Below are 144,179 nucleotides of genomic sequence, written 5' to 3' on the forward strand. Positions count from 1 at the left end.
CTCTGCATATTTCCCATAATGGTTCTTGGTATTTGTTCAAAACTACTGCAGGATGAAGATTCTCTGGTGACAACTAAGAAAATAATTGATATATGAATAAGGCAAAATGTCAGTAGAATGTAATTTTATGCTACATGCCTTTAGAAGAACAGAACAGAACAGAACAAAAGTATTTAGTTGTGTGCTACATCCCTGGATTATCTGGTCTCAAGTTCTTGGCTAACTGACCAGTGTGTGGGATGGCTTTCATGTCCTAGCCTGGGTCTGAAATCTAGTAAGATACTGGTTGGTTAGTTTCACAAGTTTTGTGACATTATTGCACTTAACACAGCTTGCAGGCAAGTCACCATTTTAAACTGGATAGTTTGTACTTGAACTGATGTTTACCTTTCTCTTTTGTTAGCATTAAAAGCACCTTTCAGTACCATAAACACTATTGCATAGTGATGAAGGCTTTAGACAGGAAACAGCTTGTGTTTTCTATATTCAAAGTAAGAATATAGGTGTTGTCTTTAGGAATTCAGAGCTATTGACAGCTTATGGAAATTTGTCAACCTTTGTCAATAGCCTGGTTTCCCTGGGGATCCTTTGTCTTTTGTTGAGATGTTTCTCATTATGAAATCTGGGCTTGAATTTAGGATCTTTCTGCTTCACACTCTTGTGAGTGGGATTACACAAGCAGGAAAATTCTAGTAAAGCAAATGTAGGGACAAAAATTTTTCACTATTCTTCATGTCTCCAATTCCTTAATGCCATTTACCTGGTAGAAGTACTCTACCAGGGATCTGACAACTACCATACATTTCTATAACCCAGAGTGAGACACAGACACTTGACAACAATCCAGATACCCATAAATGGGTGAATTATAATGAATATGCTGCACATTTAGCCAGTGGAATATGGTGCATTTGTTAAAATGAAATGAGTACATGGATGGAGCTAGAAACATCTTGAATGCATTAACCCAGACCCAAAAAGGCAAATACTGCGTGTTTACTCTAATGTGGATATTCTTTCTATAGGTATGCTATAATCCAAAAAACGCCAATGATTAGGTACTTAGTAAGGGAATTTGGGTGGGAGTGTGAGGATCTTCCAGTGAAGAGTGACTATAATGTATTGATGTGGAGAAACAAAGTTGAAAATACAATAGATATATTACATCGGTTTATTAATAAATAAAGATGGGGTTATGGGGAGGGAAAAATAACACTAAAGCCCATTTGAAGAACCTTGTAAAATCATTCTCTATAGAATCTTTTGAAAATACATGCATGCATATGTATGGAACCTAAATGGAGGCACCAAATACTAAGGGAGACAAAGTTCCAACTAGACAGCTTATGTCATCAATAAAACCTCCAGTAACAAGAGGAGGCTGTAACTAATTGAGTTGTTGGCCATAGGGACCCCATGGAAACGCTCAAACATTACAGGCTGTTGCCAAGGCTACTGGTTAGTCTTCACATTCTGATGACGTTGAATACACATGCCATCCAACATAAAGAAGCAGAGCTGGTGCCTAACTAGAAGCTTCACTCCTACTGGGAGTGAAGTACTGGGAGTACTGGAGGGTACTCTGTGTTCTTCCAAAGGATAAAACTCATCATCAATATCACCCATGCTAATGAATTAATGATGTCTGAGCAAGATTTAGAAAGTTGACCTTCCCTGGGGAAGAGCACACTAATTTGTTGCTCAATGACAAATGGTCGCTACTGAAAGCATGAACACAGGTTGCATTATACAGAGTGAACACACACACACACACACACACATACAATCACACACACACAATCACACACACACATACACACATAGGCTATGGAGTTGAACGATTGCATGGAAAGTTTGCGGGATGTAAAGGAAGAAAGAAATATACTAAATTATAATATAAAAATAAAGCAAAGAATGAAATGCATGTCAGATGGATAATATATATCGAAAGTGATGTGGAGATGCTCAGAAAATTAAAGTACACTTAGTAACTTCAGTTCAACATCTAAGGCAATTAGATGAATTAGACAAATACTATGAGAAATAAATGTTTCTATTGATACATTTGCTCAGGGAACTGCACTTGTAATTGAAAGTCTGCAACAAAAGTGGACAGCACATAAATTAAATGTCTTCAATAATAACAAATTAAGCACATGCTAAGGGAAGGATAACACATTACAAAGGACTATTCAAAATAAAAGAAGCAGAAAAAGTGAAAGTATGTATGTGTCTCTGTTTGTGTGTATGTGTGTGTGTTGTGTTTATATGTGCATAGGTGGGAGCAGTGTGTATGTACACATGATGTGTTAAAGTAGGCATTATTGTCACACTAACAGCCTGGTTTTACATGTGTTTTGGTTTTCCATCTCAGGTCTTAAAAGTTACATACCAAAAGCTTTATCTACTTTGCTTCTCCCCAGTCTAAGAATGACATTCATGCTACCATTCAGAGCATTACTGATATCAATAGGATAGGGCACTTCAGCAAAAGCACAAACATAAAATTATCAAAATATCACCACATCATTAAAAGTTACATGACATCCTTAGCCATCTGGGAAATGCAAATCAAAACAACTCTGAGATACCATCTCACTCCTGTCAGAATGGCTCAAATCAAAAACATCAATGACAATTTATGCTGGAGAGGTTGTGGAGAAAAGGGAACACTTCTCCACTGCTAGTGGAAGTGCCAACTTGTACAGTCACTTTGGAAATCAATATGGAGATTCCACAGATAAATGGGAATAAACCTACCACAAGACCCAGCAACTCCACTCTTAGGCATATAATCCAAAAGATGCCGATTCATACAACAAGGATGACTGTTCCATTATGTTCATAGCAGCCAGAACTTAGAGGCAACCTAGATGCCCCTCAACCGAGAGTGGATAGAGAAAATGTGGTACGTTTACACAATGGAGTACTATTCAGCAGAAAAAAAAGAAGAATGGAATCCTGAAATTTGCAGGCAAATGGATGACACTAGAAGAAACCATCCTGAGTGAGGTAACCCAGTCACAAAAAGAGAAACATGGCATGTACTCTCTCATATACGGATTTTTGACATAGATCTAGGGAGTGCCAGTCTACAATCCCATGGCCAGAGATTCTGGGAAGCAGAACCTTTATTCAATGGCAGATGGAAACAGAGGCAGACTCCCATGGCTATGCACTGAGCTGAACTCAAGAAATCCAGTGACAGAGAGAGAGGACTGATGAGCAAAGGGGTTAAGACTGGGCTGGTTTAACCCCCAGAAACAACTGATCTGACAGGGGTTAGCTCTAGAATCCCAGACTGGTGGTTGGGAATCCAGCATGGGACTGATCAAGAACCCCTGAATGTGGGTATCAGTGAGGAGGCCTAGGTAATCTATTGAGCCTTGGGTAGTAGATCATTATTTATCCCAGGTATACAAATGGACTTTGGGCTCCCATCCAACAATGAGAGATGTGCTTTCATCCTGGACTCTTGGGGGAGGGTCTAGGTCCTGCCCTGGATGAAATGACCGACTATGGACACCTCCATTGAGGGCCTCATCCTCCCTGGGGAATGAGGGGATATTGGGAAGGTTGGTGGGAGGGCACGGGAGGAGGGGAGGGAAAGGAAGAGGGACCTGGAATTGACATGTGAAACAACCTTGTTTCTAATTTAAATTTAAAAATAAAATAAAAAAGTTAAATAATTTATATGATATGAAGAAAAATCAAATTTTCCATTAAGACACAATAAAATGTTAATATTAAGTCTAGTGTGACCTCAAAAAAATTGCCATAAATTTATGTTGAGTGATTTAAGTCAGTGTATTATATTTACAAAAAAAAGTTTGAAAAGGTAATAAATCTTAATAAAAGGAGGAAAAAATATATTTCCTGATCGTAGGGTTTCTGAAATCACATTACATGAATGAAAATACAAGGGTGTGTATAGAATAAAATGCCACTACTTCAAGGTAAAATTGTTGTCAACTTTCCAATTTTTGCATCCTGTGAGACACAGCTCTCTAGAATTTGTAGAAACCAGTGAGTGTTCTGCAAAGGAGATCAATGCACACACAACTATTTTGTTTCCACTCTAACCACATATTGGAAAATGAAATGAAATCATCAACATCTTTTGCAATATTATATAGCAAGATATGTATATCATCAATAAAGACAGCCAAAGATTGCAGAGAAATATTACAGATGTGACTAATGCAAATATTGTAATGTTACCATGCCTTGTGTGTTAGAAGACACCATTATTTAAAGAGGGTGATTGAGACAGAATCCCACCAACTGGGGTTTTATATATTTATATATACATAAATATATATTTAGTATTTATATCTCAATTTATAAAGCTGGAATATTCAAGATCATGTTGCTGACAAATTCAAAGTCATGTGAAGTGATGCTTTAAAAAGGCTACTCCTTTGCTCAGAGAGAGGGAAAGAGAGAGAGAGAGAGAGAGAGAGAGAGAGAGAGAGAGAGAGAGAGAGAGAGAGAGACTCTGAGACTCTACTCTTCTGTTTTCAGATCACTTTTTGTTGGAGGCTCATTTTCATGATCTTGTCTCAACCTCAGTTACATAGGAATCATCTTCTAATACTGTGATATCAGTGCTTAGCATTTTCACATGTGCATGTATAAATATTATGGGGATATAGTCTATAATGTGAATAATTTAATCTAAGTTGCACTATACCTAAAGTGAAATGACAAATTCCTATTGTTTTTAATAAATTATTATGGTGATAGTAAAATTCATTTTACTGTCAAGTACGTGGGACAATAACCATTAGCAAAATAACTTGTAAAACTTGCTTGCACACATCAGTGCCTGGTAACTTGTAACTCCATAGAGCCCTCTACCCTAAGGAATTGGTGAAATCTGTTGTCCCAGATGCTCTCTAGGGGCTGTTCTTCTGAAACTCATATAGGATTAGTGGTGTCCAGGAAGCTCAAGAGTCAGCCTCAAATTACTGTGCTTGCATAAAAAAGCAGTTAAATACCAAGTTAAACCATACACTCTCAATGTAATTTCATAAGATGAGTGGCCCAATGAAGTAATTTATAGTCATTCATCTTTTAAAACATTATTGACCTAACATGATTTTTCCAGAATGATTGATTTATGACTGAAATCATTCACCTAAGTGTAGCAATAATTGTATAGTAGATTCAATGATCAGAATCTTGAATCTACTACATTCAAGAAAGTAGTTAAAACTAATCTTATATCATAATCATACTGTTTTTTAAACAAAGGCATTTGTGAATGAGGGCACTTGGTCTCTGAATTTCTTCACAGCTTCAAATGACAATTAGATAGTTTTAAAACACAAAATTCAAAATAATTTTTAAATTCAAAGCATTGGTTTCTCTATTTCTTTTTTCTTAATGATTTCTTCTTACATTCAGCAAGATTTTATCAAATAAGTTCTGAGTCACTTGTATTTAATAGCCTATGATTACAAAGAAAAAAATATCTATGAGCTCAGTATCTCTGTGTTTTGAAAGTGTTAAAAGAATTTATACCCTGTCTGTGTTGTTGAATGTCTCCACAGAACAGGAAAAGCAGACCATCAATAACATTTCTGAAGTTGTACATCCTCTAGACCAAGTTTGTGTTTCTACTTTGGCATGCTGCTGCTGAATATTAAAAGTGAGCTTATTTTTTTATAAGTTCTAAGATGAATTATTCTGCTTGAGCAGGCCAAGCTGTTCTAAATAGCCTACTGCTGACAGTGCTTAACTAAAGTCAACAAAGAGAAGATAAGGCTTACTGGGATTGTTTGTTGAAATATTAATACCAATTCCAGCTGTAAAAATGATAAATACTTTAATAAAGATAGCCTGTTCCTTACCAAATTTGCAGTGCTCTTTATTCTATCTGGGCAAGAATATTCCCATCAGACAGATTTAATCTCACAAAAGATATGGATTACTAAAATGTGGCTATCTTACAAACGCCCCTAAAGCTTTTTAAAATAAGCAGCCAAAGTATGTTCACTACATTTCATATCCTTTAAAACCACCCTTATCTTTTCCTAATTAGTTTCTTTCAGGGGAAACATTCATTTGATCTAAGATGTTATTTCAAATCTCTACAAAATGTGTGTCTGTACATCTGTACTGTGTAGTCCCATTGTTTTCTCTCTTTGGAGTTTTGTTTTCCCTTTGTGTATGTAGCTAGGATCCATTTTCTTATCTGTGAAGCACATTCATATGAACTTGCTGAAGTCAGACAAAGCTATACATTTATGGATTTCAAGGGCAAATTTTTGAGGTCAACTTTGCCAGTAGGAATGTTAGGTGTTAATTTGTTGCCAAAGACACTCTGTGACATGTACTGTATATAACTCTTAATTATAAAGGTTTTACATGAACTTGCTGAAGTCAGACAAAGCTATACATTTATGGATTTCAAGGGCAAATTTTTGAGGTCAACTTTGCCAGTGGGAATGTTAGGTGTTAATTTGTTGCCAAAGACACTCTGTGACATGTACTGTATATAACTCTTAATTATAAAGGTTTTACATGGGGCCAGTACCAGTTCAGTTTCATAAGCTTTTTATGGGACATGGCACATCAAATCTGCCAAGCACAGGGACATCTGGAAACAGAGTAGTGGGTATTGAGTACTTGTTAAAGAAATATTATTCAGTATAAGTGAGTGATAAGTATAGGTAACAAAGAAATCCATGCACAGAAACATGGAAATTGTCTATATATGGATGGATATTCTTATATACACATTAACCTTACAAAGCCAGCTGTCAATATCTGTGCCATCATTCTAATGAATACATTCATTTCTAAGATACATTTACGTTAAACAAACCATTTACTATTTTTATGATGACAAAAACAATAGTACATTGAATACTTGCTACACATGCCTGAATATTCAAACATTATTTACAGTTCTTTAGTGTTATACAAATTCTAATTCGTTTTAATAATAAAAAGCAAGAGTCAGATATCAGGGTAAATGCTGAACGATCAAAGAGACAAGGAGTCAGCCACTAGTTGTTACCATTAGTGAATCCTCAGACCATATAGGGCAATCCTGTCCCTAGAAATACGCAGACCGAATGGTCCAAGCTCCTGTCTCCTGCCTTATATTCCTCTCCCCACCCAGCCATATCACTCCAGTCTCCACTTCCCTAGTTCGGGGACTAAAGGCATGTTATCCATATGCTGTGATCAAAGGTATGAGCTCTGTTTCTCTTTTAGACGGATTCAATTTCATGTAGGCCAGGTTGGCTTTGAACTCACAGAGACCTGTCTGTCTCTGTTTCCTGAGTGCTGGGATAAAAGGCATATGTTACCACTGCCTGGCTTCCATGGTTAACTACTGGCTTACCTCCCAACTCTGATCTTCACGCAAGCTTTACTTATTAAAGCACAAAGTATCGTCACACTTTAGCTAGTAACAAACTATGAAATTCTGTATACCAAACATTTTCTTATGAAATGTGGGATTTCATGGGAACATGGAAAGGAACAGAGTCAAACTTGTTGGAGCTAAAGGAGCTGAACATAAATGGAAGCTGAAAACATAGGTATTTGGAGGACAATCTAAAACATTTATTGTATTCTATGGAAGCTGAAAACATAGGTATTTGGAGGACAATCTAAAACATTTATTGTATTCTTTAATAGTTACTTTATATTAATATGATTAAAAATTGAGAAACATGTTTAACCTTAGTGACATACTTCCTCTGGCAAGGCTAAACCTGTTAAAGATTGTATAATCTCCTGAGACAGCACCACAAACTGGTGATCAAGTCTTCAAATATATGAGCCTGTGGAGGACATTCTTACTAAAGCAACATTTCACTCCCTGATTCCCAAAGGCCAATGGCAATCTTATGCTGCAAGCTGAATTTATTTACTAATGTTTAGATTATGTCATGAAAAAAATGTGGATATATATGTATGTATTCTTATGGAAGACTATAAGTATACACTTGCTGGTATGTGTGTGTACATATTAATTTATATTGATAGACATTTACATTAATATATAGTCATAAAACTCACTCATTTGAATGTAAAAGATAAATTTACATTTATGTGCATTTCTGTTTATAATGAAATTGGAGTGCTCAGGCAATTACAAATTGTATACCTTTGTCTCCCTGCTATCAAAGTTCAAGACCATCATAGAAAAATGGGTTGGAAATATTGCAATATTCACAGATCTGGAAGGACAAGAGTGAAGGTGTCTTCTGCATATGATAGGACCACTGCCTTCATGATGTCACAGCAGCTGCAGTTGTCTGTACAAAAACTTCACAAGATCAAGCCATCTATCTTTCTAACTTAGAATGGAAAGTGGCTCCTGAGCCCAGTCTGATACCCTAGGACCTATGGAGAGTTCATGGCTTCTAGGGGAGGAAGAGTCAGTTTTCTGACTCAGGTGTGGTCCCTCGTAGGTCAGCTCTGCTCCAGTGGCTCTTCAAGACCTATGAACAGATAGGCAGCACAAATTGGAATTGAACCCAGTGGATTAAATTTAAAAAAGAAAAAAAAAAGACAGAAGCTGGAGGGCAGTGGAGAGTTTAACTGTGGGTATGGGACTAGTTTAAGAGATGAGTGGGAGGTAGGTATGATCAAAATACATTACATGAAATTCTTGAGGAATTTATGAAAAATAATATAGCAGGACAGAATTAAATGTTATCCAGGTAGTGTCAGGCATAGGCTCCCTCTTGTGGCAAGGCCTCAAGTGGGACCATTCACTGGTTGGCCACTCCCACAAGCTCTGCGCCACCATTACATCAGCACATCTTGCAGCAGTACAGAGGGTAGGTCAAATATTTTGTAGTTGGGTTGATGTCCCAGTCCCACTGCTAGGAGCATTGTTGGTTATAAGAAAAAAAATTAGTAGTTTGGATTGTCTGTCCCCCAAGTACTAGGAGAGAGTTACTAGGTCACTCTTGTAGGTCTGAGACTATGTCAACTGCATTGGGCTTCCATATAAGTCACCAAATATCCCCCAATTCTAATTGTGTCTTCCATTACTCTCTCACACTACCTGTCTGACCCGTCCTGTTTCCATTCTTAACCACTATCAGTCCGAAGCAAAAAATCTATTCTGTTTCCCTTTCCCAGGGAGATCCATGCATTCCTCCTTGGGTCTTCTTTGTTACCTAGCCTCCGTGGGTCTGTGGATCATAGCATGGTTATCCTTTACTTTACAGTATATCCACTTATAAAAGAATACATACCACGTTTGTCTTTTTGGGTCTGGGTTCTCTCACTCAGTATAATCTCTTCTAGTTTCATGCATTTGCCTGCAAAATATCATGATGTCATAGTTGTTAACAGCTTAGTAATGCTTCATTATGCAACTGTGCTACATTTTCTTCATATGTTCTTCATATGAGACATCTAGTGGTCTTTTTTTTTTGTTTTGTTTTTTGTTTTTTTTATTAGTTTTTTTTCAATGAACACGGTCTATCGAATGTCCTAGTGGTAGGATGGAGAAAACTTGGGTATATGTCCAAAAGTGGTATAGTTGTGTCTTGAGATAGTTTGATTTCCCGATTTTCTTAGGAACTGCCGTATTGATTTCCACATTGGCTGTATATGTTTGCACTTCCAGGAGCAATGAAGGAATGTTTCCCTCGCCCCACATTCTTTCCAGAATGAGCTGTCAATTTTGTGTGTGTGTGTGTGTGTGTGTGTGTGTGTGTGTGTGTGTGTGTGTTTTATCTTAGCCATTCTCACAGGGTTAAGATTGTATCTGGAAGGAATTTTGATTTGTATTTCCCGGAAGGCTAAAGATGGTGAGCCTTTGTTAGTGTTTTTTTATTTAAATAAGTTTTTTATTTATATTACATACTGATCACAGTTTCCCCTCCCTCCTCTCCTCCTAGTGGCCCCATCTGCCTACCCCTCATGTTTTCCATATACCCCCAGGCCTTCCACTCTTCCTCAGTCTCTATTCAGAAAGGGGCAGACCTCTCAGGGTCTTGAACAAAGCATGCCACATCAAGTTGAGACAAGACTGAACTTCTCCCTTTAAATATTTCTTACCCCTTTGAGATTCTGCTATTGAAAATTCTGTTTAGATACATGTCCAATTTTTTATAAATCAAATTATTTGGTTTGTTGATGTTTCATTTAATGAGTTCTTTATATATTGTGCATATTAGCTCTCTGTTGGATGTGGAATTGATGAAGATCTTGTCCAATTGTGTAGACTACTGTTTTGTACTATTGCAGTATCAATTGCCTTACAGAAGCTTTTCCTTTTCATGAGGTCCTATTTAAAAAGTGTTGGTCTCAGTGCCTGTGCTATTAGTATTCTGTTAAGAAAGTTGTCTCCTGTGGAAATGTGTTCAATGCTATTTCCTGTTCTCTCTTCCATTAAGTGGACGGCCAGGAACCAGAGGTAGGACAGACTAACAAAAACAAAAAAAGTCAATAAAGTCAGTGAAATAATTCCTAATGATCTTCTGCTATACATATACATTGGTGCCTAGCCCAGACATCATCAGGGAGTTATCAATTACCAGTTGATGGGAGCAGATGCAGAGACCCACAGACATACTGTTAGGAGCCAGGAGCAAACCTGTAGAGGAGGGGGAAGGAAAGGATTGCAAGAACCCTAGGATCCTTAAATGAGAACATGACCCACAGTATCAAGTAAGCAGGCTTATAGGCTCTCACAGAGAATGAAGTAATAAATACATACCCTATATGACTCTGAACAGGAATCTGCGCATATATTTTATGGTTGTATATCTTGGTGTTCTCATGTGGTTCTCAACAGTTGGAGTACGGGTGTCTCTGACTCTTATGCCTGCCCTTGGAACTGTTTTCATCCTACTTGGTTTCCATGTCCTGCCTTGAAATGAGTGTTAGTGCCTAGTCTTACTGTAACTGATAGCACTATGTTCAGTGGATGTGCTTGGGAGACATGCTCCTCTTTGAAGGATGAGGCTTCCATGTGGAGAGAGGTGAGATAGGTGGAAGGACAGGAGGAGTTGAGGGAAAGGAAACTGCAGTTAGGATGCAATGTATGAACAAAGAGTAAAATAAACAAACAAATAAATGCCAGAAATTTATTGTCAAAAAAGAACTAAAGCATAGCCGAATGAAAAGAGTCATAAATTTATTAATTCACTGAAAACACAAAGGAAATTATTATAAATTTCACTGTAACTAGTGCTGTCATTCATTATTTCAAAACTATGTGATTTTTTGTGGGATTGAGGGGATGGCTCAACAGTTAAAAGTACTCTCAGTTCTTCCAGAGGACTTGTATTCAATTGCCAGCACCCATATGGTGGCTCACAATGGACTGAGGCTTCCTATTCAGAAGATCCAGTTTTTTCCTTGTGGCTCCATGAGCACTAGCCATGTGAGAGTTGCGTGAATATGCATGAAAGCAAAGACCCATACGCATAAAACTAAAATGAAAATGTCCTTGTTGTGCCAGTTGTGAATGAAAAACAATGCATCCAGTAGTTCCTAAAAGAAATAGGCTCGCTAATAGTTTTTCTTACGCTTAGCAATTCTGCATTTGACATGTCTCCAAATTCTAATGTCCATAAAATACCGATAGACTTAATATATGATTCACTGGTTATATTTCTGTCTACTGAGAAACTGTGAGCATACTCTGCATATAAACTAGGATATGAACTGTATGCTCTCATCTGACACACTTTCTTTTTTTTCAAAACTGACTTATTTATCTTTTGTTTTTTCCTTTTATATTTAAATTAGAAACATGTATGATTCAAATGTCAATCCCAGATACCCCCTTCTCCCTCCCAGCCCCAGTCCCACCCACAACCCCCAGCCCAATCCCCACATCTTTCCCCGGGGGGGGTGAGGCCCTTGTTGGGGGGGATCTCCAGAGTCTGTCATTTCATCCAGGGCAGGACCTAGGACCTTCCCCATGTGTCCAGGCTGAGAGATCATCCTTCCATGTAGAATCGGCTGCTAAAGTTCATTTGTATGCCATGGTGAACATTAATCTAGGTCCCAGAGATTTCTGAGACCCCCTCACTGACACTACATTCATGGAGTTTGGATCAGTCCCCTGTTGGTCTCTTAGCCATCAGTCTGGTGTTCAAGAGCTCCCCCTTGTCCAGTCAGCTGTCTTTGTGGGTTTAACCAGCACGGTTTTGACCCCTTTCCTCATAACTCCTCCATCTCTGTCACTGGATTCCAGGGGGTCAGTACAGTGTTTAGCTATGGGTATCTGTCTCTGCTTCCATCAGTCACTGGATGTAGGTTCTAGGATGTCATATAAGGAAGTCATCAAGATTATCATTAGGTAGGGGATATTAATGTAGTCTCTCCTCTATTACTTAATGTTTTAGTTGGAGTTATCCTTGCAGATCTCTGGAAATCTCACTGGTGTCAGCTCTCTCCTCAAAACTATAATGACTCCAACTATTTTGGTATCTCTCATCCTGGTCTCCTCTATTCTTACCCCGACTCAACCTTCCTGTTCTCCCATGTCTTCTTCTACCCTCCTCTTATCCCCCTCTCTTTTTCCTGGAGCACTGGTTTTCAACCTAACTAATGCCAGGATCCTATAATACAGTTCCTCATGTTGCTGTGACCCCCAACCATAACCTTAGTTTTGTTGCTACTTCATTACTGTAATTGTGCTAATTTGATGAATTGTAATGTGATTATATGTAATTTCCAATGGTCTTAGGCAACACAGGTGAAAAAGTTGCTCAACCTCTCAGTTGAGTCAACCTAAGGTTGAGAATCGCTGCTCTGGAGTCTTGGTGAAGTCTCTTTTCTACCTTTCCTTTCTCTTTACACTGGAAGTGAGCTTGATTTATTGGGGACTCACTGTGATGTGATGCTTTACTTAAGTTTCAAGTAATAGCCCTAGGTTAGTAATGTGACAATCTAGGAAGTGATTTAGGAAGCAGAAAATCTGTTTTCAAGTTTAACTCACACTGTAGTTGAGTGAAGTCAGTTTGTTTGTTTAAGCAGAAGGGGGAAAAAACTACAGAGCCCAGAAGAGGCAGGAATAAGGATAGATACTGATTTTCTCCTTCCAACTGTGTGTGCTGAGACCATATCATATATCTGTTCATAGACATTCTCAATAATGACTGCTTAATAGTATGAAGGTTTAAATCAGAATGGCTCGAATATTCAAATGCTTAGTTGGCAAGGTGTGGCATGCTTTGAGAACGATGAGAAGATGTGGGTTTGTTTGAGTAGGTTTGGCCTTGTTGGAGGAAGTGTGTCACTGGGGGTGGGCTTTGAGGTTTTAAAAGCTCTGCTTGAGGATCATGTTGTACCTCTCAGCTACTTCTCCAGCTCCATGTCTGTTTGCTGCCATGCTCTCTGCCATGATGATAATGGACTAAGTCTTTGAAACTGTAAGTAAATCCACAATTAACTTCTTTCTTTTATAATGTTTGCTTTAATCATTGTGTGTCTTCACAGCAATAGAATAGTGACCAAGACAATTAGCTATCATAACTGACATTGTAAAGAAATGACCCCTAAATCCAAACAGCACTATTAATTGTTCACATTTCAGTTATTTGCCTCTTGTTATTGACTACATGAGACAATATTTTGACACAATGTTTGCATATTGCATTTTATAACAAGCATCTTGAAGAATATTGATAACATCATTTATTCTGAGATGAAGTAATTCTGAATTTGAACTATATGAATGCTTTGTATGAATCTACTGTGTTATCAAATGAGCAAGTTCTAAAGGCTTTCAACTTTATGCATTAGATCTAGGCTGCCACTAAGGATGATGGTAAGAATTCCCTCACAAAAAAGCTTGTTAAGCACTATTACTGGCTGAACTGAAAAAAAGTAAGACTGAAAATGATTGATACTTCCGAATTTTACATGGTTTTTGGAATATGCTGAACTATTAGAAGAATTTTTAAAATCTTCAGAAATGTAAGCCTAATTTGCTAGATTACTTTTTAGATTATTTTTAAAAATAAATTAGCCTTTTAACTGATGTGGTTCAGAGAAGCTTGGTGACTTGTCCACAATTCTGTAGTTATTTAGTGATGGCATATATATTCCTTGTTTCACAGACAATGGCTGTGACTTTTTGAATGATTAGACTTCAAAACCATTTCTATGACAAAAGATATAATGGGAACATGGGGATAGATTTAAGCTAGTAGAAGGCTTGACTAGGCTAATAATAGTATAGCTCCCAGTTTTTTCTGAACAATTTGTTATGGAATGATAGAATTTATTAAGACTTGCTAATAAATATTCTTTAACTTTGTCTGTCTTACTTTTGATTTCCCCACTGCTTTGGTTTGAATTAATAAAATCTTTTCATCCATATTAGTACTACAATGAGCATAAATCTACTCAATAGGATAGAATTCATTAATTTTAAAGTGGATTAGAGTCACTTTAGTCACTATGGCCTGGAAATAATTCATAACTGTCAGACAATTAGGATAAAACATGATCTACCATCAAGATATGCTCTATGTACAGAGAAATGCTTAAAATTCATCCCACCACCACTATACTGCTTAACATACAGGCATTAATTCATTAATATATAGAATGCCAAATTTATATTATTATCCATATTTCCGTGCATTCATCAGTACATGTAGTTGTGCTTTAAAATATATCTGCTTTGGAGAAAAAAAAGATGCCATATTTCACAAAAAGTAGGATTTGTCAAATTAGAGTGTGGTATTATTTCAGCAAGCGTATTTCTATCCTGTTCTTAGCTCTGTATTTTTGGAAGATTTATTTCTTCAGTGATGATTAGGTTGAAATAGTAATATCCCTACAGAAAATGCAGGGAAGTGTATTAGCTTATGTAAGGTGTAAGTATGACAGCAAATTGACTGCTTGAAGGAATTCCACTTCAGAGTCTTTATCACATAGGAAAAAAGATGCAGTATAGTTATGAGGTGATCAAACCAGTGTTTCACTTATATCTGTACTCTCTTTATATTCTCTTAATTGCTTCATAACATACCTAATTTTAGATATATAATAATAGCATATTGTAGTAAATATTTCTGAACTGTGAGGAGATTAGCATCATTTTTCATATTTGAAATTATATTTGGATGTAGAATTAACCATATTTTATATACTGTGGTGTGTTTTAATTCCATGTATTTCACCCCAATGAAATCAAAATATCTTTCTTCTAGTAAGAAATAAGGTAGAGTAGGATGCCGTATCTATGGGAGACACTGAAATAAAATAATTTGAATAATGTCTAAAATGTGTAAATGAACCATGTCCTATAAAAGGTGTTGTTCAATATTTCTGAAAGAAAATTAAAAGACAGATTCATTTGGTTTTAAAATTAGCAACTCCAAATTATTGTTGCTTATGTTCTCACAAAAATTTAGGTTAGCGTATTCTCATTAGATTGAATGAAACACACATATCACTTAAAATGAAAGTTAAAGAAAAAAATAAAAGACTGAAAATTCAATAAGGATGGTGAGTTAAAATGCAATAATCACAAGAAGATATATTTTGGGTATTAAAATTATGCATTTCACAAGCTAAAGTAATACCAAATTTTGTCATTTAGCTTGGAATTAAATATCTCTAAGTGCTTTCATTTCCCTTGCTTTGTTTACAACATAATACATGGAAATTGGAATATAGTGTATGATGTATGTATATGTAAATAAATGTCTATAAACACAAGTTTGTAAATCACATATATATCGATACATATGATTAAACTAATTCTAACTGTAAGATATCCATGCTTCAGTTGCCCTGCTTCTTACTAGGTCTGAAAAAAGAACTTAACTAAAAAAAATGGGAGAAATAAAATTTCATTTGTATTAGGTTTATGTGGTAACTTGATTGTGTTGGGGAAGTCTTATGCCAATAAAGCACTGTCTGGCCAATAGGGAATCTAGATAGGAGGGGCTAGGAGTCCAGGAGGATTCTGGGTAGGAGAAAGACGAGAGAGTCGACATGTAACCGGCATGGGGTAGGAAACCCGGAACTATTCTCCGGTAAGAGACATACTTAGATTAACAATTATGGGGTAATTACTTAAAGCAGAGCTAGCCAGTAAGAGACAAGCAAGGCCAACAGCTTCATAATTAATATAGCCTCCTGTGTGTTTATTTGGGACTCATGCGGATCTAGAACCAGGCTGGCGCGGCAGAGCCCAGGCGACTGGCGGGGGATAAACCAAAGCAGTTAGCAAAGAAAAAGCTTCTCTTAACAGATTGGACCATCAGTTGTGACAAATATTATTCTAAAGGTTCTCCGAGAAAGTTTTTGAGTGAATAGCCTCATACTGACTCCTTCAGTTGTGTGCCCTCCTTCCAATCAGAAGTTGACTCATGAATAAGTGAGTTTCTCTGGCCTGATTGACCTCTGGCATTGGCCTCTTCTTGTCTGTGTGCAAGATGGACATGTCAGTTCTTCTTGGGTCATGAGGCTGCTTACTTGGAACAAGAATTTATGCTGTTTCTGCTTTTGAGTCTGCAGTCAGCCTAGTGACTTTCTTATAAGGTCTCATCATTAATGAAGAGACATGCTGGTGTGTTTTCATACACCTTGCATATACTTCATTTTCCACAATGAAATATTACAGAATGCTCATGTCTCTTATGGGTTTAGGGCGAGGAAAGGAATGTGCAGAACTTAGCCACCATGTACTTTGTGAATGGCAAGTGGCAGATCTGTCCTAATTCTTTTCAAACTGGAATGGTTCTGAAGGTGAAAATGTGACCCATGAGTAAACCAGTAAACACAATCTGTAAAGTTGGTACACAAATTCTTCACTACGGCACCAAATTCATTTGCTCCCATAAATGGCTTTGAAAACAGCTACTGACAAGACTGGGTAAAACATGGGAGTGTTTCTGTAGAATTATTAGGGGAGACTCCTTGAAAAAATTAAGGGAAACAACTGTGGTTACTGATTCTATGTTCACAGTGTCCTTGTTTTACACTCCAAAATAGGTCCTTACAGAATATTTATTCACCTAAGCTTTACAAATAAACTAAGAAGAATTTGACATTAATCTTCAGTTTTTATGCACTTGTGTTTCATGAAAGTTGCCAAGAAAAAAAGATGCATATTTACCAAGAACATCCAAACGTAATATGCCATACCTAAAATTTATTAAAATAAGCACAGATATAGGTAGTACATAGTAATGTGCATATTCAATAAAAAGTCAATGCAAGGGTCATTAGAATGAAGAGTCATATGAAAAGGAAATGATATGTTGTATTTCTTGGATTATTGCTGTGATCAAACACCTGAGAAGGAGCAACTTAAGGAAAGAGAAATTCATGTGACTCACAATTTAGGAAAGTATAGAGCCAATCATGTCAGGGTAGCATTGATGACAGGAGCATGGGACAACTGATCACATCGTATCTACAGTCAGGAAACAGCATACAAGTCCTAAAATTTGTTCTCTCAGAGACACACTTCTTTCATTGAGAGTGTCCACTTCCTAAGATATTTACACAAGCTAAGGACATTAGCTTATGGATGACAGTTTACATTGAAACCACAGCAGAAGGAATCAAAATGAAAGGAAATGACAGCTCATACCTTAGGTTTAGTGACTAGAAGCAATTTCTCACATGAAGTTTTTGAGAAAATGTTCCTCAGGGAAAATAAACTGTAAGGAGATGGAAGAGGATGCAGAAAGGAAATTGAGACTGATGTAGTTTCTGGATATTGAACTAAGGAGTGTAGTTTAACATCTCCATGAAGTAGGGAGGTTGGTCAAGTAAGCAAAGTCTTAGTAATTGGCTTGAGGAGAAATCAATGTAAAGGAGCTAAGTTTTCTTAGCTCTGGATGGTTTCCGGCAGCAAATGAAAATCACAGCGAGGAGAGTGGGACTGTGATTGGATTACATTGCAAAGAGCATGTACTTGGCCTGATGACAAGTATTCCTACTTTAAACAGATGATCTGTGTGAAGTACCATATCTTTGGTTTGGGAGAGAAATTTATAAGTAAATAAGACCAATTAATTTATAACTTTCTCAGTAAAGTTATATTTTATTCTGGAATAAACAGGAAACATAAAAGAATATTAAATAAGGTATGAATATGTGTGTACATACATAAATAATACATATCTATATATACATCAATATCTATTAGCAAATGGAAAATTCATTTATAAGAGTACATTGACAAAAATATAAAATCGTGTCTCATGCAAAGTGATAATGTTGACTAAGTTCATATTAGTGAAAAGATGAAAAGAAGGTACACAAATCTCCTAAAATGATATAAATACTTTTTATTTATTGAAAATTATGCATATATCTTGTGTTCAAAATGTAATTTAAAATACACCTAAAAATCCTGTAGCTTATTTATTAGAAAAACAATCCAACAGAGACAAATAAGTTAGTATTCCCAGAGAGAGAACAAGGATGATTTCAGAATATATGTCTTTGATAAGGCAACTCACAGGACAATTCCAATTTCAAATGTTTTGTTTGAGATATTGAATGTAAAGTCTGGGGTCTAAGGAGGTGAGTGTTTTATGGTTTCTGTTGCCGTGATAAAATACAGCGGTGCTGAGGGAAGAGTTTATTTGACTCTCATGTCCCAGGCACAGTCTATCATTAAGGGAAGCCAAGGCAGGCAATTTGGGGAGGAAAATGGAGGCAAGAACCCAAACATAAGACATGGGGTAACAATTCTTGCTGACTTGCTCCTTGTGGCTTGTTCAGCCTACATTCTTTTTTATTTCTTTAAGAATGTTTTTAAATTTAAATTACAAACAATCTTGCTTCACATGTCAATCCCAGCTCCCTTTCCCTCCCTTCCTACCCTCCCTCCCCACTAGACGCCCCCCACCCAAACCCCACTCCATTCCCCAGGAAGGGTGAGGTGGTCCTCCATGGGGGAACTCCAGAGTCTGTCATTTCATTCAGGGCAGAGCCTTGGCCCTCCCCCATGTGTCCAGGCTGAGAGAGCATCCCTCATTGTGCAATGGGCACCCAAAAACCATCAGCCTACATTCTTATGTAACTCAGAATTAACTGCTCAGGGGTAGTACCTCACCTTGTGGACATGACCCACCCACACCAATTATTCAACAAAAATGCCTCATAGACATGCCTACAAGCCAACTTTTGATTCCTCCTCCTAGTGTGTCTAGGTTTGTTTCAAGTAGACAAAAGCCAAATAGCATAGTAGGATTGCATGTTAATGAATACTACCATATATTAAAATTTTTCTCATCTCTTTTATTTTTACCTAAAATACTATTAAGTTCAACTAGTGTATGCATGAACACATAAAGTTATTAAGTCATATTTCTTTTATATTTAAATATAATTTACTTAAAACCAAGTACTAATCTTCGATCATTGTCCTTACCTTTAAGATCTACAACTAAATAAAACCTTGATATGGAACAATAGCTGAAGGAAATTGGGTACACAGCTAAATGGACACACCAGATTAGCCCTGACTTTAATTCTGAGAAGTGAAACAATAAATACATAAAAGAAGGAAAGCTGTTATCTAAATTATACTACAAATGCCAGGGACTAGAATTATATATACTTGTGTGATGATTTTTCTTTTATTTGTTCTCTGTCTATCAGAGACACAGAAATATGTTTGGTATTTTTTGAAGCATAATAAATGTTGGTATTAATTTGCAAATCTTTTAGATGGACACATCTGTCAAAGGTGAATATTCAAAGACAGCCTGAAGGTAATAATACCTTATATCCATTGAGCCACTGATGGGAAAGTCCTGGGTATATGTCAATAAATCAAAGCACTGTTGGCCAATAGGGAAGAAAGAGTCAAGGAGGATTCTGGGAAAGAGAGGCAGAGTCAGCCACAATGTAGCCACTATAGGGGTAAGACGTCTGGACCTTTTCTCCTATAAGAGAAATACTTATATTAACAATTATGGGTTAAATACTTAAGTCAGAGCTAGCCAGTAAGAAACCAAGCAAATGGCCAACAGCTTAATAAATAATATAGCCTCCTGTGTGTTCATTTGGGACTGATTCGGCTCTGGAACCAGGCTGGCGGGAAGACAACACTCTACATATGGTTGACAGAAGTGGGATATGAATTTCCATGTAGAATGACAAAAGCTTAAAATGGATTTTAGAAACAAAAGAACAGAGAGAAGCACAGCTTTTTGGTAGCAGCATTTTTCTCAGGTGGTCTCTGTTTTGCTAGTGACAAGCAGAGACTCATGTGGCTCAGTTAAGGGAGTCTTCCTGACTCAGCATAAAAAAAGACTAACAAAGTTCTTTTTAGAAGCTCTGCTAAAAATTGAAAGGTATGTACATACAGCCGGATGTGGCAGTGACCACATCTCCAAGCCAGCAGCTTTTGCTGGATGTCAGCATAGCCTGAGATGGTGGCTGGAGTCAAACTTATGCCCATCATCTTGGAAAAATTGCAGTTTAAACAGCCATTGTTTTTAGCAGATAAGACACATAACCTTAAAAACAAAGATTTACAGTAAAGTCAGATTCAGATGAAGAAAAACTTCTAAAGGTTTATAGTGTGTTTAAAAATATATGTAGGGTTGAGAAAAAGAAACAGCATAGTGGTAAATAAATAGAGAAGCCAGCTGTGGTGGCACATGCCAGTAGGGTTTGCTCCAGAGGCAGAGGCAGGTGGATTCCAGAGAAACCCTGTCTCAGAGAAATAAATAAATAGATAAAAGTAAAAGAAATAGAGTAATAATAGTAGATAAATAAATAAGCTACATAAAGATGGAACATACACAGACAGTCTGGATACTGTATGCTATTATGTTTTTCAGTTTTTTTGATTGCTAAAGAATGGAAAACTGCTAAAGTATACTTGAATATAAATGCTGCTGAATTAATCCAACTTATATATTTCAAAAATGCTTTGAACTCTTACTTTAATACAAGGACCAGTTACTTGGGAAAAGAGTTTTTGTTTATGTTTCCACAGAAAATGGAAATACTTAAGCCAGAGCTAGCCAGTAAGAAACCAAGCAAACGGCCAACAGCTTAATGTGTGTTCATTTGGGACTGATGTGGCTCTGGAAACAGCCTGGTGGGAAGAGAATACTCTACAAGCCACAATTAGCTATTTTTTGCCACAACATGCCCAGAATGATGAGATGCAAGGGAAGATACAGATGTAAACAGTTACTAAGGTATTGTGAGCTTCACTAGCAGTGCTTTAGCAATCTAACATATTTCCCAGTGAAATATTACTTGTTCAAATCATTTTGGGTAAAAGTCCAATAAATACCAGCAGAAATGTATTAAATTTGGAACTTAGGAAAGGTATCTTTACCTAGGAACAGGGAACTCTTGTCTTTGCTACCTAAGGAATCATCATGCTAGCTGTGATAAATGTTTTATTACTCCACAGGGTACACAAAAGAGTAGGTAAAAGGAGAGCAGCTAATCTTGAGCTTCTCTTCATATTGAACTAAGAAGGAAAGTGCTGGATAATACACATAAGTGCTATTGTGCAACCATGTCTCTTGTTTACTAGTTGTTTCATTATTTCAACTGTCTTCAGTACTATATGTCTTGTAAGGCATTTCTCCAAGTGCTTTACATAAATGCTCTCAACGAGGTAATGAGTCAGAAATAAAAGAAACTTCACAATTTCCTTTACACTTTTTGTGGTTGAGAATATATTATGCAGCAGATGTTTTTCATTAAAGTATATCATAAAAATGCAATCTAACATAACCTTAGGATTCAACTTAACAAAACAACTGTAAACCATAAACAAAACAAAAGATGGGCAACAGTCCAAATCTGGCAAAGGCATTATAGTTAACAAATAGCGATTCAATTCTCTTAGCAAGACTAATCCAACTAATTCTAGATTTATTTATTTAGACAAGTAGTTTTCACTATGCCAATGAGGATTAACACTGGGTTTGTATAAGAAGCTGTTGCTGTGTATATCCAGAAAAATTATTGGGCAAAAGCCTATTAGATTAGAATTCAGAAGTTACACATGGTGATCAAAGCGCTCTGGAGTCCTTGGTGATCTATAAAACCAAATGCAGCAATAGATCAGGCAGAATCAAAGATGCCTGGGAAGTCTCAGCACAAGGAACAGGCCATTAGGAACCCCACTGAAGCACTGCTGGTGCAACCATTCGGCCTAGGTCCAACTTGAAAATTTACAAATAATTGACTCAGAGGGAGATGGTTGATCAGCTGTGAAACAACTTTCATATAAAATGCTAGCAGAGGAAATGACATGTTATATGGGAATACTGGAAAGGAATTCTTTAAAGTACAAAGTTCATCTTCTCTACTACCTTAGATGAGAATTGGGTAGTGTGCATTACAAATACAAGAAGAATGTGGAGTGTTAAAATATTCTTCTAAAGTCACATGCTTCACATGAAGATTTTTCATAGCAAGTTCTTAATGTTCCACAAATAGTCACATGCCTCACCAGTTCAGTTTGCTCAATCCCATAAAAGTCTGAGCTGTATGGACCTTTTTTTAAATGCTATATATCATTTAGTACATGTACATTTATGTACTTATGCAATTTTTTTCTGTTTTGCAAAACCAGCTTTTTTGTTCTCCTTCTCTTCCCTTGTATTCTTCTGTCTTTATTCCAAAGCTGGCTTAAAGTAAATTGAATTTCATTTTTCTTGTTTTATAAAGTGATGCTTCATTTTTTGCTTATTTTTCAATCCTTGATTTGATTGTTTGACAATAAAAAGGTCAGATAGTAGTTCATGGTGAATTAGTCCAATTGTCTTATAAAAGGGGAGCCTATGGACCTAAGATGTGAAAATCAAGCCAAACTATTGAACAATGATAACAAAGTCCACTTCCAGCAATGTATTGTACACCCAAAGGATACATAAATGCTGTAGCCATGGATGATATGATATTATTTTAGAAAAATAAACTGGGTTGTGGTTGCATACTCCTTTATTCCCAGCATTTGGGAGACAGAGACAGGCAGATCTCTGTGAGTTCAAGACCAGCCTGGTCTACAAGAGCTAGTTCCAGGTCAGCCTCAAAGCCACAGAGAAACCTAGTCTCACAAAAAAGAGAAAAAAATAAAATAGCAGTATTAAATCAACTCTTCAGATTGTTATCAAAATTATACACAGTGACCAAATATCTTGTTCAAAGTCTAATAATAGCCAACAGGAAAATTTCCGCTGTTTATAATTTACTACAGAAAATTACATCAGTCCAAGAGATTTCGCTTGAATCATGTTACTACCACCTACCCTAATTATTGACAAATGATTGGATAAATAGATGATCTGCTTAGATTTTATGTTAGTTGGCTGGTTTCTGTCTCAGACATTGGTTTAACCAAAAGGCCTCCAAAGATAGAAAATTTAGGTAATTTAGAATTCTTCTATGGTTATTCATGCATGGATTTCCATTCCCTATTGATTTTACTCAGTATACCTATGACCTCGGGCCTCTATTCTATTACTGTTAAAAATGAAGACATCTCCCAAAGCATAAGTTAATAGTTGCATAATACTCACTAAGTATTCACCAAAGTAAACTTGGGCCTTTAAATGTATGTGTACTATATACTTCACATAAGTCATTTGCAGAGATTACTCATCATATTGAATACGTAGAAACTTTTCAGGAGTGACAACTGTTATTTAGAAACTCTTGTAAATATTGCCAGGATTTCTTTTAAGAATAATCCATCCTCTTCTCAGCTTCCTAATGAATAAAACCTGGGCTCACAGGAATAGCTGATAGCAATCTACAATTAGGTTGCTGAACCTTCCTCTCTGAAATTATGTTACTTAATACCCACTCTTTTGACACCTCTTACCTTCATTACTGCTGCTCAGTCTTAGTGGTAGTCGGCGACTCTCAACACATGACCAAATACACTCCTTCGTATGTGACAAAGAACACTCCTCGGCCTGATTACTACACAACAATCCCTCCCTTATTGTCCTGCATTCCTCTCTCCCATCCCCCTACCTCGTTTCCCTTATTTAAGCCTGTACAAAATTTTCATTAAATGCAGCCTGATAAGCCATGTTTTCTTGCTGTCCACCTTCTCTTGTCCCATCATTCCAGGTTTTCGTGGGCTCGACTCCCATTGTGCCCTGCTGGCCAGGGCAAATTGGCACCCAATGTGGGGTTTGAAAACCCTAGGGACTCCAGGAATGCTCCTGCACCCAGGGATGCAGGCCTGCCCCTGTTCACTGAGCCACCGTGCCTGAGGGGGGAAAGCACCAGCTTGCATAGGTAGCCACAGCTCAACATGACTGTGAGACAGACTTGCAAAGAGGTCACCATGGCTCCACACAGCTGTGAGAAGAAGCCACAGTGATCGCCACGGCTTTACCCGCATGAGACAGAGCTGGAGGAGTGACACAGCAGTGCAAGGTAAGCTTACGCCATGGGACAAGCATTTAGCAAACAAGATGTGTTCATTGAGCCACTCAAGAAGTCTCTCAAGACACAAGGAGTAAGGGTTAAAATCAAGGATCTTAAAATATATGATTAGAGCTATGAGACAGAAAACTATCGGTCAGATGAGTTGAAATAAAGCAAAACTAAGTACAGAAAATTTTAGAGTTTAAAAGTTTTCAAAGGATCCTTCCTTCTCACAGAAGCCTCCACTGCAGCTGTATCAGAGCTGTGCCAGGGCTTGGGGAAGAAAAATGTGACTGCACATACAAGAAAGACAATATAAAATATCTGCCCCTGAAGCAGATAGCAGAGGCCTCCACACCTACTAGGAGTGGCTAAATGAAAAAAAAAAACATAAGGGGTAGAGAGCTTGGGATATGTATAAATAATAATTTATTGAGTATCAGGATGGAGAGTCTTCCTGTCCCTCATTTTTATCTAGAGAATAGAAGTTAATATGTGATTTGGAAAAAGTTTTGAGAAGACTCAGGGAACTTCCACTTGGTCAGTCCCCACCCACAAAGGTGTCAGTGTAGACAGCAAATTAGGCCATGTCAGCTGAGATGCAAATGAGGCCTTGTCAGCTAGTGAGAGCTTTGCCGGTTACATTGGAAAAGACTGTTTACAAATTTTAAGTAATTTTCAAAAGTTATTTGGGACATAATGTTATATTGTAATAAAAATTGAATCAATTTGGAGAATTAAAAAGATAGTTTACAATCTCTCAGTGATTTTTCAGAAGTGTTGGGAGATATTCAATGGTTATGTCCCTTTTTAAAGGGCATTCATGAAAACTTAGTATGATACATGTTCCTTATTCCAAACATCAAGTTGATTGGTTGTTTCAAAACAGTGATTCATGGGAAATTACTTTTGCTCAATTTTCAGGGACAATTGATAATCAGATTACATCTCATAGGTTATTACAGTTTGAGCCAATGCATCCTTTTATAGTCTCCAAAATGGTAAAAAAAATATAGTCCTGTAAAAATGTTGTGATAGATTTTACTAATGGTTATTCTAATGGAAGAGTGGCTTATGTTATAGGTGGTAAGAAATATGTGAAGCAAACAACTGTGGCTTCAACTCAGATAGTCAAGTTATGAGCTGTTACAATGGTTTTTCAACTTCTAGTAAATGATTCGTTTAATTGTATACTGACAATCATTATGATTTTTAATGTTCTTCAAATAATAAAGACAGTTAAGTGCATTGAAACTAACAATGATCAGGTTATAATATTATTTGAACAGATTCAAAATTAAATTTTTATGTTTTGTGGGTAACATAAGAGCTCATTCAAACCTTCGCAGTCCACTGGCTAGAGAAAACAAGTCAACAGATAGATTAACAAAATCAGTTGCTTTGACTCTGGTAGAGAGAGCTCTGCAGTCTCATAATTTTCATCATCAAAATAACAAGTAAAGGAAAGAAATATGGTTTAACTAGAGAGACTGCTTGTCAAAATTATCAAACAATGAGTTGTGCCCACAATATTTATCTATAACTAATTTAAGAGTGAACCATAGAGGCATACTTCCTAATGATTTATGCAAATGGATGTTACTCATGTTACAGAATTTGACAAGTTAAAATACATATGCATGGGAGCTGATAGGTATACAGGTTTTTTGATGGCCACCACACAAACTGAAAAAGTCACCAAGCATGTGATAAGTCACTGTTTAAATTTTTTTGCTTATATGGGAGCTCCAAAATTGATAAAGAATAGACAATAGATCTGGATATTCTAATACTACATTCAGCTATTTTGTACTCAATAGAAAATTTATCACAACAGGTATTCCTTATCATCCTCAAGAAATTGTGGAACGTGTTCATAGATTCTTAAAAATGCAACTTCTAAACTTCTATACATGTAGAAATGAAATGACTTATTTCGTGCTGCCTACAAATTGGACAGGGTTATATGTATTAGCTACCCTTCTCCCAGATGTAGAGTTTATTCCAGGAAGTGAGCCCATTCCAGTACCTAGCATAGATTATCTTATTCGTAGACATAAGAGAGCTACCTAATTCATCCCCCTGTTAATGGAACTTGGAGTATCGGGGGCCTTAGCCACTGGCTTCACATACATGTGAGTAGCTATTCAGACATACTCCACAATGAACCTTAGTCACATGTTGACTGCAAAAATGGCTATAAAATCACCTTTGTCTCCACATGATGCATTAAATCATGCATTCTTCATTTTAAAATTCTTAAATATGGATGCCAGTAAACAATCTGCTACAGACAATTCTGGCATGATGAAACTCGAGTAACTTTGGATAACGTCAGATTAAAAACATCCATACACTAGACAGTAGAAAAGACCCAATTTGGGGTGGAGGAAATGTTTGTGTTTTCTTACAGGAACTGAACAAACCTCGGTGGCTACCAAAACTTTTGTTGAGATGCATGGAGCAGAAAAAAAACCTGAAACCATGGAAAGCTGCCCAAGCCAATTCCAGTGAAACATGCTGAAGCAATGTTCCTGATTCTGCATAGACTGCATAGCCCCTACCCCACCCAGTTTCCAAGTTACCTCAACCCATTCCCACCTCTGCAACCTCACTCTCTTCACAGATACTAACTCTGCTTATCTGATCCCTGAGAATGGTGGGTCTCACAGGATGGCCTTACTACCTGCATCTACTCACCCCTCCTAAATTCTGCCCCTGTGTTTTACATTTTAGTTAAATTACTTCCCCACCTTAACTATTATTCTAAACAAGATGTGCTTTTGGCGTCTGGAGCCACAGGAATAGGCACTGGGATTTCATTCCTTTTGCTGTCAAATAGCCATGACTAAGCTCCAAACCTCTACAGATAATAACCTCCATAGTTTACAAAAGGGCATCACCAGCCTCGAAAAAAAATCCTTAGTCTCTCTCTCTCTCTCTCTCTCTCTCTCTCTCTCTCTCTCTCTCTCTCTCTCTCTCTCTCTCAGAAGTTGTACTCCAGGACAGATAAGGCCTAGACTTGTTGTTTTTACAACAAGGAGGAATCTGTACCGCCCTAAAAGAGGAATGCTGCCTCTATACAGATTACAGAAGTGACAATAGAGAATATGGCCATGGAACAGGAGCTAGGCTGGTTCCAAAATTGGTTCTCAGCCTCACCCTAGATTACCACCCTACTCCCTTCCATTTTAGGATGCCTTGCTGGCTTTTTTTTGCTAGCATTTGTCTCTTGGGCCATCAAGAGGTTAACTGATTTATCCACCAACTGGTTGACTCCCTGACTCAAAGCGTACCCAAACTCACTATCGCAGGCTTGACCTCAAAGATCATGGTCATGGGAAACCTTTAGAAGGTGACAACCCACAATCAAGGGGGTCACTTCCTAGGGAGATATCCTTCTGCTATTAACAAAATTAAAATGTCTCCCACTGAGGTGCACCCTGTGAGTGTAGTGAAGAGGCCACCACAGTTGCCTATCCTGGGCTTCATGGGGATATATCTGGTTGCATGAGGGTTGATGTCATAAAATCCCTTCCCTCCACAACAGGACATCGTGACTGGCCTGAGCAAGCTTGCTTACAAAGGCTGGGTTAGTGTGCTCCAGGATATATGTCATATAACCATCCAGGAGGACCAGGATCCCTGCTCCCACTCCTGGTGATATAGTGTCAATAGCTTGCCTTCTTACTTGGATAAAAAAGGGATGAATAGTCAGAAGTGATAACTGTTATTTAAAACCACTTGTAAATACTGCCAGCTTTTTTTAAAAGAATAATCCATCCCCTCCCCAGCTTCCTAATGAATAAAACTTGGGTTCAGAGGAATAGCTGATAGCAATCTACAGTTAGGTTACTGAACCCCGTCCCTGCAATTAGGTTATTTAGTACCTACCCTATTAATACCTCTTACCTTCATTCCTGATGGTCAGGCTTGGTGGTGGTCTACACCCCGCAGTATGTGACCAGGAACACTCCTTGGTATATGACCAAGAATACTCCTCGGACCGATTACTAGGCAATGACCCCTCCCTTATTGTCCTGCATTCCTCTGTCCCATCCCCCTACCTCATTTCCCCTATTTAAACCAGTACAACATTCTCATTGAATGCAGCTTGATAGGCCATGCTGTCTTGCTGTCCACCTTCTCTGTGTCTTGTCCAGGTTCCTGTGGGCTCAACCCCATTGTCCCCTGCCAGCCAGGGCAGAAACTGAGTAGAAATAACCCTGCTGATCAGTCAGTTATAGGCCTAGGCTTTGAAGCATTGATTACTTTATTCTTAATCCAGAATCCATGAACACAAAGCTCAGCCTAATTAATACTTAAAATGCTTTGAGAGAATATTTTTTAAATTTTTAGAAAGCATTTCTTATGATGAAAATAATTTCTAAAAATTATTGAGAATTTCTTGAGAAGCCTTTATTACCTCTTGAGTATGTATAATGATCATAATTCACCTTATTATTTCTTTCACACTGCCCTTGCTTTGAACTATATGAAATTATCTTTCTAGACAAACTCCAACTTAGCTTCAGAAAATAAACTAAAAAACACAATGTCCCTTAGATTTCCTCACAGCTATGAATATTGCATTCAGTATTTTGAATCCGCATGAGTCTTACTAAATTCATTTGGCAATAGTATATTATTTTTAAAAGTTATTTCTCAGAGCAAGACCTACATAGGTCAGATCTTAGGAAACTGTGTTTTATAAATGCCATTCCTGATAATGAACTTGATGTCCATAACCATCCTGGAGCTTTCATCCAGTGACTGATGGAAGCAGAGGCAAACACTGAACTGAACCTACGGAACCCAATGACAGAGAGACAGGAGCAATTAGCAAATTGTCAAAGAATGGTCTGGCAAAACCAGCAGAGACAGCTGATCTGAACAGGGGAGAGATATTGCACCCCAGACCAAAAGCTGGGAGGCCAGCATGGGACTGATCCATACCCCCTGAATGTGAGAGTCAGTGAGGAGGCCTGGGCAACCTATGGGACCCTGAGCAGTGGATCAGTGTTTATCCCTGGCATACAAACAGATATCATGTGTCCATAACACAAAGAAGGATGCTCTCTCAGACTGGACCCTTAGGGGAGTACCTGGACCCTACCTTGAGTGAAATGACAGACTCTAGATATCCCCCTATGTGGAAGGAAATGGTGATAGAGAGGCTAGGGGGATGGTGGGGGAGTGCGGGAGGAGTGGAGGGATTGCCAACTGGGATTGACATGTAAAACAAGCTATTTAAAATTAAAATAATAAAAAAATGTGGATTTGTAGTAGACAGTGAAAAACCTGGGAGTAATAAAGACTATTAATTTGCAAAGCAAGTAGAACCTTAGCACAGACATAAACAGTAACCAATAAAACAGAATCAGTAAACCTGTGCACTATTACCCCTAGTCTCACAATTTCTACCTCAAAAAACTTATATATTTCTATTTGAACAGAAAATTGTTAGTTCTGGAAAAAAAGCATGACTATCCTCCACCCTTTCTGTAATATATAACCATATATAACCTATTTGTAAATAATTTATGTTTCCAACTGCATTACCCTTATTTTATTTGATATTCAAAAAATTATTAAAGTAGTATAGGTGTTTTGGGAGATAACACTCATAATTGAAAGATTTTCCTACATGATAGGTGGGAAGACAGACAGATAGAGGATTTATGACTTAATGAATAACTCTCATAAATTACCTGTTTGTGTAAGGAGTTAATGGGTTTTCAAGTAGTCATAAGGGATTTTAAAGGCAGATATACATATATTGTTAAGACAGTTTTAGAATTAACTTATATATTATAAATTCTTCATGTGTGTAATAATCCACTAAATATAAAACAATATCATATGTTTAGAAATAATGCTTAATTGATTATAATGTGTGGAAAAAAAACAAAGCACAATGTCTTTTTTGACTATTCAGAAATATTGATTTTCACAAATAATTTGTAAGAATTTTATGATATATGATACATTTGAATAAATGCATATAACCAACATATATTTATCAGTGTGGACTGTATGCATACTAGATATAGCTGGTGGCAAAGCAAGTAGAATATTAAAACTCAGTTGATGTAATTTTTGTACAAGTACTTCAGACAGATCAAAGTAAATATTCCAACAAAAGAATGTCACAAAATTATACATGTAAAAGAATACAAAGTTCAGATGTAAATAGCAATATATTTTTCAAGAAATGTTTGCACTGATTAGAGTAGAAACTTATTGTTAATATACTAGTATTTCAGTGTTTGTGATACTCACAATATTGGTATTAAAATCATTCAAAAGAACAAGTGTGCTAGTTTTGATTGTAACCCAGAATAAAACTCATCACTTAAATGAGGTGGTGACCACTACTCCCAAGGATTACAAAATCATTTCACTGATTAAATCTATGATGATCTATTTGCATATCTACTTCTTGCTGACTGATGAATGTACTTAGTTTAATAGATACCTTGGTATCATTAGACTCAAATGTGAAGAGTCCAACAGAAGGACTTACCAAATTTTGCAAAACAGTGATAGGAGCCATGCTCCAGACATAGTTTTGGGAACCATTTCTGGCATAGGGGGCACTGATGCATTAAGTTTAATCATATAGTTAGTAAAGTCAACATCCATCCTTCCTGTGTCTGGTAAAACAGCACTATACTGAGCCATATTCCAAACTACTGCTTCCACTCCCAGAATTTTTAAGAGTTGAATTTTAGTCCTAGTGAAGTTCATATCTCATATGCAAAATCCTAATGAAATTTTCCATATCTGATATATGAAGGTCAGTGCTGTTATATATTATGATATTCTATCATCTGTCTGCACTTTGAGAATTTTGGGTAGAATTTTAAATTTGATTTTCATCATGTATTGAGATGGCATGCTTTCTATAATGAAGCTAAAGAAAAGAATTTCTTTTGACATTATAAATCAATATTATAGCAATACTTTTATTACTCTTTACTTCTTTTTCTCTTCTACCAATATGTAAATAGATTTAATGCTAGCAGTGACATTTTGTAAGAAATCTCCTTTGACACATTTTTATTTCACACAACTTCAATGTGTTCCAGACAATCCCTTCCTAAATTTTATCAGGGTCCAGGTTGGAATTCTTCTAATCTTTATTCTTCTGTGCAATATGTTACTAAGTGTTTCTTTTCAAATTTTACACTCTGACTTTGAATTTGCTGTCTTTGATGTTCTCAGTTTCTATGTTGAAACCAAATAATCTCAGTTCAACAACAACTTAATGGAAGCCAGTTTGGAGCAGACCCTGTTGCTTATTGCTGAAAGCAAAATGTAATAAAAGGATATAATTTGTAAGGAAATAGCAAGAGAAAACTGCATTTGAAGGTGACTAGAATTTTACAAGGGAAAACACTGTACTTTATATGCAGCAAAGAAAAGAACAGAAAGAGACATAGAGAGACAACAGTACTAAAAGAGTTCATGTGTATGGTTATTCCTTTTCCCCATTGACTCAACAGACTACAGAAATAAATGGGAAACTTTAGTGGGATGAATTTTGGTTGCATTTGTGTGTATGCTTGTGTGGCTCTTTTTCTGTTTGCGTACCACTCGCATGTAGTGCCCAGAAGGCCAGAAGAGGGCAACAGATCCCCCCAGAAACAGAATTAGAGGTGGTTGTGAACACCCTATTATTCACGCTGGGAAATGAAGGTAGGGCTTCTGAAGGAAGTATTCTTAATATCTGAGACCCATCTCCCATCCCTCCTTTTAATTTGTAAATAAAACTCTCCATATTTTATGAGAATCAATCACATTTATATATAAATGGATTCTTTGGGACAATTTCTTTTAACTTCAACTTTGAAAGTTAGTCTCACATACAGGCCAACTCTGCAGTACTGTATGTTTCCCGGTATTTCTAGGCACCTAACCTGAGAAGGAGATTTACTCTTTCTTATCCTTTATTTATTTATCTTATATTCACATTTTTAATGCTCAAACAGAAATTTGATCACCCAAATACTTCTAAATTTTTGTCTCTCAATTTGTTTAGTAAACTTACTCTAAACTTTCTCTACTTTTCATGGCGTGAAAAGATGATACTTCTAGAGATAATCCTTCGAGAGATGATCCTTCGAGAGATGATCCTTCTAGAGATGATTCATATGCCATTGTCTGAATATATCACGCATTTACATATTACATCATTGGCTGAAGTTCATTTTTTTGCACTGCATAAACCTACATGTGGGGTTTAAATGCTGTGGTCATCTTCACTATCAATTTGACAGGATTTAGAATCACCTAAGAGATACACTCCTACAATATTCATGGGGGTATTTTCAGAGAGGTTTAACTGGGAAAGAATGGGAGCAGTAGGCTGGGTTCACTGACTGAATAAAAGAAAAGAAAGGAGAAATTTAATCACCAACATCTAACTTTTTCTGTTTCTGCACTGCCTATGCAATAAAACAAGTTATGTCACACTAATGTCATAAAATACTGGCTAGAAAATACAGCCACTTGGAAGAAAAAGTGGTCATTTCTCACAAAGATGAACCATGCAGTTCCTATGATATATCCTATGATAACCTATATAACTTCTTAAACTTGAACCTCTGGAGGGCTAAGACTGCATACAACATATTTGTTTCTAGAGTTCCTTCCTTCCTTCCTTCCTCCCTCCCTCCCTCCCTCCCTGCCTGCCTGCCTGCCTTCCTTCCTTCGTTCCTTCCTTCCTTCCTTCTTTCTTTCCTTCCTTCCTTCTTTTCTCCCTCACTTTCTCTTTATCCTTCCTTCCTTGCTTCTCTCACTCTTTCTTTCTTGCTCTTTCATGTATATATGCATGATTGCTAGACATTTGTTGAAAACTGCATTTCTTGCACATTGATTTGCATTTAATTCATTTGTCAGAGGACAGGTTTCGTGAATTATAATCCTGAATGCTCTATTCTTTCCTGTTGATCAGTTAGATTTCTGTTGCCATGTCTGGTCTTAATTATTGGGAAATCAAAGTCCCATTCAGGAAGTCCTTTCCTACAGTTGTATCATGTAGAGCACTGCCTGTGCTTTCTTTTAGGAGTTGTAATTTATCAGGACTAACGTTTACGAATTTCCCCTTATAATCACATATAAGTAGTTTTCATCCCTCAAGGAAATAGATGGAGACCATTATGGAAATCCACAACCAATTGCAATTCAGAGTTTTGGAGTCCTGTCCTATTTACAAACTCCTTATCACCTAAAGCTCAGAGAACATTGAAGAGGCGGTGCTGGAAATGAGTTTCCTGGGAGATTGTGTCTTCTAGGAATTTCAGAAGCTATACCCATAAAGAGTGACTGACTAAACATGAGCAGAACAAGGACAACAGAAATAGACACTGTAGCATGGACAGGGGAAAGCCTAAGAGGCCATAAACTTACAAAAAGAACTATTGACAACTAAGGAATGCTAAGAGCAGAGGAGGAGAAATATTCTTTCCCATGGAAGGAAAACATACATGCAAACAATGTTACACAGACTGAGCTGGTTGTATTGATACATTTAGGAATATATATGTATATACATAAATGTATATAATAACAATTCATGAAAAATGAAAAAAAGAATGAAGGGACTTATGGGAGGTTTTAGCGAGAGGGAACGGGAGGAAGAAATGGGTAATGATATAATCTAATAAACAATAATTAAAAGTAAATACATTTTTAATTACTATATCCCCATCAGCACTTGCTTTCTTTTACTTAAAACATTTTTGTGCATGTGTATGTAGGGTGTATTTGTGTGTATGTGTGTGTTATGTATGGGTAGGGTACATACCAAAGTGTGCATATGGAGGTCAAATGAACATTTTATAAAGTTAGTTCTGTCCATTCGCTGTATGTGTTTCTAGGAATTTAATTTCCATAAGCACCTTACCCAGTATGTCCCCTCTCTGGATCATTTTTTATGATTGCCATTAAAGTTGTGTTAAGATGTCATTTTAATTTGAATTTACATGATGGCTAAAAATATGAAACATTTTTTACATGTTGACTCCTTTATATTTTATTGTCTAAGGCAATCTGCTTATTTCATTACCTCATTGACTGATTAGAAATTTTTGTTATTTACAGGTTTAAACTCTTCATCTATTCTATAACACCCTTGTATAACACCAAATGTTTTCTTTTAATTTGTAGGATTTGTTTTCACTCATCTGATTCCTGATATTTTTAAATTCTTTTTACATATTCTATTATTTTCTAGAGAATTGGTTTGTTGAAAAGAATGATAGAATCAAATATGGGAAGTTTATTTTTAAAATCTTTTGATACATATTTATAAATTGTCATTCAGAATATTTGTGCCAATTTGTACTTCAATCAGCAAATACACAACTGTCTCCTATGACTCACAGAACTGAGTTGCCAAATGATGCAAAAAACAAATGGAAATGCAGTTACCAGTTATCAACATGCTGCTTAGTTTCTCAGTGGAGACATAATTAAATACATTGTAGAACAAAACGCATGCAATTTGTTATAGAAATAAAATACGTCTTCACTTACACATTTGTCAAAATGTTCATAATCATAGATACATGAAATTTTAAGTAGTGCTCTGATTGCTTTGCTGTATTTTAGATGTGTATTTTGTTATTTACATCTGAGTTTTCAGATTTTGTTTTGTTTTGCGGTACTGGCCGACTAAACTAAGGTCTTGTGTATGCTGGTGAACTATACCATAGACCCAAGTTTCATAAACAGTGAATGTTTATGATAAGTATTAAGTAGTAAGCCTGGCTTGCTTTGTACTCAAGACCTGTATATTCCTAAACTATCTATGAATTATTTCATCAAATCTATATATAGTTTAGTAAGAATACAACAAATGTCAAATAAGGATTAGAGCTAAATTCTAATTAATTATCAATTAAAACCTGGAATCAGATAGCTGGCAAAAGCTGAAAGATCAGAGAAGCAAAGGACTAGCCACAGTCACTTCTTACCTCTCTGAATCCTCAGATTCAAAGGGTCGAAATCCGTCTTTTCCCTGCCTTATCGCGACCTCTGTCTACCTAACCTCATCAATTCCTGTCTCATGTCTGTACAGACCTCTAGACCTCTATGGATGGCTAGGGGCTAGCTCCATCCTCTGATCTCCAGGTATGCTTTGTTTGTCAGAACATAAACAAAAAAGCACACAGCAAGGATCATATTTACAATGACACTATTGAGAAGCAACACAAACACATCTTATGTATTTATCATCCTCATAGCGTCCTGCTTTTGAATGCTAATAGGATTCTAAAATATATCAACTCAGTCAATTACTTTGTTAGTAGGAAGATAATCAACTTCTAACGTGTGGGAGTCTAGGCTGAGTCCAGCCACTTGAGGGCAATTTGGAAATATTGTGGAAGCTATTGTTTGCTGTAAAGAATAACTAGCTTGCTCCTGGTGCATGCCTCTCTAAATGTAATTTATGTAAGCCAAAGTTGAGTACTGGTCAATTTTGAGCAAGTCAGTATGTGGTAAGTTGAATGTTATTGGTCCCCTAAGTTCATAGGAAGTGGCATTATTGGAGTGAGTATGGCCTTTCTGGAGAAAGTATGTTACTATGGGGACAGGCTTTGAGGTCTCTTTCGCTCAAACTTCATTCAGTGTAACACAAGGATCATTTGCCTGAAAGACGTAGGATATTCAGATACCTCTCCAGAACTATGCGTACTGTGTACTACCATGTCCCAGTATAACAGTAATGAGCTGAACCTCTGAACTCTAAACAAGCCACCACAATTGAGTGTTTTCCTTTATAAGACTTACCGTGGTCATGGTGTCTCTTCACAGTTATAAAAACCTTAAGTCAGACAGTCTAAGCACAGAAGGTTGACATGGAAGTTCCTGATCATGGCCTAGTTGTCTGGGTCTATAGGTAGGTCCTTACTACACATGTACTTAGTTTTATGACACCATGCTCATATATAAATTTGCTGCTATGTACACACTGGCTATCTCATAAAATAACTACAAAATCTGACACATTATAAGATTTTATTGCCTCTCATGGTTGCTGATTGAAATCTATTATAAATTAGGATTATTTTGTAGGTTGTAACATGTTTTGCTGAGCTGTGTGTATAATATTGGCACAAGAATATCTGCTACTGTAGCCAAAACTCACCTCAGTGATAGATTATTTGTGGCAAATACCTCAGCCAACAGAGTAGCAGTCTGCATGAGGCAAGAGGATAGTTTGGTTTAACATGACTAAGAAGATGCTGGAGGTTCAAACTCTGAGAGTGTGACTCCACTTTAGGCATATATTTTAATTTTCTTTCTTTATTTAAATTAGAAACAAGCTTGCTTCACATGTCAATCCCAGCTCCTTCTCCCTCCCTTCAACCCCCACCCACCACTAACTCCCACAAACCCCCAACCTAAACCCCTCCCCCTCCTCAGAGAGGGTGAGACCCTCCATGGCAGATCTCCAAAGTCTGTCATAGCATCCTGGGCAGGGCCTAGGTCCTCCCCCATATGTCCAGGCTGAGAGAGCATCCCTTCTTAGGGAATGGACTCCCAAAGTCCATTCTTAGGCCAGGAACAAATAATGAACTACTACCCAAGGCCCCACAGATTCCCCCTCACTGACACCCACATAAAGGGCATCTAGATTACTCCCGTGTTAGCCTTTCAGCCTTCAGTCTAGGATCCATGAACTCCCCCTTGTTCAGGTTATGTGTTTCTGTGTATTTTACCAACACATTCTTGACCCATTTGCTTATCACACCTCCCTCTCTGCAACTGGGTTCCAATAGTTCAGTTCAGTGTTTAGCTGTGGGTGTCTGCCTCTGCTTACATCAGCCACTGGATGAAGGCTCTAGGATGTCATATAAGGTAGTCATCAATCTCATTATCAGGGGGAGGGCATTTAAAGTAACCCCTCCACTATTGCTTATATTGCCAGGTGATGTCATCTTTGTAGATGTATATAGATTTTACTATGTTCAGGTATATTGCTGTTATCCCTGATCTCTCCAGGACCTTTATCATGAAGGATGTTTTATTCTGTTAAAGGCTTCTTCAGCATCTAGTGAGATGATCATGTGATTTTTGTTTCTCAGCCTATTTGTATGGTGGATTAAATGATGGAATTTTGTATCTTAAACCACCCCTGTGATTAAGTCTACATGATCATCGAATATGATTTTTCTGCTGTGTTCTTGGATTCAATTTGCCAATATTTTATTGAGTAATTTTCCATCAATTTTCATGAGGGAGATTATTCTATAGTTCCCTGTCTTGGTTGTGATTTTGTGTGATTTGGGTAGTAAGTTAATTGTAGGCTCATAAAAAGAATTTGTCAGTCGTCCTACTGCTTCTGTATTGTGAACAATTTGAAGAGTATTGGTAGTAGATCTTCTCTGAATTTCTGGTAGAATTCTGCACTGAAACCATCATGACCTGGATTTTTTTTTTGGTTGGAAGACTTTTGATGACTGCTTTTCTTTCATGAGGGGTTATAGCTCTATTTAAATTATTTATCTGTCCTTGATTTAATTTCTTAAGTGATATCTATCCAGAAAATTGCCCATTTCCTATAAATTTTCCAATTTTGGAGAGTACAGATTTTCTTTTTTTAATTGTTTTAATTTTAAAATTAAATTAAAAACAAGGTTGCTTCACATGTCAACCCCAGGTCCCTCTCCCTTTCCTTCCCCTCCTCCCGTGCCCTCCCACCAACCACCCCATACCCCCTCATTTCCCAGGTAAGGTGTGGCCCACCATGGGGTGTCCATAGTCTGTCATTTCATCCAGGGCAAGGCCTAGACCCTCCCCCAATAGTCCAGGATGACAGTGCATCTCTCATTGTGAGATGGGTACCCAAAGTCCATTTGTATGTGAGGGATAAATACTGATCTACTACCCAAGGCCCAATAAATTTCCTAGGCCTCTTCACTGATGCCCACATTCAGGGGGTCTTGATCAGTGCCATGCTGGATTACTAGCCATCAGTCTGGGATTCAAGAGGTAACCCTTGTCAAGTCAGCTGTTTCTGGGGGTTAAACCAGCCCAGTCTTTACTCCTTTACTCATCAGTCCTCCCTCTCAGTCACTGGGTTCCTTGAGTTCAGCTCAGTGTTTATCAGTAGGAATCTGCCTCTGCTTCCATCAGCCATTGAATGAACGTTTTGTTTCCCAGGTTCTCTGGCAGTAAGATTGTAGGCTGGCACTCCCCAGATCTGTGTCTCAAATCCATAAATGAGAGAGTACATATCATGTTTCTTTTTGTGACTGGGTTACCTCACTCAGGATGGTTTCTTCTGGTGCCATCCATTTGACTGCAAATTTCAGGATTCCATTGTTTATGTTTTTCTGCTGAATAGTACTCCATTGTGTAAATGTACTACATTTTCTCTATCCACTCCTTAGTTGAGGAGCATCTAGGTTGCTTCCAATTCTGGCTATTACAAATAATACTGCTATGAACATAGTGGAACAGATGCCCTTGTTGTATGAATGGGCATCTTTTGGATATATGCCTAAGAGTGGAATTGTTGGGTCTAGTGGTAGGCTTATTCCCATTTTCCTGAGGAATCTCCATACTGATTTCCAAAGTGGCTGTACAAGTGGGCACTCCCACCAGCACTGTAAGAGTGTTCCCCTTCCTTCACACCCTCGCCAGCATAAATTGTCATTGGAGTTTTTGATTTTCGCCATTCTGACAGGAGGGAGATGGTATCTCAGAGTTGTTTTGATTTTCTTTTCCCTGATGGCTAGGGATGTTGACCCCTTTCTCAACTGTCTGTAAACCACTTTAGTCTCCTCAATTGACAATTCTCTGTCTAGTTCTGTACCCCATTTTTTATTGGATCCTTTGGTGTTGTAGAGACTTGCTTCTTGAGTTCTTTGTAAATTTTAGAGATCAGCCCTCTGTCAGATGTGGGGTTAGTGAATATCTTTTTCTAATCTGTGGGCTGCCTTTTTGTCTTGCTGACTGTGTCCTTGCCTTACAGGAGCTCTTCAGTTTCATGAGGTCCCATTTATTAATTGTCGATCTTAGTGTCTGTGATACTGGAGTCATGTTTAGTAAGCAGTCTCCTGTACCAATTCGTTCAATAGTGCCTCCTACTTTCTCTTCTGAGAGGTTCAATGTGGCTGGATTTATGTTGAGGTCTTTGATCCATTTGGACTTATGTTTTTTGCGTGACGATAAACATGGATCTATCCACATTCTTCTATATGCCAGCATCCAGTTATGCCAGCACAATTTGTGAAGATGCATTCTTTTTTCCATTGTATATTTTTACTTTCTTTGTCAAAGATAAGATGTTCATACATGTGTAGGTTAATATCAGGGTATTCAATTCGATTCCATTGGTCTACCTGTCTGTTTTTGTGCCAATACCAAGCTGTTTTCATGACTACAGCTCTATAATAGAGCTTGAAGTAAGGGATGGTGATGCCTCCAGATGTTACTTTGTTGAGTAATGTTGTTTTGGCTATCCTGGGTCTTTTGTTTATCGGTACAAAATTGATTATTGTTGTTTTAAGGTCTGTGAAGAATTTTGCTGGTATTTTAATGGGGATTGCATTGAATCTGTAGATTGCTTTTAGCGGGATGCCATTTTTACTACATTGATCCTATATTTCCATCTTCTTGTGTCTTCTTTAATTTTTTTCTTTAAAGACTCAAATTTTTTGTGATATAGGTCTTTCACTTGTTTAGTTAGCGTTACCCCAAGGTATTTTATGTTGTTTGTGGCAATTGTAAAGGCTGATGTGTCTCTGATTTCTTTCTCAGCCCTTTTATTGTGTGTATATAGTAGGGCTACTGATTTTCTTGAGTTGATTATGTATCCTGCCACTTTGCTGAAAGTATTTATGAGCTTCAGGATTTCCCTGGTTGAGTTTTTTAGATCACTTATGTAAACTATCATATCATCTGCAAATAGTGAAAGTTTGACCTCTTCTTTTCCAAATTGTATCCCCTTGACCTGCTTATATTGAAAAGGTATGGTGTCTTCAACACCTGAGATTATCTCTTCCATCTCTTATATTCTGTTTGTTATGCTTTCATCTTTAGTACATAAACATTTGCCCAGCTTTTCTATTTCCAGGTTTCCTTCAGACTGTTTTTTTCTTCTTTCTCCTTCTTTCTTTTTTATTGTCTCTATTTCAGTTTTCAACCCTTGCACTGTTTGAATTGTTTCTTGCAATATTTGCCTTGTCTTTTATCCATTTGTTGCATTTTTGGTTGTTTTTTCTATTTCTTGCATTTTTTGGTTTGTTTTTTCTTCCATTTCTTTAAGAGGTTTTCCCATATCCTCTTTGAAGGCCTCTATCATTTTCATGAAATTTTTTTAAGGTCACACTCTTCTGCTTCATTTGCATTGGAATTTTGGAATCTTGCTGCTGTAGAGTCTGTAGAATCTGGTGGTGACATATTTGTTTTTCTGTTGTTGAGTGTGTTTTTGTATTGTCTCCTTCCCATGCCTTTTTCTAGTGGTTGCAGAAAGAGCTGCTTCCTAGCCTGGTGGTTAGGGGACCAGGGATTCCTTTCAGTGGGTGCAAGCTAGTTCAATACTCTGGTAGTTCTTCTCTTCCTGGTCCTACTCCTGATCCCATGTTTGGAGAAGAAAACCAGGAATCTGGTGTGCATAGGCTCCCGCTGGGTGGGGGGGCTCAATAGCATTCTCCAGGCACTGCAACAGGTGCTCAGAAACAGGCTCCACAATGCCTGGTCCGGTTAGTGGAGAAGAAGACCAGGAATCTGGGGTGTGTAGCATCTGCCAGGCAGGGAAGCTCAGTGGAGGTCCCCAGGCAGTTTCCGGGCACTGGAAGTAAGTCCCGGATATAGGGCCTGGTTTACCTGGTCTCATGGGTGGAGAAGAAGGCCAGAAAACTGGAGTGCATAGGCTCCCCCTGGGAGGACAGCTTAAATGGCATTCCCCAGACATTCCCCAAGTACTGGAAGGCAGTCCAGGATACAATAAATCACATCTTAAGGAATAATGCTCTATCAATTTTAGCTATTCTATCCAATCCTCTCTCCTCTGTGCATGTTCTCACTGGTTAAAAAATGTAGAGGAAAAAAGTCTTAATACAACAGCAGTTTTACATGAGTTTTCTATCACATTTAACAGGTTATGAGCACTTTTGCTTTGTTTTGTTGTATCTTGTTTATTCATACTTTGTTGTTTTCTCTTGGAAGCTTGCTCCTTTCTGAAAAGAAACAGAAGGACAGTGGGCTTTAGGGAGGGGGAGGTCGACGGAGAGTTTGGGGAAGTGGAGGTGTGGAGATGGTTGTCAGGATCTATTGTATGAAAGAATAATCTATTTTCAATTTAAAAAAATAGGATTATCTGTATTAGAAGGGATTAATTTTACTCATTGTATTTGTGCAGTATAGTAATGTTGCAGAGGCATTAAAGTAGTAATGCCATACTATAAACACAAAGAAGCACTGCAGGGTGACATTCTGGTATAGGAAATATTTGATTTTTATAAGCAACATTTCACTAGATATTGGAAACATAATATATATATTCTTTGAAAGCAAAAATTGTTTTCTATTTTGTTGATAAAAATGGATATATAGTAATATAATTCAAATAAAAATGTCAAAAACACAATAAGAAATTATTGTATGTGATAAACAATCTTTATGTTGAAATGTCTAACTATTTTAGTTTCTATATATAAAATGTTACTTAATATTTTTAAACAACAGCTGAGGCTTAACTTTTTATATTCCCTCAAAAATATAATCAGTATATATAATTCTGTATACAATGGTATACTTATAATCAAATATAAATCAACATACAAGTAAAATAACTCAGCACAATGAAATACAAATGCATTATTTAAGAAATTGATGAAATGCACTGAGCTTTAGTCAGCCTTTTTTTTGTTTGGGAGTTCTTGGCATATAGAGATACCATGAAGCCGTGGACATGGTGGTTTCTTATAAAAGAAAAACCCTTTAATTAGTACTGGATTACAGTTTTAGAGATTTGGTCCATTATCATCATGATGGGAATCATGACAGTGTTCAGCCACACATGCTGTTGGAGAAAGAACTGTGAGATCTACATCTTGATCCACAGGCAGGAGTGTGCCACACTGAACATAGCTTGAGCATATAATACCTCAAAGCCTGCACCTCCTAGTTACACACTTCCTCCAGTGAGGCATGTCTACTCAAACAGGCAATACCTCCTAATAGTGACAATCCCTATAGGCCAAGCATTTAGACACAAAAGTCTATAGGTGTCATTCCTATTCAAACCACCACACTGTGCTTCCAAGGGACCTACATACAGATTGGCTTCTATGATTCTTCTAAGTCACAAGGCACCAATGTTCAAAAATGTATTTAATCACAATAAAAACATGTGACTTCATCTTCATAACATAGATATTTTAAATTTTATAGATTTAAATAGAAAAAAACACAAGAATTTTTGTGAATTTACTATAATTTAATCTTTTAAATTAGAATAATGATGTATAGTACAGTCTTCAATTTTAGTGATTTACTTAGCATTTATTATTATTTCAGAAGTTGATAGACAAAATATTATAACTGTGTTCTTACTTGATAACTGTTCTGTTATATATAATTTTACTATGTTAAAGTTAAGACCTTTCTTTGTTTAGACATAAAAGAGGAGATGATGGGGAAGTCCTGTTTATATGTCAATAAAGCACTGTTGGCCAATAGGGAAGCAAGATAGGTGGGACTAGGAGTCAGGAGGACTGGATAGGAGAAACATAGGGAGTCACGATGTAGCCTGCCAGAGAAGTAAGATGTCTGGAATTTTTCTCTGGTAAGAGAAATACTTAGAATAACAATTATGGGATAAATACTTAAGTCAGAGCTAGCCAGTAAGAAACAAGGAAGGCCAACAGCTTCATAATAAAAAAAAATAAGAGTGCTAGCTTCTCTTCCAGATGTACTGAGGTTAATTCCCAGCGACCACAAAGTGGCTCACAACCATCTGTTGTAAGAACTGGTGCCCTCTACTGGCATGCAGATAGACATGTAGGCAGAAAACTATATACATAATAAATAATAAGTCTTAAAAAATGAGTTGAGGCTATATTTTATGGCACCCTCTGTTCAATATTTCCGTGTGTGTGTGTGTGTGTGTGTGTGTGTGTGTGTGTGTGTGTGTATGTTATTAGCTTGGGTCTGTGCTCCGAAGTAACCCACTGAGATTCCAGATGTACAATAGTGTCTAGAAAGCACCCACTTAGATTTCCGTAATCTTGTACCTTGTAGCAAAGTACCAGAGACACATGGACAGTGGTAGAAGCTTTTTATTTAAGGACAATTTCTGAGTGCGGTAGCAGGTCCAGAAAGAGTAAGGACAAAAGACTCTGAAACACAAGGCTCATATCCATAGAACTTATATGATACCACAACTGTGACTCACATGCTTCTTTTCTGCTGCTCTGCCCCTTACATATAGCCCATATGGAGGGGCTCTCTAAACTTTCCATCAGCTGGATTCTTTAATGCCTCTGTCTCCATGATCTATTATCTTGCCACGTACCACACAGAGAGTTGTGGTGCCAGAAATATTTCTAGGAAGCTGAAGGATGGTAGTCCATCTTGTATAACTTCTGCCATGCTCAGAGGTGGTGGACCAACTGCCTAGAGATATAGAACTCTATCTTTATTTTTTTCCCTATTGGAAAAGGGGTTTTGCATCCATTCTATTAGAAGTGGGTTCACATTCCAATATTATAATGAATTTAGTGTGGAATGTCCATAAGCCAAAAGGTACAGATTTGGAAGATTAAAAAGAATAAGCAAGAATAGCATGAGTATGGGAACCAATAGCCTCAGGAAAGGCAATATTCAATGAGATGATTCTTGTGAAGTTTGCTCCTAAAGCATGAGTCCTTGGATTTTTAAGAACATATGATCATGACTGTTGACAATGTGGTTGACTATAGGAGAAATTTTTCTAGAAGAAATCCAGTGGTGAAAAAATTAGAAAGAAAGTAGTCTGAGGCTATAATTGGTGAGTTCCATAAGTGATGAAAGCAAAGAAAACCAAAACATAAAAGTATCTTAAGACTGCTGCTATTTGTACTCCTACAGTAATTACTTATACCTAGGAAGTCAAGACATACATTATTTTCTTATTTAAAAATATGTTGTAGAATTTTTACACTTTTAGAAATATGTATGTATAAGTGGCCTTGTCTTTAAGTGGTGTTTGAGGCTGAGGAGAATCAGAAAGTATTATTTCAGTGGATAATTTTTTAAAATCTGGATTGGATAGGCATTTATCCAACCTGAAAAACATATCCCTGGAAAACCTGATCTACTGGTTACATTTCAGCTTTTAAACTTTATAAGCATCCTAGATATATACCTTATAAACTTTAACTGCAGGAGTAAGCTATGAATCTAAGAATGTTTCCTGATTTTTAGGTGGGAATTCTGCTATGCCTTATTATTGGGCAATATGCTATGAATTCCCAACGTTAACAAAAGGTTGTGGGGCATCTGAGAATTTATTTTAGCACATTAATACACAAAGCTCATTTACTCAATAAGGGGCCCTGAATTATTGATTAAGACAAAGAATATGCTCCAATATTGACCTGAAAATGAACAGTTCTCACAGTCACATCAAGAGTCCCTTCAGTGGACATTTGTCAAGTAACCTTGGAAATCATCAGTCTTCAGAGACAACCAACATGGATCTGAAAGTCCATTCCCACTTCTGCAGGGTGTACAGCATCCCTAGTCAGATTTTCCTTGCTGTACATTACTCTTTTCAAATCCTTTCCACTGGAGGTCCTTTCTCAGTTAGTTATTTTAGATTTTAGATTCTCTCTTTTTTTAGCCTGGTGTTTCTTTGTGGTAGTCATTTGTTTTCTGTCTAGAAAGCATATCATGCCTAAAGTTCAAGTTATCAGATGGCCTGGCTCTTGTGTCTGTAATCATTTTCCCTGGACTTTAGTCTGTATTTTCTTTCAATTGTTAAGAAGCCCAAACACAAATGTAAAAGTTAAAGTAGAGTGTCTGGATTCCCATTGCTTCCTTATAGCTTCTTCCTAATGTGCGAGGTAGATAGAAAGAATAAACTTCAATCAATTTCACTTTAGGGAGATTACAATGACTGTTCATTATAATCAAGTTAATCATGTGCAATTTTTCATCAGATTTTATTTCTCATAAACCTCTGTGACCTATTTGTAGCTTCTGTAAAATGTTTAATATTTCTTTTTATTTAATTTTCATTTTGGGTCAATTCTTTATAGGCTAAAACTACCCCCTTTAAACATTTTCTCAACTGAAAGATTTCTTTTAAACATTTTCTCAACTGAAAGATTTCTTTCTTCCGTTTTTCTTAACCAAAAGTATTCTCATATCTGAATCATTTTATATCTCATTTAAAACATGTGTTGCCTCCTCCATGTCTCTTTTTTCTTTGTAAAAATTTGAAAAGACTTTAAAAGTAAAAAGGGTATTTTAGTGAAAATCTAGGAAGATACATCAGAAACAGAAGCAAAACATGCTAACAGTCTGGGACTTGTTTTTAAGAAACAAAATTTAGTTAAATATTTGTCATATTTTGGAACTTCTTTTGTTCAAAAGCATCCAGTTTTAACTTGGGTCCATATGGCAACCAAAACAAGACAGAACTCTGGTATTTTTGTCCTTCTTGTGTGTTTCTGTCTTTTTATATTTGTGAAAACTGAAAATTAGAGATAAGCCATATCTCAGTTCTTGGATTTGGAGGACAACAGAGCCTAGCAAAAAGACCCCAGAATGAGGGCACTAATTCATGAGGGAAAGCCTGCATCTGGAGCAAGCACAGTCACCAACTAAAGCCAGAACAGACCCTTAGAAAAAAGGACTTTATATAATCATCTTGTGGACTAAGAAATGAGACAAAAATCAAACATAAAGCACCTTCAAGGAGACTGTTCAGTTACAATTACTTCATTTCTCATTTTTTATGTCCCTTTGCCAATACTGCTTAATTAACCTGGTGACCAGGATTAACTTTGAAATACAATGTAAATAGGATATTTTGTTTTAAAATTCCAGCTAGGGAACTAGAGAGATGACTCAGCAGAAAAGAACACTGGATGCTCATCCAAAGGACCTGGGTTCAATTCCTAGTAACCAACACGGCAGCTCACAACTTTCTATAAACTTCAGTTCCAGAGCATCGGATACCTTCACATCATTATACATAAAATAGAATTAAATAAATTAAAATTTCAATTAGACTATGAATTTAAAGCATTTGGGCTAATTTAACAGTTGAGTATATGTGACAAATTACTTAAAAGTTTATTTGATAACATGAAAACTACTTTATCAATATTTTATAATAGTTATAATGTATTTTATAATACAACATTTTAAGATATAAGCAAGCACATGAAGGCAAGTCATATCTACTCATAGTCAAGCATATATAGATTTTAAAAGATAGTGGTCATATATCATGTATTTAAATGTATCAATTGTTTACTTTACAGTTTGACTGTTGATCTTATTACTTCCTCCATGGCAGTGATACTTAATCCTAAATTGGTACTTTTTTAAAGCTCTATTTTTTATTACTAACTATTGTCATTTAAAATTTTTTAATTTAGTTTTTTTGAGAATGTAATACATATATAGAATTCATTATGATCATGTTTGCCACCACTTGCTCCTAAAGTATCTTCCTGCAATCTTGCAACACATCCTGCCTTGGTGGTTTTTTTTTTTTTTTTACTTTGTTTGGTTTTGTTTTGTTTGTACTTAGTTCCTCAGTGGACTTCACCAAGACCTCTCATGTGGTTATGATTGTGAAACTACATATTGTACCATGAATAATTCTTCACTGGTTATATCATTTCCTGTTCTACACCAACTAGTAACCCTCATGAGCCTTTACTGTGGGGCCATTTTAGCAATCCACATAATGCCAAAGAAAAGTCACAACCCAGGTAAAATTGAAATCCAATAACAATTGGATAAAAATAAAGTGATCCCTATGATAAATAATCTTTTACTCCCTGGTGAAGAGAGTGAAAGGAAACTGAATGTATTGTAGTTGGTGAACAAGTTCTAGTCCCTAGGGAGTCTTGTAGAGGTGAGGCTCTATTGTAGTTTGGGGTTAGTACTTGAATATGGGCTAAAGGGTTGGAACTTGAATTTTAGCTTCTCCAAAGTAGCCATGAAAGTTCTTTATGAGCACTGAAGCTTGAGGCTTGCATAGGAGGTAAAAATTCTGCTGAATCCATTGTTTGTATATTATGTATCTAGAGACTTTATCCATGAGCCTCTTAGAGCATTTGAGTATTTTTTGAATTTTTGTAGGCTTTGTGATGTGATTTCAGTATGTATGAAGACATGAAGAGCCTCAGTTTCCACCTTGAGTTTGAGCGAGATCAGATGTACCTTTGTTTATTACTCCCCAAAGCAGTAACCTTGGAAAAGATAGTTTCAATTAAGTGTTCTTGATGACATTATTCATATTTATGATGTTATTCTAAGAATATAATTGGCATGACTCAAGTGAAAATCACCCTATTTTTCAGAATATATGACTCAAAGTATTGTGAGTTGTTAGAAATGCTTAGAAAGAGAAGAATTATTTTAAGTCATTGTTTGTAATGTCTGTGATGAACAGTAAAATTCTGACACAGTTCTCAAATACAGGAGCAGGCTAACAGTACTTAGGAAAATAGCACAATAGAAAACAGTGATCCCAGAAGAAACAATATGGCAATGACTAGATAGGTTTAAGATACAAGAAGCTAGAGCATGGTATGGGAAAATGAGATTCATGATTTGGGAAAGATAAACTATAATAAAATGAGTGAAAGAAAGATGGATTTAATAAGCAGTCAAACAAAACAAAAGCATCACAAAAATTAAGGCTTAGTGTTGTGGTACAGAGAAAGAATGTATGCTAACATTGTTTACCATTGACAACTACAATTCAATAAACCTGTATATTATGTTATCAGGTAAAATTAAAATGCTAATGTGCCCTATTAAAAATTTCCAGGACTACAACATAATCCTATCAAGACATAATGCTCTTAGTTTAATGTTTTTGTTTAGAATACTTCCTCCTCAATGAGATTTAACTCAGGTAATAGTGTCAGCAAATCTATATCCTAGCAACTCTGTACCCAATGTAAGTTTCTGAAGAAAGATAAGAGAATTGTGAAATAACTTAGTTGCTTTGTAATTGGGGTTATTCTTTTAGATTAATGAAAAAGATGTTCCTAAAGACACTGAATTTCATCTTAATTTTTCCTGGCTATTACTTTCCATTATTTTATAGTTTTAGATAAATCCACTTTCTTTCTTTCCTCCTCATCCTCCTCTTCATCCCCCTCCTTCTCCTCCTCCTCCACCTTCTTCTTCTTCTTCTTCTTCTTCTTCTTCTTCTTCTTCTTCTTCTTCTTCTTCTTCTTCTTCTTCTTCTTCTTCTTCATGTTACATGTACCAACTCAAGTAGTTTCCAGAATTTTCGTGTCTAATAATGTGTGCAACACTAGTTCAACAAAAGCAACCAACACTATTTCTGTGGTTAATATAGCCAGTTAGCCTAGAATCACATAGGAGATAAACACTGGGACAGGTCTGTGAGGGTCAAATCCAATCCATTAGGTTAACCTAACTGAGAAGACACAACTGTGGGAGTTTACATTCCATGATTATGCTCTTGGAATTACTTAAAGAAGCAGTGCAGATAAGGAAGAACCTTCATCCCATTCATCTTCCCAGTTGTAGATGTGATATATGACCTTGAGCTTTTGCAACCTTTATTGCCCTACCATGAAGTACTGAGAACTGTGAATTTAAAAAAAGCCCCTGTTCCCTAAAGTTGCTTTTGTCAAGTATTTTCCCATGAAACAAGTAACTAATGCATTTTTTGAAAGAAAATAAAAGAAAGAAAATAAAATTAAGTCTTTTCAACTAAAGCCTATGACAACATGTAATTACTTTTAAAGAGCAATATGTCATAACCGGCACCTTGTTCATCAGGGATAGGTAATTAGGAATGAAGTAATATTTTTTCTGGACCACCTTCTTTTTGGTTATTTATCACTTCTCAGAACCCAACGAACATACTTTGAATATGTTGGGAAATTAATATTAGCAAAACCGTATAAGATGAAAATAAATCTAAACAACTATTTAATTGTCTATCTGAAGACAAAAAACAAAAATATCATAAATAAAAAGAGAAGCATTTTATAAATTGTAATTTTTGAGTAAGTTTAGGGAATATATAACAATTCTTCTTTTAGAGATATGATTGATAAATTTACATCCCAGTTTTAAGTTGTACTTTCTAAATCTACTTTGGTTTCACCATTATCTGACATTTCAGACACTTTCCTACTAGGAAACAATTTTTTCCTAAATAGAAGAGTCACATATCATCTAGTCATTTTATTTTATGTGGCTAGGATTTCCCTTTCTAGAAAATTTGTTATTTTTGTTCTATATAATATTCTTCTAAGCTTGTTTGAACCCATAAATTGAAGTGGAACATTCATCTATAACCTGGCTATTGAATTCAGATGGAATTTAAAAGGAACGGATATTAATTATGCATCTACTACATGCCAGGCTCTGAGAGCTCTGAACATTCAATGAAAGACAACATTTAATTTGTTTGTTTAGAGATGATGGTGAAAAACAGACAAAATAGACAAAGAATTCAAATAAAATATGGTGGAAATGACACACTTGTTAGATCCCTACATGGTTGGAATTGTTATGTTTATGCAAAGGAATTATCATTCTTGTATGTAAGGAAGCACTTTCCAAGTAGATTATGTGCTGCAAGTTTGGCAACAGGGATTGGTAACACAGATGGTACAGGAGTATCTGAGAAATTATGATTCCCATTCCAAAATCAACCCTCCTAGGAAGGAACATATTAAAGCTTATGTTGTCTCCCCATATCATCTCACAGAGAGGGTTCCTTCTGAAGTACACTATTCTGTTGTATTAAATCATGAATCCTTATATTACTTTTCTTTTTTTCTTGGCTGTATCAGAAATAACACTATTTCTGGAATAGATCTCTTGAATCTAAAGGGTGTTACCTAATACCTATAAAAGTCACAATGTTTATAAGAATGGGTTTTTGTCAGATAAAAGATTGTGTGTTACATACCTAGTTTTCACAGTGTACCTACTGAAGAAGATTTAACAGCTCTCATATGTGTGTGTAGGCTAACACTGTATAATGTATATTAACTCCAAGTTAATCTGAGAAACTAATTCTACCAGTCTTTGGTAGCTGTCTTCTCAGAAAGAATAGTGAAAGAACCTAAAGTTGTATCCAACCAGGTACAGAGTCATCCTAGATCCTTAAAATGGAGTTATATGGTTCTGGTAAAATGAAGTCATAAGGGCAATGAACAGTTTAAAAAACTACTGTGGAAAACTTGGTCGAGAGTGCAACCTTATCTTAAATATATGTTAAAACTATGAATTTCATGAATGTAGGAAATTACCATATCTTTACTATAAAAAGTATTAGTCATCTTGTTTGTGAGATTCTCTGAAGAGTGAGGCTCTACCTCCAGGCATATACATTTAAGTAATACTCAGCTTGTTGATATTTAAAAAAATTACTGTCTGTGTGATAGTAGCCCTTAAAGAAATGGTGCTTGAATGTTTAATACTCATCAGACAAGATGCTACGACCAGACTCTGGGTGATGGGCTTTCTTTATACCTCATGTCTCCATAGTTTTCTTTTTCCATCCTGCCTCAAGGTGACATTTTTGTGTAATTTGTACAAATGTGTCTTACACAACACCATAAAAGTCAGTGAACAAATGAGGTGTTTTTTAGGGCTTAATTTTCTGCTAAAGTTCTATTCATCAATGAAAATGATGAAGAAGCTACTGCTGTATGAAAATACCATGCAAACATTATTGGAAGTGTCAGTTTCATTATAAACCCTCCAATGGGCATAGAACTGTCCACACATCCTACATTTACCTACAACAACTTATGTTTACCTACAACTTATGTTTACATATGAAAGTAACAACTCTGTCACTTAACAAAATATGTCAAAAGTGAACCATGTAATTTTATTCTAGAAATAAAGGACTCATAATATCACAGAATTATGTTTCCTTTATCAATTGCCATTAAATTTCATTTTCCTAATCCAAGTTCAGGTGGCAATTGTAGTTGACCTGTGACAGAAATATTTTACTGCTAAACTTTGTTTGGGGATTTCTCAAATCACATTTCTTTCTATAGCAAAACAATTCTGCTTGTTTTAGTAGTTTATTTATGCATTCATGTTACAGAAATGAGTTGTGTCAGAAATTCCAGGACCTGGAAGGAAATGATAAGTGAGAAAAATCAAGATATTTTGCTTCTGTATATCAGGTTTGTTCTTTTGTTTCATTCTTAGCTTTGATTGACATTTCTTTTTAGATACATCCATGTTCTTATATATTTAACCCCTGCTCTCTGTATTATGTAATTTTGAAAAAAATATAATTCAACTTCTCTATATATCAAAGCTGTTGTCTCTAACATTATTTTTAAACCTTTACATGTCTTTGTTTCTAGTTTCATTTCAGAAATAAGGACCTGATAGTTTCTCTGACTGTTATCTGTTTCCTGTAACATTTTCACTTAAATTTCATTTTCCTAATCCAAGTTGAATATTCAGGTAGAAATTATAGTCAGGGTTAGGGAGGGAGCTATTTTAATGAGACTTCTTATTTTAGTCTCTCAAGTTGCATTTCCTTCTATAATGAAATACAGTTCTGATCGTTTTTTGTGGTTATTGTTGCTTTTATGAAAATCAAAGACTTCCTATTAATTCCTGTTTCATAAGATTTGAGAACTATCGAGTTCTTTCTTTCCTATAATTGTGATATAACAACCTATGACATGCTTAGAAGCTAGTAGAAGTAGCTGTCACTATTGTTATAATTTATTAGCTTCCCTATTTGGGTAAGGATGATGGTGCTCACTTCGGCAGCACATATACTAAAATTGGAACAATACAGAGGATGATGTACTCACTCATGTTTTAAAGGAGGAAATCTGCCAAGACATTGCCTTGCACCTGGGCTCAACCTGTTGCTAAATCTCTTGGCAAAGCATGCTTAGTAATAAATTAATGCTGGTTAATTAAGTGGTGCTGCCCATTGGTCTTGTCAAAGAGAGGGAAAATACTTCAATGTGGGATGCTAGTTCATAATTAAACAATTATGCATCTATGCTTAGACTTTTCCTTTTACTTTCATCAAAGAAGAATTTTATGAGACAACTCTTCTGTGAGAATCAAGATGATCTTTGGTAGGAATATGAAGGTAAATAATCCTTGATCTGTTGGTGCTTTATTCTTAATATAGAAATTCGTGCATATGTATATATGTATGTATAATAGCACACTGAGGAAAATGGCAATGCAATTGTCAGGGATATGTATGGTGTTTTGTTGGTACAGGAAAGAAAATAATTTATTTTTTGTGAACTAAGGACAAAACTAATAACAGGAGAAATATGGGCTGTACTTTAAAATCATAAAAATGGGATATATGAATTACAAGTATGAGAATCTACTAATTTAATCATTGCTAATATGCCTTTGGAAGAAGGCCATCAATTAGTACAACAGATTATATAGCTCATATAATTGAGATTTAGGGCTGATGAACAGCAGTATCAAAGTATTTGAGAAGTTTTTGCTTGTTCATGCATTCATTCATTCTTTCATTTGTTTTTTATTCAAATTTTTATAAGCTGTTAGCATAAAACTACAGATCGAAAGCACTAAAAATTATATAACTTATGACAGATCACATTCAGAAATCTGTTTGTTGAATTTTGTTTATTGCCAATGTGAGCCATAAGAAGCAATACTGAGTGAGACAGTGTGAAGGAGAATTCACTCAATGGTGGAAAACACAGCAAACACTAACACTTTCAGTTCGATTTCTAATTGAAGTGATGCTTCTACTCAAACTTGATTACTCTACTGAGGATTGAGCTGGCAAAGGAGTCCCATCTCTGATCAGCACACTATCCACTCTGTACATTAAACCCATCATTCAGTCAAGACTTTTGCCTCTGTGGGAAGAATCCAGCCCAGCTGGTATCTGGCTCATCCTACAGGGAAAACATTTCTCCTGATCAAAATGAACTCAATTGTCCGATTGTAGATCACAGTATCTAAACATTTCCCTCAGCTAATGTTGTTACCCAGCTCTTTCTTAATGGGGCTTTAATTCAAAGCCTATTATCTGACAACCTTGTAGACTGGAAGCAAATATTTTTTGACATATAGTAATGTGTCATGTCATGCAACTGTCTATGTTCTATCTGTCCTAGAACATAGCTTTGCCAGTCAGAGCATATTTTTGTTGTTGTATAAACTGGTAAACGGTAATACAATACCAGCTAAAGTGAAATAGGATAGGGGGAGCTTATTTTCTTTTATTTACACTATCTTGATGAACTCCTATAAAACAATGAATGTTAGCATAACACTACCAAGAAGACAAATTGGCTTTCTCTACCTCTTTTCCTGAGACTCAGTTTGGTGGTTTGATGTGTGTATGTCTTTTTTCCTGGAATGAATTCATGCAATACTTCATTCTCTTTTCATTCATTGTAAACTTAAAAAAAAGTTACTCACCACCATTTTGCTGCTGAGGTTGTATCTCTAGGGTAACAATGTCAGCTTTTTTGACTCTTAAATGATTTTTGTAGCTTACTAGTGGATGAGCATACACATTAATCTTTATGCAAGGACTCAGATTACTTTTAGGTTCCCCTATTCACCTTGTTCAATAGGAAAATTGTAATAGAAAAAAACTGGGAGAACACTTTGCTCTTTTACAGGGAATTCATGATAGGATTTTGGGTGGGAGAAAAGAGGGCAGAGGTTAAAGACAAAGGTGTTGTGTAGAATGTCTGAGAAGAGTTTTATTAATACCACAGCATGCTTTGTGAAAGACATTCAAAGGGAGTTTCTTAGTCATTGCTCTATTGGTGTCAAGAGAAAGCATGAATAATGTGACTCTTATTAAAAGAAAAAATGTAGTCAGAAGCTTGTTTAAAGTTTTAGATCATTTGACTATGATCATCAGGAATATCATGGTACTGGAGTAGTAGTTGAAATCTGAATGAAGGAAGACAGACAGAGAGAGAGAGGTGGGGGGGGAGGGAGGGAGAGAGAGCCCCAGGACCTGATATGGGCTTATGAAACCTCCTATACCCAAATCACATACTTCTTTCAACAAAGGCACACCTACTTCAACAAGGCCATGCCTCCTATAACTTCCAATCTTTCTCAAATAGTTCTACTCTTAGTGATTAGACTTGCTAATATATGAGCCTATAGGGGTCATTTTCATTCAATTCATCGCATTCCATTCCCTGGATCCTATAAGCTTGCAGCCAATTTATAATGCAAAATGCACTTAGTTCAACTTGAAAAGCTCCCATAGTAATTCAGCCTCAAGACTGTTTTAAAGTCCAAAGTCTCTTCTGAGACTCAAATCAATTTCTTAATTGTAATATCCCTAAAAAATGAAAAACAAAAAGCAAATCACATACTTCCAATATACAACATCATAGCTTATACATTATCTCACTCTTCCCAGCTTTGTTGATTGTAACCCACTTCTCTCTTGGGCTGGCTCCACATTATAAGATCCCTTGCAAGGTATCTTATGACTTTGCCATCTCCATCATCTTGGGATCTCCAACACAATCCGTTCTTCAAATTCACAGACTCACACAATGACCTCATGCAGGGACTGCCCTTCCAGGTACACACCTCAATAGTTATCCTTGATCATGGAGAAGATACCATAACCTCTTTCATGTATTTTTTCTCTAAACCCAGAATCATGCGGCTGAAGCTTCCACATTGTGCTGCTTGCTGTTGCTGAAACCTAGACCCTTCTTGGAATTACATTTACATAAGCTTTCTGTTGTATGGTTTCCTTTCTTGCTTAAACATTCCTTTAATTCCTTTTCACAAAGTTGAAATCTTAACTGGGGGGAGGGGAGTTGGTCCTTTTATTCCATTTTGAATCAGGGCTTTCTTTAAATTATTTTTATTTCCTTGAGATTAGGAAATAAATAAATAAATAAGTAAATAAATAATTCCTGTTATAGTATCGCAGAAGGACCTTGGCAGATGGGCCCAAACCATGGTGGGTTTGGGACAACCGTGACATGCAGAAAGAATTTACATGGGGAGTTTTATTGGGGGAAGGGAAAAGAGTTGCAGAAGAAAGGAAGAGAAGGGAGATAGATGATATATATATATATGAGAGAGAGAGAGAGAGAGTGAGACACAGAGAGAGAGAGAGAGAGAGAGAGAGAGAGAGAGAGAGAGAGAGAGAGAGAGAGGAGCAGTGGAAAGAGAGACCAAGAGTGAGTATAGCTGGTCTTTCTCTTTTTTAGGTTTTTGTAATTTATTTTTAAGTTTTAATTGATTTTTATCTAAATTAAAAGCAATCTTATTTTACACACCATTCCCAGTTCCCTCTCTGTCTTGTCCTCCCATTCTCCCCATCCCATCCTCCATCCACTTCGCAGGGAGGGTAAGTCCTCCCATGGGGGATCATCCAAGTTTGTCACAAGATTTGAGGCAGGACCTAGGCCCTCCCCTGTTGTCTCTTAAAGGGGACTTTTGTGCCTGTCTGTCATGTGCACAGGGGTGACACACTCTGCCAGGTCCCCAAGTGGTGGGGCCAGTTGTGCCTGGATGCTAACATTTCCTGATAAACTTTTTCTCCTCAAACTTTCCATTTTGTATTTTACTTTGCTTTGTTTATGCTTTTTCATTGTAGATCTTCATAACAATGATAACTCATATACAGGAAACACAATCATTAACAGACTGTCTTGAAAACTCATGGGCAAAAGGCAGCTACATTCGTTGCCAAAATATCACAAGAATGTCTCTATCCCAGCTGATAATATTCATCCCCTCTAAAACCTTTTTAGCTGGGCCCCCACAGTTCACATCACCCCTAACACAGCATTATGAATAACATACACCCAGAGAAAGATATTGGGGTTCAATCCGAAAATCAGAAAAACAAAGTGGCATGCCACTAGATAGTTTTCACCTCTACAAATGCGCAGGCCAAAGGGGTAATCATGTCCTCTAAATGCATCTCCAAACCACACTGCTCCTCAGACTCCCTGGACTGCAATACTCTCCTCAATGTGACTGTTGTTGGAGATTAATTGCCAGATTATGAGACACTGCTCCTATCTTATGTACCTTTCTAGTATTGGGATTTCAGGAATGAGCTCTCTTTGTCTTTTAGACTGATTCACTCTCATGCAGCCCTGGGTGGCCTTGAACTCACAGAGTTCCATTTACCTCTGTCTCTTGAGTCCTGGAATTGAGTCCTGGGCCTCCTCTCCCAGCATCTATGGCTGACTACTGTGTCTAGCTTTGAATTCTGGTCTGAAGTGGCTTTACAAACACAATATATCACCACATAGCACTACTGTCTTTCATGCTTCGACTAGGATAGCTCATTAAGTCCTTTTTAAAGCATTCAACCACATTTCTAGACCAAAGTTCCAAATTCTTTCATATTCCTTTAAATAACAGTATGATTGAGTCAATACCCTGAATTCTCTAGTGCCCTTAATAATTTCCATTTTAGTTACTATTCTATTGCTGTGAAGAGATAGCATGAGCAAAAAGCAACTTGGGGAGGGAAAGGTTTATTTTGCTTACACTTACTCATCATAGTCTGTCAATGTAGGGAGCTAGAATAGCAACTTAAAAGGTGCAGAAACCTGGATGTAGGACCTGATTCAGAGACCATGAGGGGTGCTGTTTACTGGTTTGCTTCCCATGGCTTGCTCAGCTCAGCTTACTTTTTTATAGAACCCAGAACTACCAACACAGGGATGGCACCACCTACAATGGACTGGGTCCTCCCCCGTTACTCACGACTTAAGAAAGTGCCCTACAAGCTTTACTGTAGCCAAGTCTTATGGAAGCATTTTTTCTAATTGAAGTTTCCTCCTCTTAGATGACTCTAGTATATGTTAAATAGACACAAAAATTATCCAGCACAATATATAAGCATATATTTTAGGTAAATGTGAACAAATCTGCTCTCAAACCAAGGATTATTATGTAGATGCTGCCTCCAATAAAGTCTCTGTATTATTTTTATAGGGCAGTAACTTTTTAATCATTTTGTTTAATGAATAGAGATTTAGTGGAAAAGCTAGCTATTAGGAACATCTTATTTTTTCACTGGCTTTTATGATGTAATCAAAGGTGTATTTGTACAAGTTGCAAAGAAATGTAACACTGAAGCAGAATAGAAAGAGAAAACTATAGAGACATGGGATAAAATGGAATTGTATCACCCCAAAATCTGGTCAAAGTCTGTTGTCTGGTGAATATTAAACATTTCAGCAAAAATTTCTTGAAGGATAATATGTCTTTTCAAAATGTTAAATTAAGAAAACCAGGCAGGCTATGCCTACATCTTCTCCTTTCCCTCTGTTCTCCCAGATCCAATCCCTCAGTCTCATTCCCAGTTCTGCAGCAGAAAAATCATAACAGTCATCGCTGCAGGGCCCCACACCCTGCTCCTGTCTGTCTCCCATGGATCTCACAGATCTTCCCCTTTAGAACTTCTCTCCCCTCTTCATTGTTTTGTTCCAGACTCCAATCCTAGAAGCCAGCCCTTGCTAATACATGGGTTGATTCTCCCAGAGGGAAAAAAAGAAAGAAAAAGAAGGCTGAAGACAGACTCATACCTACCCAACTGCTTCTAAGATGCAATACTGCCAGTTTCATACCAATTTCTGTTACAGGAAACCTGTCATGGTCTCCCATTCTTCTATGGTTCCACCTCCAAAGGATCACAAAAACCTTCTCCTCTAACCTTCCTTCCCCCAAATCAGTCTAATACTCCAAGTTCCAACACCAGCAGGCTTTATGAGAAGGAACATATACCTAACACTGCTGGGAAAATTAAGGTTGAGATACTAGATAACCTAGAAACCTAGGGTAAAACAAACACTTCTGGTCTTGAAAAAAATTAGAAAAATGTCTCCTAATGATTCTCAGCATTTCTCATAGATCAGTGCCCTATCCTGTCATCATCAGAGTGGCTTCCTCCAGCATCAGATAGGAAAAGATGCTGATACATGCAACCAGTCTAAGTTCTGAGTTCAGGTAATACTCTGGAGATTGTCAGATTCATAGCAAATGGAAAACATCAGGAGAGCAATATCCTCCAAATCAACTAAGTAAGAGAGTGAAGCACCATTTATAAGGCCTACATGGGTCTGCACCAGGTCCTCAGCATTTGTATTATAGCTATTAGCTCAATGTTTTTATAGCAATCCTGATTATTAGAAAAAGTGGATCCCTGACTCTTGTGTGTGCTCTTGGAACACTTATCTCCTGTTGGGTTGCTGTGCTGAAATTTGATATGATAGATTTTTGTTTCATCTCTTCATATTTTAAGTTGTCATGAATGGTTTTATCTCTTATAAATCTGTTATTTTCTAATGAGAGACAGACTGAGGATCTAAAAGGATGGGGAGAAGGGAAGGAACAGGAGAAGTAGAGGGAAGGGAAACTATAAACAGGATATAGCATTTGAGGAAGCAAAAAATGATGAAATAAGAGTAAGTCAGGATTGAAGGCAAGATGCTTATGATCTCAAATAGAGACACACTCCTCTGTGAATCTTACAAACAAGACCCCTGAACTTTTTTTTACAGTAATATCTTACATTGCTGCAATTTCTAAATTATTGTTGAGTTCAGGGTATGTCCTGCTTTAATTTTAATGAATAGATTGTAAATTGTGCTAGGGACATCATTTTGTTTACTTATTTATTTTTCTTATAAAGGAAAACATTGAATTGGAGTTGGCTTACAGTTTCAGAGGTTTAGTCACTATCATCATGATGGAAAACAATAGAGCACACAGGCAGACATGATACTAGAGATACTTCTGGTAGTTCTACATCTGGATCTGCAGGCAGCAAGAAGAGAGAGAGAGAGAGATGCTGGGCCCGATTTGAGCATTTGAAACCCAAAGTCCATCCTACTGACACACTCCCTCGAAAAAGGCAACAACTACTCAAACAGGGCCACATGTCCTAATCTTTTCAAATGGTGTCCCTCCCTATGAGCCTGTTAGGGGCATTTTCATTAAAACCACCACAGAGAATAAAAGATATACTCTAGCTTATAATTCTAGAGGGGCAGAGTTCTTCATGGTATGAAAGGCATGGTGGTGGGAGCAGGAAGCTGGGTGGTCACATTCCATTCTTGAGACTCCATTTTAAAGCAGCTTTTAAATCAGTTTTAAAGATGTAAGGTGATTCTACACCTGGATAAGTACATTAATGGCACCTTCTGCCTGGTACCACTCTTGTAGGAGGAACTGATGGATAATTTATTCTAGGTAATAAAAAGCATATCACTCTATTATTTTTTTAGCAGTGAATTGGGACAGTTTCAGTACAGAGTTTATTAAAATAATATTTTGATAAAATAGATTTAGAAAATATATTAAATATAAACTGCTTAACTGTTTAACTCCTTGACAGATCCCATAACATTGCAAATACCTTGTATATTGATAGAGTTGGAGCCCATCACCCTATTGTCAATCTATACATGAGGATGCCAAGAACACACAGGCAGAGAAATTGTAACTGTCCTAGGGAATGTAGCTCAACTTGTTCCTGGCTATAGAGTCTACTCAAATTATCTATTGCACTCTTTCAATTCCCCTATCGACCTGCCATTTATCTTTCCAATCATTCATTCATCTGTTTCTTGTCCTGCACTGTTGCCTATACACAGTTCTACTAAGATCTGCAATCCATTTATGACCTGGCAGGCTGAATCTATAGTCAGCAATCTGCACCCCAGGCTTCCTCTATCTTCTATAGCTGGGTTTGGTTATCTTAATAATACAGACATTATTTATATTTCACTCAACTTTCCTACCTACTGGATATCTGAAATCTTTTCAAATATGCTCTAGCCTCTGAACCCATTTAACCATTCTTTATCCTACATATGTACATGTATATGGAAAGACATACATATATATCTATATCTATATCTATCTATCTATATATATATATATATAGAGAGAGAGAGAGAGAGAGAGAGAGAAAGTTTACTGTGTGTTGTGTAATATGTGGCTTGAGAGTTAATACTAAAAATTAAGATTGGAATAAAAGAATCTGTATTTTCCTTGTTTGGGAATATCAAGGTAAATGGGCTTATGTGGAAGAGTTCTGTTATTGAAGTCATCATACTTTGTGCTATGATTACTGTTGTTGTTATTATTGTAATTTAATATATTCTATATTTGTATGGAGACAAAAACATGTTCATCTGTTTCTGACATACCATGCTCACAATATTTATTAAATGTTCTTCTGTCAGGCATGCTACAAACCACCTAAGATCTCACTTAATCTCCTCAGGAACCTTTTGAGTATTATAGCTTTTAAAATCACTATGAACAGCCGACATAAAGATTAGCATAAATACAGATATTTAGGTAGACATTTAATAGGAATATCACCTCCATTTATCAAAACAACAGTAACCTCTCTTCCTGATGATAATGAGTTCACTAGCCATGTACTTTTGCCTAATTTATAAATAAGAATATGTTGGTAAGGTATGGTAACATATTCCCTTGATTGAATAGTGAGATATGCAACTGTGAGCACAAGCAATCCTGATATAGCTAACTTTCCCCATGTGTTATGAGGTTTGAGTATATCCTTGCAGCAGAGGTGGTTGCATGCTGTCAGTGATGAGTGATAGGACATGTAAATTAGGATAAGTCAGCTGGGTGAAGATATGCAATCTGATATCAGTCATGTGATGGGGGAAGTCCTGTGTATTCGTCAATAAAGCACTGTTGGCTAACAGGGAACCAGGATGGGTGGGACTAGGAGTCCAGGAGGACTCTGGGAAGGAGAAACACAGAGAGTCAAGATGTAATGCCATGGAGTAGGAAGCCCGGAAACCACTCCGGTAAGAGAAATACTTAGATTAGCAATTATGGGATAAATACTTAAGTCAGAGCTAGCCAGTAAGAAACAAGCAAGGCCAACAGTTCATAATTAATATAGTTTCCTGTGTGTTTATTTGGGACTGATGCAGCTCTGAAACCAGGCTGGCGGGAAGGCTTCTCTTAAGGAAAGGCTTTGCATTACAGTCATGTTTACATCTTGGTATGGACTTACCTGCCTCTGCGATAAATTGGTCCACCACAAAAGTATGTGAATATTCCCTGATATCATTGAAATTCTAGAAAGTATATCAGGCTCATTATTCATAGCACATATGATATAGAACACAAGTAGGATGTGATAGCAGTTGTGTGTGTTTGGTTGTGGGCAATAAGACATGTTCCTAAGTCTCAGTTGTATTCCCAGAAAGAACTTGAATAAGGAAGGAATTACAATTGAGAAAGACATGCAGATACAACACATTGCACTAGATTCTGACTTGCCAAGACAATAGGAAAATACAAATTAAAAATGAAGACTAGGATGAGGTGTTAGCTTGCCATTTCTTACAGTTAGCAGAATGCCAAGAAGCAGCTAAAAGTTAGATTTGTGCAAATAAGTACTTCTGGAAATACAAAAAACTTGGAAAACATGGGACGAACCAGACAATGAATAGCTAGAGAACTATATGAATGTTGAAAATAACTTTCAGGAACAATCTTCAATTGGTAAAGGTGAAAATGCATAAGTCAGCCTGGTGATAATGGCCTTAACAATGGCCAGTTATCAGAAACTACGGTAATCAGAAAATATTCAGAATCTGAATTTTGCAAATTAATAAAGACTTTTAAATAAGCAATCAGGGAACCTTTCCCATTGGCTAATGAAAATGTGAGACATGAAGTGGATTAAATCAGCCAAATACAATGAAAATGGCAATATTAAGTAATATGGTCACCAATTTATCCTTAAGACAAAGACTGCCTAACATGAATACATTGAAAGTCAACTGTTGGCCAGTAGGATTTTGTAGGGAAAAGGGAAATTAACAAAAAGCTAAATGATTTGTGGCTTTAAAGCCTATGGAACTGTTAATGTGAGACATAAATGTCCAAATAATGCCTAGGAAAAAAACTTAAATTCTATAGATAAGCAATCCCACTCGACATACATCTATGGTATGTTTATTTTTAGCCTTGTAGGAAACATTGGTGTAAAAATTGTGTGCCCAACCCTTTTGGCAACCAGACATGGGCAATGGAAATTCCAGGATCCTAGCTCCTGTAGCATACAAGGTAGGCTAGATCACAATATTGCTCCCCAATAGGCCTTAGCCAGATAAAACATTGCAAGCCAACAGCACCTCAATGATGGGAAGATGTGAAGTAACTCTGCAGTGGAAGCAACAACACAAAATGAGGAAGTCAGATATTTCAAGAAAAAAATATCTGAATGATTGAGGGGCAAATAGGATATTATCTTCCATCAATTTCCACTGCACCCAACATGACTCTTTTGATGGAATAATTTATAGAGCAAATAAGCCCTTTTGCATCCCCTGAGCTGCCTGAACCAACTGGCACTTATTTGAATAGATAATGATATGTCTTCAGAGATCCTGCCCACCATCTGTACAAAGGTTTCATTGAATAATTCTAAACAATTGAGTGTTTTATTGCTATGGAGAAACATCTGCAAGAACAATAAATAGCAGTTAAAGAGTTTCAGCAAAGGTATCTGAATGTATAGGAAAGGCATACACAGAAGACAGAGATTACTGAAGGAAGTTATATTAACAGGTATTAGCTACTTCCTGACAAGTCATCTAAGAAGGCTCCTGCATATGTGTAAATGGCCAAAGTCATTAAATCTGCTTATGGTTTTAAGCTATAAGTAGGTGTTATATTTCATTTGCTGAATAAACAACACATTTTGGTATAGGACATGCAATAAGGATGGGACTGGGCCAGAAGTCCCCTCACTTATTGTCACTTTCATACTAGATTAAGGAAAAGACCAATAAATCATTATAGTTTGGTGAGCCAAGTGGCATCTCATGGGACTTTTGAGAGGAACTGGATCAAGACTGCCATAATCTTTGTTGAGACTAGCTGTCTTTGACCACAGGGGAAAGCAAGGCCCTGTGCAGCATCACTCTATGGACTCATCTACAGCCTGTCATCCTGTGATCATGCCTTCAGTTTCTTTGTTGTATAATTTTCTCTTATGAGATGAGTGCAGTCACTTGGTCCATATTTTTAAGTAGGCTTTATACGATATCTTAAAGTTTCTTCAACAGATTAATTCCTGGGGGAGTTTTCCTTTCTGGGAGATTGACAAGCCCATTTGCATTAACACTTAAGGGGAGGCACAATGTTATACCTCTGCTACTTATTAGAAATCTCTAACTAGTTGGAAGTGTATTATGTTTACAGTAGTTTCGATTGCTATGCCTCCAACTGGGGCAAGAGATACAATTCAGATGCAACTCTTTTAACCAAATAATCATGTTGCAGTGTACTAAATGAATTAAATGTAGAAAATTTCACATAAGTGAATCTGTAGAAACAACCAGGATTTATCAAAAAGAGATAAAGTTCTACCAAAAGATCTTGACAAAGTCCTGTTTTTTCTATCGTCACATCTCTTTATTTCAATGGGATTTTCTCTACTCCATCATGTCATATGGTATTTTAAATATTAAAGAAGGAAAAATTTAAGGTTGTTTCCTCTTTTCACGTGGTACTGAAAGTGCTAATGGCAGTCAAATATGATACAGTATATGGACCCTAATGCTCATTGTGAGATCATGATCCTCAATGGCCTTCAATTTGGCTAATCTAGACTTAATTACATGCCATCTACCACCAAAGACAAAGTCTACTTGTCACTTGCACTGTTTTATCTTTTACTTATTTTGTGAACTATGGTTTAGACTTTAAACTTTGCCAGAAACTTACTAGCACACAGTTTGTGATTTTGCCAATTGTTTTCCCTAGGAATTTTGGCTTGATACAAATCATGTCACATTTGCCCTTCTACCATGTGCTCTTGATTTTTCTAGCCCTTGATGAACCTAGAATATGTAATAGTTTAAGTTACTTAGATTTTTTTTCCTAGGCCTCTAATGTTTCCTAAAGGTCATGTTCCACCATGTAGCCTTATGTCAGTCTTCAATAAGGATACCCTTAGCAGGCTCATGAACTAGGCATTAAAGCCTACATGTTTTATGTCCATGTGAAATGAAGTTATCAGGAAAAATAAAAGCTACATCTATGTGAAATATTCTGTAGGACTAATTACCTGGTTAGGTCTTCCAATATCCCTAATTAAGAGCTGAATTGTTGATGGTATGGAGCCAAATATCTTAGGCTGTCTTTCAGCAGCTTAATTTCTTTTCATAATTTACTTGTGTGTTCCACAAAACACCATTCTGGTAAATATGTTTGGAATGTTTAAACATATTATTTACTTCTACCTACAAAACTAAGAATATTATCAGAACATATGATATTCTAGTAGAGAGGTTTCCCTATTTCAATGTTGACCCACCTGATATTTTTTTCAGTGGGGGAGAGGGGAGGGTACAGTGACTAACAAAACTTCACAAAGCTGTTACTACCTTGTAGCATAGTAGTTGAGATAAACTGAATCTGCATTCCCAGATCTGGGTCATTCACTTTTAATTCCAGAATATACATACATACATACATAAATACACATATACACGCACACATACATACATACATACATATATATATATATATATATATATATATATAGAGAGAGAGAGAGAGAGAGAGAGAGAGAGAGAGAGAGGGAGGGAGGGAGGGAGGGAGAGAGGGAGAGAGATTAAAGCCTGTATTTTGTTCTTTAAGTTGACACCCAAATCCTTCATTTAAGTTTTTTTCTCTATTGTTTCTCAGTCCATGATCTTCATGGAGGTTTCCCTTTGTTGTTGTTAATGTTGGTTTTTTCTATGATTTTAAAGATTTATTTATTTTTATTTTATGTATGGATGTTTTGCATTCATATATGCCCGTGAACCATGTGAATGAATAGTGTCCTCGGAGGCCAGAAAAGGATGTCAAATTCCCTGGAAACAGAGTTAGAGATAGTTATGAGTTTCCATGTGAGTGCAGGAAAACAAACTTGGATCCTCTTCAAGAACAACCATGGAATCAATGCTCCAGCCCCACCCAAGTATTTCTAATTATATAAATGAACCAGACCAGAAAGGATGGCTTTTTCTCAAGTTTTCTGATTATGTAGCCACTGTCTCTGGAAGAAGTGAATAATTATATTACTCAGGTTTCTGTATCTAAGTCCCTCAGACAGATAGAATTCACCACAGGAGACACAGCTACAGGAATAAGGGTTTAAGAAAGTCTTCTATTTCTAATTTTAAAGTCCTTCCCAATTCAAGAAGTCCAGAGCAGAATATTCCTTGACTATTGCGGCTTCCAGTGCAAGGCCAGTATTAAGGCCCCAGAAGCATGTTGAATCATGGTGTGCCTTTCCTCTGCATTGAAGGTGAAAATTGAGAAACATCCTGTGTCACTTTGATCTCATTCTCTCCTGTCTCACTTTCTGCTTCCTCTTATGAGTTCCAGGATTTTTTTTTGAATTCCAGAAGAGTCTCTTTAACACAGACCTAATTTGTACTCTCTTTTTCAGCATGAGCCCCATGAAATGGCAAGAAGTACCTCCATCTCATATTGTACTATACAAGTTTACATGGATTCAGAGGCTAATGGAGGCTAATGCGGAAGGTGATAGTCACCTGTTCCTTTCCCACTCGATTTTTGCTCCATTACATTAGCCAGTTCCTCTTGGAAAGCTTCTGTTGAGAGCCTTATGATGAAAACAGTGACACCATTGCCAACATACCTGATACTCTTAGAGACTAGAGTGCATTCTCTCATTCTTCAACCAATTTATAGTATCCCCATACTAATACAGTGAATCATATTCATCATCTGGGTGCGCCACTTCCGATCACATCAAATAAGATGGTCACTCTGGTGTACACTTTCACTCTCAGTGATTCATGCTTCGGGATAGCTCAGCCTTAGCTTCATATATTTTTACCCACAGCAAGGTCCATAGAAAAGCCCAAGAAAGCACAGCATATGTCACATGGCTATATCAGACCATGGCTAAATAAGCTTTTCTGTTACATTTTTTGTCTCATATTTATGTAAGGGTCAGGAAATTGTTCCTCTTGAACCTATCATTTGTTTTGTTATATTCCATTTTGGGTGTCAATTTGTTGTATTACTTTTCCTTGGGAGATACTAGCATATACCTGTTAATATTTAGTCCAGTAGGTCATTAATGACAAAATAAAGACAACAACTATGTCCACTTCCATGAACAAATGAGTGTATTAAGCATATTTATTAGGTATGTAAGTGATAACTTCTATCAATGTATGTGACCTCAATACATCACTGCAAATATCCACCCCATCACAGATGATATACTCATTAAAGCTATATCATTGAGTACTATCTTCAGTAAAATTTTCAATCCTTATATATTCTACCACTTCCCCAAAACTTGTGCAGCTGGGGAAAGTGATGAGTAGGGATAGGTGAATAAACTCCTAGGAAGGTTTTGCAACTCTCTACCCTCACCTTAGATTAAAAAGTGTTAGTATCTCCTTTATCTTTACCACATACCTAGTTGCAACTGTATTATTTTATTATATTTCCATGATGTGATTAAAGTTACCTCTGCTCCATAATGGTGACAGGATTATGCATAGAGAAGAAAAATCAACATAAAACACAAACAAAGCTGTAGTCAAACAGAGAGATCCTGTCAGGAAAGGACAAAGGGGAAGGACAAATGAAGTTAGCCATATTGGTTAGTTTTACCAGTCAATTCAACATATTTGTTGGGAAAAGTCTTAATGAAGAATATCTAATGTGAAGGGCTGTCTTAATTGTTAACTGATGAAGGAAAACTAGCCCATTGTGGGAAACATCATTCCGTATGCATAGGGTTCCATACTAAGCAGCAGACAGCTATTGGTACCATAGTTTCATTTGTTTCTCTCTGTTTTTGACTGCAAATGTAGTATGACCATATAAGATAGAGGAACGTAAGTAAGCAGTTATCCATGCATTTATTCAGTCTGCTTTTGTGTGTGTACGTGATGCTTCAAGTTCCTTCTTTATGGCCAGTAATCTGGAATTATTGAACATATAAACCTATTTCCCCTGTTATTTCTGGTCAACATAATTTATCAAAGCAACAGAAATCAAATAGAACAGTAGACTTTGAAGCAAATATCACAACAACACATTCCCTGCAGGCTTAATATAGACCTGTAGGACATAATGGTTCACATGCCAGGTTTTGGTCTGAATATTATTTATTCTTTAAGACCTCTATTTTAGAATGGGAATGTTTATCATTAGATGATATAAGGATATAATCTTTAGTTTTAGTTTTTATTTTTTTACAATTCTATTTTGAATTCGATCATGGTTTTGAACAGCATTGAAACTATTAAGTGTTAGCAGATATTTGATATTGACTAAATTAATTTTTAGTTTGAGATCACCATGAATCCTTATGGAATAGAGATTTAATATAAATTTTGAATATTAAAGATTCCTCATAGATTAATATGTTTTTGTCCTTAGGTTGGGATGATTTTCTGGGATGTTGTAGAAAATTGTGGAAGTTGGTTTATAGGTGGAGGAAACTGGTCACGTGGCAGGGGTGACTTCATTTCAGGGCTTCAGGTTCTTCCTCACTCTTTGTTTAATGGATATTATGAAATATGTAGTCTCCTCTTTCATATACTCCTGCTGGCATTATGCTCTATTTCATCATTGACCACTAATCTATCTAAACTGACCATTAGGAGGTATTTGAATTAAATCGATGCTAAATGTCTTAAAAAGATGCCTCATTCCTGGAATCACTCAAGCTTTCAAGATGCAATACCAAATTTTCTTAAGGAATTAAAAAAGTACATGAAAATGAATGATAAGGAGATAGCTATGGCCTCATTCCCCCAATCTAGTTTTATGTGATTCCACAGCACAACAACAAGAAAAGAAACTGATTAATTATGACTAATGAATGTAGATGCAAACTTCTCAAAATACTGTCAAATAAAATCCAAGAGCATACCAAAATCATCATTTGTCATGATCAAAAGAGATTTATCACAGGGATAAAAGGATGATTCTCTATCTGCAAATCAATAAATGTAATATATCTCATGAAGAAAAGAAGAGACACAAAGTATATATGTTATTTCTCAATAGATGCAGAAAAATATATAGAGTTCAATGTTTCTTCATGACAAAATCTTGGTACAAATCGGGTGTAGAAAAATTATGTCCCAAATCAAGAAAGCCAAGGACTATGAACTGAAATGTGTAGAACGATGATGTTACATATGAACCTCTGCCTTTAAATGACTGAAAATTTAGTCACAACTGAGCAACAGCCTGTAATGAAGTCAGTATATCTGCATTCTATTATCATGGTGTATGATTGTTGGAGTCAGAGCTGTTTAGCAAAGTTTGCAACCAGGTAGCTTGACACTCCAGGCTTGTTTGTTTTACGAGGATACACTTTTCAACAATTTTATAGTATATCATTATATAAATATATATTTATAATTACTTTACCACTTTGTAAACTGATGTCCATTATCAGAGAGTGATACTTTTGATTCCTTTAATATTTTAATTTTTAAATCTATTTTTCCTAAAATAAGAATAGAGCCAGGTAGTGGTGTCACATGCCTTCCATCCCAGAACTCAGGAGGCAGAGTCAGGCAGATCTCTGAGTTTGAGGCCAGTCTGGTCTATGGGGCAAGTTCCAGGAGAGCCAACTCTACACATAGAAACCCTATCTTGATAAAAGCAAATAAACAAGCAAAAACAAAAAAATAGGTATTTTTATTTGTTTATTTTGTCTTGTGTTAATGGAATATCTTTTTCTTTGACTTTCTGTCCATGTGTTTTCATAGCCTTTAAAGTACAAAGTGTATTTTGTGCTGGAATTTGCATTTCAAAGACATCTAGTCAATAGAAATCAATAAATAAAGGCAGTTACTTAAAAACCTGCCTCCATAAGTACTTATAGATATGTGTTATTAGAAGCTCAAATTGATTACAATAGTAATTTTTATTTGTATGTCTTATGATTATTTGTTCATGAAAATAAGAATGTTTTCCTATACATGACACCATGGTGACAATGCAAATAGTAAGAATGTCTCTTGTTCGCCTGTAATAAAGTGATTTTATGAAAGATGTAATTTATTGTATAAAGAATAGAAGAGCATTTGTTGTATAAAGAATCAAGTCAAGTCAACAAATTGCCCTGCTGCTGCAGCCTCAAAGCAGGTGTTGGGAAAAGAAACATAATCAGGGTCTTAGCTTTAAGGGGAAAGGTCTGCGATGGTGTAAAGATGTTGCAGGAATCTGCTGTATAAATCTTCAAGGAGATGTGATTAAAGATCTGTACCTTTTCCTGAGTTTTCCTCCTGATCACTTACATCTTAACAGGTGGCCAGTCATGGGTTAAAAGTCTATGTTGATAAATGATTAAGGCATAGATAAAAATTAACATCGACTGTTAACCACCACATTCTTCTAAATGCAAGTGACCATGTATACTGCCTTGCTTGAAGGAGTTTTTGATAAAAGAAGCAATATCTGTCATTTGTAAATTTTCTTGTTCTAAAGAAAGCAGTTCTATGTTCTGTAGATAAAAATTATGTAAATAAAAGTTATTTTATATCAAAAAAAAGAATGCATTTCAGACTTTCAAGCAGATAATTTGACAAGTGAATAATAGATTATTTTTACAGATTTATTGTTCCTATTAATTAAAGTAAATGTTAGACTTTGAAAAGATGGGACTTTAATATTTTCCTTCAGTTGCAGTAACAAAATTTTCATATGTGACATTCACAGTGTATTATAAGGACAACTTGTACAGCCGCTTTGGAAATAATTATGGAGATTCCTCAAGAAAATGGGAATCAAGTCTACCACAAGATCATACAATTCCACTCTTAGGCATATACCCAAAAGATGCACATTCTTACAGCAAGGAGATCTGTTTCACTATGCTCACAGCAGCATTATTTGTAATAGTCAGAACCGGGAAGCTACCTAAATGCCCCTCAACTGAAGAGAAGAGAGAGAAAATGTGGTACACTTATACAATGTAGTACTACTCAGTAGAAAAAATGGAATCTTGAAATTTGCAGGCACTGGAAGAAACCATCCTGAGTGAGGCATTCCAGTCACAAAAAGAAACACATAGTATGGACTCACTCATATATGCATTTTAGACATGAAGCAGGGAAGTGCCATTCTACAATCCATACCACCAGAGAGGATGGGAAACAGTGAGGACCCTAAGACAGATATGCATGGTACCCCAGAGAAGGGGAATGGGACAGGATCTCCTGAGTAGCCTGGAAGCATGGGGGGAGGGGAGAGGGAGCTTGGGAAAAGTGAAGGGGGAAGACATGGGGAGAGGAGGACATGAAGGAGCAGTAAGTTTGAGTCAGGTGAGAGATACCATAATAGAGGGTTTCATTATAGGTTTGAGGACAGATCTGGCTCTAGTGCGATTTCCAGAGACCTACAAGAATGACACCAACTGGCAATCTAAGCAATAGTGAGAGGCTACCTTAATTTCCCTTCCGGGATAATGAGATTGATGACTACCTTATGTGCTATCCTAGAGCCTTCAACTAGTGACTGATGGAAGCAGAGGCAGACACCCACATCTAAACACTGAACTGAATTCCTAAAAATCAGTTGCAGAGATGGAGGAGTCATGAGCAAAGGTGTCAAGACTGGGCAGGTGAAACCCACAGAAATTTCTGACCTGAAAAATGGGGAACTCATGGACCCCAGACTGTTGATTGTGAAGCCATTATGGGACTTATCCAGACCCCTGAATGTGGGTGTCATTGAGGATGTCTGGCATACGAATGGACTTTGGGAGCCCATTCCACATGGACGGATGTTGTCTCAGCTTGGGCACGTGGGGGAGGGTCCAAGTCCTGCCCTGGATGATATGACAAGACTTTGGAGATTCTACCACAAAGGGCTCACCCTCCCTGGAGAGTGGAGTGAGGATTGGGTAGGGGGTTGGAAGTTTGACAGGGGCTCGGGGATGAGGGGAGGGAGAGGGAGCTGCGATTGACATGTGAAGAAAGTTTGTTTCTAATTTAAATAAAAATAATAAAAAGGAACAATTAAAACTCAGCTTTAAAGATTAATTTTAAAATATGTATATTTTTGTGTCTCTTTATGTGATTGATGTGTATACAGTGGCCAGAAAAAGGCACCAGGTCCCCTGGAGCTGGAATTGAAGGTGATTATGAGATACTCCACTTGGGTGATGGGAAGTTGACTCAGTCCTCTGCAAGAGTGGTACCTGTCCTTAACCACTGAATCACCTCTCCAGCCCTGAAAACACCCCTTTTAGACACGGAGAAATTACTAAGTAGACAAAGCCTCTTTTTGTCCCCCCCCTTAAGTACACAAAATAGATCAGAGAATAAAGACATGTAGAACTCCCCAATTTACAGTGATAAGCTGTTGCCATTTGTCTCAAGTAATTTATATTAAAGTTAATGGGAACCAAACCTCTGAAAACCAACATTTTTCATTTTCTGCATTGTCTGACAAATTTTCATTACTCTTAATCTTCATGCTGTTAGGTTATAGGAATTTTTTCCTTTCCAATTTGCTACTCAGACAAAAGAAAGAGGATTACCTCCACTGGAAATTTAACTCAGGGTGATTTGGCTTTCTGATATGACTGAATAACAGTCTGAAAGAAGTTAATGATTTTCAGAAAACCATAGGAGAAAGAAATCATACCTATAAATTCAGTATGAAATAGCAAAATAAGCATTGACTCTCAAATTACTAAGCTGAATCTAAGTGAAACAACCTCTATAGAGAGGAAACCTGGTGAATATACATTAAAGAGTATTTTATGCCATATTTTCTGTTTATTCACTGTTTTTGTTTATGATACTTGACTTTTTAAGAGACACAGTCTCACTATGTAGCCCTGACTGTCCTGGAATTGACTGTGTGGATCAGGCTGGTCATGATCTTGCTGGCCTTGAGCTCACAGAGATCTGTCTGCCTTTGACTCTCAAGGGTTTGGAATAATAAAGGCCTGCACTACTATGCCTGCTTATTTGTGTACTTGAAGGATAATTGAAAATAAATAGAAAATGAAATGTACACTCTTCATATTTTCATTCTTTACATTTTTACTGTATACTTATTTGTCTATTCTTTAATGTGTATTTTCGTTTTTTTGAGAAAGAATTTCTTTGTGTAGCCATGGCTGTCCTGGAACCAGCTCTGTAGACCAGGCTTCCCTCAGTCTCACAAAGCTCCACCTGCTTTTGCCTCCTGAGTGCTGGGATTAAAGACATCTACCACTGCCACCTAGCTGACATATACATTCTTAATATGAACTATATCTATAAGATTACCCTTATCTGACATGAGCATATATTGTATTTAAAGAGAAGCAACACTTTCAGAATTGACTTGATTTTAATCAAGATATCATATAATCAAGGCTATCAAAATTTGAGAAGGGTATTCCAATAAACAGATTCGAAATTTCATTTGCTAATTTCCAAAGTTTACACTATTTAGTAGCATTCTTCACAGCAGAACAATGAATCTCAAGTCATTAACTAAAGACATTGAAGGTAGATGATGGTGTTTCATCTATGTAATTGGAGAAAATTGAAACAGCTCCCTATATTGTATCATACCTTCATGTATTAAAGCTGGATATAAAAAACAACAGAAACACAGTTGAATACAAATTCATGGAAACTGCACAACTCTCTACTGATTGTAAAAGGGATCAAAACAAATAATGAAATTAAACATTTTCCAGAATTCAATGAAAATGAAGACACCACAAACTCACACTTATGGGACATAATGAAATTGATATAAAATTTATAGCTCTAAGTGTATACATAAAAATTGCAAAATTGTCTTACTAGCAACTTGATAGAACAGCTGAAGCCTCCAGAACAAAAAGAATTAAGCCCACACACGAGGAATAGTCAGCAAAAAGTAATCAAAGTGTGGGATGAAACCAATAAAATAGAAAGAGAACAATACAAAGAACCGATGAAATAAAGAGTTGGTTCTTCGAGAAAATGAATAAGATTGATGAAAAGTTATCCAAAGTAACTAAAAGATACAGAGAGAATAGTCATATTAATAAAATCAGAAACAAAAAAGGATGCATAACAACACATACCAAGGGAATACAGAGAATCATAAGGACATACTTTAAAAACCTGTACTCAAGAAAATTGGAAAATCTAAAGAAATGAACAGTTTTCTCAATAGGCACTCCTCATCAAAGTTAAATCAAGAAGAGATAAACAATGTAAATAGATCTATAAGCCCCGTGAAATAAAAGCAGTCATTAAAATTATTCTAACCAAAAAGCCTTGGGTCAGATAATTTCAGAACATAATTCCATCAGACATTCAAAGAAGAGTTAATACTAATACCCCTCAAATTATTTCACAAAATAGAAACAGAAGACTCACTTCCCAGTTCATCTTATGAGGTCACAACCTAATTCATCTTATGATACTCAAACTACCTAAAGACTAAACAAAGAAAGAGAATTGCAGACCAATTTACCTTATGAACATAGATGAAGTAAAGTTTGTGAAGTAAATCTAAGGTAGTATCCAAAAGATCACCCACTACCATGAAGAATAATTTTCCCAGACATGCAAGGATATTTTAACATTCAAAAATCTGTTAATGTAACCCACTATATAAATAAACTGAAATAAAAAATACAAAACACAAGATCAACTGATTAGATCCCTGTGATAAAATCCATCATCCCTTCATGATAAAAGTCCTAGAGAGATTATTGATTCAAGGAACATACCTACACATAGAAAAGGTTGTTTACAAGCCTGCAGGAGAACCCAAATTAAATGGAAACAAACTTAATGCATTCCACTAAAATTATTAACAAGATAAGGCTATCCACTCTGCACATCTATTCAATATAGTACTTGAAGATTTAACTAGAGCAATAAAACAACTGAAAGAGATCAACAGGAGACAAATTGGGAAGGAAAAATTCAAAGTATCATTACTCGTATATAATATGATAATATATGTGAGTGACTCTAAAAATTCCACTAAGGAAATCCTACAGTTTACAAATAGTTTAAATAAAGTGGCTATAATACAACAGTAACTAAAAATATTAATAGCATTTCTATGTACAAATAACACATTGAGAAAGAAATAAGGAAAATAACTTTTCATGACAGCCTAAAATAATATACCTTGGGATAGTTCTAAACAAAGAAGAGAACTATTTGTATGATTCAAACATCAAGTCTTCCAAGGAAGAAATCGAAGAAGACATCAGAAGATGGAAAAAAATCTCCTGGGTTCATGGATTGATAGGATTCAAATAGTAACAATTAGTATCGAAATAATAGCAGTCTTTAGATTAAATGAAATCCCCATCAAAATTCTAACAATCTGAAACTATGAAAGAACTGTTTAAGGTGTCACCATCCCTGAATTGAAGTTCTATTAGAGGGACATAGTAATAAAAACCAACATGGTGCTGACATAAAAATAGACACAATGATCAATGGAATTGAATTTAAAATTCAGACATAAATTAACACATATATGGATATTTGATTTTTTTAATAAAGTATCCAGAAATACATACTGGAAAAATGACAGCATCTTCATCAAATTGAACAGTTGCTGTTCAAACTGTATGACTGAATTGAGAGTAGAAGAATGAAAATAGCCACATTTTTATCACCTTGCACAAACTCAAGGCCAAGTGGATCAAAGACCTCAATATAAAATGAGATGCATGAACCTCATGAAATATAAAGTGGGTACAAACATTGAGCACATTAGCACAGGATATGAGTTTATGAACATAACACTAATAGCATAGGCACTAAAGATTAACAATTAATTAATATGACCCCCATGAAACTGTACAGATTTTCTTAGGCAAAGGCAAAGAATTAGAAAAGATTTTTACCAACCTCACATCTGATAGAGGTCTAATATCCAAAATACATAAAAGCTCAAGAAATTAGATATTTAAAAAAATCAAAAAAATCCAACTGAAAATGAAGTAGAGTTTTAAACAGAATATTTTTCTGGTGGAGGATGTAGGAAATCTTTATGCATTAAACATGTTTTTTTGTTTAGTTTAGAAACAATCATATTTTAATTTCAATCCTAGTCACCTCTCCCTCCCACCTCCTATGTCCCCCACCAATCACCCTATTCCACCCCCCATTCAATTCCCAAGGAGGGTGAAACCTTCCATGGTGGATCATTAAAGTCTGTCACATCCTTTGGTGGTGGGCCTAGACCCTCCTCCATGTTTCTGGGTGGAGAAAGTATTCCTGCTTGGAGAATGGGCTCCCAAACTCCATTTGTGCAATAGGGATAAACGCTGGTTTCATTGTCGGAGGTCTGTCCCAGGCTCCTGACTGGCATCTACTTTCAGAGTGTTTGGTTCCATCCAATGCAGGGTCCGTAGCTTTATGCCTGGTGTGGGTGTGCTCTCACTTAGTCAGGTCTGCTATTTCTGTGGGTTCTCCAGTATGGTTTTGCCCCTTTGACAACACTCCTCTCTCTCTACAACTGAATTTCAGGAGTATGGCTCAGTTCTTAGTTGTGAGCCTCTGCTTCTCCTTCCATCAGCTACTGAAGGAAGGTCTAGAATGGCATTTAAGGTAGTTAAAAATCTCAATATAAGGGAAGGGCATTTAAGGTAGCCTCTCCACCATTGCTTAGATTCTTAGTTGGGGTAATCCTTGTGGATCTCTGGACATTTCCCTAGATCCAGATTTCTCTTTAAACCTACAATGGCTTCCTCTACTAAAGTCTCTCTTTTCTTGCTCTCTTTTCTTGCTCTTGTTTTTTTTGACAGAGTTTTTTTGATCCCTCATGTTCTCCTGTCCTCTCCTCTCATACCTTTTCCCTACCCTGCTCCCCCATGCCCCATGCTCCAAATTTGCCCAGGGGATCTTGTCCCTTTCCCCTTTTCCAGGGGACCTTGTATGTCTCTCTTAGAGTCCTCTTTATTTCCTAGCTTCTCTGGAGGTGTGGATTATATGGTGGTTGTCCTTTGCTCTATGTCTAATATCCATATATGAGTGAGTACATACCATGCTTGTCTTTCTGTGACAGGGTTACCAAATATCAAGACATTATTGCTGTTTTTTTCTACTGAGTAATAATTCCATTCTGTAAATGTCCAACATTTACTCCATCCATTTTTTTGGGTGAGAGGAATCTAGGTTGCTTCTGGCTATTACAAATAATGCTGGTATGTACATAGTTCAACAGATGTCCCTGCTGTACAAATGTGTATACTTTCGGTATATGCCCAAGAGTGGAATTGCTGGATCTCAGAAACCACCATACTGATTTCAAAAATGGTCACACAATTTGGCACTCCCACCAGCAATGGAGGAGTGCTCCCCCTTCTCAACATTCTCTCCAGTATATACTGTAATTGTATTGTTGATTTTAGCCGTTCTGACAGGTGTAAGATGGTAACTCTGAGTTGTTTTGAATTCCATTTCACTGATGGTTAAGAATGTTGAACAATTTCTTTGCTTTTTTAACAGTATCCAGACTCTATATTTTCAATCTTGTTTTTTATTTTAGATTTTTTATTTAAATTACAAACAAGGTTGCTTCACATATCAATCCCAGCTCCCTCTCCCTCCCCTCCTTTGCTCATCCCTCTGTCACTGGATTTCAAGAGTTCAGTTCAGTGCTTAGTGTTTAAGTGGTCTTTCAGCCACTTTACATTATTCTATTAAGAATTCTCAATTTAGTTCTGTATCCACTTTTTTATTGGATTATTTGGTGCTTTGGTAGATAGCTTCTTGAGTTCTTTGTATATTTTGGAAATCAGTCCTCTATCATAGGTGGGGTTGGTGAAGATCTTTTCCCCATTCTATGGACTGTCGTTTTGTCTTGTTGATTGTGTCCTTTGACTTATAGAAGCTTCTCAGTTTCAGGAGGTCCTATCTATTGCTTGTAAATCTTAGTGTCTCTGCTACTGGAGTTATGTTCATGAAGTGATCTCCTATACCAATTCGTTTAAGGGTACCTCCCACTTTCTGTTCTACAAGGTTCTGTGTGGCTGGTTATATGCTGATGTCTTTGATCCATTTGGACATAATTTTGTATGTGGTGATAAATTCGGATCCATCTGCAATCTTCTACATGTCAGCATCCAATTATGCCAGCACCATTTGTTGAAGATGATTTCTTTTTTCCATTGTATAAGTTTAGCTTCTTTGTCAAAAATCAGGTGTCTATATGTGTGTGTATTAATATCAGAGCTTTCAATTTGATTCCATTGGTAACCTGTCTGTTTTGTGCCAATACCAAGCTGCTTTCATTACTATTGCTCAATAACAGAGCTTGAAGTCAGGGATGGTGATGCCTCCAGAGAAAGTTCCTTAAATGTACAAGGTTGTTTTCGCTATCCTGCATTTCTTGTTTTTCCATATAAAGTTGAGAAATGTCCTTCCAAGGTCTGTGAATAATTGTTCTGGCATTTTGATAGGTATTGCATTGAATCTGTAGATTGCTATTGGTAAGATGGCCATTTTTAATATGTTGATCCTATTTATCCAAAAGCATGGGAGATCTTTCCATTTTCTGGTATCTTATTTGATGCTTAGATGTTCTGAATTGGAATTTCAACTTGGTGGATTTTCCTGTGATAAATATGAAATGCCCCTTTTCATCACTTTTGATAAATTTTAGTTTAAATTCTAATTTGTTAAATATTAGCATAGCTACACCAGCTTGTTTCTTATGTCCATTTGATTGGACAATATATTGTCACCGTTTTACTCTGAGGTAGTATCTGTCTTTGAATAAGGTGAGTTTCTTGCATGCAGCAGAAGGATGGTTTCTGTCTTCGTAGCCATTCTGCTAGCCTGTGTCTTTTAATAGGTGAGTTAGAACCATGTATAATGAAGAATATTAATGACTATTGGTTGTTAATTTGTGTGTGTTTTGCATTTGTTGTTGTTGGTGTTATTGTGTATGGATTCCCCACCCTTATTTTTCTTTAAGTTTTTGGTAAAATTGGATTTCCTATTGCCCATGTTTTTGTGAGTGAAGCTTACTTCCTTTCTTCACTTTCTTATATACCTCTTATTCTTAGGTTTGGCCTTTTCATGGTGTCTTGTATTTCCTGGATATTTTGTGTTAGGGCTTTCTTTTTTTTCTTTTTTTATTTATTTTCAGTTTAAATTTAGATAAGAAACAAGGTTGCCTCACAAGTCAGTTCCAGGTCCCTCTCCCTTTCCCTCCCCTCCTCCCGTGTCCTCCCCCCAAGCCCCCCATTTATCCCCTCATTTCCCCAGGGAGGGTGAGGCCCTCCATGGGGGTGTCCATAGTCTGTCATTTCATATAGGGCAGGGCCTAGACCCTTCCCCAAGAGTTCAGGGTGAGAATGCACCTCACATTGTTGGATGGGAGTCCAAAGTCCGTGTGTATACTCGGGATGGGTACTGATCTGCTGCCCAAGACTCAATAGATTACCTAGGCCTCCTCACTGACACTCACACTCAGGGGGTCTTGATCAGTCCCATGCTGGATTCCCATGTTAGGGCTTACTTGAACTTAAATTTTCTTTGCTTGATGAACCTATTTCATCTAGTGAATCTCTAACATCTGAGATGGATATTTCTGATAGGAGAAAACAGAATAGATTTCACAGGTACCCATTTTGGGATTATCATGTAGTGTAGGAGATGAGATGGATGGAGAGACTACAGGCAGTGATAGCCAGAACTCACAGGTCTTGAAGTGAAAATACAATAAATTTTGTGGGTAGACTTGGGTCAAGTGGGGATAGGAGTGGGAAATATTAGGGGGGTGCTTGAATTGATGGAAAAAGCATGGGCAAAGACAGAATTGATTGGAGTACATGTGTAATGGTATATTAACCTGGTACAGTGGAAACTTTCTTGAAGATGTGAGGGTGACCCTAGTAAGGATTCTTAGTACTGAAAGACCCAATCTGAACTGGCAATCTTTTGTAGACAATGAAGCCTTCCTATGGTGGGACTGTTTTAGCATTCCATTGAGTTGTTGGCCAAGGGATCATTTGGAGATCGCTAAACAACCCAGACTGATGGTAGGACAGTAGGTAAGTCTCTGAAAACTAATAATAGACACTTAGTACCAAGGAAACTATCCACACAGCACATTGAACAAATCTAGTCTGGAGGCTTCACCCCTACATTCTAGTCTCTTCGGTGTAAGATGTTTACTAGCCACAGAAATAGAAACCTGATCCCTAACCAAGCTACAAAACTGCCTACTTACAATCTGTTCTGCCCACAAGATGTGCTGGGGAATCATGGCACAGAACTCCTGGGAGTGGCCTCCCAGTATTTGGTTTAAGCAAGCCCATGCCACCTGAGGGAGCCCATGCCATAGACTTCCTAGATAGTAAGGCACCAGACATTAGATAACCCAGAGACCTAGGGAAGAACAAAACATGTTGAAAAAATGTTATTCTGCTATAACTCCTAGATCAGTGACTTGCCCAGTCATCATGAGGGAGGATTTCTCTGGCAGGAGATTGCAACGGGTGCAGAGACCCGCAGCCAGACATTATATATAGAGATTTCTACCTTGAAGATCTCCATTGTGTTTCTCCCCTTAAGGATCTGTAAACCCTGAAGAAGAAGGGAAGGCATGATTTTATGGAGCAAAGGAGTTGGGTGACATCAGGAAAACATTGTCTACTTAATCAAATAAATGGGGCTAAGGCTCTCCCAGATACTGATGTGGCAAGTGTGAGGCTTGCATGGATTTATATAAGCACTTTAATCATCTCATTAGCAAGTTTAACATGGTGGTGAAAAGACCTGGTAGACTTATAGTTGGGCCAATACAAGATGGTTAAAAGTAAATAGAAATAAAAAGAAAACATCCACACAAGAAACCTTCAAACATCTCTACAGAAACAATTTATACTGTAACTAAGGTGCCATTGGAGAAAGAGAAAAAACAAAAATGGAAGAAAAAATATTGGAAGAGGTACAGTTGGGCATTTTACAATGCAATGTAAAAGCTCAGATTCAAGAAGACAATCTTTTTGTTCTAAAAACAACACAAGGAGTTTGAATCCCCAGCAAATATGCTTGGATACTTTAAAGCCACAGTATGAGAAATCAAAGATTAAAAAAACCTATATCTTTAAAGATAAGAAATAATGAAAAGAAATTGTACCTAGAAAGGAAGAAAGATCAAAGTTACAATGGACTCACACAGAAATTATTCAAGCCATAAGATAATGATATGTGATATGTTCGATATATGGAAACAGAATAAAACTATCAGCATAGAATTCTATATACACCAGAAAACATCATTTTTAAATATAGAATAAATGAAGACATTTTCATTCAGTCAAAACCTGAGAAAAATCCCAAATAACTTTGTAATTCAGAACTATTAAGTTTCTTCATAGAGAACTTAGACACATACACACACAACACACACACTCACACAGGAAAGTTCCAAAATTGGTAAATTAAATATATGTTATTTTTTAGTCTAAGGAATTGGCTCAATGGTAAAGTGCCTGCCACTTAGATACAAAGATCTGTGTTGAAATTCTTGGAATCCACATAAATTTTGGCACATAAATGCTTCTATGTCAAGGGGAGACAGGAGAATCACTAGAAGTGCACCTACGTTTACTAGCAAAATGATAACAACAAAGAGAGACCCTATCTTAAACAAGATTAAAGATAACATCCAAGGTATATTTGCCTCTACATACATATTATCGTACATACATGCCTGAACTCACATGTGAACATGAATACACATGTGTATGCACACATACCACATACACACTTATTTTTTTATTCACATCCAGGGAGATGTTAATAGATACAGAGATTTCTTTTTTACAAGTGTTAACATCACTTTACTGTCTGAAGTAAATATAGTACCAATATTTTTTTTTGGTTTTACGAGACAGGGTTTCTCTGTTTCGGAGGCTGTCGATCCAGCCTGGCCTCGAACTCACAGAGATCCGCCTGCCTCTGCCTCCCGAGTGCTGGGATTAAAGGCGTGCGCCACCAACGCCCGGCTAGTACCAATATTTTATATAGAGTTTATAACATATAAAAAACACATTGTAAGAAAAATAGTACAAATGTTTAGAGTGAGAAAATTTTTTTAAAATGACGTACAGAGAAAGTGTCCTTAATTATATTCCATGTGTTGCTTTTGAAATTAATTTTACAGAAAGAAGTTTCTCTATTAGTTGAAAAAAGGCTGTACTAAGGAATTTACAAGGTATTATGACTTACTAAATTTGTTCAGTAAATAAATATTTATTAAGGTCAGATATATATATTGAGAAGTTCTTGACTGTTATATACCATTTATGATTCAATGACTCACCATATTTCCACCCATGATCTCCCCATTCTTGAAAACATTCAAAATTAGCATGCTATATGACAAGAACAGCTGGTACAAACCAGTCACCTACCTCTGTAACATGTCTAAAATACCTGTGAGCTGGAGATGACAGTATTCTACTTTCAAAAAACGGGGAGAAGAGATAAACATTCTTGTGCACTCATTATTTACATCTTAAAGACCCATTGTTGTGGTTATATATTGTTTATGATTTCTTAGAACTACTGAAGAACAAAATAGCAAAGCAACCATACTAGGTAACCACTGAAGTCAGGCACATACCTTTAATCTGAGGATTTAGGATTAAGAGGTAGACAGTGACATTTACTGTTTTTCATGTCAAATGTGCAAGAATATGGATGAAATAAGTATCATGTAATTGAATAGAAATGTCAGCAATAACCTGATAGACAGGGGTAATCTTTTAGCATTTAGCAAAAGGCAATTAACATAATAAATCTAATAACTAATGTTTGTGGCTAAGAATTGTTAAATATCCCTTTATTTTCCCTGATTGGAACTGAAGTGAGATGTGTTCTGATTTAATTATTAGTAATAAATCAATAAGCCAAATACATACTTCTCTACATTTAGATTTAGGGAATTTCAATTCTTGATACTTCTCAAATTTTATTTGATTGAGTATAACAATCTATAGGCATAGCACAAGATACACATTTAAATTTGTATTTCAAAATCACAAGGAATTTTTAAAGAAAGAATTTAGGTTTCAATGTTACTTAAAACAGGATAAAAATTGTTTTTGCTCATCAATCCTCCTACTCTGCAACTGGTTTCCATGAGTTCAGTTTAGTGTTTAGCTGTGGGTGTCTGACTCTGCTTCCATCAACCACTGGATGGAGACTCTGTGATGGCTTATAGAGTAGTCTTGAATCTCACTATCAGGGAAGGGCATTTAAGACAGCCCCTCCACTATTGTTTACATTGCCATATGGTGTCATCCTTGGAGATCTCTGGAAATCTCATTAGTTCCAGATATCTCTTCAAACCTATAATGACTCCCTCTATTATGGTATCTCTCAGCCCGGTGTCCTCTATTCTTCCTCTAACTCAAACTTCCTGTTCCCCCATGTCCTCCTCTGCCCTTATCTTCTCCCCTTCACTTTTCCCCAGCTCTGTCTCTCCTCCCCCCATGCTCCCAGTTCACTCAGGAGATCCTGTCCTATTCCCTTTCTCTGGAGTACCATACATATCTTTCTTAAGGTCCTCCCTGTTTCCAAGACACTCTGTGGTGGGATTATAGCCTGGTACTCCCCTGATCCATCTCTAAAATCCATATATGAGTGAGGGTTACCTCACTCAGGATGGTTTCTTCTAGTGCCATCCATTTGCCTGCAAATTTCAAGATTCCATTGTTTTTTTTTCTGCTGAGTAGTACTCCATTGTGTAAATGTACCACATTTTCTCTATCCACTCTTCAGTTGAGGGGCATCTGCGTTGCTTTCATGTTCTGGCTATTACAAATAAAGTTGTTATGAACATAGAGGAACACATGTCCTTGTTGTCTGAATACGCAATTTTTGGGTATATGCCTAAAAGTGGAATTACTGAATCTTGTGGTAAACTGATTCCCATTTTCCTGAGAAATCTCCATACTGATTTCCAAAGTGGCTGTACCAGTTGGCACTCCCACCAGCAGTGAAGGAGTGTTCGCCTTTCTCTACATCCTCCCCAGTATAAACTGTCATTGGTGTTTTTGATTTTAGCTATTCTGACAGGAACGAGATGGTGTCTCAGAGTTGTTTTGATTTACATTTATCTAATGGTTAAGGATGTTGAGCACTTTCTTAAGTGCCTCTCAGCAATTTTAGATTCCTCTATTGAGAACTCTCTATTTCGTTCTGTACCTCACTTTTTAATTAGATCCTTAGGTGTTTTGGAGAGTTGTTTTTTGTAAATTTTTGAGATTAGCCCTCTGTCACATGTGGGGTTAGCGAATATATTTTCCCATTTTGTGGGCTGCCTTTTTCTCTTGTTGACTGTGTCCTTTGCCTTACAGTAACTTCTCAATTTCAGGAGGTCCTTTTTATTGATTGTCGATCTCAATACCTGTGCTACTGGTGTTTTGTTCAGGAAGCAATCTCCTGTACCAATTCGTTCAAGGGCACTTCCCGCTTTCTCTTTTAAGAGGTTCAGTGTAGCTGGATTTATTTTGAGGTCTTTGATCCATTTGGCATGGCAATAGACATAGATCTATCTGCAGTCTTTTACATGTCATCATCCAGTTATGCCAGCACCATTTGTTGAAAATGCCTTCTTTTTTCCATTGTATAAGTTTAGCTTCTTCATCAATATTCTAGTGTTCATTGTTGTATGGGTTGATATCAGTGTTTTCAATCAGATTCCATTGGTCTGCCTGTCTATTTTTATGCCAATACCAAGCTATCTTCAGGACTATAGATATATAATAGGGCTTGAAGTCAGGGATGGTGATGCCTCCAGAATGTCCTTTTATATACAGGGTTGTTTTGGCTATCCTGGGTCTTTTGTTTTTCCATATAAAGTTGATTATTGTTCTTTCAAAGTCTGTGAAAAATATGCTGGTACTTTGATGGGGATTGCATTAAATCTGTCTATTGCTTTTGGTAAGATTGCCAATTTTACTATGTTGATCACACCTATCCTCGAGCATGGGAGATCTTTCCCTTTTCTGGTATCTTCTTTAACTTCTTTCTTTAAAGTCTCAAAGTTCTTGCGATACAGGTCTTTCACTTGTTTGATTAGTGCTACCCCAAAACATTTTATGTTGTTTGTGTTATTGTAAAGGAAGATGATTCTCTGATTTCTTTCTCTGCCCATTTATTGTCTGTGTATAATAGGGCTACTGATTTTTTGGAGTTAATCTTGTATCCTGCCACTTTGCTGAAGGTGTTCATCAGCTGTAAGAATTCCCATGTAAAACTTTTTGGATCACTTAAATAAACTATCATATTATCTGCAAATAGTTTGACTTCTTCAGTTCCAATTTGGATCCACTTGATCTCTTTTGTTGTATTATTGTTCTAGCTAGAAATTTCAATTATAATATTGAAGAGGTATGGAGGGAATTGACAACCTTGTCTTGTTCCTGATTTTATGGGAATTGTGTGGATTTTCCCTCCATTTACTTTGATGTTGCCTTTTGGTTTATTGTATATTGCTTTTACTGTATTCAGGTATGTTCCTTTTATCCATGATCTCTCCAGGACCTATATCATGAAGCGGTGTTGGATTTTGTCAAAGGCTTTTTAAGTCATGACTGGGAAGATGAAGCTCACAGAAACAGCTGACCTGAACAAGGGGGAGCTCATGGACCCCAGACTGATGGCTGAGAGGCCAGCTTGCAACTGATCCAGACCCCCTGAATGGGGGTGTCAGTAGAAGGCCTCTGCAATGTTTGCGGCCTCGGGCACTAGATCAGTATTTATCCCTGGAATCCTAATTGACTTTGGGAACCCATTCCTCATGGAGGGATGCTCTCTCAGTATGAGCATATGGACAAGGGCCAAGGCCCTGCCCAGGATGATGTGGCAGACTTTGGAGACCCCCCCTGAAGGGCCTCACTCTCCCAGGATTGTTGGGGGGTTGATGGTGAGCAGGGGAGGAGGGAGGCAAGAGGGAGCTGGGATTGAAGTGTGAAGCTAGCTTTTGTCTAATTTAAATAAAAAAAGTTTTAAAAAACTTTTAAAAAGTTTTTGTTTGATTGATATCAGATTTTACCAGAATATTCTAATTTTATGGAAATCCCTATGACTGAATATCAAGAAGCTTAGCACATGGCAATTTCTAGAAGCAAAGTGAAAATTTTAAGACTATTAGACCTCAAGAGATCTCTTATACACTAAGCAAAATGACTAAAGGTCCAGCAAGACATCAGGTTATAGTAGTAAGGTATCCCCTGGGAAGTATGATGTCTAGTCACAGGTTATCTATTGGAAGGTCTTTGCTGACAAGTAGATGCTGCAGTCCCTCCCTGTACTGGCAGCTTATTTACATAGCTCAAAAACATGGGGCACCAACTCTAGCAGAACTTCTTGCCTATGCTTGCACTTAACTAGAGACTGTCCATGGGCCTGGAGGAATGAACTTACCTGATAAATGTCTCTAAATGTCATCCTCCCCAGTCCTGGAAATCATTGCATATGAGGAGGAAGAAAGGCAGTAAAAGCTAGAGGCAGTAATGAGGAAGCAGTGTTGTCAGGTAAAAGCAGGGAAGTGGTACATATGGTCTCACAGGGGTTGGTTGTGATAGCATGAAAGGGAACTGCATAATACCAAGCCAGGAAGTATCCCAGAATCTATGAGAGAATTCAGCAGGGAATGAATTCTCTCCACTAACTCAAGAGCTGTTTGTAATTAATAACTGCAAGAAAAGTACTCAGGGTTTTTTGTTTTCTTTTGTTTTGTTTTTTTTTCTCCAGGGCGTGGCCCCTGGAATTCTATATAGCCAATTGTATTTGACCAAGGGAAACTGGGCTAGATGTTTTTATTTCTGTTTTTAAATAAATGAAAGAGGGACACAATGTTGCCTTAATAGGTAAGGTAGGTAGATCTGCGAGGAGTGGTGGAGGGGTGAATATGATCAAAATGCATAGTACAAAATTCTCAAAGAACTAATAAAAATTACAAAGAAAAAAGAACCAACAAAATAAATAAAAGAGCAAATGAAGATACCTACAAGCAAACAGTAATGTGAAAAAAAATCAATGGTCCATTTTTATCTTATCGATTTCTACTCTCCTCCAAATGATATCGGAGTGTTCATCTGTGCTTGTTATTCTTTCACTCAGCAGCAATAGATTTGTGCTCAGCATCATCCATGCTGCACTCTGCTTGTGGGCCTGCAGAGCTCCTGACACTGAAGATACTGTGGACCTAAGTGTAGTCTCTACGTTGATGAGGTTTCCATGCCAACAGTAGGAAGACAGATCCAGATTCACACTATGCCTATATGGACATAGTCACAGGCCCAGAAGTTAAAACTGGAATTCCTTGGTTAAACCCTTGCCTCTGCCTTTTAGTGTCATTTTAAACATGTGGAGTGGATTTTTTTTCTTCCTGATTCTTCATGTGACATTTTATAAATAGTGTTGCTTTATTTGGAATTTCTCACGTAAAATTCCATTGCTATACAGGACAAATGATTTTTATTGATCATATTTTTTTCTCGTGTTAGGAATTTGGCCAGCCCCACTAAAACTTAATTTACTAAAGTATGAAATGCAAAACAGGTACTAGGAACAGTAATTAAATTTTGTTTTTAATGGTAATATCATTAGAAATTAATGCTTTATTGAAACTAAAATAAATGAAGATTATAAGTCAAAAGTCCTAAATTTCTTTATTCATGTAATTAGTACAAATGCTTAAAAATGCATTGTCTGATGTGAGATGCACTCTCACACTGAACTCTTCGGCGAGGGTCTAGGCCCTGCCCTGGATGAAATGACAGACTATGGACACCCCTAAGGAGGGCCTCACCCTCACTAGAGAAATGAGGGGAGATTGGGGTGGTTGCCGGGAGGGCACGGGAGGAGGGGAGGGAAATGGAGAGGGACCTGAAACTGACTTGTGAAGCAACCTTGTTTCTAATCTAAATTTAAATTTAAAAATAAAGAATAAAAAAACAAAAACAGAAAACAAAAAAATGCATTGTCTGTGTGCACTCTATTTGGCTCTGGTCACTATCTGTCACGCATCCCTAGAAGCAAACAATTTTTGTAATATGAATGTAGTAGTTGAATTTATGTCTGTTTGTATTTTAATGCATTATCCTTGTGAGGTTTAAACTACATATTAACCAAATTAGTGCAATAATATAAAAAATGGTACATCATTAACCAAAATCTAGACTTTTGGAGCTATGTGTTGGAAATATATGTAGTTTGAATTAATAATAATAAATACATGTTAACGGATGAAATTTGAAGATTGTGATATTTTTGTAATTTACTATAAATAGTTTCTAAATAACCTTCAAAATAAAATGATAGCAGAGAAAACTTTATACAGTGTACTGAAAGAACCAAAACCGTCTTGAAACTAGCGTGCTATTTGGTAGTTGTGTTCTATCCCAAACTTTTCAAATATAGATCCCTACAAGATGTTCTTCTCAGAACTTCTTCTCAGATATGTTTTCTTGCTAAGCCAATTCATTTTACAGAGACAACTGAATCCAGGTGCTAAAGAGCTTACTGCTATGATATGACAGCAAGAGTTCCTGAAATTCAAGGATTATGATTCACATAACTAAATTAAATAACAGTAGTACTCAAGTAACTTTATCTCATTTTTAAAAAGAGTAGTTAACTTTGAAGAACTGTACTCATGCTATTACTCTTAAGCAGAAGAAGTACTTCCTGATTAATGACTAAGGACAACACATTTTTCTACCTGTGCTGGTGAGTTACTGGCACAGATCAGTTGTTCAGTTCATGCAGTTAGCAAAGCTTGCAGTTGTGTTACCTTCTAGGATGTCTTTGACAAGTGGGCATAAAACAAAATTAAAAATAAATAGAATATAAGGATGAAATTGTCTACCAAAGAGAAAAAATAAGAAAATAAAAAAATAATATCCTGAAAGTTAACTTAGTAACAAATACAAGTAAAATTGTTAGAGGAAAGGGCTAATGTGGAAATGTTGATATTGTTCCCATTTGAAAAAGACTAGGTCTGTACCCAGAAGGACTTAGTGAAGGTGAACTTACTGACGTAAAGAAAGAAAGAGACCATGATGAAAAGGATGGAAATGCCTCAGAGGAGTGTATGCTGGCAGCAACTTTCAATCAAAGCCAGCCACACAGCGATTTCACAACATTGAAAGCTCAAAGGACAAAATATTGGAAGCTGAACAAAGTTTTAAAAAATGTATACAACAATTTGTTATCATATAGAAATGAAGGTAGTTTCATAGATATTATATGATGAGAAGAAGGCAAGCCTGGTTCAAAGTTCCTTCAAATCAAACACTAATTCTCTGCATACCACAATACAGTGGCTTTTATCTTACTTTCATTAATGTCAATGGGTTAAGTTTCATATATCATTTCCAAGACACCTGTCCAACCAATCTTATCTGTTTTAAATAGTCATTATAGTTTGGTTATAAGATCTGATAGGTTATTTGTTACATTCTCCACAGATTTAACATTGTGACTACTTTATAAATTCTGTTATGTGTTCTACCACAAAGATAGGACATTCTTCATAGAGATGCAGCAATCTTTCTGAAATACCAAGTTATGAGGTCAGAGAGAGAGAGACAGACAGAGAGACAGAGAGAGAGACAGACAGAGAGACAGAGAGAGAGAGAGAGAGAGAGAGAGAGAGAGAGAGAGAGAGAGAGAGAGAGAGAGAGAGAGAGAGAGAGAGAGAGAGAGAGACGAGGTCAAAGGACAACTCCTGGGGATTTGGTTTTCTCATCTACCATGGTTTCTAGGGATCTAACTCTGGATGTCAAGCCTGTAGAACAAGTGCTTTTATCTTTTGTACTGTCTTTTCAACCTCAATACCGTCTTGTAATAGAGATTTTATTAGCCTTGTTTTTTTTTTTTTTGGTTTTATGAGACAGAGTTTCTCTGTATTGTTTTGGAGGCTGCCGGTCCAGCCCGGCCTTGAACCCACAGAGATCCACCTGCCTCTGCCTCCCAAGTGCTGGTATTAAAGGCATGTGCCACCACGGCCTGGTTCAGCCTTGTTTATACCTAATAGGCCATAGGTTATTTTTTGTTTTCCCTGAGTAGAAAAAAATTCCATGCGATGAAATCAACAACAAAAATAAATGATTTGACTGGAATGTTCTTTTCTACTTCCCACCTTGCAAGTTTTATTCCTAGTTTTTTTTTTTTTTACCTAAAATAGTTGATGTTTTTAAGAATTACATACCCTGTTGTTTCTTTTGAAACATTTGTGGTGTTACTTCTTTGTATAGTCTCAGAAGAACCAGACATGGCTCCGAAATGGCAAAGTTCAGAAACATGACTTAATCTGTTTTGTTTCCCCTGAACCCAGTCATCTGGGTTTGAAAATGTGCTCTATTGTTTTCCTTAAGGCTTTCTTTTAAGTCATTGATGATTCTTTTTTTTTTTTTTCAGATTTAGGGGAATAACCATTTTGCTGGTCTTTGTTTCTTACACTAGAAGAGTTGAATAACAGCTGAAAAGATATGCCGTTGTGAGCTCTGGATTTGATGCAGTTCAGACAACCGGAACTTCACAGAGGGTTCTAACTAGCTTTTGTTAGCCAGAATTTTAAAGAGAATGTCTATGTTACTTTGTTGTGAAAACTATGCTAACGTTCCTTTAACTTTTATTATTTTTTCAACAAAAGTACTGGTTGAAATATTGTATTAGGTATTGTTTTATTATTTTAATTTTAAATAGCTTGCCTCGCATGTCAATCCCAGTTCCCACTCCCTCCCCTCCTCCTGCCCCCCCCACCATCCTTCCCAGCCTCCCACCCTATCACCACTTCCTTCCACATAGGGGATATCTAGAGTCTGTCATTTCACTCAGAGCAGGGTCCAGGCACTCCCCTAAGAGTCCAGGCTGAGAGAGCATCTCTCTTTGTGTTATGGACACATGAAGTCCGTTATTTTGTTTTTATTTTATTTAAAAATTATTTTATTTAAAAATATTTCTGTTTTGTGTGTGTGTGTGTGTGTGTGTGTGTGTATACATGAAATCATAGGTCAGCCTCAAGTGTTACTCCTCTCCTTGATATTTCTCAGAGGCTTAGTATCCTCGTATGCTCCCTCTTTAGGTTAGGATGGTTTGATTGAGAATGCCAGAGGAATTCCTGTCTCCAGATCCCCAGTACACATGCCACCACCTTTTATATTTAGTGTGGATTCTGGAAATTTAACTCAGATCCTTGAGCTTGTACAGCTATCTCCCTTACTGGAGTCTAGTTAGTTTACATTGAGATTTTCAAGAAGGAGGATGTTTCATTTTCATTCTAACATTTTAATTGAAAGTTGTAAAATATATAAAATACATGTTTTATGGATAACTCTAAGAGAAGTTTTTAATCTGTTGCTTAGTTTAGGCTGTTTATGAAAGTATACTTAGGTGAAACGTTTAGAGAATTATATTTCAAACAGAATCACATGTCACATATGTCTTATTGCAGGTACATGAGTATTATTTTATGATTATCTCACGTTAATTGACGACAAATGATTAATCAAAGGTGACAAAGATGTATTATTTATTTTATCTAGCTGTGACATGACAGAATAACTTACAGGATGGAATTATATATTTTCTCATAATTTAGATTATGTCTACAATAGTAGGCAAGTCACATTAGGTCAAATAGGAGTTAAAGAAAAAGGGAATGCGGAAGGAAAACAGAAAAACTTAGTGATCAGGTACCTCCTAATTGGAACTATGTCTGTATGTCTGTATGTCTGTATGTATGTATGTATGTATATGAGTGTGTATCTCCCCATTCACCTCCAGTTTCCCTCATGTCCCCTATAAACACACAATTTCCATTATTTAGCTAACATCTACCTATCTATCCGTCTATCTATTATCTATCTATCTACCAATAATCTATCTATCTATGTATCTATCTATCTATCATCTATGTATGTGTCTGTCTTAGGGTTTACATTGCTGTGAAAAGACACTATGACCACAGCAACTCTTATAAATGAAAATATTTAATTGAGGTGGAAGCTTACAATTTTAGAGGTTCAGTACATTATCATCATGGCAGGGAGGATGGTGGTGTGCAGGCAGATTTGGAGATGGAGTAGCTGGGAGTCCTACACCTGAGACACTGGGAAGTATTCTAAGCATAAGAAACCTCAGGGCCTACCCTCAAAGTAACACACTTCCTCCAACAAGGCCATATCCACTTAAAATCATACATCCTAATAGTGTCACTCCCTATGCGATTATGACGGTCAATTGAATTCAAACTACCACTCTATCTGTCTGTCTTTATCTTTCTATTTATCATCTATCTATATATCTATCTATCTACCTATCTATCTATCTATCATCTATGTGTATATCTACCAATTAAGTCTGGATGTGTTGCCGATATATGCATGGATGTGGGGACATGTATTTGACTATGGAAAAGCTACCACTTACAGTCAGGTCCTCAGTAAAAATGATAGTCTCTTGCTCAGAAATCATCTACTGTCAATAATTCCTCTGTAAGAAGTGGAACCCTATCCACACTGGTATTTTGGTTGTAAAGAAAAATGGCTGCTGTGATTTCATGAACAGAGTATCCATGTCATGCCCCAAAGAGAGGATTCACAACATTCCTTCCTATCCTGCAGCTTTTTAAAATTAAATTAATTAATTAAAATTAATTAATTAATTACCAACTGGATCACATTTACCTTTCCCTCCTTCCTCTCCTCCCAGTCCCTCCCCCTAACCTCAAGCCCTCATCCCCTCCTCCCCCTTGCTTTTCAGAAAAGAGAAGGCCTCCCATGGCATATCAAATTGCAGCAAGACTAGGCACATGCTCTTCTATCAAGGATGGATGGAGCAACCCAGTAGCAAGGTTTACAGTCTCTGTATTCCTCTTGCATTGTATTCTATGAGTCTTGGTGGTGGCAGGGTTAATACAGCATCTTGGTCAAGGCTGAACATTCAGCTTCTTATTCTTAGTACTTTGACTAGTAATGTATGTCTCCATTGGCTGCTGCCCACTGCAAAAAGAAGCTTCTCTGACCAAGTTGGAGATCAGCCCATATATCAATTGTTTGGCCCTTTGGTGTTACTATTTTTTTCATGTATTTGGACAAAGATATGCTTTACTAAGTGTATTGCAATGGGATGGGCTGTATTAATTTTACCTTAGTTTAATTTCCATGTGCTCAGATAAATGTGATTAGTATGTACCACACTGAACTAAACTATTGTTAGTAAAAGCTATTGCACTAACAATATTATACCATTATATACAGACATCTATATGTATACTGATGGCTCAGTAGATTAGATCACTGGCTGCTCTGTAGACAACATGGGTTCAATTCCCAACCCCCACATAGTTGCTCACAATTTTCTGTAACCCCTATTCCTGTGTATCTGATACTTTCCTCAGGCATAACTTGGTACACAGACATACATACAGGAAAAGCTTCTGGACCCATAAAATAAAATTTTAAATGAAAAATTAGTTACATAAAACCTGTTATAACAAAAATGATCTGTTACTGTCTGATTTAGTAGAAAATAACCAATATTACACTATAGATTTTCTAACAATTAAAATGAAAATGTTAAGAGCAACACATTATTGAAGAAATATCATTTATCTTGAAGAAATGAAAACAGTGAAGATAATGTGTCCTCCAAATCACAAAAATAACTAGGATGAATATTTTATTGGCAAAATTAAGATGGAGTAAAAAGATTCCTGAAGAAAAGAAGTTATCACAAGATTATAATTCAAGTGCAACATTTCTCTTTCCCCTTGTGAGGTCTCCATACAACTCATGAGATATACCTTGGTGGATGACCTATCATTTCTCCTCATCAAGAAGTTTCTCTTGTTCACATAGGATCTTGATCAACTTTGATGGCACCCAAAGCTTTATTTCTTCTGTAGAAACAAAGGTTAAACCCCTACCTCAACATAACACATATCCTCATTTGTATACTGAGGTCAACACATCCTTGAAGTATACTGGCTCTGTTAACTCATAAGTTTTTTCTATTGTCTAATGTCTTATTGGGCTGTTTTTCTTATCTCATTAGCATTAAGAAAGTTTAAGGTTAGTAAAACATTATGTAATCTGTTTTTTGGGGGGGTCTTGGTTCCTCCTACCTGTTTATAGAGGTTCCCTTAAAGTGTGATTAGATATCTCAACAAGAAGTTGGACAGTTCTCTAGCAGTTGGTCAGGTAGGGGAATGGGCCATAGCTACACAGGTGGTGATTCCAGGTTCCTCCACACCACTCTGACCTTTGACAAAATCCTGGATAACTCATTCAGGTTGGTGAGATGCTCCAAGGATGGTCCTCAATACGTTTAGCTGAAGTTTTGGTCCTACTAGGAACACTTAGTTTAAACTGACCAAGTTTGGGAAAATGAAACACATCCCATGGCACCCAAAACACTTAAAACCCCATGGCCTTCAAGGGAAAAAATGGTTTTCCATTTTACAGGTTTTCTTTACCCTTTAGGGACTATTTCTTTCTTTGAACCTTGATTATGTGTATGCATGGGCTCACATAGGTGTGCATGCTCTGTGTGGAACATGACGCCTCTTCAGTTAAAAAAATGTTGCTTTTCCTGTGTCTGAGATGTTTCTGCCTTTTAATTACCAAATTGATGGAAAGAATGAACTTGACCAAGTCCACTCTGGAAGGTAACACTATTTGGTCATGTTTTAGTTCAAGGACTAGCACCTTGTGGAAGAAATGGAAGGCTGGTGAAAGAGGCGTTTAGGAACAAAATTCTAGAAGTGATGTCAGTATTTGTTCTTAAGTTCATGCTCACTTTTTGTCTTCTGTATTGTGAAACTAATTACTACTCAAAAATGTTTATAGGATAATGCAATGATTTTCTTCTTTGCTTGGATAAGTGTTTAAAAATCAGCTTTGGAGAAAATATAACTAAATATCTTATACATAAGATACCTAATTCTAAGAAAAACATTATGTTTATATTATTATTAATGTTAGATTTCTGAGGCAGTTTAAGGGGACAGGAGGAAGAAGAAAAGCAAGAATTAGACCTTCAGTTGATGGTCCTTGGTTAATCAGTACATACAGCAAGGTGTAGCTTCTCTCCCATGGGAAATTTACAGGTCTATCAAGGCAAAAGATGGCAGGAATCCTTTATAGTTACAGGGTTAATGGGTAAGAAATGAGGATCTTGTTGCCCAAGGTGAGAAAACCTCTCCCAACACACATTCTTTTTTTATAAATATGAAGTAAGGTCATCTGTAAACTTGTAGGAATCCCATAGCATGACCTAGCCATTCTATTGCTTATGCTCCACCATACCCCTGCTGTCTCTTCAGCTTATTAAAAAACATGTAATTTCATAACACTGTTACCAGATTTTTAGGGGATCCATGCATGATCTCCAGATGATACTGAGAAAACTGGGAAGCCCCCTTGTGGTTCTCAGTTTCAGGAAAAATAATATCAAGAATAGGCTACAACAGGAGATTGAGGATTTTATTTTAGCTTCAAAGAAAAGCACACAGAGTAGGCAGACAAGGCTTGGAAAATGCTATGCTCTGACTTAAAGGCAAATTGTTTGTCTCTCCATGGTTTTCCATGACTTTAATCCCTAAATCAAATGTTACTATGTTTAACCCAATTCAAATCTATGCTTAACCCAATTTAAACTTTAGTAATTCTATACATATGTCACTATATGGTACCTCATGGTTATAGGTTTTTATATTAGTGGATAAAATGTATAATAAATTCAATTTATTTTTAAAGGGGTTTTTACTTTTCTTCCTTTCTTGGGAAATAATCCTTTTAAAATATATTCACTATCTCAACTCTGGGCTCTTTAATGTTGTAATTATGTAATCAATCCATCCATGAATATTTAAAAAATAATATTGAACTAAAGAGAGTATTTAATGACATTATTTTAATTTATCTCTTACAGTTACTCTGCTTTGTGTCCATAGTTTAAAAGTTAAAAATATGAATTTTCTAGTAACATGTTTTTAAAAAGGGAAGAATTTGACAGTATTATTTCATTATATTTTGTCTCCTCCCATCAGAATCTGTACAGCCTGGTTGAGAAAAAAAAAACAGGATATGAGAGAAAGTGAACATTTTAGCTTCTCAGTAGAAGATTACAATTTTTCTGTTCATACTCCAAAAAAGAAGAAAATGAATATTCTGAATGTTTATTTTGGCTCAACCATTATGTAAACTTGCCATTTTTTTTAGAGTATGAAAGAAAATATTTCTTATCACAAATGCACATTTTAGCTACTGCCATATACTCGGGTATATGCACAAAGATTGGCTGATGCTGAAAGAAAAGGAAAAATCCTTTTGTTAGTCATCAAAGCACAAAGCCCAGGCTATCCTTCCTTCTGGTCTTGTTCCCCAGGCACTCGCATGCCTGATGTGACGTCATCCTCCCACCATTTCTTCTGTTAAGATTATTTCATATAACTCTTACTGGGTTTTGAGGGGATCTGCTTGGGACCACCAAATGATAATGAGGTAACTGAGGTACCCTCTTGTGGTTCTTAGTTTCATGACTAGAAAGAATTTAAGAATGGCCTCAAAGAGAATCTTGAGAATGATTGTATTAGAATCCCAGAGAAACGCTGACAGAGCGGTCCACTGTTAATAGCAGCAGGTGTCTGGAGAAGCATGGAGGGAAAGAGGGAAAACGGTCATGTCCTTTGATTTACTAGGGCAGATGTCTGCCACAAAATAAACAGGCGGCCACACAGTAGAGGACCGGGTCTCATAGGGCAAGGAAGTCTACAGTGTTAGCAAGGCCGCAAGGGTGATTCACTTGGCCAGAGACCACACTAGGAAAGTGAACTCACCTTAAGCTATGCTAACAAGACAGGTGGCATAATTAACCATTATACAAGATATTGCACTTTCCCTCCCAGGGATCACCTCCATGAGAGCAGCAGCTGGCCTGGGATGCAAATGTGGAGCTTCATAATTCAGGCTTCTGCTTTAATCCTTCAGAAAAGCATGCTTTCTTCCTGTTTTTCCTTCAGTATCTTCACCAAGACGTTTTCCGTAGCACTATGAGTTTCCTCAACATTTGGGACTTCCTCACTGTACCTCTAAAACCCCACTCTCAGCACCTTGGCTGCTTGGTGGTTGTGTGTCTGAACTCCATGGCGGCTTAAATGGCATGTTTTCCTTCCTTCTCTCCTCTAATCTCCTTCCTACTCTGGTCAGCTTCTGAGTTATACAGTTTTCAGGCACTGGGTTTTTAGTTTTTAAACTCTAATAAAATCTGAGTCAGGTTGTAAATCTTTTTATTAAAGAAGGGACGTTATTTCCCCTGTCACCCTCTCACAGTTCTGAGACAACTAGATTCATGGCAATTTCTTAAGATTTTCAAAAACATTCCCAAATAACTACTCATTATGTACATTTCTTCCCCAGTTTTATAGTTTCAAATGCCTGGAACTTCCACATACAGCATAAAAAGTCAGAAACTATTAACTGACTGATTGGAAATTCTAGTGCTTTTCCCTGAAGTAGAAGCGAAGTGGGAAAGTGGGAATAATTAAGCGGGTTGTGAGGCTTCATTGCCTTTGTTTTTATCTTATTTTTATATCAAAGTGTTTTCTAACATCCAAAACATAGTCCTTAAAAATATAAAGTTTTGTAAGTTGCATACGATTCTAAATAAATGTAATTTTTATCTTTATATTTATGCTATATTAATGTTATGTGTTCCACCAGTCATGACAAATAAACTAGTATCTGGAAAGGTTCTTCCTGGGGTCTTACTCAAAATAATATTTAATAATTTAAAAAGTATTTGTCTAGCATTTGACTGCAATTCAATATTGCTATTTAAATGTTCAAAAACATTCAAGAGCAGCAAATTGAGAGGCTATAGCAAAGACTTACAAAATGGAAAAGAGCAAACAATATGAGAAACCAAATTAAGAATGTGTGAAGTAAATCACTATGCATAAGAAAGATGCTTAAAATAACTATTGTGAGACATTTCAGCGTTTGATTTAGGCACAATTAATAGAATATGCTTGGGAGCACATACTACATTTGAAGAGGCTCCAAGTTCTTATCCCAGCACAAAGATCAGGAGGCTGACAACCACTGTACCTCCAGCTCCTAGCCATCTGACGCCCTCTTCTAGTCTCAGTGGGCACTTCATTCACATGCACAAACTCACACAGAGAAAGACACACTCCTACACGTAATAAAAATAGAACTAGTCGGGCATTAATGGCGCTTGCATTTAATACCAGCACTTGGGAGGCAGAGGCAGACAGATTTCTGTGTGTTCAAGGCCAGCCTGGTCTAGAGAGCGAGTTCCAGGACAGCCTCCAAAACAACACAGAGAAACCCTCTCTCAAAACAACAACAACAACAAAAAGAAATCAATGTTTAACTTCTTTTTAAGATCACGGAAGGACTAATTTTGTGACTCTGACATTAATCGGAAACAATTGCAGTAAACTAAGTGCAGATCTTCACCTCTCCCCCAGCTCCTACAAATCCAATTTCCTGATCTTTTCTCCAGCTCTGCAGCAGACCACCTGCTTCAGACTCCCCTTCTCTAGAATGTGACATGGATTCCCCCACTGTCTTCTTACACCCCACTCATTGCTTTGACACAGCCCTCAAATCCAACATGCTTTACCTGGAAACCTGCAGGTCACTTTGACCAGTGACACAGCAGGTAGGCTAACTGCAGATCTTCACCTCTCTCACCATTCCTCAAGTCCAGTCTTCCAGACCAGTCATACCTCTGTAATAGATCTTTGGATGTTACCTCAACTCCCTCTTTTCCCCATTCCTAATAGACTAACAAGATGCTTGTGGAACACCCTGCTATCATCCCTCCTATGGTCTTCCTCAGTCCTCCTACTAACTCATCACCCATTCCCAATTCCCATGTATCAGTGTTTAGTAGCATAGAAAGTGAGGGGCAGAATTCCACATGATATTGAAGGATCTTATCCTGACCCTCGGGAAATTCAAAGTAGGTCTGGGGGACACCTAGGAGAGAGATGAAGGACAAGAGATACAAGGAAGGACAGCAAAACACGATTCTGATCAAGCCAACAACCTTTATTCATCCCAAAGGGATTTATATAGGGTAAATGAGGAGGGGAAGGAATAGGGGGTGTTCTTCAGCTGCAAGGAAGCTGGCAGGGCAAGAGGTAAGTGGCAGGGTTAGGTCATCCTGTGTCCTCTGGTAACCAAACTGCCTGTTCTAACTTTATCTTTCACTATCTACCCTTTGTTGTTCAAGCCTAATCCCCCATGACTTGGTAATTTACACTAGGCAGGTAAGCCACAAGTCTGTTTTCTCAGAACTTGCTTCCTATCTTAAGAGGTGGTATTTCTTCAGTGTGGCCTAGAGTCACGTCTTCTCTATGAGGACGTGGTGATGCTACGGCTGGATTATGGCGAAGGTCTCTGACAGGATCTGATGGGTCAAAAAGCTGCATGTCACCCTTTAACAGGGTGTATTGAGGAACTTGGAATGAGAAAATTGTTGCAGCATAGAGTCTGTCCATGACTTTATGGAAGGCTTTCCTTTCTGAAATTGTTTATCCCAGGTAAGACAGAATATCTTTGTAAGATAACTGACAATAGTTGAGCAGAACCACCTGTAATGTTGTAGGAATCTTGTTTTACCCTTGAGGCACTGTTAATATTCCAAATCATAAAATGCCTAGAAAGAGAGGGAGAGCAGGGACTTCAAAAGAAGGTAGGAAAGATAGAGGTCAAAAAAGTGGGGTACAGGGGCATCAAAGAACTTCCTTAACTGCTTCTAGCTGAGGAGAGTCATTGTCAGTAGTTGGTAATTATAATTCTGTTAAGGGGGCAACAGAGAGTCTCTAGTAATTTGGCATCAATTAAGAGAGTTTTTCTCTTCATATATTGGCTGTGATGGATCATAAAATCCCCATCGTGCATTTCTGGATAAACTTTCCAGACCAACCATTAGAGTATTGTAAACAGATTATTTAGTTACAAAGTAAAATTGAGATTTTTTGCAGAAAGGTAGAGGAAGGGGCAGAGTAAGTTAGGAGGGACAAAGTAGGCTGATAAGAGCAAGTTGTGGATCTGGAGAGATGGCTCAGAGGCTAAGAGCACTGACTGCTCTTCCAGAGGTTATGAGTTAAATTCCCAGCAACTAGATGGTAGCTCACACCCATCTGTAATGATATCTGGTGCCCTCTCCTGGCATGCAAGCATTTACTATACTGTATACATAGTAAATAATTAAGTCTTTTTTATAAAAAAGAGTAAGTGTTTATAGAGTTAATTCAGGTTAACAGGTTAACTTATTCCACTAACAGCGTACTGAACTAAAGTGAAGAAAGAGTTTTGAAGGTAGGAACAGTATAAAAATATAGGAGTACTGAAACAATTTTGTATGGGGTGAAAAGGGTGATAGTCTCTCATGAGGCTTTGGGAGATCTTATATGGAACATTTTGCTAGAAGGTCAGTAAATAAAACATTTAGAATATATGATTAAAGCACAAGTATGGGGATAAAGAGAATATACTTGATCTAGGAAAGGAGCCCATACACAGGAAGAAGCTTGCAGTTGAATTATCAGTCTGGACCATGTGCCTTTGGGCCCTGTCTCAAACCAGTTAGGATTGATTGGTTCAGAAAAGTATCACTCAAGGAGGAGGGCCAAATCCTACCCTTAACAGTAGTCAGATCAATCTTGGAGTATTGCAGCAGCAAATGAGTAGAGCTGGTCTTGAGTGTTATTAAACTGATCAGGAATTAAATTGTTTTTCTTGTTGTTGTAATTTTGATTTCTTTCTTTTTTTCTCTTCTTTGAGAGACAGTGAGACGGATAGATTAAATGGTGTGAGGAAGGCTTCAGTACAGCTGTTTTAGTTCCGAGTCCTGAAAACAGTATATAGAGTGAAAGAAAGAGGGAAGATTCAGTTGGCTCCTAGCTAATCAGTTCCCCTTTCAGAGGTTTCCCAATCTGCTTTCATTACTTCATCACAACAGATCTCTCTTTACCGGCTTTAGGAGAACAAAATGAGCAATGTAGGGGGGACAATAGTTAGAGTGCCTCACAAGAGGGTCCATCCAAGGGGCCACAATAAAAATTAAACACATGGAAAAGATGAAAAACGTAAGTAATGAAGTAATAACAACCTTGCAGGGAATATTAAGAGACAAAGTTAATGAAGAAAAGTTTTACATGAACATTCACATAAGTTTTGTTTGGTAAGTTGAAACGCAATTGTACAACTGGCTGGACCAAGTCCCAGAGTTCTGTAAAAATATAAGCTGTGATTAGTTGTTTGTTGCATTAGACACCTGCAAAAGTGGAAGCATTGTAAAAAAAAAACAGGTGGGTTAATTTGAGCATATATTTGCCAATTTTAAAAAGAAAAAAATTACATGATTGTTTAGCAAACTTACCAGAGAACTACTTGTGTAGTGAATAATTACTGAATAATCACTCAAAACTGTAAGTGTGATGACAAAGTCTCTGGAAACCTCCTTTAATAAGAGAGCATGGGTGTCATTTTGTCGGTAAAGGTAAAGGGAGCTTGGTTGAAGACAGAACTGGGGTCTGTGACTTGCTCTCGGGCAGTGTTTGATCGGTGCATCGTTTCTCCCTGGAAAGGGAGGGAGGCTTGGAGGTCGAGAGGGAGTCACCGCTGCAGCCCGAACTCGAAGTCGCTAGGACTTCTCTCAAACTTGTGTGCTGAGGAGACTCGATGTTGGCCTCAGCAACTAGGCTGAAGTCAGCAGATTGACTCATGAAAACTTATGTACTGAGACAAAGAAAAGGATCTAGCAGAAAGCAACATCTCTTATCCTGGGGTTGGCAGCAGGGAAGAGGACAAGGAGTGGAAATCCTGCAATCTGAAAAGCAGACTGAAAGGTGACAAAGAAGCTGAAGATGGGTGGTGGAGAGAGGTATAACATTCCAGCCCCCCCAATCTAGAAATGTTAGTAAGAATCAACAACAGCACAGTAGACAGAAGACCAAGGATCGGAATCCCCAGGTGAAGATCATTCATAAGAAAAAAAAAAGAGGACACCGGTACAGTCCACCGGCAGCTGCATGGCAGGCCATGCAGAGTGGGGGAAAGAACAAGAACCTCGCTAACAACTCCAACTGGAATGCCAGCTTATCAAGTCCAAGCTTGCTTTTTAAGCCTCAAGCTAACCAAAACTATGCTGGAGCCAAATTTAGTGAACCACCATCACCAAGTGTTCTCCCCAAGCCACCAAGCCACTGGGTTCCTGTTTCATTGAGCAGTTCAGATAAGGAGATAATGACATTTCCACTCAAAACCCTACTTAAAGTCCAGGTTTAAAATCTTAAGTACTACTTTTAAAAAAATTGTGATATTCACACAGCCATCAGTTAAGGTTTGACTTTAGGGAAATTTTATATAAAACTGCTAATTTATAAGTATAAACAGACATTTATATCAGGATAGTTTAACTAATTCTACTTGGAAGTTTTGCTAACTGAAGTTTAGATTTGGGGATCAATAACCAGCTTTTTTTATTGTCTAACATGAACCCAAACAACAAAACAAAAGACAATAAGCTTTTAGCTGAGATATACAAAGACTGCAATCAAGGTGCACAGTTGAGTTACATGTAGGGACCCAAACCATAACATCATGGGCATCTTTGTAAGTAGCTGCATCTGTTTGCGATAAACGTGTAAAGGGAATTTGGAGCTTATTAGAATTAGGTAAAGTAGATGGCCCAGTGGTCATTTTTTTAAAGGCAGTGAGTAGGCATTTATGTACCAATTTTTTTTCAATCAAATTGTTGACTAACTTTCGAAGAAAAATTTTACTTGATAACATCCTACAAAGCTACTGAGGTGATCTGGACTCACCCCTACAAAGCTTGCTTTACAGGGAGTTGTGTAAGTGAAAATTAAATATCTAAGGAAGAAAAGAGCCATGTAAATACATGTAATAATCTTGTAACATATGTAAAGTTTTCTGGCCTTTATTCTACAAAAGACTATTTTCAGTGTGAATTTGCTGAATGTAAGACCATGGACTTTTTTAAATACAATGGCCTAATTATAGAGGTCTCCAGTTTTAAAAAATTGCTCTTGTGCTTAAGTGCCAGTGTACTGATGTGATTGACTGGATTGTGACCCATATAAAGTAAATCTATTGTATTAAATTTTGTATCAAAAGGCTGTAAGCTAAGACATTTCCTGTCTTTAGAGATTTAAGATTCTTTCCACCTTTTTAAAACCAAAGATTCATTTTGACTTCATCAAATCCTGAAATTATTAAGTGACCCAGGATTATTTATACAAAGTTTTCAGTGTATACGTAAAATAGCCAATTAAGTTCAAAACAAATACTGTCCAAATCAAACATTGAGTATCCTAAGGGACAAGTCTATAAAATTATGTGATTTTGAAGTGCAAAATTCAGAAATAAAATTTTCCTCCCCAGAAAAAAAAGAGAGCATGGGTGTAATTAGATTTACTAAGAATTGAATGCCAGGGTAAGGGACATGAACAATTCCACAAGGAACTAGGTCCCATAACAGCCAGGTAGTAGCTTAGGTAGAAAGTTCGCCTGTTCACAGCATCCTCCTTTGTCACTTTGGGAGATGCTACATGCATAGAAATTGCTATTTGCCTCTCTGTTGTTTGAGATATTAGGAATGTGGGTATTGTTAGTATTCAGGCATCTGTACTAGCCTGTCCTTAGGGCTCTGACAGGATACAACCTCAGCTGAAGCCACTGAGAGCACACCATGCACATTCATTACATTCCATTTTAAAAGAATCCTGCTTACCTCCCATCCTCTCTCTCTCTCTTTCTCTTTCCCCCCCTCTGCCTCCCTCCCTCCTTGCCTTACTTTCCTTCCTCTCTCCTGCTGCTCCTCATCCCTGACTGGTCTCACCCCCCCTTTCCCCTTTTTTTAAAAGATTCATTTTCATTAATAATAGTAATAATCATAATAATCATAATAATGATAATGATGAAAACACTCTGCTTGATCTCTGTTACATGGTGTCTTTCTCTCTCAAGTCACTTTTAATTTTTTTAATTAGAACTGGTAGGGACTCTTAGATCTACCACTGGACAAAAGACAAGAAAGGAATTCCTGTAATTCATCTTCTTTATGAAGAAGGTAGATGTTTCTCTGGTTTAGTCAACACAACCAGAGCTGGCATGTCCTATACTGCCAGAGACAGGAGCAGCAGCTTTCTAGTGGGTTTCTTATTTCCCTATGCGTCCTTATTATCTAATGAGGCTGGCATTCAATTTTTCTGATGGGAATGGGTAGTTACAGCCTGAGAATGTCCTACCATGCAAATGTATTATAAATTGTGATTATACACAAACATTCAAATTTTATAATCAGTTTTTAAAAATATACCCAGTTTTAAATATTATTTGACATTAAACAAACTAAATATACTCAAAGATTGTTTTATTTGTTTTAAGCTTAATTTGACAACATATATAGAAGACTATGTAATGTGAGCATAAATTGGTCTTTTGCTCCAAATTTCTATGCAAATTAGTTACATCTGTACTTAGCCTAACTACAAGCACTCTTCTGAACATGTTAAATATTTTCATCCTTTATCGGGTAACTAGCAATTAAATTCTATCTCTTAGGTATATTTAACACTTTACAATAAAATAGTAACTGTTATAAGATTGGGATTTCATAATTTCTTCTCTTAAGTTTAAGCCTTAAACATCTTAATCTTTAATATGAAGATATTTTATTATAAACCATACCTATAGTCCATGGAGAGACCAGGGAACTCCTTTTCTTAATCCTTTTAAATCACAGTTTTTGTGACTTATCTTTCCCAAAAGTTAAAGCTTAAACAACTTAGAAAAACAAATGCAATTATACATTCATCTTTACGTCAGTTTAAGTTAGCAGAAATAGACCATTATAACCTTAGAAATATATAAACCTAGTCAATAAGCAGTAAATCCTCTTTTCAATAAGCTTTGTATAAACTACTCAGATCTTCTAAAACTTGGTTTCAAGCTTTTGTGTCTTGGTCCTCATCTGTTATCTTATGGTGATGATGATGATGATGATGATGATGATGATGATGATGATGATTACTATTATGACAAAATCACGATACTTTTATTCTATTTTCCTAATCAAGCATTAGGAATTCTATAGCTTTTAAAACCATAACCTCAATGGTCTTCAGATATTGAGATGAAAGTATGTTTATATTTCAACAAGAGATTCAAACTTGTCCATGACCTTATGGGAGAAAACATTTTTCAAACAAGAACCAAGAAAGAGAGGAGGCATTCAGGGAATTAGACATTTCTAATTATACTTATATATAAAGAAACATTAAGTACCATGAGATAAGAATTAGTAACCTCTATCTGAAATAGTTTACCTCCTAGCTGCTTTTAAGCATATAATATCTTTTGTGGTCTACCTCTTGATCTCCTTCTTCCTGTTACAGGGTCAGGACTGAGGATTTAGGAGGAAATTTTATAGAGCCATGCTTCAGTCTGAAGTGGGCACACCAAATCATCCTCACAGCCAGATTTTCAGTAAAATAAAATAGCGTGTATGATTTCCCAGTATTATCAATACACAAAAGACATCTGAATCTCTGTTAAGACTGAACCCTGTGACCTACACATCCATAACTAGTTTCTATGTGCTTCAGACTGGGGCAGACAATCTGAAAAATTTAACAAGATGTCTCTTCTAAAGACATAAAAATGCCAATAATTTAACTACTTGGAACCCAGTGACTATACAACTACAAATAAAAGTATCTAAACTTGGTGGAACACAAACAGAGACAAACCATAGTCTTAAAGCAAAAGAAACTCAAGAGCAGACAGGTATCCTAAACTTAGCAATGGAAAGCAGATTTGAATAGCATGTTGCAACAGCATGTATTCTGACTTTGAACATGGTTTCAAGAAGGAACTGAGTAGTAGGGATCAGAAGGGTTAATGAGCTGGCAATTACATGTAGGGAACAGTCTGAGACTATTCTCCATTCTGTTTTATGATGTTTTTAAAATCAATTTAGATATTAAAATTGAAATTAGACTAGCAGTCATCATTGTTCAGTGTATATTTAGGCCAGATTTTGATGAAGAGTTAAAAAAGTGTGACTAGTCTGAGGTCTTCCTAATAGAGGTCTTTCAGTTTAGTCTACCAACAGGTAAGGGTGTATCCTTTGTAAAGGAAAATTTGGGATCTATGATTGGTGCTGCACCAATGTAAAACCAGAGGTTAGAGCTATTTAGTCATGTCCCTCAGGTTTCAATTTGACCCAATGTGCTGGATGGGTATCCCCAGGCTCAACTGACCATAGGTAGAATGGCATAAAGCACTGGAGTTTTCATCTTAGTGGATCACATAGCCTGTGGAAAGCCCAGAAAAGTTTGATCAATGACGTTTCAAGATGAAGCAGAGCATTGTTTCCTGAGTCACCTGAGACATAAATAGCATGCCCTAAGTTAGGTCCCATGAGTTACCTTGTCCCAGATGGTATCTGGCCAAGTTGAGGTCACAGAGTATCAGAGCAAAGCAAAAGGGAGTGAGAGAGAGAACGGCAGAGACAGAGAGTGAAAGAAATGGCTGCCTGATAGAGATGGGTGGTCCTGCAGGTTCACTTGGGGCCTAGGGCTTGTGAGTGAATGTAAACAAGGGAGGTCAGTGTGGAGGACTTGGGTCCTTTAATTACCTTGCTGGGTTTTGACACCGAATGTTAGATTTACAAGTCAGTGTAAAGAGACAGAAAGCAGAAAGAGACAGTAGTCTTGGACTGTGCTTATTGGCACATACAGTGAGGTAGAACCTGTAGTATTTGAGAGGTATACAGTAGTAAAAAGCTGCATGTGACTCTTTGTAGAGGTGAGGAGAAGGGCTTGGCATGAGGAAATTGTTGTAGTCTACTATGTGCTTCTCCTTCACATACTCCTTCGTGTAATTGTTTGCCCAAGGCAAGATAAATGATATTTTCTGGAATGACCAATAACAACTGACTAAGGTCATCTGTAATCTTCTACAAATCCTGCTTTACAAGGAAGAAACCTTTATCACTGGATTCTGTGGCTTTGTTTTTACTTTTTAGTTACATCGACACCAAGAGACTAAGCAAAAAGAACAGATTGATGCCAACTATTCCAATTTCTTTTATATGTTGTTGGGGTTTTTGTTTCTTTGTTTTCTCTGGATTTTAGTTACTGTGGTGGTTTAAAAGAAAATGGCCCAAAAGGGGATGGCAGTATTAGGAAGTGTGGCCTTGCTAGAGGAAGTATATCATGGGGGGGGGGGAGGTAGGCTTTGAAATCTCTTTTGCTCAAGCTTTGCTCAATGTGATAACAACTTTTGACTTATTTTTCCCTCACATTTATTTTGACATCAGTCAAGGATTTTCTTTCCTTTCTATATCTGCTATTTGGCATCTTTTAGATAGGTTGTCTGAAGGAGTACCCTAAAATAAATTCACTTTTAAGAAGCCAGTTTAGGCTGCCTTTCAGTGCCTGGGGACTGCTCGGAGACTGCTACAGAGCCTCCCCTCCCAGCAGGAGCCATGCACCCCAGATTCCTTGTCTTCTCTTCCATCAATGGGACCAGGGGACCAGGTAAACCAAGCCCTATATCTGGGTCTACCTTCCAGTGCCTGGGGACAGCCTGAGGACTGCCACAGAGCCTCCCCTCCAGGCAGGAGCCACACACTCCAGATTCCTGTTCTTCTCTTCCACCCATGGGATTAGGAGACAAGGTAAACCAGTCCTGCCTTCCAGTGCCTGAGGACTGCATGGGGACTGCTATAGAGCCTCCCCACCCAGTGGGAGCCATGCACCACAGATTCCTGGTTTTATTTTCCACCAACAGTACCAGGTAAACCAGGCCCTGTATCTGGGCCTGCCTTCCAGTGCCTTCCAGTGCCTGGGGATTGTCACAGAACCTCTCATCCTGGCAGGAGCCAAGCACCCCAGGTACCTGGTCTTCATCTCCACCCATTGGAACAGTGCCTAGAGACCAACAGTGGGAGTCTATGCATCCCAGATTCCCAGTCTTCTTCTCCACCCAAGGGACCAGTAATATGACCAGGAAGAGGAGAACTACCAGAGTATTGGACTTGATTGTACCCACCAAAATGTAACTCTGTTCCCCTAACCACCAGAGCAGTAAGGGGCTCTTTCTGAACCCAGTAGAAGAAGGAATGGGAAAGAGACAACACAAAAAGTAACAGAAAAACAAATATTACACCACCAGATTCTACAGACTGCAAACCAGCAAGACTACAACATTCCAATGCAAATGAAGCAGAAGTGAATGACCTTAAAAACAACTTCATGAAAATGATAGAGGGCCTAAAAGAGGATATAGGAAAATCCCTCAAAGAAATGGAAGAAAAAACAAACTACCGCAAAGGGGCAGAAAATATATTCAACAAAATCATAGAAGAAAACTTCCCCAACCTAAAGAAAGACATGCCAATGAAGGTACAAGAAGCTTACAGAACTCCAAATAGACTGGACCACAAAAAAGTCCGCTTGCTACATAATAATCAAGACCCCAAATAGACAGAATAAATAAAGAATATTAAGAGCAGCAAAGGAAAAGGCCAAGTAACATATAAAGACAAACCTATCAGAATCACACCTAATTTCTCCTTGGAAACTCTGAAAGCCAGAAGGTCCTGGATAGAAATTCTACCAACAATAAGAGAACATGGACGCCATTCCAGACTACTATACCCAGCAAAGCTTTCAATCACTATAGATGGAAAGAGCAAGATATTCCATGAAAAAACTAGATGCAAGCAATTCATATCCACTAACGCAGCCTACAGAAAGTTCAGGAAAGAAAACTCCAACCCAAGGAAGTTAACTTCAACCAGAAAAACATAGGCACCTTACCAACAGCCAAAAGAAAAAAGGGGTGGAATTCTACACATAATTCCACCACCACAAACCATTCCAAATCAAAGAAGAATGAGTAATCAATGGTCATTAATATCCCTCAATATTAATGGTCTTAAGTTGCCCATAAAAAGACACAGGCTTACAGAATGGATTCGAAGACTGAACCCATCCTTCTGCTGCATACCAGAAATACACCTCAGCCTGGAAGGACAGACATTACCTGAGAGTTAAAGGTTGGGAAAAGTTTTTCCAATAAAATGTGCCCAAGAAATAGGAATAATAGAACCGAGCAGGATGAGAGGGAGCCATTATAGGTTTGAGGAGGAATCCTGCACTTGGGAAATTCCCAGAGATCTTCAAGGTTGACACCAACTGGCAATCTAAACAATACTGGAAAGGCTCCCTTAAACACCCTCCCTTGATAATGAGATTAATGACTACCTCATATGCCATTGTACAGCCTTCATCTAGTGGCTGATGGAAGCAGAGGCAGACACCCACAGCTAAGCACTAAACTGAATTCCAGGAGCCCAGTTGTAGAGAGGGAGAAGTGATGAGAAAAAGGTTCAAGACTGGGCTGGTGAAACCCACAGAAACAGGTGAAGGAGCTCATTAACCCCATACTGATAACTGGGAGGCCAACATGGGACTGATTCAAACCCCTGCATGTGGGTGCCAGTGAGAAGACCTGGGTAATCTTTGGTAGTACATCAATATTTATCCCTGGCATTTGAATGGACTTTAGAGAGCTGAGGGATGCTCTCTCAGCCTGGACACATGGGGGATGGCATAGGCCCTGCCCATGATGATATACATCTGGAGATCCCTCAGGAGGTTGTTGGTGAGTGAAGGAGAAGGGGAGGAGGGAGAGCTATCTGGGGTTGACATGTGAAAGAGGCTTGTTTCTAGTTTAAATTTTAAAAAGGAGGAAAAAATACATTGACAGAAGAAAGAGAAAGTTTATTGACCTAAAAGCCTCAATAGGCAGAGAATCTCCAGGGAGGAAATTTGACTTGACTGATAACACTCTTTGCTGGCGAGTTCTGATAAGAAGATCAACATACCAACATCCACGGTATTTACCACTTTGACATGCAGGGGACCTTGCCTACAAAGGGACTCTGCTATCCCCCCAGTAACCTTTTCTGCCCTATAAGCGTTCCAAGTCCCCTATACCCCTGCACACAGCCACTATATCTGCAGAGACTGCTGTCCGATTATTTTAATGAAATGACAATTCTGCTTCTGTAGAAGTTAGTCATCTTTTGTTTATTTCCTCATAGCCTCTTACAATCCTCATATATGAAGGACCATTGCCAGGTTCTGAAAACCCAGAAAAATATCTATATCTTCTCTCTTATCCTAGTCTAAAAAATGAGTATTTGCATATTTTTCCAAGAATCCTTTAAATTTTGTGAGATGATGGCCAGGCTTAAATGGTAGGAATAACATGTTACTCCTTGCTAGCTGATCAAGGATGGTGCCAAATATTTAATAAAATTAAAAAAAGCTGCAGAATATGCTGAACATAAAGGAAGCACAACATTAAGTTACTATATTCCCTTACAGTTGCTGGGGGTGATGCTGAAGGAATTTTCCTCCTCAATTTGAATTGTCAGCAGACTGAATATACCATTTCTTACTTTACTATGTTCAATGGATTAACTATCAGCATAAAAGAGAGAAACATTTTCTTTTTACTGTTTGTATCATGTACTTGTAGACACTCTGCATGAGAAGATGGTCATTTTAAATCAGCCCCAGATGAGATGAGTCTAGGCCAAGTTCTCCCCTCACCATCATCCCCACACCCCAGCTTTCTGAATCAGAGGAACTCTGAGAACACTAAGTACATAACACATCTGAATAGCAATAAAAAAGAAAATACGGAACCAGTGAATTTAATTCAGGGCCAGCTCCCATGCCGAGCTCTATTTGGCTGGCAAATCTTAAAAAGAGAGAGAGCGGAGAGAGAGAGATGAAAGGAGAGAGAGAGAGAGAGAGAGAGAGAGAGAGAGAGAGAGAGAGAGAGAGAGAGAGAGAGAGAGGAGAGAGGAGGGGAGAGAGAGACAGAGAAAGAGAGAGAGAGAGAGACAGAGAGAGAGAGAGAATGATGAAAGAAAGTGGGTGGGTGTTTACCTCAGGTTAGAAGTTCTGATGCAGTGAGAGGTGGCAGTTGGAGGCATTGTGACAGCATTGAGAAGCTAGAACTGACAGCATGACATTGAGGGATTCAGCAACTCTTAAGCATATGCAGGCATGTACTGCTGTTTTAAGCACAAAAAGAGAACGGAGGTTCATAATGAGGAGATGACTCATGGAGGAAATGCTGCATTATTCTGTGTCCTCAGTGAAGGAAGGGAAGGAAATGTACTCAAAACCAAAATGTTAAAATGAATCATCAGGGAAATGAAGGGATAAACTTAATGTAACCGGGAGTATTCGCTAACATGAAAATGTGGCTTCATCATAAAAAGTTTTCATAGCTCTTAAGGTCTAATTCTAGAACAGTTTGGAACACACACACAAACACACACACACACACACACACACACACACACACACACACACACACACAAATCTTCCAAAAATCTGTTTTGCACTTCTAGCTTCATTTCTTAATGTATGGGTCTGAGAAATTGATCCTCCCCTCCCCTTCCTGCCCCAGGCTAAACATTCACTTCTTTAAGTGCTTCAACTGTATTAGCTTTTTTTTTGTAGACCAGACAAGAACCTGGTATGGAAAGCAAGGTCCCAATAAAAGAAGAGTGATTATTTTGGTGTCATAACTAGAATTTTTGAAAATTATCATAAATTACTTCTTAAATTTTAAATTATTTTCTGTTTTTATTTAAATTAAAACAATCTTATTTTGCACACCAATTCCAGCTCCCTCTCCCTCCCATCTTCCCATGCTCCCCATCAGCCCCCCATCTCACCTCCCATCATATATCCAGGGAGGGTGGGGACTCCCATGGGAGGGATCATCAAAATCTTGACATCATTTGGGGCCTAGGCACTCCCCCATGTGTCTGTGCTGAGAGAGTATCCCTCCATAGGGAATGGGCTCCCAAAGCCTGTGCACTATGGATAAATACTGACTGGTTCCACTGTCAGAGGCCCCATAGATTGCCCTGGATTCCCAACTGACACCCATGTGCAGGGGGCCAGGTTTGGTCCTCTGATGGTTCCTGGGCTGCCAGACTGTGGTCCATGTGCTCCCCCACTTGTTCAGGGCAGCTGTTTCTATGGGTTTCCCTAGCATGGTCTTGACTCCTTTGCTCATCACTCCCTGGCCTCTACAACTGACCTAAACAAAGGGGAGTGCATGGACCCCAGACTGATGACTAACAGGCCAGCATAGGACTGATCCAGACACCCCACCAACCCGGACCTGGGTGTTAGAGAAGAGGCCTTGGCAATATATGGGACCTTGGAAAGTAGATCAGTATTTATTCCTGGCATACAAATGTGGGAACAAGAGACTTTGGCTGGAGGCCCACTTCCCCATCAGCCTGGTAGCAGGCAGCTGTAACCAGTGTCTGCGACCTCAGAGAAAAACATGTTTACTAAAATAATCCTGTGTCCATAATCACAAAGAAAAACATGTTTACTGGAGCAATAAGTTCCTGATGATTTCAGAAGGGCTCGCCCATAGGAACACCCTGACCCTGATGTTTCTGATGACTAGCTGCCTCTTCCTGACCCCCCACCCCTGCCTCTGGTGTCAGGGTATATAACCAGCCGGGGTAAGAATAAAGCAAGCCTTCTTTCACAACCAACTGGTCTCTATGTCATCAATGCCAACACACTCTGAAGATTCTCAGCCCTAGGTTGTGTGGGCCCAGCATACAAATAGACTCTGGGAGCCTATTCAATATGGAGGGATGCTCACTCAGCCTGGACATATGGGGGAAGCCCTTACCCACCGAGGGGAGCAGAAGGGGGATGGAGTGGGGTAGGGTGTTGGGAAGATTGGGAGGCTGGGGGAGAAGAGGAGGGAGAGGGACCTGGGAGTAACATGTGTAAAAAGTTACATAAAAATTAATATTAAGAAAAACAATTTTTGAAAGTGTTGTATATGTGTGTGTGTGTGTGTGTGTGTAATTTTATGAACCTTGGTGTGTGTATTTATAGAGTTTATAAGAAGGCATAAGGCCACTTGAAGCTGTAGTTTCCTGTTGCTATAAGGTGGGATGGATTCTGGGAACAGAACCCACATGTTCTAACAATGCTCTTAACTGTTAAGACTGCTCCCCAGTCCCAAGAATTAATTTTTAAAAGGTATTTGCTCACCTACCATGCAGTGTAAAGCACAGGTGGCCTACTTTTGTTTTTACATACTTAACTACAAGGAGCATGTAAAAAGAGATGCAGTAAAACTTAACCACAGTATGATCTCTGAATTGAAACACCCTGAAGTTTTCTCTCTGAGACCTCCTTAGAAAATAGACCTGAAATCACTTCCTTTCTTATGGAGTTGCATTTTACTTCAATTTAGATAGCAGAGAATATGTATAGGAGGAGCTAGGGAAGAGATGTTGGTTCATAGTCTTGAGAAGGTGTGCACAGCAGGACACTGAAGAAATCAGAAACTCTTCACACATATGAGATACAAGTTTAGAAATGCAGTTTCCAAGGAAGCCCTAGTTCATCATAGTTTTTAACAACAATTTGCCTGTTGATTTTAATAAATTTTCATGAAGATAGATAGGTCATCCTTATCTCCCATTTCCCAGGTTCTCACAGAAGCATTTTGATTGTATTGAAAACTTAAGATAAGATTAAGGAACAGCTGGGCAGTGGTGGCACAGGCTTTTAATACCAACACTTTGAGTTCAATGCCTGCCTGGTCTATAAATTGAGTTTCACAAAAGCAACAGCTACTCATAGAAACCATATCTGGAAAAACCAAGAACCAAGAAATAATCCCAACCATACAAACAAGAAGATTAAAAAAAAATTGGAATTCAGAGGATCTTGTCTCCATCCTCTTCTCTTGGGTACTATGCATATATGCATATCTTTTAGGTTCTTTCCTGTTTCCCAGACTATCTGTGGAAGTGCAGACTGGCACTATCCTGATCCATATTTAAAATCCATATATGAGTGAGTACATACCATGTTTGTCTTTTTGCGACTGGGTTACCTCACTCAGGATGGTTTCTTCCAGTGCTATCCATTTCCCTGCGAATTTCAAGATTCCATTGTTTTTTTCTGCTGAGTAATACTCCATTGTGTAAATGTACCACATTTTCCTATCCACTCTTCAGTTGAGGGACCTGGGAGGGGGTAAAGAGGAAGGGAGTTGGTCATGGGGGAACAGGAAGTTGAGGGGGTGGGGGTAAAATAGGGGGAAGAGGGAATCATAGGATCGAAGACAGATCAGGCACCAGAGTGACCTCGAGTGATCTAAAGGTATAACATCAATTGGCAAGCTAAGCAATAGTGGAAGGACCACCTCGAATGCCCATTCCTGATAATGAACTTGATGTCTATAACCATCCGGGAGCCTTCATCCTGTGACTGATGGAAGCAGAGGCAAACACACAACTAAGCACTGAACTGAACCCAAGGAACCCAGTGACAGAGAGAGAGGAGTGATGAGCAAATTGGCAAAGAATGGGCTGGCAAAACCAGCAGAGACAGCTGATCTGAACAGGGGAGTGCTCTTGGACCCCAGACCGACAGTGGGGAGGCCAGCATGGGACTGATCTGGACCCCCCAAATGTGAGTGTCAGTGAGAAGGCCTGGGCAACCTATGGGGCCCTGAGCTGTGGATCAGTGTCTATCCCTGGTATACAATCTGTCTTCATGTGCCTATAGCACAAAGAGAGATGCTCTCTCAGCCTGGACTCTTAGGGGAGTGCCTTGACCCTACCAAGAGTAAAATGATAGACTCTAGATATCCCCTATGTGGAAGGATTTGGCAATAGGGTGGGAGGGAGGGTGGAAGGGGAGTGCGGGAGGAGGGGAGGGAGAGGGAACTGGGATTGACATGTAAAACAAGCTATTTAAAATTAAAATAAAAAATGATAAAAAAATTGGAAACTTCTATGCTCCATATACAAAGACCTGTCATGATGCAGTTCAGAATGCTGGCTAACAGGTATGTCATGCTGAATTTTGTATCTAAGAGCATATACACTGAGGTTTGTAATGAGGGAGGAAGATGTTTCAGCTTCTCCTTGAATGCTGACCTTTCTTCCTATTGTTACCATCTGTTTTGTGTTATCCATTGTGAAAGCTTTTTCTTCTTCAAAATTCATAAAAATCAGTGGTGGACCTGCAAAGTAAGTCTGTCTAATTTTCATTAAGATGTTTCAAAGAAAATCTACTCTGGACAAACTCGGTCAGTCATCATGCAGATAGGTTTTGGTAATGAGGTAGATACTGTGCAATCTCTGATGTTCACCATGGTATATGTAGCAACAGAAAGTTTAAGACATGGCCAGGATGATTAAGGGATAAATTTTAAAAATTATTGTATGGCGCATTATTTAGATTTTTAGTAAAGTCACTGAATGAGTTTTGTGAGTAAGACATTAAACAACACAAATCACTAAGGTTTTTAAATTTCAAAATCAAGTGAATAGAAAGGTTTAGGTTTCAAAACATTAAAAGTCTTAATAAAAATTTCCCAGAAATTCTGTGAAACTTTCACCTGCATAAATAAATGTAACAAAAATAAAAAGAGTATCAAGTGCTATAAAATAGTCCCCTCTTTCTAATGATGGAAAACTTAGCACAAATTTCAAAGCACTGGAGGATCACTGAGGCATCAGATGTGACATTTACATAAGAGCATGACCCACCAGGGCTTTACAATACAAGCTTCTTCGCCAGTTTACATGAAGACAACACACAAAACGATTAGGGACTAAGAGAAAACATGTTCAATAGTTATCTTTATGTATTTAGGTAGGCATAAGGGTATTGGAACAAGATAGTAAAGAGAAAAAAGGACATCTTCCTTCTTCCTACTAAAAGGATGTAAAAATATATTCATTGTTGTTTTTAGAGTCATTATGAGTATTGCTTTTTAAAACAACCAGCGACTGATGGAAGCAAAGGCAGATACCCACAGCTAAACACTGAGCTGAACTAGAATCCAGTGACAGAACGAGAGGAATGATGAGCAAAATGGGTAAGACTGGGCTGGTTTAACCCGCAGAAACAGCTGATATGAACAAGGGGAGCTCTTGGACCCCAGACTGAGGGCTGGGTGGACAGTATGGGACTGGTCCAGACCCTCTGAATGTGGCTGTCAGTGAGGCGGCCTAGGTAATCTATTGGGTCTTGGGTAGTATTTATCCCTGGCGTACAAATGGACTTTGGGTGCTCATCCCAAAATGAGGGATGCTCTCTCAGCCTGGACTCTTGGGGGAGGACCTAGACTGTCGCGTCTGCTGCGCAGCCTGTGTCTGAGAACGTGCGGAGGGTGTCGGGGATTGACAACACAGAGACTTGTTCAACGATGTAAAGAAAACTTTAAGCAGGCCCCAAAAAGGTTCAAGAAAACTTCCTAAGAAAGGCTCCCTCCAGAGAAGCTTCTGCTCTCTCCTCTACCCTGGCTGGTTCTGCTCTGACCCCAAAAACTGATCTGGGCGTGGCAGAAGAGGCAGTTAGTCTTTGGACAAGGTCGAAGGTCAGGGTGGTTTCTGTGGGCAGGCCTTTTCCAGGAACATATTGCCCCCGGGCATTGTATTGTTTTTAGTAAACATGTTTTTAGTAAACATTGTCTTACAGCTGCCTACTCCCAGGCAGAAGGGGAAGTGGGTCTCTGCTCAAGGTCTGGTGTTCCCACACTAGACCCTGCCATGAATGAAATAACAGATTCTGGGGATCCACTATGGAGGGCCTCACCCTCCCTGGGGATCTTAGTGGAGATTGGGTGGGGGACTTGGGGGCCTGTGTGGAACTGCAGTGAAGGAGGGGAGGGAGAGAGAGCTGTGAATGACATGTGAAGTAAGCTTGTTTCTAACTTAAATAAAAAAAAGAAGAAAAAAAGAAAAAAATTTCTTTTGATAATTTCACATGTGTATTGCACTTAGATAATTTCCCCTCTCCCACTAACACCTTCATCTCTCCTAGTGTCCCCAAATTTATGAAAGCTTTTTCTGGAAATCCTTACTGTTATATGTTGAGCTTATGGTTGTTTTGAATGAGAATGGCCCACATAGTCTCATGTGATTGAATACTTGGTCCCCAATGGCTGGAACTGTTTAGGAATAATTAGGTGGTATGGCCTTGGTTGAGAAAGTGTACCACAAGAGGTGAGCTTTGAAGTCTCAAAGGCTCATGCTGTTGCCAGTTAGTTCTGCCTCTACCTGGTGCCTGTGGATCAGGATGTAAGCTCTTGGCTATTACCCCAGCACTGTGCCTTGCTTTGCTTTTCACCAATAATGATTATGGTCTCTAATTATCTAGAAGCATGAGTTCCAATAAAATATTTCTTTTATACATAGCAGTGGTCATCGTGCCTCTTCACAGATATAGAAAATTAAACACAACAACATAGAAATAACACCTTCAGAGTCAAAAATATAGAAATAATATTTAATTTATTATCTATAAATATCAATTATGGTAAATTCACATATACAAATTTATAAATTGATCAATATTACCAAATATATACATTTACACTACTTATACTCTTATCATGTATTTGATTATTATAATATTGGAAGTTATTAAAATTATAGTAGCAACTTTATGATAATGAATGACCTTGAAGACAAAAACATCTTGAACATGAAGCAGAACATCTTAAGAACACATTAGGGGATGGCGTATTCTGGAGAGTTGGAGACAGAAATGTACCTAGCTCCCTGGCTAGCCAGTCTAGCCTAATTAGTTAGCCTTAGCCAGTGAATTATTTTCAGTAAACAACATGGAAGTGGTTGAGGAACATACTATGTTGTCTTTTGTCCTCTATATACATGTGTACATGTACACATGTATACATGCACATATAAGCATATCCTCTCACACATGTGCATATGCACAATCACACAAGCATATTTGCCAACATGTTAATTTGTAAACACACACACACACACACAAAATCACTTAATAAGGCAAATAACGGTGTGCTTGATTTGAACATCCCATACTTGGTAAGTTGATTCAATATTCCTCTAATTTTGAATATCTTCTCCATCTCCTTTTGCTACTTATTTTCTAAGTGGGTTACCATTTAATTAAGGAGTGATATAAACTATACTTACTCTCACAAAATACATACAGGAATAACCATATGTTTAGTTACTGTTTAATCTATGTAATTTTTTTCTTGACAAATTTATTGGATTTGTCATGTCATGTATTAAAGTCAAAATAGTTAATTTTGACACTTTTGGCTTGATCTGCTTCATGATAAAGACCTGTGTGAATTAAGAGGGGGTGGAACAAATAAAGGTTCTAAATTTTCAAGGTAATCACAAAATATAGCAGAAAATATAAATTGTCTTAGAAATTAGATGAGCAGAAAAAGTAAGGACAAGAGCAATACAATGAAAATCTTCATTTGGGAAACATTTAGTATTCAGGAAGCTGGGGGATTATATGATACTTTTTGCATGTTACCTATTTTATTCTTGGTGATGTTTCAGGATAATCTTTTTCTGATAGAAAATTCAATATGGTTTGCAAGTGGCACAAAATAAATACATTGTTAAATATACTAATGAAGGGACCAGCCACCTGCTTTAGCAACCAGGACAAGCAGTAGAAGACTCAACATGCCCTTGCTTGACCTTGCTGGGCCTGCCCTGGTCACTAGGAGGTCAGATACCCTCCTCATGTCAAGGAACCAATCAGAAGTTAACTGATGTGGCTGTGCTTTAAAGCCTGGGTGGACTTTAATGTACAAGTGCACGGCAGTGACATGTAGAGCATAAAAACAGCCCTGGGAATGGCTATTGGCCATAACAACCAGTTGACCAATCAACACAGGACAGGGTGCCCATGCCTGGAAGCACACCAAACCTGAGACTGTTGCATGCTCCCAGACACTCCCCTTACACTGTCCTTTAAGTTCCCTGCCTCACAGTTTCTCGTGGTCCTTCTCCAGTCTCAGCTGCGATGAATGGATGAAGGGTAGGAGGTAATGTGGTTAGCTTGTCAAACCATAAAAAACTCTCTGCTTTTGTATCAGAATGAGTCTCTTGGTGATTCTGGGGGTTCAGAATTTGGGCACAACACTTATAAAGTACTAAATTCTTTAAAGCATATTTGAAGTTATGTCTAAATGAATAATTTCTATTTACTACTAGAAGCAAAAGTCCTAAATAAATGTAAAAACAAGGTTTTTAAATTTGTACATTGTCAAACATGAAAATGAATTATTAATAGATATATTTAGCAAAGATAATATATCTTATTGAATGGAAAATGTAATAAAATATTCAGCAGTGCTATAAGATTCCTAGATGTTGTTCCAAATGACGTGACAGACTTTGATGATTCCCCCATGGAAGGCCTTACCCTCCCTGGGAAGCAGAAAAGCACCTGGATAGGGGGTCAGTGGGGGGCAGGGGAGGAGGGAAGAGAGAAGGGACTGGGATTGGCAGTAAGGCAAGATTGTTTCTAATTTAAATTAAAAAACAGGAATAAAAGATTCCTAGATGTCCTCAATAATCTATATATCTTTAATTTTCCCCTTCATATTGAACAGTAAATGGTTTTTTCATATAAAGTGGAATAGATGGTATAAAAATATAGAAAATTGTGAATTGAAGATGGCCTACATGGCTGTATCTTGAATTCTAACATGTACTATGTTATATAGCAAATAAAACAAATGAAACAGGAGTTTTAGTTATACAAGGTCACAATAACATTTTGGAGACTGGCCAAATCTTTGTGCATATTAATTGTAAATAATATATTACAGAATTAAAGCTGTTTCAGTGGTTTATTATCCCTATATTTACATACATGTGAGTATATATCCATATTCTGTGTATATAAACCAATATTTATTCACATGAAGTTTCATATTTATATTTATATATTCATGTTTCTAACTATTCATCATTCTAATTTCCTTTGTATCAGAACAGGGTAAAAACAACACTTCATATTAACTATTAACTTTATAAAATCATTTCAGAATGCTAAAATCATGGGCTAGAGACACAGTAAAATGCTTCCCGAGCATGCATGTGGTCCAAAGTTTCTCTCCAAAAACTAACTAAATACACAAACAAGATTTTCTTCTCATCTTTTCTAAGTCCGTTTTGTCACAACTTTTCATCATAAATAAGCTACTATCATTGTAGCAAAAGAACCTATAGCTAATGGACTGTTATACATAATGGCTTTAAGAATGTAAAGAAAATCCATCAGTAAAATAACGTCATCAAAGGAAATAATAAACTGGGCATTTTTCCACATGTATTTTCTTTCACTAACATTTCCAAATATAGTAATTTATTTCTTCCATGTTATATGTTCTTAAGTCTTTCATAATTTCACTTTTCCTACGTATTGTGGTGTGTGTGTGTGTGTGTGTGTGTGTGAGTGTGTGTGTGTGTGTATATGCTTACATGTTGTGTGACAGATGACCGTTTCTTCAAAGATTGAAACATTTCCTCCTGTTGGAAGATTCTTGAACAGGATAGTAAACAATTCAAAATAGCTTCAGGAATTCTCTGAAACAGACCATATTACCAAGGCCTCTCATTGCCAGAGTAAGCAATAAAAGCAGAGAGACTCTATGGTTTTCCCCATCATGTTCCTGACCCACCCCTTGTTCATATGCTCTCTCCTTCTTCTCTTCAACTGAACTCCAGTCATCCCAGTGCTTGGCTGTGGGTCACTGCATCTGATTCCATCAGTTACTGGATGCAGGTTCTATGACAATGGGATACTTTGCTCAGCCTCCATACAGGTTGGAGTGGGTTTGTCCTGCCTCAACTTGGTATGCCAGACTTTGTTGACTTTCAAAGGAAGGTCTTAACTCTTCTGAGGAGTGGGAGCTTGGTGGAAAAGGTGGGAGTTGGAGGAGGTGGGTGAAGGGGGGGAGGGGGTTGGTATGTACATTGAAAAATATTTTTAAATAAAAAAGGGAAAAAATTGAGAGACTCCCTGAGATGAGGGGGCTCAGCTACAAAGAGGACTCCCAGAGAAGCAAGAACTATGAGACCAGACCAGCTGCCTAGTAGACATGTGGACGAACTGACCCACCTAGAAAGGACGGTCTGTAACATGTTGAGCTGTCTGCAGCCCCTTCATTGTGTTCCAGGCACACAGCTGGTTTGGACTTTGGTGATGCAGCTGTCTCTGAGTCATTTTTGCTCCTGTAAGTAACCCTTTCCCCATATTCCTTTATGTAACACCAACAAAACTCATTGGTTCTAAGGCATTTCTGCATCTAAGGTGATGAAAACGTGTTTTATGTCATTCAGTCTGTCTGTATGGTTATTATATTTAGCAATTACCTACTTTGAGCCATCCAGGCAATTTGGGATGAGGCCTTCTTGATCCAGGAGGACGATCTTTGCGATTCTTGGATTCAATTTGAAAGTACCTTATTGAGAATTTTTATATCTATAATAATAAGATAGATGATATGTAATTTTCTTTCTTCCTTGGGTCTTTATGTAGTTTGGGTGTTAGGATAAATGACCTCATTTTTAAAAAAGAAGGTAATGTTTCCTTATGTTTCTATTTTGTGGTTGTTCTTATTAATTCTTGTTTGAAAGCCTTGTAGAATACTGTGAAAAAAATCAGACCCCATACTTTAACTTTTTTGGTGGGGAGGGTTGGTTTGAGAGACTTTTAATTACTGCTTCTATTTAACTAGGGGTTAAAGCCTTACTTAAATTGATTATATTATGTTGATTTGATTTTAGTAGGTAGTAGATATAAAGAAAATTAAAGATAAGCAATTTAGATAGACCTATAACCTATAAGGAAATAGAAGCAGTCTTCAAAAGCCTCCCAACCAAAAAAAGCCCAGGTCCAGATGGCCTCAGTGCAGAATTCTACCTGAAATTCAAAGAACAGCTTATACCAATTCTTCTCAAAGTATTGCATGCAATAGAAGCAGAAGGGTCTTTGCCAAACTCTTTCTATGAGGCATCAATAACCTTGATATCCAAGCCTCACAAAGGCCCAAATAAGAATGAGACCTTCAGATCAATATCCCTCATGAACATTGATGTAAAAACACTCAATAAAATACTGGCAAATCGTTTCCCAGGACACATCAGAAAACTCATCCACCTTGATCAAGTAGGCTTCAACCCAGGCAGGCAGGATTGGGTCAACATATGAAAATCGATCAATGTTATCTACCATATACACATGCTGAGAAACAAAAATCACGTAATCATCTCACTGGATGCTGAAAAAGCCTTTGACAAAATCCAACACCCCTTCATGATAAAGGTTTTGGAGAGATCTGGGATAACAAGAACTTACCTCAACATAATAAAAGCTATACACAGAAAACCAACAGCCAACATCAAACTAAATGGACAGAAACTCAACACAATCCCTCTAAGATCAGAAACAAGACAAAGCTGTCCACTCTCCCAATACCTTTTCAATATTGTACTTGAAGTTCTAGCCAGAGCCATATGACAATAAAAGGAGATCAAGGGAATACAAATTGGAAAGGAAGAGGTCAACTTTCACTATTTGCATATGATATGGTAGTTTACATAAGTGACCCAAAAACCTCTACCAAGGAACACCTGCAGCTGATAAATACTTTCAGCAAAGTGTCAGAATACAAGATCAATTCAAGAAAATCAGTATCCCTACTGTATACAGACCATAAAAGATTTGAGAAACAAATCAGAGAAACATCATCCTTTATGATAGCCACAAACAACATAAAATAACTTGTGGTAACGCTAACCAAACAAGTGAAAGACCTGTATAGCAAGAATTTTGAGTCTTTAAAGAAAGAAATTAAAGCAGCCCCAGTAAATGGAAAGATCTCCCATGCTCTTGGATAGATACGATCAACATAGTAAAAATGGCATTCTTACCGAAAGCAATATACAGATTATAAACAATCCCCATTAAAATCCCATCACAATTCTTCACAGATGTTGAAAGAAAAATAATCAACTTTATATGGAAAAACAAAAGACCCAGGATAGCCAAAAACAAAACTTATTCAACAAAGCAACATCTGGAGGCATCGCCATAGAGCTGTCGTCCTGAAAACAGCTTGGAATTGGCACAAAAATAGCCAGATTGACAAATGGAATCAAATTGAACACCCTGACATTAACCCATACATGTAAGAATACCTGATCTTTGACAAAGAAGCTAAAACCATACAATGGAAGAAAGAAAGAATCTTCAACAATTGGTTCTATCATAACTGGATGCTGGCATGTAGAAGACTGTGGATAGATCCACCATACACAAAGACCTCAACATAAATCCAGCCACACTGAACTTGTTAGAAGAGAAAGTGGGAGGTACCCTTGAATAAACTGGTACAGGAGACTGCTTCCTGAACATAACTACAGTAGCACAGACACTAAGATCAACAATTAATACATGGGATCTCCTGAAACTGAGAAGCTTCTGTACGGCAAAGAACACAGTCAGCAAGACAAAAAGGCAGCCCACAGAATGGGAAAAGATATTCACCAACCCCACATGGGACAGAGGGCTGATCTCCAAAATTTACAAAGACCTCATGAAGCAATTCTCCAAATCACCAAAGGATCCAATCAAAAAATGGATCTACATAGAAAATTCTCCATAGAGGAGACTAAAATGGCTGAGAGAAACTTGAGAAAGTGCTCAACATCCCTAGCCATCCAGAATATTCAAATCAAAATAACTCTGAGATACCATCTCACTTCTGTCAGAATGGCTAAAATCAAAAACACACGTGTCAGTTATTGCTGGAGAGGATGCGGAGGAAGGGGAACACTCCACTACTGGTGGGCATGCTGACTTGTACAGCCACTTTGGAAATCAGTATGGAGATTCCTCAGGAAAATGGGAGTCAGTCTACCACAAGACCCAGCAATTCCACTCTTAGGCATATACACAAAAGATGCACATTCATACAAGGATGTCTGTACTACTACATTCATAGCAGCATTATTGTAATAGCCAGAACCTGGAAGCAACCTAGATGCCCCTCAGCTGAAGAGTGGATAGAGAAAATGTAAATTTACATATTCAGTGTAAAAAAACAATGGAATCTCGAAATTTGCAGGCAAATTGAAGGCACTAGAAGAAACCATGCTAAGTGAGGTAAACCAGTCATAAAAAGAGAAACATGGCATGTACTCACTCATTTATGGACTTTAGGCATGAATCAGGGGAGTGCCAGCACAGAATCCAACTACCAGAGTGTCTAGGAAACAGAACCTTCATCCAGTGACTGATGAAACCAGAGGCAGATACCCACAAACAAACATTGAACTGAACTCCTGGAATCCAGTGTCATAAAAAGAGAACTGATGGGCAAAGGAGTTAAGAGTGGGCTGGTTTAACCCATAGAAACAGTTGACCTGAACAAGGGGGAGCTCTTGGACTCCAGATTGATGGCTGTGTGGAAAGCATGTTACTGACCCAGACCCTTGATTGTGGGTGTCAGTGAGGAGGCCTAGGTAATCTATGGGGCCTTAGTTAGTATTTATCACTGGTGTACAAATAGACTTTGAATGCCCATGTCACAATCTGGGAGGCTCTCTCAGACAGGACTCTTGGGGGAGGGCCTAGGCTCTGCCCTGGATGAAATGACAGTTACTGGGACCATGTAGTGCCTCACCCTCCTTAGGGATTGGACTGAAGATTGGGTGGGTTACTGGGGAACCTGGTGGGGAGAGCAGGGGATAAGGGGAGGGAAAGGGAGGTGGGATTGACATCTGAAACAAGATTATTTCTAACCTAAATTAAAAGAAAACTACCAATTTCTGTTACAGTTTTCAATTTAGTGAATGATAGGTTTTTAAAATACGTCCTTATGATTCTTTGGATTTCCTTGGAGTATGTTGTTATATAATCCATTTCATATCTAATTTTATTAATTTGGATATTCTCTCTCTGCCTTTTAGTTAATTTCTCAAACAACTAAATCTTTCTTTACTTGATCCTTCGTATTGATTTGTTGTTGTTTGTTCCTATTTATGGAATTTGTATCTGAGTTTTATTATTTCTTGCTATCTACCCTCCCTTTAATGTTCATTGTCTCTTTTATTTTTCTAGATTTGCAGTTATTCTATTAACTTGCTAGTATAAGATATCTCCAATTTCTTTATGTAGACATTTTATACTATGAACTTGCCACTTAGGGTCTCCTTTATTGTTTTTTGTAGGTTAGTGTATGTTGTGTTTTTATTTTCATTCAATTGTAGAAAAATGTGTCTTTCTTAATCTCAGTCTTACCCCATTTTTCATTCATTTGTGAGTTCTTCAGTTTTCATGGGCTTATATTTTTCTATTAATGTTACTAATTTTTAAGGAAAACCGAGAAATTGCTGTAATCCATGGTTGTGTGAGAGGATGAAGAGTGTTATATCAATTTTCTTGTATCTGTTGAGGCTTGTTTTCCATTTTAGTATGTGGAGAAAGTTCCAAGGAATGCTGAGAAAAAGGTATATTATTTTGAGGTTGGGTGAAATATTCTGTAAATACCAGTTATGTCCATTTGGTTTATAACATCATTTAATTCCAGCATTTCTCTGCTTACTTTGTCTAGATAACCTATTTATTTCAGAGAGTATGGTGGTGAAATCACCCACCATTTGTTTGTGAGAGTTAGTATGTGATTTAAACTGTGGCAGTATTTCTTTTATGAACTCGAGGGCCCTTGTGTTTGTCACATAGATGTTTAGAAATGCAATATTACAGTATGTAATGCCATCTCCTATCTATTCTGAATAATTTTGATTTCAAGCCTATTTTGCCAGATATATAAACAGCTACACTGGGCTCCTTAGACCAGTAACTTGTGATATACTATTCTCTCCTATTACTCTTAAGTGTTATTAATCCTCAACATTAAGGTATGCATTTTGGAAGCAACATGAAGATAGATCTTACTTTTACATCCATTCTGCTAATCTGAATCTTTTATTGGGGAATTGAGAACAATTAAATTCAGAGAGATCAATCAACAATACTTGTTCAATTCACCTCTTATATTTCTGGCTTCAGTTTCTTTTCTTTCTATTTTTTAAAGAATTTTTTATCTCCATTTCTATCTTTCCATGAGGGTGTTGGGAATTGAACTTGAGTCTTCCAGAAGAGAAGCCTGTCCCTCTGAAAACAAATGTGGTGGGTTATTTGTTTTGTTTGTTTATTAAGACAGGGTGTGGTTTCTCTTTGTAGCCTTGGCTGTCCTATAGACCAGACTGGCCTCAAATTCAGAGGTCCACCTGCCTATGCCTCACAACAGGAGTGCACCACCACCTCCTGGCCTGGCTTCAGTTTCTATTTGAGGGTTTGGGATTATTTATTCTGTGAGGGTTCTTTTTGGGTAGTGGAGTTTTGTAGAGAGAAGCCTTTTCCTTGCCAGCAGCTTTGGTTTATCCCCACCAGTCCTGGGCTCTGCCGTGTTGTAGTCCCCAAATAACACACAAGAAGCTGTATTAATTATGAAGCTGTTGGCCTTTCTTGTTTCTTACTGGCTAGTTCTGACTTAAGTATTTACCCCATAATTGTTAATCTAAGTATTGCTCTTACCAGAGAAAATTTCCGGGCTTCTTACCCCTATGGCGGTTATATTTTGACCCTCTGTGTTTCTCCTTCCCAGCATACTCCTCAACTCCTAGTTCCACTTATTTTGCTTCCCTATTGGCCAGCAGTGCTTTATTCACATATACATAGGACTTCCCTCATCAGAGGTCTTTTAAAGTTCTTTTTAAAGTTGAAGTATTTCTTCTAGTACTTTCTTTACTTCTGCATTTTTAGATACATACTGCTTAAAGGTGGTTCTATCATGGAATATCTTATATCCTATTGTCTCCCTATATTGCGATTAGAAGTTTGGCTTGGTATAGTAGTCTGAGATGGCTTCTGTTCTCATTTGGGGTTTGTAGAAGATCTGTGCAGGTCTTTCTGACCCTTAGAGTTTCCATTGAGAAAGTCAGATGTCATTATGTTATGTGTGCCTTTCTATGTTACTTGATCTTTTCCCTTGCAGCTTTCAATATCCTGACTTTGTTGTGTGTGTTCAGTGTTTTGAATATTACCTGTCAAGAGCCAAGGGACACTTCTATTTATATTCAGTTATTTTTATGCTTCTTGTGCCTTAATTAGTACCACTTTCTTTATGTTAAAGTTCTATGATATTTTTGTTAATATTTTCTGTGTTTTGAATTGAGTCTCTTCAATTTCTATTATTCTTAAGTACTTTCTTTTCATAGTTTCTCAGATTTCCTAGATGTTTTGTGCCAGGAGTTCATTTTTAGATTTAATATTTTCTCTGAGTGAGACATCCATTGATTCTTCTATCATGTCTTTTGTGCCTGAGATATTTTCTTCCCTTGCTTGTTTTATGTTGGAGAGGCTTGACTGTGAAATTCTAGATTGAATTCATAAAGTTTTCATTTTCACTTTTTAACAGCTTGCGTTTAATCTATTGGTTCTATTTTCCCTTTTTGTATCTTGAGCTTTTTTCTTGATTTCACTTCACTCTTTGTGTCTGTGTTTACATATATTCATTAGTGGATATATGCATGCCTTCCTTACAGTTCATGAGCACATTAATAACAGTTATTTTGAAGTCATTGTCTCATGCTTCAGCTATTTTACCTTTATCAGGGACTACTATAGTAGGATTGTTGGGTTCTAGATGAGGTATACTGTCTCGAGTGTTATCAGTCGTACTTTTAAACTGCTGTCTCAGCATCTAGTTTGGGAATGATTTTAACTCTAGGTGGTGATATCTGTTGCTGGTTATATCTGTTGCTGGTTGTTTTTACCTTCCTCTACTGCTGTTTATCTTTCTTTCCTACTTATTCTGTGATTTGCCCCTGCTTTTTTCACCCTTCCTCAACTTTTTCCTCTCCTTTCTCCTTCTGTTTATTCTCTCTGCCTGCCAGCCCTACCTATCATCCTTTCCCCTGCCTTGCTATTGGCCATTCAGATCTTTATTACACCAGTCAGGTGTTTTAAACAAGCAAAGTAACACAGCTTCACAGAAGTTAACAAATGCAACATAAAGGAATGAAACACATCTTTGTATCATTAAACAAATATTCCAAAGCATAAACAAATGTAACACATCTTAAAATAATATTCTACAACAGATATCTGGTCTTCTTTTTGTTGGGCAGGTTTTCTCTTTCTTTTCCTATTTTGCCCACTCTGGTTCTTATGAAATTGCTGTGGCTTTATGCTGCTTGGCAGGGAATACCTCTGTGATCATGTCATGTGTATCCCCTGACAACTCTGTGTATTATGTATTTCTAGGTAATGGGAGTTGACACTAAGGAAGGGGATGGGCTGGATGGCTGGGCTGTGTTGAGAGGGTCCACAAGAGGGAGCAAAGCAGGCTATGCCACCAGGATCTGCATATATCCCTGGGAATGGGGATACAGGAGAAGAAACCACAGAAAATCATCTGCTACAAAGATGGGACTAAGACTGGGGAATTCAAATTGCAGCCAGGAGGTAGAGTGAAGGTTTAATGTCTGTTCCCCTGGCCAGCATGACCAGTTGTTCTCTAGGGAGTCCCTGAAGTAGTTAGTGGATAAGATAAAGGAATAGTGTTGGAGAGGAAGGTTGTAGCAGAAGTTCTGTTCCCATGGACTGGGAGCAGAGAAGAAGGAGACTAGTGTGGAAGTTTCCATGATCTGAAACATTTTGTGTCTTTCATGATCCTTATGGGAAAAATAGACATGTAGTTAATGGTAAATTAAATGAGCAATTTCCATTATTTTATTGGGCACTGTAGTGTGATTGTATTGCTATTGAGCAAAAATTTACTCTTTGATACGTAAAAAATGTCTCATGTAAATGATGTGGTATTTATAGTTTTAACATCCCTTTTTGTAACAAAATGTGAATGGAAAGCTAGATTTGGAAAAAATCAAAATTGTCAAAATCTTGATTTTTTTCCATTGAATTTTAATTCTTCCTTTCAGTAATAAAAACATTCACCTAATAGAACAAAGATTAAACAAAGAAGGTTTTTTATTAATAATTAATGACTCAGGACAGATTAAAGTTTATTTTAAGCCAGTTAATTATATTGAGAATACACTAGTTTTCTTAGTGCCTTAAATTATTTTTCCAAAGCATTACTTTATCTTAATATTGGGAGGAAAATTTGCTAATTTTTAATAATCATTATTTAGGATATTATGTAGTACCTATTAGAGCACACAAAATAAAATATAATTTAATATTTTTGTTGATTATTTACTTTATATAAATTACATGGCTTATAAATTATTTAATTGTTAATAACAACATTTTTTGATATATTTATTTGTTAATGTATTACCCTTTTGGCCATAATCTTACTAAGTTAAACAAGTATGTCTTTTGAGTTGCAAACTCCATAGATATCATGAAAAAATAATCTAGTATACTACATTTTTTTGCAGTTTAACATGGCATAGTACTCTACAGTACCCACAGATAGAATCTAGCAATTTGGATAAGGTTCTTGATATGCAGTGTGCACTTTCTCAAAAGTTAGCCATACTATGCGAGTATTTCCCCTGTAATTTCCCTTCTTTGAGAGTAGTTACTTCTCACCTTTGTGACAAAATCTCCAACATAAGCAAGAAGCAATTTGGAAGAAAAAAATTTATTACGAGTTAGAGTTTAAGAAAATGTATAGTCATAATGTATGATGTTAGGAACAGGTAGTAGCCAGAAACTATGAGGGTAGGAACATGAACATGAGATAGCTGGTCATATTGTGTTGCAGACAGTCAGTATATATATATATATATATATATTCATATATTCATATATTCTCATATATATATGAATATTGGTAATTAGATGACCTCCTCCTTCTCCTCCCTTTTCCCTTCTTTTCCCATGGAATAATACGAATTCAATCACTAGGGGCATTCTCTCCCATAACTGATTTTGGAAGCATCATTACAGACACACGCAGCGAATTGTGTCTTCTTGGTTATTCTGTGTCAGCCAAGGTAACAATGAGGACTAACCATCATTCTTTTATCTTGCACCAAATCATTTATTAATTCATATATTCACTCAGCAAATATTTATTGGGCATAGAGTGTGCTAGATAGTCGTAAAGTCGTTAAAGATGTAGTGATACATAAGTGTGTTTAAAAGCTAGTGGGTTTACACCATTATATTTAGAACAGGACTTATATAGAACTTTAGCTTCATAGCTATTTGACATTCACTATTTCTTTATCTTTCAAATTTTTGTTGTTGTTTTGAGGTATGTTCTTACTATGTAGCACCAACTGGGCTGGACTTCACTATGTGGACCAAGGTGGACTGGATAGCATATTGTGGACTATGCTGGTTTCAAACACACAGAATATGCTTGCCTTCACCTCAGGAATGCTGGAATTTAAAATGTGTATTACCATGTCAGGTCCCATAATTTCACATTCTACAATAACCTTATTATGTATATGTATTTACACTAGATATATACCCTTGTATGTTTATGTGTGTACATATATGTATTACATATTGCACATATATACATACATATACATATATAACTATCATTTCACCTATTCATTTATATTTTATAACTTCCTCTCTGTCTGGATTCACATACTCCTGATTAGGAGACACATTGAAGTAAGAATTTCAATGACAATGGACTTAATTCTCATAAATACATACATGTGTGTATGTAGAAGCAAGATATCACCACACAGGGAAGGAGTGGTCTGTCTATATACTTTTAAGTGTCACATTTCATTCATATATATATGTATATATTTGTATATATGTGTGTGTATACATATATATATACATAAATATTCTTCACAGCATTGTGTTGTTCATGATAAACATAAAATTCTATCAAGTAACATGATTTTCCAAGAGAAAGGCAGGCTGAAAGTAAATAAAAACTTTGGATGGGAAGGTGAAATAGCAGACACAGCAATTCCATATTACCAGCAGCAGTTCACTGGAAAAGCTATCTCTAGTAGTTTTGATCTACTCAGATGAAAGAACAGGTTAGAATTCCTTCAGTCCCAAATATTTGCAATGGCCATCTTACTAGACACAGATAAATATTTACAGAAGTATAAACAGAATTCTAGTCCCTCCTTTGCATTGTTGCCATGATTTGATCCACTATGATGCACTGAAAAACCTCAGCTGATATCTGCTGCCATTCTAAGCAAAGTCTTATAGCAGATACAATGAAATGCATGGGTAGAATTGGTGACTTAATTCTGTAAGTTGATACTCTTATAGATACTCAGCAATAGCATACATAACTGTCATCTTCTGTATGATGGCAAGCCAAAACAATTTTAACCAGTTCTATAGAAGTGAAAGAATTTGTCTCTATGTTCATCCTTAGCCAAGTTCATTGAGTAAAGAGAATGGACAGAGTAAACCTGAAAGATTTATTTAGAGTTTAGGTTGTTTTATGAATGGATATTTTTTCCTGTGGTCTAAATTTGTATGAATTATGAATGGCTAAATAGCACATTTGTTTATGCAGGTGAGCAGAGAAAGATTGGGAGCTGTGGCCAAAGCAGAAGGTGGAGTTAATGAGCACCATGCACAGAAGGTGCACTTGTTGACAAAGGAAACACATCTACTATAAAGGAGAATTCACAAGTCTGCTCCCACAATCTCATTTAACATGACCTCAGTTTAACAGCAAATAAATTGAGGGAAAGGGTCATAGATAGAGCCCTGATGACTATATTTGAAAATGTACTGTTTCCATGCTTACAAATGTTGCTTGGACAGCATCTTCAGCTACAAAAATATGTGAAAAAAGGTATACTGCTAGCTTTTGATAGAATAGCATTAAAAAGAAGCCCAGTATTTGACCTGTACAATTTGTTCATTTTCAATTCTGAAAAGAATAGTTAGAATTCCTAAAATGCCATCTTTCAGTATTAGATCACTTATATCTTGCAGACATTAAGCAGCATGCGAACATACCATTGTTCTTCAGGGTCACAAAGGTTCAAAGTTGAGGAACAACCTCAAGAGCATCCCTAAGGTAGCATCAGCATAAGTGGGAATATTAAAGACTGAAAACAGGCAGCCACTCTCTGGAACCCTGCAGGCCTGTTAGGACAGGGAAGCTGATAGCCTAATTGTGGATCTTTATCTCTTCTTCCTCTGCTCCAAATCCTATCCCCAAATCTCATCCCCAACTCTGTAACAGTCTACCTGCTACAGAATCCTCCATCACCAGTAGGTCATACATATCTTCTCCAACATTACTCAGTGCTATTTCTATTACTCCAGCCCCCAACACCCATATGCTTTTTGTAGTATTGTACCAACCAAGTCTTCTAGAGATGTCAGTAGGACAGGGAAGCAGGAAGTTAAGCTTCTGGTCTTCACTCTTTCTCCTCTCCTTCATATCCAACCCCTAATTGTATCCTCTCTGTAGTCTAGTGTTTGTTGTGGCCTCTGCTTATTATTTACCCCCATTCATGCAGGACAAAGCAGATCCTTTCGGAACACCCTGTTTTCCTCTTAGGTGTAGATCCTTCATTGACCCCCCTCCTAGTCCATCCCCATTCTTAAGTGTTAGCCCCAATACCTGGAAATGCATTTTACCTAGAACTCCTAGTGCACACAGTTGTCATGCAAGATATCATAAGAATTTCCAGCTGGGCAACACATAGCTACCACTCTTCTAAGACCAACAAGGGCAAGTTCTCTAAGGAAAAAACCAAACACTCAAAAAAGACAAGGCTAGATATCAGCACATGGAATTACAATCTTTTAAGCCTAGAAGACTGGATGCCAACATAAAACCACAACCAATAACAGTCAGGACAATATACTTCCACAAATGCCCAGCAGTCTTACAGCAGTAGTCCCTGAGAACTGCAACATAGCTGAAGAGGAAGACAAATGCCTTCAAATATTGTATATGAATATAATAGAGGACCTTATAGAGGAAGTGAATAAATCCCTTAAAGAAATTTATGCAGACATGAGCACACAGTGGAAGAAAATGAATAAAACACTTCAGGATCTGAATGTGGAAATAGAATCAACAACAACAACAAAAAACCCAAACCGAGGAAAATATAGAAATAAAAACATTAGGAAATCACACAGGAATCACAAAATCAAGCCTCACCAGAATAATATAAGAGATGGAAGACACATGATAGAAGAAATGGATTCTTCTGTCAAAGAAAGTAACTGTTAAATCTACAAAAACATTCTGGTAGAAACATCCAAGAAATCTGAGTCACTATAAAAAAAAACAAATCTAAGAATGACAGGAATAGAGACAGGGAAAGAAACCCAGGGCAAAGACAAGAAAAATATTTTCAAAACTTGTAGAAGAAATTTCCCTAATGTAAAGAAGGAGGTGCTTGTCAAGATATGAGTAACATACAGAATACCAAATTGACTGGAGTAGAAAATAAACACCCCTCAGCACATAATAATAAAAAAATTATGCATACGGGACAAAGAAATAGTATTAAAAGGAGCAATGGAAAAAGACCAAGTAACAAATAAAGGAAGACCTAATTGAATTGCACCTGACTTCTCAGTGGAGATTATTAAAGCCAAAAAAGCCTGAACAAATGTGATACAGACCCTAGAAGACCACAGGTGCCAGTACAGAGTATGCAAAATAAAGTTTTTCAAAATGAATAGATTCATAAATGAGATATTCTATATTAAAACAATATTAGAGTAATAACTGTACAAATCCAGACAATAAAATGTGGAAAGAAAAACTCCAGCATAAAGAGATTAACCACACTGTGAAAACAAAAGAAATAATTCATGAACCCCCAGAAGAAGGAGAACACACACTCACACACACCCTAACAGGAAATAAAAGGAGTTGCAAACAGTGTTCATTTATGTCTCTCAATATCAGTGTTCTCAGTTCTGCAATAAAGGCAGAATGGTTGCAAAACAAGGTCCATCCTTCAGTTTCTTCAAAGAAAAACTCCTTTATGTCATGGATTGCCATAACCTCAGGAGTAAAGAGAGAAAAAAAGATATTCTAAGCAAATGGGCCTAAGATGCAAACTGGCATAACCATTTATATATTTGACAAAATAGATCTCAAACCAAAAATAATATCAGAAGAAATAGGCTAAATACTCACTAAAGGAAAATTCAACCAAAGGGACATTGAAATTCTTAACATCTATTCATCAAACACAAGGACACTAAGCTTCATAAAAGAAACACTACAAAAGTTTAAGTCATATATTGTCCTTCACACACTGTATTTGGAGACTTCAATACCTGAATCTCATCCATAGACAGTTCATCCAGACAAAAACTGAATACAAATGCTGGAGTTAACTGATGTTATGACCCAAACAAAAAAATTTATACTTTCTTTTCAACATCTCATAGACCTTTCTCCATAATTGGCCACATACTTGGACACGAAGCATGTGTCTATAAACACAAGAAAATTGAGATGATACCCTGCCCCCTATCTGACCACCACAGATTAAACATGGATATTAGCAATACAGAAACAAAATAAATCTTAAAGTTATGGACACTTAACAGCTTACTAATGAATGAAAAATTGATCAAGAAAAAATTAGACTTTCTAGAACTATATAAAAATGAATTCACAGCATACTCAAACTTATAGGACACACTGAAGGCAGTTGTAAAGGCAAGTTCATAGCACTAAGTACCTTCACAAAATAAAATAAAGCAGAGACATCTCATGTTAGTGACTTAACAGCATGCTTTATAGCTCAGAAGAAAAAGAATAAATCACACCCAGAAGGAATAGATGGCAAGAACTAATCAAAGTTAGTGGAGAAATCAATAAAATAGGAAAAAATGACAAACAATAAAAATAATCAATGAAACAAAGAGTATGTTCTTTGAGAAAATGAATATGATTGACAATCACTTGACCAAAGTAACTAAATAGCACAACTATAATATCTAATCTAACAAAATTAGGGATGAAAGAGGGGCATGACAAAAGGCAGTGAGGAAAACCAGAGAATAATGAGACGTATTTTAGAAACCAGTACTATAACAAATTTGAAAGTATAAAAGAAATGTATAATTTTCTTAATACATGCCATTTACGAAAGTTAAATCACAATCAGAAAAGTATTTTAAACAGACATAAAACCACTAGTAAAAAAGATGCACTAATAAAAATCTCCCAAACAAATAAGCAAACCAAAGCCCAGGATAAGATGGTTTTAGCACAGAATTCTAACAGATTTTTCAAAGAAGAGTTAAGCTTCATAATCCTAAAATCATTTCACAAAGGAAACATAAGTAATATTTCCCAACTAGTTTTATGAGGGATAGGAACTCTGATTGTCAAAACATATGAAGACCCAACAAAGAAATAATTACAGACAAATTTCACTTATAAATATGGATGTGAAAATTTTAAATAGAATAAATTCAAAACAAATTCAAGATCACATCAAAAAGAACATCCTCCATGATCAATTAGGTTTCTTCTGACAGATGCAGGTATGATTTCGCATAGGTAAATATACAAATGTAATTTTCATTAAAAGTAAACTAAAAGACAAAAATCACACAAACCTTTCATTATATTAAGGAAAGGTCTTAGACAAAATTCAACATCCCTTTATGACAAAAGTTCTAGCGATATTAGAAAAAGAGATGGCGTAGCTCACAATAACAAAAGTAGTTTCCAGCAGGTCCATACATAACAAACATCAACTTAAAGAGAGGGAAACAGAACAATTCCACTACAATAGTGAGCAAGGTGAGATTCTTCACTCTCTTTGTATATATTTAATATAGTACTGGAAATTGTAAAGAAGTAAGGCAGCTGAAGATCAAGAAGTTGTAAATTGGAAAGGAAGAAGGCAAAGTATCATTATTTGCAGGATAGGGAAGAATATATAGGAATAATCCTAAAAATTCCACCAGGAAACTCCTACAGCTGATAAACGTTGTCAATAAAGCAGCTGGGTACAAAATTCAAACAGAAAAATAAGTATCAGTGCCATATTCAAATGATAAATGTTCTAAAAGGAAATCAACGAAAAAACACCTTTCAAATATCCTCAAATAATACAAATGTTTTGGGATAACTCTTACCCAAGGCTTGTAGGATAAAACATTAAGACCCTCTGTAAAGGAATTGAAAATGTATCAGATGATAGAAGTATCTTCTATGCTCACAGATCATTAGGACTGATACATGAGAAATGGCCATCCTATCAAAGGCAATACACAGATTTAATGAAATTCCTGTCAAAATGTCAATGCAATTCACCACAGATCATGAAAGGACAATTTTAAACAATTTTATATGGAAGTAAACAAACCAGATTAGGCAAAAACTATCCTGAATAATAAAAGAAATGCTGGAGGTATCATCACCCCTGATTTTTAGCTATATTACACAGCTATAATAATAAATGCAGTATGGTATTGGCATACACATGCATAGAAGATACGCAGATCTATAGAGTTAAATCAGAGCCAGCCATAAATCCACACATGTGTGGATACCAGAATTTTGATGAGAACAACCCAGAAATACATACTGTAAATTAGACAGAATCTTCAACAAATAGTGCTAGTCAAACATGATGGGTACATGTAGAAAAATACAAATAGATGCATATTTATCCTTTTGCATAAAATTCAATGCCAAATGTATCAGAGGCCTCAACATAAGATCAGAAAAGGAAGTACAGAATAGTCTTGAAATCATTAACAAATAATAGACTCTCTTAATAGAACACCATTAGCACAGACACTCAGTTTAACAATTGAAATGGTACCTCTGGAAATTGAAATGCCACTGTAGGGCAAAGAATACCATTATTAGACAAAGTGGCTGCCTAAAGAAGGGGAAATATTTGTAAGAACTATACACACACGCACACACACACACAAATATATATATATATATATTCCAAAAGAAAAACATAACAATGAGATATCATAAAAATAACCTGATTAAAGGTGGTGTAGAGCTGTAAGCGTAGAATTGTTAGAATCCTAAATGGCTGAAACTCACTTATAAGACACATTCAATATTCTTAGTCAAAAGGTATTTCAAATTAAAACTACTTTAATATTTCATGTTTTTAACTTCTCAAATTGTTATGGTCAATGAAACAAGTGACAGCACATACTGACATGGATGTTGCGTAAGAGGCACACTCACTCATCGATTGCAGTTGGGAATGCAAACTTTTACAGGTACTATGGAAATCAGTGTGACACTCTTTGAGAAAATGAGAATCAATCTTACTCAACATCCAACTATTTCACTATTGGGCATTTATTCCATGATGCTTCAACATTTAATTCATTGCCAGCTTATTGATAATGGCAGGACATTTCAAACAACCTAGATGAATGGATAAAGAAAATGTGTCAACTTTCACAACAGAATGTTACTCAGACTTTACTAAAATGAAATTATGATATTCACATGTAAATGGATGAAATTAGAAAACATCATACTGAGTGATATAACCCAGATTAAGAAAGACAAACATGGTGTATATTAACTTATATGGGGATATTAGCTGTTAAGTCAAAGATAACTAGGCTACAATCCATGGAGTTTAGATATAGAACAAGGTACTAGCAGGGGCAGAAGATATCTCTAGGAATGGGAAATAGAATAGATAATCACAGATGGATGAGGAAGACTGACTGGATTAGGAGTATAAATTAGGGAGGGGAAGGGAAAAGGCATCTATCTGGCTGGCGACTCTCTGAGTTTGTTTTCCCAGTCTCCTCCTAGTCTGGTCGCCCCACCTATATTTTGTGCCTGGGTACATCCTACTTGTCCATTGGCCAAAACAGATTTATTCATCAAACAATAAGATAAACATATATTCACAGCATACAGAAGGACACCCCCCACCCCCAAAAAATCTTAGAGCAGATAGGGATGAATATAGAGATCCACAGCTATACTTTATGCAGACTGAGAGAGCTTGGAACTCTTATTCCTAGAAGGGATGTCTCTATTATATATCTCGTCTCAGGACTCGGGGCTCCCTATGGGAAAGGAGTTGTAAAGTGTGTCCATTATTTTCTTTCTGTGAGATTCCCTAGTCTTCATTCTTGTGGGTCTATTTCTATATCTGTTTCATGTGCTTTCCCTTGGACTCTTTTCCTTTTGTTTTCTACCTATTCTGACATATTAGTTTTCATTCTATTTTATTATTAGCACTCAGAATTCTGATTGTTTTCTAATGAGAGATGGAAAGAAGCTTGATCTGAATGGGAGGGGATATAGGGAGAAACTTGGAGCTGTAGAGAGAGCAGAAACTGTATTTAGGATATAATATATGAGAAAATAGCTATTTTCAATAAAAGAGGAAGGAAAGTAAAGAAAAGAGATGCTGCTGAAAAGAAAAATAGCCAGGGAGGACTGGCCTACTGAGAGGAAAGAGGATAGCAATTCTACCTAGAAACTACTGTATAGAAGACCTTATTTTCACCTTTTCTGAATTGGATGTTTTGTTCATAGCTTCCCTTGGCAACTTTGCACTATATATTGCTACTTACCCCATATGTTTAAAGTAAATAAATTCATTACTTAGGATCCTTGATTTTGAAGAATGTAAATAAATCATTAACTTGAAGGGAAATTGTGGCTATCCCTTTTAAAGAACATGAAAATTATGTACCTCACATAGTAAAAACGTGGAAATGGACTTTAGGATTGCTGAAGGATGAACATTTAGAAGATACAAAGTGAAGCTGTGTAGCCTTTAGTAATGCAATAATACAATCTGGCTTTTATTCAGGCCTCTGTTCATAAAACATCACTTATGATCTTTGCTGTACAAATGTATCCATGTTCTGTATATCAATGTTTAAATTGAAAGCCATGTGTTTATTGTGGGAACTGGATTGTCTGGAAATGGAGTCTTTTTCCACAGTTATTCACTTCTTGCTTCATTTTGCAAGTGCTTCACAAAACTTTTGCATGCTTTTAAAAAACTCTTAACAGTGAAATTCAAGTTCTAAACCCCCAGCTACCATAATACCTCCAATGTTCTCAGGTGAGTTACTGTGGCGTATTTATGTCATGGACTTCTAGGCCTGTTGATGTATATGAGTCAAATGACCCTGCATTACTTCTAAGGCATTATTGCCTCAGCCACTATTACCCAAAGCAGATGTAATTCCTTACTATTACATGGATATAAACAGCTCATGAATAAATAAGATGATTTCATCTAGAACTAGTAAAGAGGCCTTACTAAAAAAAGGTTTGTGTGATAGATAATAAATAGCAACTGGTAGGTTAAGACTCATTGGGAGACAACAATTTGAGCTACAAATCAACTACAGAACATGTGTGAAGGAGCATAGGAGAAAAGTAATGTTCCAAACACAGAAAACAAGGAAAAACAAAAGCCGAAGTCTAGGAGGATGTGTGAATTATTGAAAGTCTGGAGGCACAGGAACATATACGTGGTAATGAGAGAATTAGAAATTTTTGACAAAAACAGGCATATACCTGATAATGCAGAGTTGCACCATTTTATTTTTGATAGTTGAAGTTACTGGGATATTACAGTATAGTGATTACATTGCCTGATTTAAAATGATTACTTTCAGTGCTCTATAGAGAATGAATTTCAGGTGTTTAATAATTGTAACTCAGACAATTAAGAGAATCTATAGGACTTCAAGAAGAAGAAATAACATGTTGTTTGTTTGCCTCCTCTCATGGTAGAAATAAAAAATGTTAAAAAGAGTCAAATCATAATACATTAAGAAAAGTAGAGAGTTTAGGGGCTGGGGAGATGGCTCAGGAGTTAAGAGCACTTGGTGCTTTTCTAGAGTATGCAAATACTCTAGAGCCAAGTGAGGCACTCACAACTACCAATAACTCCACCTCTATGGGTTCTAATCCCCTCTTTTATACTTCCAGGGTACCCTCATACTCTTAGTATATACATATATAGATAAAAATAGAGATATTATTCTGACTCTCAGCAGCAATTTATGCTTTACATTGTTGCTTCTCTTTGTGGCAGCAATAGATGGAAGTGGACATGTAAATACCACAGCATGTGTGAGGAGGTCGGAAGACAATCCTTGGGAGCCAGTTCTCTCTTACCTGCTTCTGATCAGGAGAATCAACTCAGGTTAGGTTTTCAGTTTTGTATTACATGCAGGTTTATCAGATAACCTACCCCATGAGTCCATGCAATTAAAATTTCAAAATGATAGATAGCACTGGTTTTCAAATTAGCAATACAAAATGTTTTTGATGATCTTACTTTGTTCCTGCAATATCTTTTTCCATTGATTTAAAATGTGAGTTTGCTGATGTTTTCCATCTGGGATCAAAGAACAGTATTCCTGGTTTTTATAGGCCTTAGAGACTCCTTTGTTTTATTTCTGATTCTTATCTGCAGTTAGGATCAGTCACATTACCTCATATTTGTAGTATTCTGCCATATTCCCAAAGCATATTGTTTTGTGAGAATACATGTGGGTTTATATTAAATTATGGGTGCATGTGTGTCTGTGGGTGTGCATGATTAAGCATACAGAGGCCTGGCATTGGTGTCATATCTCTTCCTTAACTGGTTTCCACCTTCTACATTGAGACAGGGTCTTAAACTTGAATCCAGAGATCACTGATAGGCAGCTTGGTCATGAGAGATCCTGTTATTGCTTATTGCTCTCTAAGTGCTGGGACTGATGCCGAATTGTCATTTCCATCTGATATTCATGTATGTACTAGAGATATACACTCTGTTCCTCATGCTAGTGTAGCAAGTACTTTACCTGCTGAGCCATATCTTCCTCTTAAATGCTCCTATCAGTTTTCTTTCTCTATTGGGCATACACAATTTATTTAACACAGTTTATAAAATTTTTACTTATTATGTTTTTATTTGTGTGTCTGTATAGGCCCTGGAAAGAAGTACCCACAGGCCAGAATAGAGTATTGTATTTTCCCATGACTGGAGTTACTAGTAGTGGTAATCTAGTTCATGTGAGTAGTGGAAAAAGTACTCCAGTGGTCTAGAAGAGCAGCAAGTACTCTTAACTTCTGAATCTTTCTCCAACCTTATATTGATACAATTTCCGGTTCACTAATTACTTCTTTATCTATTTCTATCCTGTTGTGAAATCTACCAATAATATTCTGCATTCTAATTATGACTCTTTACTATGGTTTTTAGATGTTACTGTATGTTACTTAGGTGTTATTCAGGAAGATTCCTATGCTATTATTTATTCTCCACTGTCAACTTAAGGCTTCCTTCTTACAACCCATATCTTCCAGAGACTAAACACCAGGTCAAAGAAATCTGCATATTGATTTTAAACCATGAATACCTTGACAGTCATGTTCCCAGGATCCATAGACAGCATTTAATGTCATGACATTCAGTGATAAGGGTATTCCTTTATGTATTTACAACACAATGCTCAATTAATTTCCTATATTTTCATGACTTTTCACTTGATCATACCTCTGTGTAAATTCTTGCCTTTATATTTTATGGATGATTTTACACTATGGTTATCTCAGTGGTTATTAAGATTATTTTATATTTCCTCTATGAAAAACAATTCTAATTACCATAGCCACAGGGTGAGAATGTCACCCATTTAATATTAATTTTGTGTGAGATAATTTGGGCCTAAAATCATAATCAGAGTTTTTTTTCTGATATAACCTTTGGCCAATTTTCAGTATGCTAAACTAAATTTCTTTTGTTAAATTTAAAATAATCAGGGTAATCTTTCAGGGGATCATATTTCAATTTGTTAACATTCTAAATTCACAAAGATGAACTGTAAGAGAAAAAGATAAGACAACTCAATTTTTGGTTTAGTTTTTTTTTTTGTGTGTGTGTATGTGTGGGTGTGTGGTATTTATTCATGTTTAAGGGTGGGGGAGGAAGTGGTGTTCCCTGGAACTGGAGTTACTTATGGCTCCGAGCTTTCATAAAATTGCTGGGAACTGAACCTGTGTCATCTACAAGAGCTACAAGTACTCTTAACTGCAGACTCAACTTCTAAACCAGAAGAATGCTCTTACTCTTACCCACTAGGCCATCTTTCTAGCCCCAGAGCAAGCGAGGTTCTTTTAACAATGCGGGAAGTTCCAGATTCTTCACCTATTATGCCTTTAAAGCACATGCCAAAAATTCTGGCCCACTTACCCACATGACATGTAGGATCTCTCTCTCTCTACTCATAACAGACAGCTGTATAGAACAGGAAACAAAACAAAACTGAAAAGAACATTGTTAAAGCTGTCTAAATCAATTTCATGTTTTTCTTGTAATTATGAAGGGACAAATAAATTGCATGGACTACACCCTCTGGTGAGGCTTGCCAGATGCAAATGTAACTCGCTAGTTTGTTCAGCAACATCCTGGGGCACATTTGCCAGCAGTATATGTATCCAGAGGTACCGGTGTTCATTGCAAGACTCAGAATCACATTTGTGCATCATTTTCATAAGGTCTCACTTTTGACAAACCCTCAAGGCATAAGTTGATTTTATTGGTTTTTAGCTACCAGGGTAAATGTATAACATTTGGTGCCACACTCAATGACATTCCAATCATCTGTGGAAAACAAGAATCACTGAACTATATTTATATGCTTAAATAAAAGTTTCTTTGGAAATAGAAAAAAATATCACAAAGCATTTCAATATCAATGAAAAGTAACAATGCTTAATGCCTTCTGGTCCTGCGAGTAGGAAGATACTGTCAAAAGGAACTTAGAAAGTTTGTACAGTCTTTGGGGCTCCAGTATTTCTCGTGGACCTCTGGGAGTTTAACACAGAAAATTACTAAAGGAAATGACAAAACTCATATTTACTTTTTAAAATGAAGAAAAGCAGTTCCATTAATGATAATATGCAATATCAACAGTCATGCTAAAGTAGAAGGGCAACAATTTCGCGAGGTCCCGTACACAGAGCAACAGACAACCAATGTCTGCTGTTTTCCAATAAACAGTGGTTAGCCCTGATGTGTTATACACACAAATATCAAAAACTGACTCAACAGGATATACTTATACATACTTGTACATATACGTGAATAGATAACTATAGGTACATATGTATTAGTAATAAAGAAAAAGAGACTATCACCGTGAGAATGGGGTTGTATGGGAGGAGTGAACCGAAGGCCACTTGGGAGGGTGTGTAGTGAAGAAGGGAATATAATTCTATTTGAATTATAAGCATTAAAATATACTACACCAGAGATGCAGCAATTATAAAAAGATAATATGTATGAGCAAACAAAGCTGAACCGTCAACAAATTCCAAGAGATTTGCAGCACTTTGGGAACAAATTCATTCGCCACACACTTGTGTTCAGAGATGCAGCAACAACCTCAGTTTTCTAGTTTCCAACTTGAGCCTGTTCCACTTTAAGCCATTTCTTTTAGTATAGTCATGTTTGGCAACATTATCAGCTACTGCATTCAACTAGTGTTTCATGTGTACTTGATTAATATAACGAAAATTGATTTCTTCCCAGAAGTTCATATCTTAACCTTTGTCAAGTAATTCCTTCCGTGTTAAATAAAAATCTAGCTTTATGGATTTTTTATTATTTTAATTATAAATAGCTTGTTTTACATGTCAATCCCAGTTCCCTCTCCCTCCCCTGCTCCCACCCCCCAACCCCCCATCTTTCCACCTTATTACCATTTCTTTCCACGTAGGGGAATTTTAAGTCCTTCACTGACATTTCTTCACTGGTTGTGTGGGGTGTCTCCACTCCAAGGAAAGAGGGCATGCTCTGTGTGACTTTGCAAAGTGTCTCGCTGAGGCTTTGAGTCTCTGTCCACCTAGGGAGCTTGGGTTTTGGTTTTCATTGGTAAAACTGTACAGGAACATTCAATTGTACACCTAGGAGATTCACTGCACAGAAGAATCAGAACTATCTGTAACGATGTGTTTTTCTTGCTTCCTCAAAACTGATGGCCTCAGGTATAAAGCCTTAGCTTAGAACAAAAGTCACCTTGAATCAATTTGGAATGCTTCCCAGATCTTCTTTGCCTCATTTTTTTAAATGTAGTGACATCAGCATTTTATATTCCAATATTTATTCTACAGAAAAAGTCATTTTCAAAGCTCAATAAACAATGATATCATTAAATTGGCAGCACAGGAGATAGCAAAAATATCTCTCCATACTATGAGTTTATTAATCAAACTTAGTTTATTACATTTGGTAGAACATTAAAACTGTTTTCTTGAACTACAAAACATAAATGTTGTTACTTCTTAAATGTGACTTCCTGGGTTTCCTAAAAGTGAGCTATTTTATATTGAAAAAACAAACTCTCTATTTAAGATGTGTCATCTTTAGCAAAGGTTTCTCTACAGGTGTTCCTGAAAAAGCTGGTGACATCAACATCCCCCATCCTCACTGGAGGCTGAAAACTCCAAGGTTCAGCCTTTCGAGAGGGCAGAATATACATGAGATTGGTCTTTTAAATTGATATTTCCTATGAATTATATAGATTAAATCTGAAAACATCAGGCTGGGCTTTTTGTTTAATCTGATAAATTTGCAGTAAATTAAGGA

At 37.1% G+C, this 144,179-nt stretch overlaps 1 protein-coding gene and 1 long non-coding RNA gene across 2 annotated transcripts; one reads left to right on the forward strand and one right to left on the reverse strand.

Annotated features, from left to right (window-relative positions):
* Positions 1-3,788: 3,788 nt before the first annotated feature.
* Positions 3,789-110,750, reverse strand: LOC121133321. Its single transcript, XR_005870152.1, has 3 exons — positions 110,644-110,750; positions 9,231-9,296; positions 3,789-8,465 (listed from the first exon to the last, which is right to left on the reverse strand). It is a non-coding gene; the product is annotated as an uncharacterized LOC121133321 (long non-coding RNA).
* LOC101843255 (proline-rich nuclear receptor coactivator 2) lies at positions 101,148-101,932 on the forward strand. Its single transcript, XM_013123544.3, is given in 2 exon segments — positions 101,148-101,544; positions 101,546-101,932. Coding segments are annotated over 2 exon segments (420 nt in total). The 5' UTR covers positions 101,148-101,511.
* Positions 110,751-144,179: the final 33,429 nt, after the last annotated feature.

The sequence above is a fragment of the Mesocricetus auratus genome, unplaced genomic scaffold (assembly GCF_017639785.1).
Source record: "Mesocricetus auratus isolate SY011 unplaced genomic scaffold, BCM_Maur_2.0 Super-Scaffold_100021, whole genome shotgun sequence".
NCBI classification, from domain to species: domain Eukaryota; kingdom Metazoa; phylum Chordata; class Mammalia; order Rodentia; family Cricetidae; genus Mesocricetus; species Mesocricetus auratus.